This window comes from Pygocentrus nattereri, chromosome 13, assembly GCF_015220715.1.
Source record: "Pygocentrus nattereri isolate fPygNat1 chromosome 13, fPygNat1.pri, whole genome shotgun sequence".
NCBI classification, from domain to species: Eukaryota; Metazoa; Chordata; class Actinopteri; order Characiformes; family Serrasalmidae; genus Pygocentrus; species Pygocentrus nattereri.
In genome coordinates this window covers 9,678,303-9,822,481 of record NC_051223.1, presented here as the reverse complement: position 1 = coordinate 9,822,481, position 144,179 = coordinate 9,678,303, and the positions used below count along the sequence as shown (strand labels likewise).

Below are 144,179 nucleotides of genomic sequence, written 5' to 3'. Positions count from 1 at the left end.
TTTCATTAATCACTCCGAATTTGCCATTCTGAATAGTGAGCGACTTAATTTGGGGTAATGGTGTAGATACTGGTGCAGATTTACGTTTTTATCGGTTTAGGATTGTAAATGGTGGAGTGTTATAGATGAAAATGTTCTAGATTATTTGGTCTCATTGTATTTGGATAGTCCACTATAGTCCCCTAAATGTTATAGATTATTTGGTCTCACTGTGTTTGGATAGTCCACTATAGTCCCCTAAATGTTATAGATTATTTGGTCTCATTGTATTTGGATAGTCCACTATAGTCCCCTAAATGTTATAGATTATTTGGTCTCACTGTGTTTGGATAGTCCACTATAGTCCCCTAAATGTTATAGATTATTTGGTCTCACTGTATTTGGATAGTCCACTATAGTCCCCTAAATGTTATAGATTATTTGGTCTCACTGTGTTTGGATAGTCCACTATAGTCCCCTAAATGTTATAGATTATTTGGTCTCATTGTATTTGGATAGTCCACTATAGTCCCCTAAATGTTATAGATTATTTGGTCTCACTGTGTTTGGATAGTCCACTATAGTCCCCTAAATGTTATAGATTATTTGGTCTCACTGTATTTGGATAGTCCACTATAGCCCCCTAAATGTTATAGATTATTTGGTCTCACTGTGTTTGGATAGTCCACTATAGTCCCCTAAATGTTATAGATTATTTGGTCTCACTGTATTTGGATAGTCCACTATAGTCCCCTAAATGTTCTAGATTATTTGGTCTCACTGTGTTTGGATAGTCCACTATAGCCCCCTAAATGTTATAGATTGCTTGGTCTCACTGTGTTTGGATAGTCCACTATAGTCCCCTAAATGTTCTAGATTATTTGGTCTCACTGTGTTTGGATAGTCCACTATAGTCCCCTAAATGTTATAGATTATTTGGTCTCACTGTGTTTGGATAGTCCACTATAGTCCCCTAAATGTTCTAGATTATTTGGTCTCACTGTGTTTGGATAGTCCACCATAGTCCCCTAAATGTTCTAGATTATTTGGTCTCACTGTGTTTGGATAGTCCACTATAGTCCCCTAAATGTTCTAGATTATTTGGTCTCACTGTGTTTGGATAGTCCACTATAGTCCCCTAAATGTTATAGATTATTTGGTCTCACTGTGTTTGGATAGTCCACTATAGCCCCCTAAATGTTATAGATTATTTGGTCTCACTGTGTTTGGATAGTCCACTATAGTCCCCTATAGATTATCTACAGATGTTCAAATTGTTACCAAACAATCTGTTGGAACTCATTGGATTTTAAACAGTGGTGCGGTTAGGGTTAGGAATTGGACCAGGGTTAGGGATAGGAGCAGGGTGAAGGTTGGGTTTAGGTTTTGTGTTGAGGGTAAGGTCAGGTTCAGAGATGCTTTAAAGAAAATGATAGTGAAATTTGATGGATATGTATTTGAATGTAACCTGAAAGTAAATTAGGTATTTACAGAACATCTAAAGTGGACTGTCCAAATAAAGTGTTACCGGTTATTTTGCTAAGGTTGAGGCTTTAGACACTGATATTGCATTTAAACCCAAGCGTCTATATTGGGAAACAGTCAAATAGCTCCTTCACTTTGTCTTTATATACTACACCATCCTTTCTCTAGTATAGCTGATGTTCCCAGCGGCCGCCCTGTGAATGGATGTAGAACACAAGAGGAAGCACCGCGTTCATGTAACGAACTCCGTCTCTATCTGTCAGTGTGATGCTAATTCACTTTAATGCCAGACATGTGTGAATTCATGCTTACACTCCTTTCTCTCTGTCTCTCTCTCTCTCTCTCTCTCTCTCTCTCTCTCTCACTCTCTCTTTGTCCCCTTTTCTGGGTCAAGAAGAAGAAGGGAGGCTCAGAGATCAGGAGTCTGAGGTCAAGGGTCAGCTGTTATTCTTTCTTGGTCACAGAGTTGTTTCTCTTTCCGTAGGTTGAGCCGGCGATGTACGAGAAGTTAACCATGCTGAATCTGCAAAGCAGCTCAAACTGGAATGGGCCCAGTGACTGGTACCATCAGCAAAACCCTGTACCTGCCCAGCACAGCACAGGTGACCACAACTAGTGTTTTAAGGGATGTTAGGTAACATTTAGACAGTACTGTGCGAAAGTCTTAGGCACCCAAGACACGTTTTCAAAACCTATTTTGAAATCTATTAAAATTTATTTGTGTAGTTTGTGTTTATTTGCTGAGAAACGTGTTAATATTTGAATATACAAAATGTATAGAATATTAATTAATAATGATTTTATTTATATTTTATATATATATATATATATATATATATATATATATATATATATATATATATATATATATATATATGGTCAGTGTATTTGTGTATTTGTTTACCCATTTTCAAACCTCTCCTCGAGGAAGCCCAGTATTATATGTAGTTAAAAAGCAGCTCCTGGTTTGACCAGTCAGTGCTTCAGTAAATTGAGCTCATGATGTCATTGATGATATTAACAAGTCTCTGTGGCGGCTGTGAAGGTGTCAAGGAAAAATATGGACCCAAGAAATTCTTGTTACTTTTTATTGTTTTTATGTTTATTTGAATTCTGAATATGACTTTATTCTAATGTATATTGTGATAAACTCCCTGCTGAGGTACATTATTTTAAAAATTTGCTTAGATGCCTAAAACTTTCGCACAGTACTGTACATCTTCTAAAACCAAAAACTAAACAAGCAAGCATTCCTGTAATACGTTTATCACTTTGCATTATTATCTGTTTATAACTGCCTGGTAAAATAGCAAATACCCCCAATAAACACTGCAAAAGATGATCTTAGCAAGTGAAACACCTTAAATATTAGATAGATCAAGGGAATATATCTAATATGTCTCATTCTAAGAATCTTATGAGATTATTCAACCCGTTTCTGTGCATTTCTACTCGTTTTAAGGCATTTTATCGAGAGAAAGTGGGATCTTATTGACAGATCATTGCCCTTGTTTTGGGACACATGATCATTTTGCTCATTTCAAGAAAATGCTTAACACCCATGAAACCGCCAACGGAATCAGACAATCTCCTAAAATAAAATGACTGAAAAGAGATTTCCAGTGTTTATAAACACCTTAAATAATCTCATCACATTCTCGCAATATCATAATGGGAGCTATTAGACGTTTGTTTAGATTTAAGATGTTTTCACACCTGCTAACATCGTTTTTTGCAGCAAATATATTTAAAGATGTGAGTTGTGCTGCTTTCATTAAGATGTACAAGTATTTCTGTTTTATTTGTTCGTGAAAAGCCTTTAGTTTAGTCTCATAATTATCTTTAATATTAAGCCTTTAACTTATCAATAAATATAATGATAATAATTAAGTCTTTAACAAGCCTACCTGTGTCACTCTTTTGAGGTTTCAGTATTATGCTCTATTCAGTTCTGTGCTATAGTTATGCTGTTCATTTCCTCTGATGGATCTATAACAGGTCTCTTCATTAAAACAGCATGATTTCCCATCAAACTTTACATATAAATCTTTATGTTTTATTTAGAGTGAAATCCTGCAGGATAAGGCAGAACGTTGTTAATATGTATTCATTTTTTAAACATGACTGGATTAGAGTAGAATTGTTTTATCAGTTTATTATTTTAAAATAATACAAATATTGTATTGTCATTATTATTAATGATAATAACAGTAGTAGCATTATCTACACTTGAAAAAGAGGGTTCTTTAGGAAAGTCAGTGGTTGTATATAGAACCGTGAAAACTCAAAAAACATTTGCATGGTGAAATGGTTCTATTATGGTTCTATGCTGTTGTTATGATGTCAAGCTTGTAGCAATAGAAGAACCCTTTTTGGTACTTGTAGAACCATTTTTAAAAGGTAAATGATAGAACCATACACAATGCATTCTCCGCCAATCTGAAGAGCCATTTCACCATGCAAAGAACCCTTTGAACATGCAAAGGGGTTTTGATTGTTCATGGTTCTAGGTAGAACCATTGTCTTTACTAAAGAACCCTTTTTCAAGTGTGTGTGATTAAGTACTTTAATATTCTAACGGGGCAGTCGTGGGCTGGAGGTTAGGGAACCAGCCTTGTGACCAGAAGGTCCCTGGTTTGATCCCCAGAGCCGGCAGCATGTGACTGAAGTGTCCTTGAGCTGTGGATAGGGCTGCCCACCGCTCCGGGCAAGTGTGCTCACTGCCCCCTAGTGTGTGTGCTCACTAGTGTGTATGTGGTGTTTCACTGCATGGTTGGGTTCAATGCAGAGGTCAAATTTCCCCGCTGTGGGATTAATAATGGTCACTTAATGTCTATATATATTTACTGTAGATACTATATTATGAGGCTGATTATTATTTTTATTACTATAATACTTGTATAAATAAGCCAAGCATTCTTTGTTTGTCCAGCCTTGTATTATTAATGTGATGTCATATTTGAAGAGAAGCATCTCTGTGCTCTCTGAGTTCTAAGTCTATGCTGCCTTTTAAGGTGCCAGTAGGATTATTTTGCTTTATTGTGCTCTGATCTGAGTGTAAAAGCTAAAGTATAAAGCTTCTCTCACTTTGCCGGCAGTGTCGGAGGGCTGCCTGGTGGAGGCGGACGCGGGGATGGGGCTAACAGGAAGAGGAGGAGGAGGGCAGGTAGAGAGGGATGAAGGTGAAGAGTCGCAGCTGCGGCTGCAGCTGAAGAGGAAACTGCAGAGGAACCGAACCAGCTTTACTCAGGAGCAGTTAGAGGCGCTGGAGAAAGGTAGGAGCTGCTGCTCTTCGTTTACTGGGCTGGGCGATTCATCGAATTTTACATTTACGGCATTTGGCTGACGCTCTAATCCAGAGCGACTTACAATTTGATCATTTTACACAGGTAGGCCAAGGTGGTGTTAGGAGTCTTGCCAAAGGACTCTTATTGGTATAGTGTAGGGTGCTTGCCCTGATGGGGGACTGAACCCCAGTCTACAGCGTAGAAGGCAGAGGTGTTAACCACTACACTAACCAACCAACCGAATTTTCTTTTCAGTTGTGATATTGATGCCCAGTGATTATGAGAAGACCTGTTTATCTTGCTTTGTCTGGTTTTATAAACTCAGCGTCTGCCTTTCCTTTATTTGTGTCAGGTAATCGTGATCGTGGTACTGAACAAAATAATCGAGATGATTTTTGCCATAATCGAGTAGCTCTACTGTGTTGCCAACATGGACTTCATTGACTTCATGGATAATTATTGAACTGTACGTTTACCTGTTTGGGTGATTGAGCTTGGGGTGACCCCGTTCATCATCATGCCATCTTGGTTCTACTCTACACAAAAGATGGTTCTATAAGGGTTCCTTCGTATGGAAAATGGCTCTGTGTAGAACCAAGAACACTCAAAGAACCCTTTGCATGATTTAACGTTCCTCAGATTGATGGAAAATGTGCATGAGTGTGCTGTACATGGTTTTATATGGAACCTTTTTGAAAATGGTTCTATAAAGTACCCAAAAGGTTTCTTCTATTGTTATGATGTCAAGCTTGTATACATTAGAAGAACCTTTTTTGTTGCTGTACAGAACCCTTTTCAAAAAGGTTCTATGTAGAACCATCTATAGCACACTCATGCACATTTTCCATCAATCTAAAGAACGCTTTCATGTTGGGAAGGTTGTAAGTGTTCATGGATCTGTAAGGAACCCTTGAAGAACCATCATTTTCAAGAGTGTAGAGGTGGAACAATGCAGGAAAATTTCCTAACATGGTGTCAGAGTGATCACAGTTTCTGGTATTATTGTGGCATTGTTTAAAATCACGGGCGGCACGGTGGCGTGGTGGGTAGCGCGGTCGCCTCACAGCAAGGAGGGCCTGGGTTCGATTCCCCGGCCGGGTGACTGGGGTCCTCTCTGTGTGGAGTTTGCATGTTCTCCCCGTGTCTGCGTGGGTTTCCTCCGGGTTCTCCGGTTTCCTCCCACAGTCCAAAGACATGCAGTCAGGCCAATTGGACATGCTAAATTGCCCCTAGGTGTGAGTGTGTGAGTGACTGTCCGTGTCTGTGTGTCTGCCCTGTGATGGACTGGCGACCTGTCCAGGGTGTATCGTGCCTTTCGCCCGAAGACTGCTGGGATAGGCTCCAGCACCCCCCCGCGACCCTGACGGAGAAGCGGCTTGGAAAATGGATGGATGTTTAAAATCACTGTATTACATTTAAAACTTTTTATTATAACTACAGGTAAATCTCTCTGCCGGGGTTTTCACAAACTGCATGCTACTGAGCACGCTTTATGCTGTGTATCTAGGTTGCCCTGGTGCCTGGAAACCACGGCAGGAGAGCTGATTGCATTCTTAAAAGATCATATGCGGCAATCTGAACTATTGCAGTTTGAAAAGTATGATTATCATCGGGTTTATTCCATGATATAGCATTAAAACTGACAGCCGTCTCATCTCTATACAACATTTGCATATATAAATACAAAAAAATGATATCTTAGCGAGTGAAAACACCTTCAATCTAGATGACATCTAGTATTTCTCATCATGAGACTGTTGTAAAATTGTTTGAGTAATTTTATCTATGAAAGTCTGTGCAGATCATTTTACTTGTTTTACGTTTTGTGAAATACTGAAAATAATTTTTGGTTAATTCAAGAAATAATGCAAAAAACCAGTGAAACTGTCTGCCAGTGGAATAAGACACTTTCATAAGATAAAATGACTTAAAGGACATAAACATGTCTATAAAAAACTTAAATAATCCCATGATATTCTCACAACAACCCCATAATGAGAAATATGAGATATTTTGACCAGATTTAAGGTGTTTCCACATGAATTCAGATATCATTTTTTTTGCAGTGAACATGTTTAAAAATGTGAGTTGTGTGGCTTTAATTAAGATTCACAAGTTTTCCTGATTTATTTACAGTCATTTGCGAAACGCCATTAATCTCATACCTGTTTTTGATATTAAGCCTGTAAATAATTACGGTAAGCCTACTTGTGTTAATATTTTGAGGTTTCCAGATTTGTTGAGATTCCCAGTGGTGCATATTCTCAAACGGGGTCTTGGCATATCTTACTGGAGCTGCTCAGCGATATTGGATTATATTGACATCTGCAGACCATCGCCTTTTAATAACTGGTGTGGTACAGATGTTTAGGTCTAATTGCTATTTGAGGATGTGTTAATTGTACTCTGGAAGAGCAGAATGCTGGGCTGTCGTGTCTGCATTTTATTCATATGCACTTGTGACTTTGGACTAAATATTATTTCTCTGGAATGCTGTGAGACATGGATCTCATCCCCATTTCTGCATTTTATAAACATTAATGTATCAGTCATGTACCACGGCTTCAGGTCTGAACGATTTGGCGAAATCAACGTTCAGTTGATCAATATCGTGAATGTTTTTCATTTTGCAATTATCTTCCATAATTTAAGATCCAGGCTTGTTATTCTGGTCAAAAAGACCAGCATGTCTGCTTTTTCTCTCTTGAGGCTTGCATGCAGAATGTGGTTTGTCTGGCCTCCTGTTAATTGTGGTTGTGATGTCACAGCACAGGGGTGTTTGGCTGCTTCTGATTGGCCCAGCACATCTACAAGGACCTCACAAGTTCTGTGTGATTGGGTCACTTTTCCCACCTTAAAACTTGCCAAGACAATGTAATGTTGTTGATCATGCAAGCTATAATAACAATTGCAGCTCTTGCAATTTGAAAATTGCACTTTTACAAATTGTGATTTCTATACCAAAAAGATGATTATTTAAAAAAAAAACAATGCAGTTAATAACTGAGTAATAAAATAGATTCACCATGAATGCATAAGACAGAGGTGCTCAGTCTCTGTCCTGCGGTCAGTTGCCCCAGCTGTACGTAAGTTCAAACCTAGGCTAGTTTGCTAGTTTTAACATAGGTGGATGTGTGTGTCCATCCACATTCTGTGCAAAACTGACCAAAGGACACTAAGGACTGACCATCACGCCAGAAGCCTTTCATTCTTCATTCAGTCCACATTGGAGATGCCATGAAATGGCGTCAGATAGTTTACAGCTGCTGAAGCTGCTGCAGCGGGTTTGGAAAGTAGTGATGAAGAAAACAAAACATGAATGAATATGAAACATACGAGGATTATTTTGTATGATTTAAAAAAGAATTTAAGAAGGTCTGCACAACTTGAGACAATGCTCTCATCCAGAATATTATTTTAACAAACACTCTCATCTGGGAAATGGTAACTTCACAGAAGAGAAAAGTTCAATGCTGTAAGATTTCACTGGAAGTCATTCTTGATCATTTCTATTGATCTGTGTGGCATGAAATGGTTGCATAATGTTGGTGGAAAAGAATGAGCAGAATGAGAAACAAAAAATGTTACAGTGTAAATAAATGATGGCATAAAAAGTCACAATCCTTTCATACGACAGTGATGAAAAGCAGAAGCTAACTGAAGTGGTTTCAGAAATAAAGTGTTCATCTTGATTCCAAACAGCATAACAGAGACTGGAGGGACTGCTGTGTTGTTGTTGTGCGATTCAGAGTGATATTGCGTTAACAGATTTCAAATGGCGTTGTCGTCTGCACCACTCGCACACATCGCGCGTCTCCCTGGCTGACCTACTAAATCCTGCCATCACCTCACACACACACACACACATCACTGCACAGCACTGCCACAATCATCACACGCACCCCAAGTCACCCCCTCCCCACCCTTTCCCCCATCCCTCAATTTACGTCTGGGTTAAAGTCCTGTTAATTAGCGGCCTCGTGGAGGAAGACTGAAGGCCAAGGGGGAGAGGATAAATACATGAAGGAAATAATGACAGGACATCGATGAATAATGGAAGACAAAAGACAAGTGCATCTTGAAGGCCTTAACAAGGCCTTAAAAAGGCCTTTGAAATGGTGACTGTATTTACATGCACTTAATAATCCGATCATTATTCGATTTCTGCAGTTATCTTTTCGTATAAACAACATACTTCAATTTTTAGACCAGATTAAGGCCTAGAAAGAAAGAGCTGGGTTTGAGCTCAGTTATGGGATCTCTCAGTGCTTCAACACTCTTACTACTTCCGTTTGTTTCTCTCAGTCTGCGCATGTGTGGAAACAGCACACAGCCCCGGAAACAGCAAGCAGCATTTAATGCAGCACCCTGATCACATCCCTGACCAAATGAAGGATTTGAGTAAACCAGGAGGTGGAAGTAGATCACAATAGTGATCATAACCATAGCAGACAAAACAAAAGGGCTGGGCAGAAGACGTGGACAAAAGACAGGCAAAGGTTCCAAAACACAGGTCAAAAAGTCCAAGGTGACAGTACAAAAGAGGCAAGCAAAAACGAAGAGAGATAAACAGGCACAAGTCGGATAATCAGCAATAACAATCAGAATCAACGCTTAGCAAGTCTACAAAGAAACAATACCTCACACTGACTACTACTAAAGCCCGGGCTTATATACTATCTAGAACAAACATGTGACATATGAACACAAGTGATCCCTCTCAATAATCAGGGGATTGTGAACGCTGATAGGTTCGCAACCAAGTGTCAGAAGTCACATGATCTGCTGTAGTATTCTGGGTAGCGTAGTCAGTCTCAGAGTCCGAATCCGGAGGAAGCTGAGAGGTCACATGATCTCCCAAAGTATTCTGGGAAATGTAGTCCATCACCGTTCTGGAATCTGTCCGAGGTGTGACATCTGTCATTTCTGTTTCTGTGACTTTATCGGCCGGTTGCAGAGCAGAAATCCGAAAACTGTCGGATTCATATAGACCCGGAGTTTCCCCATCACATGATGATTGAATGAATTTCTGACAAAACTGAATTGTCATGATTGGCCCCTCCCAGTCCTGTCCATATGCTTGTGTTTAGCTTCCAGTCCTGTCCATGTGCTTGTGTTTACCTTCCAGTCCTGTCCATGTGTGTTTGTTTACCTCCCAGTCCTGTCCATGTGCTTTTGTTTTCATTGAGTTCTTCCCGGTCCTGCCCCCTTGTTTTCAAACCCTGCCCTTGATTGTTCTTGTTGTTCACCTGTGTCTTATTAACCCTCATTGTTTCCCTGCATTTAAGCCCTGTGTTTTCCCCTGTGATTTGGCTAGTCTTTGTATTGTATTCTTGTGCTTTTTGGTCTAAGTGTGATATTTGTTTCTTCCAGCATCCGTTGTTTGTTTATCCTGCATTTCTTTTGTCATGCCTGTTACCCATTCAATCCGTGTTGGCTCTGTGACCCTGGACTGTTTTGACGCTGAGTTTGGATTTGCCCTTAATAAAGTTCGCTTCTCTTTGCACATGCGTCCGCCTCATCATCGCTCCACCACGTTACACAAATTGTCTGTAGTGATCAGACTATCTTTCATAATGTAATTGTTTGTTACTTAAACATATGTATATTTGCTTTATCTTGCAGAGTTTGAAAGGACACACTACCCTGATGTCTTTGCCAGAGAGCGGCTAGCTAACAAAATTGACCTCCCAGAAGCGCGGATACAAGTAAGTACCTCATGCTTCTTTTAGGGTTCAATTCATCTTCAACTGTGCAGTAAAACCACCATTGCACCATTTACATTCACTGTCCACTTTCTGCTTCCACTCTCGATTCGCTGCATTAGCTCTATTATGCAGTTCAACTCTATAGGTGTACAGTTTCAGGCTGACGTCTATCTATTGCTGCGATATTTCAGCCCACCTCTACCACATTGATCAATGGTTACTTCACAATCACAGGACTGCTGTATCATTGCTGTTGCTGGGATGTTTATCTTGGCCTGAATACAATCGTACATAGAACTGTGCATCCCTAATGGTAATCCATAACCATATGCTGGCCTCAGTATAGATGGCATAGATAGCAATCAGACTGGGGCACCTTTATTGGACTACTCGTGATCGATGAGTAGCCACAATAACGTACTATACTGCAACCTTAAGTGTAATTTATCCCAGGTCCTACCTTTTAGAAATGTTTACGTTATCATTGGCAGATATGTGGTTCTTACAGGCATTTTAGTAAAGAAAATGGTTCTGTATAGAATCATGAACATTCAGGGAACCCTTTCTGTGATTAAAGGGTTCTTTGTATCATGAAAAGGTTCTCTGATGGAAAATGTTCTCTAGGTGGTTCTATATACAACGTTTTTAAAAATGATTCTATGTAGCGTTTTTTTTTTACTGTAACAAGCCTGACATTGTAACAAGAGAAGGACCCCTTTTTGGCACTAATGGGAATTGGCTTAATGGTTTCCAACAGATACAATTATAGAACCTATAGATTCCTATAGAACACCTTTAGATTGCTTTAGGAAACCATCAGATGCATTTGGAATCAGGCAGAGGTCACCTGTTAAAACATTAGGACCCTTTACACTGTGAGTTCCAAGCTAACGGGGCAGTCGTGGGTTGGAGGTTAGGGAACCGGCTCTGTGACAGGAAGGTCGCTGGTTTGAGCCCCAGAGCCAACAGTACATGATTGAGGTGCCCCTGAGCAACACACCTAACCCCCAACTGCTCCCTGGGTGCTGTGGATAGGGGTGCCCACTGCTCCGGGCAAGTGTGCTCACTGCCCCCTAGTGTGTGTGCTCACTAGTGTGTATGTGGTGTTTTAATGCAGATGCGTTAAAATACAGAGGTGAAATTTCCCAGTTGTGGGACTAATAAGGGTCACTCAATCTAATGACACAGTGCATTCATGCAAGACTGAAGGTTGTGGTAAAGAGCAGAATGGCTAAATTAAATATTTCAATTTAAGTTTAAATGTTTTATACTTGTTAACTTGGAGTTAAGACAGTGCTTACATCAAGTCGTCCCTTCGCTCTGTCATCTAAACTGAGATTTCTTATCCCATGCGGTCATAAACATCACAGGCGTCCTGTGTAACCTGGCATGCCCACCTCCCTATAGAGACGCTACAGGTACCATGTAACCTAAGGCTTCATGGCATAGACCAAAGCCAGACTGTGTGAGACTAGGGTTCGCCCAATTCCAGCTGAGTCAGTGTGTCACTGGGGGAAGCCCTTCTGTGCTCCCACACAGTGTTACTTCACAAACACAGTAAAGCAGACATGACAGCTCATCAGTCTCATCTGCCACATCCACGCGCCTCTGCGCGACCTGATTGATTGACAGGTGTGGTTCTCCAACCGAAGAGCCAAGTGGAGGCGAGAGGAGAAGCTGAGGAACCAGAGGAAGTCGGGGGGTGGGACTTCCTGTGGCCAAGCACACACTCCGCTCACCACCTCCTTTAACCCAACCATCTATCATCAGCAGCATGGCAACAGTCCAGGTGGGTCCAGCAGTGCAGGCATCTGGGTGTAAATATAATTGAGATTCTTTATCGCTTTAATATCTGTCTTCTGTGTGTGTCTGTAGGGTCCATGCTGGGTCACACCGAGACCACTCTTCCTAGCTACAGCTCCCTGTCTGTGTATTCTGGAGTCCAGGTATGGTGTTTGCAATACTCTCAGTATAAATATTGATGTAAGGCAAAAATGACTGAGAAGTATTGAATGGACTTTATAAACATTTTCTAATCAGTGTATTTAAGACTATACAGATTAAATTCTTAAATGTTTTTAAGAAGAATATTTCAGTGAAATAATCGAACACTCGTTAAAGAGGAATTGTTCTATCTATCTATATATATATATATATATATATATATATATATATATATGTGTGTGTGTGTGTGTGTGTGTGTGTGTGTGTGTGTATATATATATATATATATATATAAATTCTGCATAATTCAGTGTTTTAAAAGCATCCAGAGTGGTTTGGTTTCTTTACAGTGGTGGTGATAGGAACCAGGGGTCGCCATGACTACAACACAAATATATCGCTGTTGTCGGAACAAAACCTCGTATCTCCAAAGCGGTAACTTTACAGGAGAAGGAAAAAATCTACTTTACTTTAAATGTAAGTCAGTGGAACCAGACGTTTTTCCAAGCAATTTTGGACCGATCCTTTGGGCCCATTTATCATAAACTTTTCACACAATATAAAGGACAACATGTATTTTCAAATTATGTAAAAAACTGGAAAATGACACAATTTTATTTACTATCCAGAACTACCAGTAAACCTACACGAGTCTTCTGAATTTATATGTGGAATGCTGATGGTGATAAAATAGTGAGGAAAAAAAAAAAAGAAATAATACGTTTTCTTTGGGGACTATTTCGACTCACAGCGCCCTGCATGTATCCCTCCACCATGAATGCATTTTCAAAAACAACTTTTATAAAAAAAACTTTTTTTTAAAACAGCATCTCAGTCATCAGGCAGTGAATTCATAACCATGTCATGTAGGAACTTTCTGTGAGGGAGCTTTTGGAGGGGGACGTCTGGTTCCTATCACCACCACTGTGAACAGTTCTGACTTGTTTCTCTAGCATGGAGAATTTCACATCAAACCACTCTGAACAGCTGAATTATGAAAAAAAAAAACATTGACAGAATTCTCTGTTAATAAAAATGAGTGATTGTTTTTTAGAAATACTTCCTTTAATAGGGCCAGTGAGGATGTTTTACTTGCCCTGTCTGAAAGTTATCTGCACTCCCTCTGACTCAGTGAAATAAAAGACTTTTTCATAAAATGTATAACTATATCACTAAAATATATAACTATATATAACTTACTCAGTTCTCATTTCTATTTTAAAGTGGTATTTTTGGATTAGGACCACGTTGGTGACAAAGTGTTATTGTTAAAGGTTTAGAAACCTACCTACCTTCTTTAGTGGCCCTTTTGGCCCACTCCAAATTCCCCATGAGACAAAAGGTTTTGGCACCCGTGCCTTAGTGACCTTTTAGGACCATTTCAAGGGGCTTCATTTATTTGTTTGTGGATCTGAGCTAAATAAGTTACTAACTTTTACAGCTGGAAATGATAGCTTGAGGTTGAAAAATCATTCTCTCCACTTTTATTTTTTAACCATTAACAAAGCATAGGGCTGGGGGAGTGCCTAGGCACATGGGGGCCCCCCAAAATGCTAGAGCCAGCCCTGCTTGCGTTCTCTGTGGTTGAAATCAAGGCAATATGTACTCTCCTAATTGACACAAAACAATTTAGTATTGATGTTTCAAACTTATTTAAGCTCTATTATCACAGAGGAACAGAACATTTTAGCACATTTCTTAATCTGGATGATTATACAGTGAAGATTTGTTCAGCGTTGGGCATGAGGGTGATTGTTCTTGCATCTCAAAAAGGCATGTTGCTTTCTGCTGCCCTCTTGTGCGTCTGAGCAGAGTGGACAGATGAATTTAGTGCTTATTTAAATATCGAGACTAAACCATACTGTAAAGGCATACTGTATGCAGTTTACTCATTTATTTTTTTTCTCTACCCATCTCTTCTTTCCCTGATACCCACCTCCTCTATGTTTTATTGTGGGTTTATGTTCTGTTGTGTGAATTTGGCTTTTCAGTCAGCCCCTCCTCAGTCCGCCCCCTCTTACTCATGCATGCTCCCCCCGTCCCCCTCTGCACCTCGATCCTTTGAGGCTTCATCGTACCCCTCGCCCCACCTTCCTCCTCCCACAGCCAGCACCAGCACAGGTACGTTTCTGCCTTTTGCTTTTCTCTGTTCTGGGGTTAACAACATCAGACCTGAAGGGCCGTAGCACACAACCATCATTTGCTCTGCTCTCACTTATCCTAAATTACAACCATAATGCATATTAATCATTTTTTGCCTTAACTGTGGTGACCTTGGTTTATTTTTTTTTTATAACATGGCAACAAAGTACAGAATAAAATAAAATAAACCATGTTAAATAAAATACATGCTTGTTCAATAATTATTTAATTGAACATATTATTAATTTAATTTATAATTTATTGTTCACAAGAATGAGTTCTTCTAGCAAGCAGTGCAGTTTCTTAATAGTTTGTAGTGTATATTGCTGCTGTTGGTAGAAACCTTGTATCTCCATTTTTCAGTTTTTGACATAATTTCAAAATACCTGGTACCCTTTATATTGCACGTAAATTTCATGATGATTGGACCAAAAGAAACGTCCCAAAATGACTTGTAAAGACGTTGGGTTCCACTGACTTACATTAAAACTACAGTAGGTTATTTCCTTCTCCTGTAAAGTCACCACTTTGGAGATACGAGGTTTTGTTTCGACAACAGCGATATATATTTGTAGATAAAAGTAGATAAAATATAAATGTCATTATGTTATTTGCAGAATAATAGGGGAATATTATTTGATGAACCACAACAATGTTTAATCTCAGTGTTTAATAAGCAGGAGAAACTAAACACAGAAGGTCTGTGGCCCTCCAGTTCTGAAATTGCCCCTCCATCATGCTCTGTTTGTTAAAGGACCATATCATGTAAAATGTTTGTCCTTGCTAATTAAGTGAAAGAGCTTATTGTAGTATGTGAACATTGCTAAAGTTTCTCATCATTTACTCTCAAATACATAAAGTCAACAGGGTAGGAAAACACAAACGTAGCGTACAGCAGTTTTGTAATCATTGATTACATAAAGAGAGGTTGGACAATGAATTGTGAATGTTTTAATGATGCGTAAATGTTTGATTAAATAAAACTCCACAAACGTTATAAGTGAACCATAAAATACAGACAAACATGCAGAATATGGGCCATTTGAACGTGCAGTGCGTAAGATTTTTACAAATGAAAAATCTCCCTCACCCCTCACTTTCCAAGCATGTAGCAGACCCTATGGTGGCCATCAGGTTTGCGGCTGTCACCTGTTCCCATTACGTTTTGCTTCTTCATGTTTTCGCTTCTTCGATGAGGATTCACCCTCCCTGTCTTTTTCTGGAGCTAAATCTGATCCTTCATTTGACAAAATGTGGGTTGTAAAACCTCTGTTTTTTCAAGCTGCTGCTTCAGTCTAAAAACACAAAAGCTGCCCTCTAGAGCCAGCATTTGGTTTGTCCATTCTGGGCTACAGTAGAAACATGGTGGGGGAACATGGTGGCATCTGTTACAAGAGGAGCTGCTCCCTTTGTAGATATGAAGCATCAACACAACGATTTGTAGTTACACTAATAAAAAAAACACGGCTTTGTGTTTTATATTCCATTTCTGCCAATAGATCCGCTCAAATCTTACACACTGCACCTTTATGGGCGTTTAGTAAAAGTACAGTTTGCATCTTTTCATTGGATTAACACTGCGTTCCTTCATTCCTGCAGGTTTGATCTCTCCTGGTGTTTCAGTACCTGTCCAGGTCCCAGGAAATGAGCAGAACATGGGGCAGAACCTGGGGCAGTACTGGGCCCGTCTGCAGTGAGGACGAAGGGAACAAGCAGGATGAAGTGGGGGTGTTGAACGTAGGCATTAAAGGGGAGTGGAAGTGTAGAGAAAGTGAGAAGCCGTGGGTGAACGCTCGACTGTTTCAGTTTATGCAAGTATCAGCATTTCAGATTCTACCCTTCCAGATTTCTTCACAACTCAGTCTGAAATACGCGATGTCGTGGATGCAGTTGGATGCAGTTGGGGTGGGCAGTGTGACGATGTGCTACTATCTTGATAAGCTATGTCACAATGTGCTTTTCTTGGTAAACCGCTTTTCTGAGTACACTGGACACTGAACGACTGTGTGAGTCATAAAAAAACATTTCAACCAATTATAGATGAGCCTGTAAAACAAAATCTATTTTTTTCTTTGTATTCCTTCTTGAAATTGCTTGTATTTGCCATCACTGAAAAAATAACCGTGCTCATAGATTTTGTTGCATTTTCAATGGCAACCCTGTCATATTTGCTTCGACTTGTTTGTAAACCTCAGAATAACACAGGGCATCACAAGTCCTGTACTGCTGTATTTTTGCCATTTTGCCCACCCCTGGTTTGGAGTGCTCTGTGAGACACCCTACACGTCTAGATAATGTGCAGAATAATTTATTAGCCTATTCTTGTTTAAGAAGAATTTGCACTCTTTTTGATGTAGTGTAGCGGAGAGCGGGACACAGCCTAAAGGACATTACACACCAAATGCGATGCCAAAATCAATTGCTGATGAAGCATTAAAGAACCCTTTACATCAATACAGGGTTCTTTGTACTATGAAAAGATTCCTCACACTGCTGGAGAAGGTTCTGTAGATGGATCTATGTAGTATCTTTTTGAAAAGGGTCCTATATAGCACCGAAAAGGTTCTGCCATTAAAATGTCAAGCTGGTCATGATAGAAGAACCCTTTTTGGTGCTTTCTAGAATTCTTCTCATAATGGGGTATTATATAGAACCATTTACTGCTCATTCTGCTGAGCTCTGTCACGATGCAAAGATCCATTTAATCACGCAAATGGTCCTTTGAGTGCTCATGGTTCTATATAGAACCGTTCCTTTGCTAAAGAACCCTTGACGAACCATATTTAATGTGTACAGTCACAAGATTAAGCTTGTTACAATAGAAGAACCCTTTTTAGTGTTATGTAGGACCATTTTCAAAGTGGTGCTATAGAACCATATATAACACAATCTAGCAAGCAAGCAAAGTTTATTTATGTAGTGCTTTTTACAGCAGGTGTTGTCACAAAGCAGCTTTACAGAACAATCAGTATTACAGAAAGAAAGAAAAAAAATCTGGATCTGAGCCCCCATGAGCGTTGCCAGTGGTGACAGTAGCAAGGAAAAACTCCTCAAGGGCAAGAGGAAGAAACCTTGAGAGGAACCAAGGCTCGTCCTCCTCTGGTTGACACTGGATAGCAAACAGTGTTAGTATAATGAGACCCTAATTAGTCCCACAACAGGGAAATTTCACCTCCACATTTAACCCATCCGTGCAGTGAAACACCACATACACACTAGTGAGCACACGCACTAGGGGGCAGTGAGCACACTTGCCCAGAGCAGTGAGCAGCCCTATCCACGGCACCCGGGGAGCAGTTGGGGGTTAGGTGTCTTGCTCAAGGACACCTCAATCACATACTGTTGGCACTGGGGACTGAACCAGCAAACTTCCAGTCACAGGGCCAGTTCCCTAACCTCCAGCCCATGACTGCCCCCATAATATTATAGCATTATAGTGCAAAGCAAGAAGGTGGTCAAGCAGGTCCAGAAGGCTGGCGAGCAGTGGCACCCAATCAAGGCAGAAAAGGCAACAACATCAGACACACATAATGTTCAGCTGTTCAACTCGGCAAAGAAAAAAAAAACCTGAAGAACCATTTCATGTAAATGGTTCCTGGCTCTAAAAAGAACCACTGTCTTTACTAAAGAACGATCTTCTACGTAAGATACACAGAGTCTACATAAAAGATTTGGTACCCTGCATTAGGCGGCGTCCTTCTCTCCCCCACTCAGTATGTGTGCTGAGGTACGCTTGTCTGAGCTTTCACCCACGGCCAGAGAGAACGCAGCGTAGATTAAACGAGGATCTTAAAAATTTTATGAAATTGTTTACAAAAAATACCTGTGGAAACATCTGTAGAATGACGACTTCAGCTTTAAAACAGAAATGAAACCTCCTCAGACCATATTATTACAAATATACAGGATTACATGTAACATTATAAGATACTGTGACGACAATGGCATTGTGAAAAATTTCACGCCCTTCACTTTCCAACAGCTAAACTCTAACTCTGTTATTGTCATTGGGTACATTTCAGAGTCAAGTCCCATTTCACACAGATCAGCCCTACTGGCAAACGCAGGACGTATGTAATGCTTATGTCTGTCAGACAGCCTAAAATTCAGTGACCCCTACTTAGATATGACGCCAAAGGCTGACTGATCCAAATATTTGCACTGAAGCGAAAGACTATCACTGATTATCGAGGAGCCAGTGACAATCATCATTGTTAACTGGAGATAAAGGATGCTGTGCGCATATTTCTTAACCAATGAATTCCCAGCATGGTTTGTGAAGCGCCTGACAATCCAGAGTTGCTCACTTATTTTTCTTTCTGTGACTTTTTTTCAAATATGTTCTTTTTTCTGTGTAAACATCTTTCTGTATCAGGACTGAGATCTGTGTATCCTGCTAGTATGTGGTCTTTAGTGTGGGAGTGTGTGTTTGTGTGCAGGTGTGTTTCGAGGGTTTTGAAGGGCACGAATGTGAGTGTTTTGTTTGTGGAACAGAAATGTGTCTGAATTCCTGCAGTCAACCGATTTTGTGTATGCATTGAACCCTTTAATAAAAATCTACATGTGAACTCCACACTCTGGCTGCTCTTATTGAAGGCTCAATAGTTGCCTGGTATAAGCTTTTTACTTTCGCTTCATGTTCTTCCAGATTTTATACAGTCCGGCATTTGCCAGTAGTGAACTGCTACCCCAGCCCTTTTTAACACAACCTAATGAGGCTAATGGCAAAGCCAAACTCGTTAATGTGGGTTACAGAGGCTGTTATCAGCTCTTGCCTAGAATTAAATGGAAATTCCACTGATTTCTTTACATTTCTGCCTAATTGAAGGTTAAAAAGGCAGTGGTTTAGGTGTAAACAGATTTGTTCAGAGTGGTTTGGTTTAAAACGCTCTGTTGTAGAGAAAAGTCAGAATTGTTCACAGTGGTGGTGATAGGAACCAGACGTCCACCTCTAAAAGCTTCCTACATGAAATGGTTATGATAGTTTTGAGAAAATTCTGTCCTAATACTTATTTTAAAATTCAGAAGTTACTTGTAGTGTACTGGTGGTTCTGGATAGTAAATAAAATGTCTATATTTTGTGCTGTAGTCATGGCAACCCCTGGTTCCCATCACCACTACTGTACAGAAATCTGAAATGTTTTTTATGTTGTGTTTACATCCCAACCGCTGAATTATGCAGAATTGTTCCATTTAAAAAAGGAATTTTTCATAATTCACCGACTGATATTTCCCCTCTTTATCTGTTAAAGCATTTACTTTGACTGTTTATATACTTAAACATGAATTTCACTGTTGTCGGACAAAAACCTTGTATCGCCAAAATGGTAACTTTACATCCATTCTCTCTATCCATTCTCTAAGCCGCTTCTCCCTAACCGCTTCTGCCTAACCCAGCAGTCTTCGGGCGGAAGGCAGGATACACCCTGGACAGGTCGCCAGTCCATCGCAGGGCAGACAGACAGACACAGACAGTCACTCACACACTCACACCTAAGGGCAATTTAGCACGTCCAATTGGCCTGACTGTGGACTTTGGACTGTGGGAGGAAACCGGAGAACCCGGGGGAAACCCACACAGACACGGGGAGGACATGCAAACTCCACACAGAGAGGACCCTGGTTGCCTGGCCGGGGAATCGAACCCAGGCCCTCCTGGCTGTGAGGCGACATAACATACTCTACTTTCAATGTAAGTCAATGGAACCAGATGTCTTTCCAAGACCTTTTGGGCCGTTTCTTTAGGTCCATTCATCATGAAATTTACACATTACGTAAACAACTACAGGCCTTTTCAAATTAAATCAAAAACTGAAAAATGACAAAAATGGACATACAGTGTTTTGTCCCGACAGCAGCAATTCCAAAGTGTATTTCTGACCCCATTATTTGACTTTTAAGATTGACAGCCAGAATTTCATATATGTGAAATTTCTCAGTAGCTTTTTCCTCACCTGGTTATGCAAGATTAGTTTAATCATGAAAGAAAGAGTGTGGCTTGTTTCTGTAACACAGTTTCCTTGGCTCAAGCTCTATGACACTGCAGTATGTTACTCTGATGGCTTAGATTAGTTTTTCACACGCTCCACTGTTACATCATCTGTTGAAATTTTGTTGTGGAGCTGAGTGGCGTGTAGGCAGAACTGGGCAGGGCACAGGTCAAAAGTAGTGATGGGTCAACACAGAATATCTCCTGATAAGGCACATGGGAAAAACTGTTTCTCACTCTTAGTGGTTGGTAATTTTATTCAGGTAATACAGTTGGTTATATGTTTTTTAATGAAACATGATTTAGATTCATTTAAACTTATTTAAATAAAATGAAGTTCAAGCAGATATTTTTGCCATATCTCAATAATAATATCTGCCTCTCGCCTGTTCATTCGCGTATCTGTACACAAACATTATTTGCTCATCTGCTCCTTCTTTACACGTTGCTTCATTTGTCTGCCCATTTGTTTGTCCTAGAATTGTCACATAAAAGCTTAGTTCTGTATGAGGGGTGGAGCTAAAAGTGTTGGACAGAGAGCTGTCAATCAAGCAGCATTTTGGACCCGTCCACTCACTTCTCAGATAGGTCTGGTCAAAGGCTGTTTAATAAAACCCTGAAGTTTTCTATCATAAAAACATTTTTATATTTCACTCTGTGATCACTGGGACTTTAACAATATGCAGGCAACTTGCCACAAAATGCACACGAGTCCAGTACAGCAGCAGTGCTCAGCTTATCACTCGTGAACTTCTACTACTGAGGACACTGTTGAGTTTAATTGTCCCTCAAAAGAGTTAAGCACTGCTAAAATATTAACTGGCTCCTCATATTGGTTTATCAGTCCACTCAGGCTTTAGCAGCAATTTTGGAGTGTTTGTAAAGAAGCTGTTAATTGAGTCTTTCTTTAGAGAACATCTTTACCGAGTAACATAGTAAACAAGCATTAAGAGTGTCTCTTTAAAGATGATACATATTTTTAACATATTGGGTAAATATTCTAAAAGTATTCTTTAAATGTAAGAGTAAGTGCATTCGGTTGTACTGGCTTAAAGAAAAATGCCCAGTACTTGTATTCTGTGACATCCCAACCCTGGACGTCCACTGAATCTCCTTTTCGAGGCAGTTACACATTGAAGGGGGCCAGGTAGCAAGCATCGTGTTCCAGAGACATTAGTATAGTGAGGATGATCAACTCCAACTAGCTTACTTCACTGTTGGTAAATTGAAATTAACCAAATGATCAAAATCAAAGGAAAACATTTTTAATAATAAACACAACACACTCGAGAGAGTGTGGAAACATCTGTAGAATGACGGCTTCAGCTTTAAGAACAGAAATGAAACCTCCTCAGACCATATAATTACAAATATACAGGATTACATGTAACATTATAAGATACTGTGACGACAATGGCATTTTGAAAAATTTCACGCCCTTCACTTTCCAACAGCTAAACTCTAACACTGTTATTGTCTTTGGGTACATTTCAGAGTCAAGCCCCATTTCACACAGATCAGCTCTACTGGCAAACGCAGGACGTATGTAATGCTTATGTCTGTCAGACAGCCTAAAATTCAGTGACCCCTACTTAGATATGACGCCAAAGGCTGACCGATCCAAATATTTGCACTGAAGCGAAAGACTATCACTAACATCAATAACATTTTTTGTTACTGGTGATAACTCACTCCTCGAGTGTTCTACTGCTTTAATACAACAGTTAAATAAATACAGTAAGAAATGAATAAACTGGGCCATGAACACATGTTTAATATTTTTAAATGTTCAGTTCCTTCCTCCAAATTATAGTTCCTTAATGAGCAGCTTGTTGCTACGTCAGAGTAACAAGCTCTGCCCACTCGCTGCACAGTCGGCAGTTTGTTGTCCAGCTCCTTACACTAAATTCCCAAACTATCGTCACCACTGAGCAGCTTTTCAGTTGGCAGCTGTGACAGAAGAACAGCTAAACAACCTGGAATCAGCCAGAAATGAACCCAATACCATTCGCCAAACTAAATGGGCTGTAAGTAGCTTTACAGACTGGCTGGAACAAAACAATGTTAATACTGATCTGGAAAAAACTGACCAAACTGAGCTGAACTTGATATTGGATCAGTTTTATGGCTCAGTCCAATTTGGTCAGACAATGAAGATCAGATGACATTTTTGGCGAATGGTATTGGGTTCATTTCTGGCTGATTCCAGGTTGTTTAGCTGTTCTTCTGTCACAGCTGCCGACTGAAAAGCTGCTCAGGGGTGACGACAGTTTGGGAATTTAGTGTAAGGAGCTGGACAACATTTAGTGTCGTCTCATCTTCAGAGTCGGACCAAATCAGCTGTGGGTCAAATGTTATCTTAAAAGTGTCTGTTTTCTGTTTGTGGCAAAGTAAGAAGTAAAAAAGTTCAAATGGCTGAGCGTCTCCTACAGCTGTCAAAGTTGTTGCTTAGCAACGGCATCTCAGTGGAGTGATACAGTGCTTGTGAAAAACCAGTGATGTTATGGTGAAATAACAGCATGGCTAGAATGCCTCTCGACCAATCAGCGTCCACCGAAAAATGGACATATGGACAGTCTCTGGCATTTATATAACGTGATAAAAGGCCTCAGGCGGCAAGAACTCAGTGTCTTTCTGTGTGACGACTTTACGATTTTTAATGTTCAACACTGGAGTTTTTTATACTGGAAACTGGAGGGGTGGGTTGGTGGGAGGCATCTAGTGAGGCAGCCTAGGCTTCCACAGGCCCCTTCATAGTTACACCCCTGGTGCAGGCTAATTTGATTGAGCCCCATCACCACAAGGATGGAACTTGTCTGTTCATCATATTTTGAGCCCTAATCAGTATGAGTAGAAATGATTGTCAGGAAGAAAAAAGCTTCCATTAGAAATGGTCACTTTCCTTCTTGATGGCACTGAAGTAAATGATGTGAAGCAAGCTGCTGTTGGACCAGCATTAACACTCTCTCTCTGTCTCTCTGTCACTCTCTCTCTCTCTCTCTCTCTCTCTCTCTCTCTCTCTCTCACCACTAACAGCATTATTAGGCTGGCGGCACTTAAGTCTGAAGGGGGGAGGTTGGGGGTTGACTAGTGGATAGAGAATAGCCGACATACTGTCAGCACTGTATTACAGTGAGTAAAGTTTACAGTTTAAAAGCAGAGATTATTCATAGACTGTAGTCATGTTTTAAGCATTTACCACATCTATCACTGCAAACAATGGGTTAGTTTTTAAAATTCTAGAACCATAGAACCAATTAAGATGACGCCAGTTTCTTCACTTTCAGCGATGCATGCAAAAGCTGCTTGAATGCTCAAAGCTCCCACCTGTGGAGAATCTTTATGCTGCTAAACGTGGGATAGTGAATTACAAGCCAGATGTTCGCACACGAAAAGAAGGCAAAGTAGAGCTTGTAGAGTTGCATCACCACTGTCTGCGACTATAGATCTGACTACTGTTTTGAGTAAAATGACTAAGTCAGCACCGACATGAGGATCCTTACTGGTGTCCATATGAGTCAGCACCCACTTGTGCCCATTCGCCTGACAAACTGTTCAAGCACATGTGGTTTCTATGTCTATATTGCACAACTGTTTTCTTCCTCTTTAAACTTCACATATTATTCCCCAAGACTGAGTTTGGGAAGCCCCAGAGTTCACACATCTATCACTGCTCTAGCTCTCATTGAGTTTAACATATATTAGAATGAAAGATGGGGTAAATTTTTAAGTTAGAACACTTGCAAAACTTGGTGAGATTCTCCTCAAATTCTGGCCACAGTAAGTAAAGTTTGTGCTCCGGTCTTTCTGGCCGCCTCGGGCCCTGCGAATGAAGAAAAAACCCAAATGAAGTGGACCACCACCATCTAGCATCAGGACAAGAAGTCACATCTGCTGGCTTGCCAATCACACAGCAGGAAGCTGTGGCCTAGCTGTATTAGCTAGCCAGCTACAAGGCTGTTCTGATAATGTGGCACATTGAGAAAACAACAGAAAATGTCTAGGTAATGTGCTGTATCAACATGAGCCACCAGAAGAGCCTCAATGTGTCCCAGCATATATTCCACAGGTTTTTAGAACTGTACAGGAGGGAATGGAACACCGTTCTTCCTAAAGATATTCCCTCCGCTTGTGATTTGATGACGGTGGTGAAGAGCGCTGGTCTGAAATTTCCCATTGTTGGTCTGTTGGATTGGAGATCTGGTGACTTCAGAGTCCATATCATTTCATACTCATTAAACCATTAGGCCCTTCATGCTCTGTGGATGGGGGTGTTGTAATCCTGGTAGACAGCACTAACATCAGGATAGAACTTTTTCTTCATAGGATCAAGGTGTTGAGTCCAGGGCCCCTCCCTCTGAGGGGATACATGGACCCAAAATCATGCCAGCTGTATGCCCCCCTCCCCCCATCCCACAACCTCCCCCCTGACCTCCCCTAACGTTCATTTTCATATATAAGATGTGTTTTGTGTATTTTCAGCTGTTAACTATATAAGCATTCTTGAGATTATGCTGGTGAGCATTGACGCCAGTTTCTTCCCTGATGAGTGAGTGCTCAAAGCTTCCCTTTGTGGAGTATTACAAATAATACTCTTACAAATATGGTTCTTCAAGGGTTCTTAAGTAAAGGGAATAGATCTAATTTCTCCATCAATCTGAAGAACAGTTTCACTATGCAAAGAACCATTTTAGCCTGCAAATTATTCCTGTTTAATTGGATTTAGTTTAGCGCAGAGTGTGAAATGTTGAATAAAAATCATTGTACTTGGTGATGATGGCTGGTATTTTTTTAAATATGGTACCGAAGTGTGCATATCGTGACATGCTGTGCATCGTTAACATTTCTTGAAGTATTTTGATGATGTGTTCTGTCATATCGTCCACCTCTAATTACAAATTGTGGTGAAGACATCACAGCCACACTCATTAACCACATTATTTGTGTGCTTAAATTACTTGACAGGAAATTATATTTGATGCACGAGAGCTGCCTATATAAGGCTGCATAATGTCTATTTCCCATAGCCCTGTCGTGATTGTCGTCATCCCTCAGTTCTATTTCCTGTACTTGATTTATTTAAAGCTGTAAGCGTTCGTGTGAACCTGTGGGTTCTGTGAGTGTGAGAAATAATATCCTGTCTATGGTTTCTGGGTATAGATGTTATTTTTAATTCACTGAAGCAGTAGAAGTTTCTATAACTGATGAGGAATCTTTCATTTATTTGATTTAATATTAATATTAAAGTATGTCTGCTCTACTAGCATCTGGAGAGAAAGATATTCTTATTGAATTATCGTAGTTTGTTCTGCTACTTCTACTTTGGGATTTCAGTTTTCTTAAATTTTACTTCTCAGACTAATGTCCTTGTTGTCCCTATGATACTGAAATGATTTTATGCTTAAATTTTCCACTTCTCTGGTTGGAATCGCAACACTTGGGGTCAAATTACAGAAACTTCTTAAGTCTGAAATCTTATCTGCTTAGTCACTATGACAACTTTAGTTAAGACTGAATTTAGGACAGTATCTATTCCAGACAGCTCCCAACTTCATAATCTCATAATTAACCCCAGATGAGAAAACAGCATCACACAAACATCCTAACTAGACTAAACCTCCTAAATCCTGTCCTAACTTTAGGATGAACCCCAACAGGGTCCTGACTTCTGTTTAAGGCCCATTTCTATGGTTTTTAGGTGGCTGAGTCAGGCAGTGTACTTCACTACCAGCATAATGAGCTCCATTTAATTCTACTGTAAAACGTGGCTTTCACTGGGAGATGTTTTTCTCTTCTAAATCTGCGTTTTAAAAATCTCAGACGCTGCCGACTCGAACTGCATCCGCCCCTCTGATTACCTTCCTGTGTTATTGTTGATGATGAATTATTACAGTGATGGTGGTGAAGAATGAGGAAGACTGAGCTGAACGTGTGTCTGTTTATTAGGAGGAGGAACGTTAGCGCGCTCAGCTAAAGGGAAATGGAGACTGAAACTGGGGAGCGACAGATCTTAAGACCCAAAGATGGGTAGTTTCTGTAATGCGATTTCTGGTTTTATGCATTTTTACTCTTTGCTCATGGCGTGTCAATGGGTCTTTAAATGCATGCTCAAAATGAACCCAGTTCATTTCATTTCAATTCCATGGAGCTTGAGGAATTCACCCAAATCAAGCCGCAGAAATTTCTGTTCCCTGGACACCTCAGGGAAGACCACAGTCGAGAAGCTTGGGCCCATATCTCTGGCTTCCTGAAGGCTAGCAATGCGATCCAGGGCTCGTTGCTCGTAGGAATGGGGGCGTCATGCTCTACTAACCTGTTAGCTTCGTTCTATCATTTCTCTGTCGATCTGCAGTGCTTCAAAGATCAGATATTAAGCATCATTACCTGTAGTTTCCTGAAGACTATGATAAAAAGTCATGTATGTTTGGAGAGGGCGCCTAACGTCCTGTAATCCTGTAAAGTTCCAGCTCTCTTGATCAGATTGCTTAATCGGATTTCTAGACTTTACTCTGATCTAAGAGATCAAAGCTGTTTACATGATCATTTGAATAATCAGATAACTGCAGATCACTGAGTGCATGTAAACGCATTCACTGTTATTATATCAGGCGACCCATCCATAACCATTTCATGTAGCAACTTTCTGTGAGGGAGCTTTCAGAGAAGGACATCTGGTTCCTGTCACCACCTCTGCTACATCCACTAAATTAGTAGATAAGCTGACTGTGAGGAATATTACTTTATTGGTGTTGTATTTTAAAGGTTATCTTGTAACTATCATTTATATTTTATCTAATTTCTTTCTAATTTGTGATCACTGCTTTTGTCCTCCTGCTAAGGGTCTACACTTGAAAATTAGCCAAGTTTCATTTACAGAAATGTTAGTTATTATGCAAATTTCCTGCTAAACTAAAGCAAGTATCTGCACTTAGTGGCCTTGATCAGATATACCAAAATTAAAGGGCATCTTTGTACGTTTATGATTACTGGCCTTAGTCCATCTGCAACTGCAAAGTTGATCAAGATCAGGACCGCTGCCGACCAGATTTGGTTTGAGCAGTAGACTATTCTCACAGCATGGTCATAATAATATCATGGTAGCGTGGGTGTTGCTGATCAGACACAGCAGTGTTGCTGGGGTTTTCACACACATCAGTGCGACTGCTAGCATTACCCACAAACTTCCAGCCAAGAGCAGCTGTGTGGTCAGACAGTGACCATTGATGAAGAGGACGAAACACAAACTATGAATGGAAAAAGATGAGCTATAGTGTATTTACTCTCCCACTTCCTCATCTATCTTTCTAAGAGAAAACTCAGTGCTGGTATCTTGTGAAAGGCAGGTTGAAAAAGTCCTGATTACAGGGTTGCCAGTGATTGTGACACATTTCTTGTGTTTTTTTGCTTCTTTGAATAATTTAAGCTCACCGAAAGGTTTAGGCATTCACATTTTCAGTGTATAATCAAGCTGTGAAGCAACAACATTTAGCTCTGCTAAAGCCTGAGTAGACTGATAAATCAATGTGATCAGTCATTAATCTCAGCATTACTGAGCTCTGCTAAAGTCTGAGTAGACTGATAAATCAGTGTGATCAGTGATTAATCTCAGAGTTACTGAGCTCTGCTTAAGCCTGAGTAGACTGATAAGTCAATGTGATCAGTTATTAATCTCAGCATTACTGAGCTCTGCTAAAGTCTGAGTAGATTGATAAATCAGTGTGATCAGTGATTAATCTCAGCATTACTGAGCTCTGCTTAAGCCTGAGTAGACTGATAAATCAGTGTGATCAGTGATTAATCTCAGAGTTACTGAGCTCTGCTTAAGCCTGAGTAGACTGATAAATCAATGTGATCAGTTATTAATCTCAGCATTACTGAGCTCTGCTAAAGCCTGAGTAGACTGATAAATCAATGTGATCAGTTATTAATCTCAGTGTTACTGAGCTCTGCTTAAGCCTGAGTAGACTGATAAATCAATGTGATCAGTTATTAATCTCAGTGTGACTGAGATCTGCTAAAGCCTGAGTAGGCTGATAAATCAGTGTGATCAGTTATTAATCTCAGCATTACTGAGCTCTGCTAAAGCCTGAGTAGACTGATAAATCAATGTGATCAGTGATTAATCTCAGCGTTACTGAGCTCTGCTAAAGCCTGAGTAAACTGATAAATCAATGTGATCAGTTATTAATCTCAGCATTACTGAGCTCTGCTAAAGCCTGAGTAGACTGATAAATCAATGTGATCAGTGATTAATCTCAGCGTTACTGAGCTCTGCTAAAGCCTGAGTAGACTGATAAATCAATGTGATCAGTTATTAATCTCAGCGTTACTGAGCTCTGCTAAAGCCTGAGTTGACTGATAAATCAATGCAATCAGTTATTAATCTCAGCGTTACTGAGCTCTGCTAAAGCCTGAGTAGACTGATAAATCAATGTGATCAGTTATTAATCTCAGTGTTACTGAGCTCTGCTAAAGCCTGAGTAGACTGATAAATCAATGTGATCAGTTATTAATCTCAGCGTTACTGAGCTCTGCTAAAGTCTGAGTAGACTGATAAATCAATGTGATCAGTTATTAATCTCAGTGTTACTGAGCTCTGCTTAAGCCTGAGTAGACTGATAAATCAATGTGATCAGTTATTAATCTCAGCGTTACTGAGCTCTGCTAAAGCCTGAGTAGACTGATAAATCAATGTGATCAGTTATTAATCTCAGTGTTACTGAGCTCTGCTAAAGCCTGAGTAGACTGATAAATCAATGCAATCAGTTATTAATCTCAGCGTTACTGAGCTCTGCTAAAGTCTGAGTAGACTGATAAATCAATGCAATCAGTTATTAATCTCAGCGTTACTGAGCTCTGCTAAAGCCTGAGTAGACTGATAAATCAATGTGATCAGTTATTAATCTCAGTGTTACTGAGCTCTGCTAAAGCCTGAGTAGACTGATAAATCAATGCAATCAGTTATTAATCTCAGCGTTACTGAGCTCTGCTAAAGCCTGAGTAGACTGATAAATCAATGTGATCAGTTATTAATCTCAGTGTTACTGAGCTCTGCTAAAGCCTGAGTAGACTGATAAATCAATGCAATCAGTTATTAATCTCAGCGTTACTGAGCTCTGCTAAAGCCTGAGTAGACTGATAAATCAATGTGATCAGTTATTAATCTCAGTGTTACTGAGCTCTGCTAAAGCCTGAATAGACTGATAAATCAATGTGATGATCAGTTAATAATCTCAGTGTTGATGAGCTCTTTTGAGAGATGATCAAACTAATAATCTGCTCAATATGTTTGTGGGGTGATGCGTTCAGCATCAGTGGTGTACTGTACAGCTCGGGGATTGTAGGAGCAGCGGTGGAGTGGAGCAGGCGGTGAAAGAGGAAGAAAAGATGTAGAGAATTTTCAGATTTTTATTTAAAAGATGAACATTAAAAGAATAATTACATGAATAAAACTGCCCAACGGTAACAATGAGGTACAACGTACTTTTTACAAATTAAAAAAAAAAAAAAGAAAAGAAAAAAGATTTTCCATTGTTCTTCACCAAGATGTTCTGTAAACGAATACATTAACGAATACATTCAGGACAGCATATTCCGTATTCTGCCCAACCCTGTGCGTAGCGTAATAAAGTGTTGTTTTGTTTTCAGGTTATTGTGAAACTCAGGATATGTGTTGACACAGTTTGTTTTATCTGTTGGAATCCGTTAAGGGTGTATTGTGGTTCAGGTACAGGAAGGATACACCCTTTCTACACTTCACTTGCGAGAGTTAGCACATGCATTTTTGCCGATATTTGAACAACAGTGGTTTTGCTTTTGCCATCTTTCTCTCTTGCCTGTAACTGCCTAAGGTGTCTGAGGTCAAGGAGACAAAAATGAACAAACCTTGTGTTGGGGTTTTTGAAGAAATATGTCCTCAAATCACCTTTTAATAAAAGTTTTGTAATAATCATTAACTTAGAAATTATTAAAGACAGAGTTATGAGCATTAAACAGACCCAGAGAGAAACAGACCCATTTGCCGGAAAAGCAGGCCCAACACTTCCATATATGGGCTTTCCAGGAGCAGAGAGTGTAGGTTATGAAAGAGATCATTGACGGTGAGTGCACCTGGCCTAGGAGCCTGAGAAACGCTGCACAGCGAAAACAAGCCAGCCGCTAGTGAGCGAAAGCTAGTCCATAAATCAAAGTTAATGAGGAGAGCACTCAACACTTGGTCAAGATGACCTAGTGTGCCAGGATAAGGGAAGTATATAAAAGAATATATGTTGATATCCATAGGAACAACGGTTCCTAAGAAAGCTAGAAAAAACAGTTCTAGTGGTAACCAAGGTGATTTCAGGATGTATCAAAAAAGGTGGGGCGATGGTCTCACCCCCGGGAGGAGTGATGAGCTCGCCCAAGAGTGGTAGAAAATGTATGGTTTTTGAAGTGTCTGTACATTTTGGCTTTCGGATGCCATTTTGTCACATTGGAACTAATAAAGAGGGCCTTGTCTCACCTTCGAACCGAACCTGCGGCTGAAGTTTGGTTTTTCATCTGACTGACTTTTTTTTGCATGATTGACTCTTCACTTTCTTTCACTTTTGCAGGAACGCTTTTTCAATCTTTTTAATTCACTACCCATTTTTTAGATTAGAGAACAGATTAAAATAAAACTAAAACTTAGATTTAACTTTAATTAATTAGTAACGTTTTTCCACGTCATCAGGTACTTCAGAGCGGAGGACGGGGAGCTCTTTGGTCCCGACACTTGCAACAAGAGTATGTAGAGAAAATCTGATCACTGATGTGTCTGATTCGTATAAAAGCAGACTAAAATGGAAAAAACTATTTTTTAGTACAGTCTATGAAACACCCAGCCCAGTGAGTCTAGTTTAATAGATGTTGTATGTTTGGGTGGGCAGTGCGGAATTACTAGCCTTAGTATTGTTCATATTGCTTTTTTAAGATTTATTAAAGTTTAAGTTTACCATTGAAAGCTTAATGGTCATATTGTCCAATTCTAAGAGCTAAGAGTCAGCACATAAGACTGTGTGCTGACCAACAGTGGAATGCACAAGGACGTCAGATAACAGGTAATGTCTCGAAGCTAATAGTCGTAGACACTGGGATTAGCACACCACACATGTTTCATCTTGTCAGATAAGCAGAGCCATTGTCTGGAAAGGGGGGGAGTTGATAAACACAGGAAATACCTTAAGATGATGTTGCAGACACGCTCACGTCTCGAGCACATCCTTACACTTTTATGATGTAGATTGGTGAGATGGGCTAACGCACACTTTGGAGGCTGGGGTAAGGAAGGAGCTGTCATGTGACTATAAAAAACTGAGTCAGATGAGAAGGGGTCAGAGCTTACATGATGCATGTTCTCTGTTTGTAACCTCTCCAGAATTCTGTAATAAAACCATTTGTTTCACTTCAGTCTGATCTACTCGTCTCAATTTTTTTTGCATTAACGAACACGCAGGACTGGTTTCGTCCACAGCAGCATGGCAAAAATACACATTTTTAATGAAATTTTCATGCTACGTTATGTTATATAGTTTCTGTGGAATGATAAATTGGAAGAATAAGTGCACTGATTTTTATTTTTATTTTTTAAGTTTCACTCGCTGTGAAAAAGCCATTTAAAGCCAGTCACACTGACATTGGCATCAGTTTCGATGGAATTTCGATGAACTTCTGGGGCGATTTCATTTCTGAGCCAAACTGCACCTTAAGTTGAGTAGTGAATCCTTCACCAACAGTGCTAAGGCCCGGGCGGAAGCTGAATTAACCAGTGTGTAAACACATTTCCTTCCTGCTGACTATACGGTCTGAGCGCAGAGCTTTTCAGGTTGATGTCAACATTTTGAAATGCCTTCTCCAAAGAGCATTTGAAAAATGGGCCTGCGCAATGTACTCCAGCACTGTCTGGTGCATTTGTGTTCCCAGATGCAAGGTGGATGTCAGCATCATCATTAGGTGGCCTTTGTTCATTACATTTACATTTACAGCATTTAGCAGACGATCTTATCCAGAGCGACTTACAAGAAGTGCTTTGTCTGTCTAGAGAAAGTATCTTTGCTAGTTACCAGTAGGTTAGAGAGAAAGACAGTCCTGAGCTCAGATACTGCTAGAAACAAAAAGTGACTGTAGATACAGAGAGAAAAGGAAGAGTTGAGCACAAAACAGTGCAATACACTACACTATAATACAATACACTACACTACACTACACTTCGTTACAATACACAGTGCAATACACTACACTATAATACAATACACTACAATACACTACACTATACTATGTTACAATACACAGTGCAATACACTACACTATAATACAATACACTACAATACACTACAACACAATACACTACACTACACAGTGCAACACAATACCTATACAATACACTACAATACACTACACTATAATACAATACACTACAGTACAATACACTACACTACACAGTGCAATACAATACCTATAATACAATACGCTAAAATAAAATACAACACAATACACTACACTACACAGTGCAACAAAATACCTATACAATACACTACAATACACTACACTATAATACAATACACTACAATACAATACAACACAATGCACTACACAGTGCAACACAATACCTATACAATACACTACAATACACTACACTATAATACAATACAGTACAATACAATACACTACACAGTGCAATACAATACCTATAATACAATACACTAAAATAAAATACAACACAACACAATACACTACACTGTGCAACACAATACTTATACAATACACTACAATACACTACACTATAATACAATACACTACATTACAATACAGTACAATACACTACACAGTGCAATACAATACCAATAATACAATACACTACAATAAAATACAATACACTACAATACACTACAATACAATACACAGTGCAATACAATAAAATACAATATATAAGTGCAGCACGATATATTGCAATCAATACTTATTTCAATGCTAGTTTAAGTGCTGTATAAAGAGTCTTCAGTCTGCGTGAAGGACAGCGAGAGACTCTGCTGTACGGACAGCCAGTGGGAGTTCGTTCCACCACTCGGGTGCCAGTACGGAGAACAGTCTCGACGCTCGTCTTCTTCTGCTCGTTCTGCCCAGTGTCTGCAAATAATGCAAGAATGATGGCAAATGACTGTAAAGATAATTCTACTCATTTTACTTTGTGCTTGACTTGTGCTGCAAACTGCTTTTAACCACCTTTAGATGCGTTTAGATTTATTGAATACTTGCTGTATAATGAGGAAACTAAATGAATTAAAAGATCTTATGGACAGTGGTAACATTGCTGATGTGAACAAAGGTGTTAAAACTCTCATCGCTGCTCTGAATGACTTTGGTAAAGCACATGACTCTGTGCAACAATGATTCACTCCAATAGTGAATTCAAGCAAAGTGATTCCTCATAGCAAAATCCGTGTTAAATCCCGCCACCTTGCTCATTTCAATGCAGCCTCTAATTATTGGTTAGGACCTCAGGAGATGAAGAGAAGTCCTAACATGCTGGATTAACTGTCAACATAACTACTAAGTGACATTGGAATCAACCAATTACTTTTTCCAATAGGTGGGAATAATTTTGTGAGAAAAAGGTCCCTTTTGGCCTTCTGGAAGTCCTACATATGTCAATGACTGAATTCATGTTTTGCCTGATAGAACTTTATAATTCCAAACAGAAAATGAGGTTCTATCTGCATTTGACATGTTCCAAAAAACTCATCATTTTCCTGCATCCAAAATCTTTAAAGCCAATATCTTTCAAGCTCAGTATCCCAACACTGCTCAGAACACAGATAGGACCTTATAATTGCAAGGGGATGATATGTCATGTATTTATTAATTCATTTTTTGGAAAGTAATGGACACAAAAAATGCATGTAATATTAGTGACCCATGTATAAATGTTTGTATTATGTTAAGACTGCTCTTATTTACACAATAATTCAGCACGGGGTTATCCAACCCCACGGGCAGTCCGAAGACCAAGTCCGTGGGCGTGCGCAGCTCCTTTCCCAGCATTAGCTGCGGTCCCAGTCGCGCTCCACAAATAGCTCCACATCCGTCCGACAGCCCGGCCAGTAGAACCGCTGGCGGAGATGTCTCAGCGTCTTATTGACCCCAAAGTGCCCCACCCCAGCGGGTCCGTGCACCGCCTGGAGTACGCGCGGAACCAGTAACTGCCACATGATTTTATCGGGAACAGTGTCCTTCCAGCGCCGATACAGCAGTCCCTCACGCTCGCTTAGACTGTCCCAGGAGGACCGCTTTTAAGTCCGGCCCGTGCGGTGTAACGTCTTTCCACTCTGGCTGGCCCGCCGGGCAAGGTAGCACTGGCGTAACGCCCGGTACCGACCTCGCGTGGGCCGCCGCTCCCTTGCTGGGACTCTTCTCCACCCAGCTTCAGGATTCTCTGCTCCAGTCTGTCTATCTCAGCTGCCAGATCCTACTTCTGACACCATTGTGATGACAGGCTGGCAGACTCAGAGGCAGAAAACATGCTTATAGCCAAAAGTGCTCTTTATTTAGCTTACTACTCATTACTGCATTCAAACTGCATTCAAACCAGAATTTTTTAGTTGGGGAAAACCGCGCCCAGGCCATCAAACTAGCTACACTTCTGCAAGAGGGTGAAGACGGCAACAGCCACATTTGCATGGCCCCTCCTACTCAGACTGGGGGGCCGCCACGTGACCAATCACAAGAAACCCTGTGCTCGCCACAGTATATTTTATAGATTTTATATTATATTTATATTCAGATTTTATATTTCATATAAGCCATGATTGGCTGGGGATATTGTCCCACACAATGTCCCCTTGATGCCTGCATGCACAAAGATTGCTTACTTGATCAGCTATTTAAGGCCTGGATATAAGCAGCTATGCATGCTACTAATTGGAAAAAATGAATCACTGAACCTAAAAACAGCATACACCTGCTTACAATAACACACTTTAAATTACTTCATCGCTGTCAGAGTCACTTATTGTCAGTCTCAAAACCTAAATTTAGAATTAGAATTAGTGCACGCAACCTAAGTTTAGACAACCAATGACAACCTGTGAGAAATTAGGTGATTCAGATCAGCATTCAGAAGAACAGCGATTCTTCTTCTTCTTTTTTCGGCTGCTTCCTTTAGGGGTCACCACAGCAGATCATCTGCCTCCAGAAGAACAGCGATTAAAAAGAGTTTTAATTTTATTAGTTATATTAATGCAGTCCCATTCCTTTCATTTCCAACCCAATGCCTTTTATTTCCTTTGCCACCAAACTGCATGTTCTCACTCAGGGCAGGTCCCCAGGCTCTAATCTACAGCCGTACTGACCTGCACTCCCCTATGTGTCATTTTTTCATCCCTCATTCCTCCCATAGAGTCCCATTCATTTTTAACAACAACTGGCAATCACTTGGCAACTCCCTAACAACCAGTCAGTACACAACCCATAGCAACTGCTTAACAATACCTTTTTCTTTTTCCCAAAAAAATCTTGTTCACTCGTCCTTCAGTTTTCAAGACTGTTCAAACTTCGGAATGTTTGGTGTGAATGGATGGGATTGGGAATGGTGTGATGTACAGTTTTTGTCATTATTACATGATGATTTTTTTCCCAAAATGAATGAATGGGGTGAAAATTTTGTGCATATATTACAAATATAGAAAAAGCTTATTAACACCCTCTTACCATGGCAACCCCCAGCAATCACCTAGAAGTCCTGTAGCAGCTGTATAGCAACACCCTAGCAACCGTCTGCGATACTATTGCAACACCTGGGATTCCATAGCAACTGCATCGCAACACCCTAGCAACCAGCTGGAATACCATAACAGCTGCATAGCAACACCCATGCAACCAGCTGGGATACCATATCTGCTGCATAGCAACACCTCTACAACCATCTGGGATACCATTGCAACACCCTAGCAACCACCTGGGATACCAAAGCAATTGCATAGCAACACCCTAACAACAAGCTGGAATACCATAGCAGCTGCAGAGCAACACTGTAGCATCCACCTGAGATACCAAAGTAACTGCATAGCAACACCTAACAACCACCTGAGATACCAGAGCAACTGCAGAGTAACACCTAACAACCACCTGACATATCAGAGCCACTGCAGAGCAACACCAAAAAATCACCTGAGATACTGGAGCAACTGCAGATCAACGCCCTAGCAAGCTCTCTCTGTTCAATTACTCTGCATTTTCTTCAGGAAATGCACTTTTCCAGTTTGCATAGTGCTTTGTCAATGAGGGAAATATTGGCAGCAAAAAGTCCCTGAGAGCTTGAAGAAGGAACATCAAGAGGAACAGCAAGTCAAAAGCAGATACTGTCCTCCGGGTAACACTGGATGGTGTGGGTGTAAGCAGGAGTTTCAGGGTTTTTCAGAGAATATTACACACAAAGAAACAAGCTGAGATACCAGAGAAACTGCAGAGCAACATCGAACAACCACCTGAGATACCAGAGCAACACCTAACAACCACCTGAGATATCAGAGCAACTGCAGAGCAACACCGAACAACCACCTGAAATACCAGAGCAACAGCTAACAACCACCTGAGATACCAGAGCAACACCTAACCACCACCTGAGATATCAGAACAACTGCAGAGCAACACCTAACAACCACCTGAGATACCAGAGAAACTGCAGAGCAACACCGAACAACCACCTGAGATACCAGAGCAACACCTAACAACCACCTGAGATATCAGAGCAACTGCAGAGCAACACCTAACAACCACCTGAAATACCAGAGCAACTGCAGAGCTACATCGAACAACCATCTGAGATACCAGAGCAACACCTAACCACCACCTGAGATATCAGAACAACTGCAGAGCAACACCTAACAACCACCTGAGATACCAGAGCAACTGCAGAGCAACACCTAACAACCACCTGAGATACCAGAGCAACTGCAGAGCAACACCTAACAACCACCTGAGATACCAGAGCAACTGCAGAGCAACACCTAACAACCACCTGAAATACCAGAGCAACTGCTGAGCAACATCGAAGAACCACCTGAGATACCAGAGCAATTGCAGAACAACACCAATAACCACCTGAGCTAAAAGTCAGCTAAAAGTCCCTGAGAGCTTGAAGAAGGGACATCAAGAGGAACAGCAAGTCAAAAGCAGAACCTGTCCTCTAACACTGGATAGTGTGGTAATATGCAGGAGTTTCATGGTTTTTCAGGAAACATTACACACAAAGAAACTTGTGCCATTCTCAAATAAAATCTGCAGAATAAGAAGCTGGCCAATGGCGATAGTGAATTAATGAGCTGGACGGCTACTGATTCTGTCAGATATATTAAATAGAGTAAGAATGAGGGTGATAAAGTGGCCAGTAAGTGGTCACAGTAACACTGCAGTACCTGATACACCTGTTCCTATAGAGCCCATTCCCTCAAGGTAAAGGACAGAAAATCACCTGCTTCTTAACTCTTACTGCTTCTGGCAGTGACATATAAAAATATTGAGTTATATTTTAGGAATATAGGCCTAATATATTAAAATAATCCTGGATTATTTGAAATATTGATGTAGTATCTTAAATTATGGCTTTTATTAAAATATTAACTTAACATCCTCGAATTAGGATTTTTTTCCCCCACAAAATATTCACCTAACATCTTCAAGCATTGATTTAATATCTTAAAATATTGATTTATGTTTATTAAATATTGATGTAATATCTCGAAACACTGACTTAAAATTTTGAAATAATGACATATCTTTTTGAAATATTGACATAATATCTTGAAAAGACTTCAAATCTGGGTCATATAAAAAAAGGGTTCCTTAAGGGTTCTTTAGTAAAGGCAGTGGTTCTATTCAGAACCCTGGCATCTACAAAAACACCACTTCATGCTTAAATAGTTCTTTGCATTGTCAGAATGGTTCCTGATCCTCTATTGCACAATGTTGCCTCAGGGCAACAAACTCAATTTCCTCACTTTACAATAATGTACACATATTTTAAGACAATGACAGGGTTAACAATAAAGGGAAGAGTTTGAGTTAGTCCATAAAAAGCATGTACTTGGTCATACTGTTTCTAATTGGGCACATTTAAACCTCTATTTTAACATTCAGTATAAGTTGATGAGTAATGAGAATTTGCAGAAATAGGTTGCCTAAAAGCAACACTGTGACAATGGAATGGATTTGGCCAGTCACACGCCAGCTCTTACCGTTTCAGAGAACATGGCTCTGTCATTTCCTCCCATACTCTCACAGTGTTGCCTCCAAAAATACCCCTACAGACATTAGCATTTTTTAAAAATGTTTTTGAATATCATAATCAGGGCCGAATATTAATAATCATAATATATAGTAGTAGAATTATGTAATTTTATATTGAAGGACCATGTCAAGTGTCGTTTTTAAATTGCCCTCATGATGCGTGCAGTAGAGGGTTAAGACTGACGGAGAATGTGCTGTATGTGGTTCCATATAGAACCTTTTTTGAAAAAAGCTTTTTCTGTTGTAAGCTTGAAGATCCCTTTTAGTACTATATAGAACCATCTGCAACACATTCTCTATCAATCTGAAGAACCATTTCACAGTGCAGAGTGTGAATGCTTAAATGGCTCTTTGAATGTTCATGGTTCTATATAGAGCCATTGTGTTTGCTGAAGAACCCTTGTAGAGCCATCTTTGTAAAGAGTGGCATGGATCTTAAAAGCAAACAGAGAGAAATCCTGAAGCCTCATGTTTCTAATAAATGATGATTCACAGAGAGAGAGAGAGAGATTCAGACACACACACACACACACACACACACACACACACACACACACACACACACACACACACAGACATACACACAGAGGGAGAGAGAGAGAGAGAGATTGAGACACACACACCCAGACAGACAAAGACAGAGAAAGACAGAGAGAGATAGAGATTGAGACACACACACACAGAGAAAGAGAAAGAGAGATTGAGACACACAGAGAGAGAAAGAGACAGAGAGAGAGAGATTGAGACACACAGAGAGAGAGATTGAGACACAGAGAGAGAGAGAGATTGAGACACAGAGAGAGAGAGAGAGATTGAGACACACACACAGAGAGAGAGAGAGAGAGAGAGAGAGAGAGAGAGAAAGAGAGAGTAAGAGAGAGATTGAGACACAGAGAGAGAGAGAGAGAGAGAAAGAGAGAGAGAGAGAGAGAGAGAGAGATTGAGACACAGAGAGAGAGAGAAAGAGAGAGAGAGAGATTGAGACACACAGAGAGAGAGAAAGAGAGAGAGAGAGATTGAGACACAGAGAGAGAGAGAGAGAGAGAGAGAGAGAGAGAGAGAGAGAGCGAGAGAGGGGGGTTTTCTTTCTGATTGATCGCTTGTGCTCTGCATTGTCTCTGGAGAGAGTTGGAAGGAAGAAGAAGCGCACGGCGCGCTGAGGGTCCGCCGCTGAGGAGAGGCAGTGATTAACAACACAAACCGAGCAGAGGATTAAAAGTTGAAACGCTTGTTCTTTCTCTACCTTTTGAAAGGCAGTAAAGACTTTTGTGTGGGTGTTAAAACTTTGGGCATCGCGGTGCGCGCTGGTGTCCTCAGCAGAGGAACTGAGGGGGTGGTCAGCGTGAAGCTAAAAGGGCGGTCAGTGTGGAGCTGAGGGGGTGGTCAGTGGGGGATATTAGTGTGCGCGGCTGATTGTTTTCCTCATCTCAGTGGGCTCACACACACAAAGTGATGGACACCGGGTCTGGTTTGATTTATCTGACAGCTACAGTGGTCATGTTTGCTTCTCCGGTCACTCTTGCGCCGATGCCTGACCAGTACTATCGGGGTGTGGTGAGTACTCTTCTTTGAAGTCTTCCATACAATAATTATAGATGTTTTTCAGAGATGCTTCTGATTTAAATGCTTCCTGTATATATATATGGGTGTGTGTGTGTGTTTGTGTTTGTGTGTGTGTTTATGTATGTGTGTGCGTTTGTGTACGTGTCTATGTGTGTGTGTGTTTGTGTGTGTGTGTGTGTGTGTGTGTGTGTGTGTGAGAGAGAGAGATAAGGGAAATTTGCAAAAATTTTAATATTAGAATAAAAACAAACAGATCACTATGTTGTATGATCTTAAAGGAGCAGTGTGTAAGATTTACAGGGACCTTTTAGCAGAAATGACACACAGAATACAAAACCATGGCAGCTTGAATTTGGTGGCGCTGTAGCTCCTGCTGAAAGACATAGAAAGAAGAATCAGTGGTTCCTGCCGGTGCTGGCTACCCATTATTTTGTGTTGTGAGAAGCTTGAAAACCCTAATTTTAACAAATAGAGGATCAAATATAATATTTTAGATGAGTAAAAATCGAGGGAAGATGAATCCTCATGGTCAAAGAAGCGAAAACATGAAGAAGCAAAACAAAATTGAGGCAGGCGATGGCCAAAAACCCGATGGCTACCATAGGTTCTACTATGCACTTGGAAAGGGATGGGGTGAGGGAGGGATGCCACTAATCTTACACACGGCACCTTTAATCATTTACAAATCTTCAGTCCAGTATTTACAGTTACCATTCAATGCCTGCTTTATCTAAACAGTCCTTCATTAAACTAAATCAGGAGTTGCTGATCGAACTGAATAAATCCATGTGAAGTCTGAAGTGCCAAGGTTAAAAATGAAGAATCTAAAGGGTTTTTTTTGTCTTTCTGTCTTGCTCTGCAAGAAGCAGATACACTTAGGGTCCACTGAGGGTAGGATACTGTGTTTGTCCAGGGTTTAGGTTTGTGGGCCTGTTGGCCAAGTAGCCACAAGCCCCCTTATAATTCTCTTATTCATTATTAATCATCTGCAAGTATCTTCATTACAAGCTACAGTAGCGGCTTCCATAAGCTTTCACTGTGGCTTTGGAACAGCAGTTCATGTAGGAACCATATCACAGGACACCATCACACCAGGTTGCACCAAGTAGCTGCGGTCACAGTCGTTTGCCGTGACAGGAGAACATAGCATTTGTAGAGTAGCTCAAAAATCAAACAGAATTGTGCACTGCCCAGTTCACAGTCCATCAACTGTGCTTCTGACCTGGTGATGACAGTCACGACTAAAGACAGTCTGGATCTGAGTTAATGGTGTAATCAAGACCACTAGAGGTGAGCCCGAGTCAAGACAGTGACTTTGCAGTAGTTGAGTCTGAGTCATGACCGAGCCTCGCTCCCTGAGACCGAGACAAGGCTGAGTCCACCTTATCCAGAGACCGAGACAAGATCAAGCCCACCCTATCCCAAGACCGAGTCCAAATGATGTTGAGACCAAGACAAGGCCTTGATCGTTAATTTCCGCTATCAACACAGAGACAGGAATGAAGTAATACAACATGAGGTAGAAGTTCGCACAGGCAGGATACTATACGAGAAAAATCGGGGCTTGGGGTCGGAGAACAGACTTCTGAACCGACTACCACATTTGGCCTTCCAGCTGAGACCGGACGTCTTTACAGAGAAGAGCCCTGTGGAAAAGGCAGCAGCAGTGAGAGGACTGAATCCTCTGTACCTTTTTCTACTTGCGCTAGGGAGAGGTGGTGAACTGAGGGTCAGAGTTCAGCTCAGTTTGGTGGTTTCCTTGTTGAGCATGGTGTTGAATCAGGACTCTGACCCTCCAGGACTGGAACTTCCTACTCATTGGCTAAGGGCTTCCCATAAGACAGATGGTCAGGATGGTCTGAACGACATGAACCTCTGTCAGATGTTTAATGTGGCTGAGATGTGACCCTCCTAGGTTCCGGCAACTACATCTGGTTTCAGATCTCCAAATGGCGATTTTACAGGAGAAGGAAAAAACGTCGAATAATAATAATCTGAGTTCATGTAAAAGGATTTCTTTGTAAGTAATTTTGTTTCTGTTAGTCTGCTCATCACAAAAGTTTAACACAATGCCAAGAAAAAAAGAAAAGCGATAAAAATGGGGGTAAAATGTTTTTGCACGACAGTGATGATATATTTTAAATTGGTTAGTAAGAAAGTCCCTATTGCTCTTGTGTCAGGATTGGCTAAGCAGGTATGGCTACCTCTCTCCACCCGACCCACATGCGGGAAAACTGCAGACCAAAGAAGGAATTGAGAAAGCCATCAGACAGATGCAGAGATTCGCAGGACTGACGGAAACAGGGGAACTGGGTAAGTTAGTGCCTCTATACACTGCTTGTGTCATCCCTCCACTATGACGGGATTTTAAGGAAATTTTACAGCTATTATAACCACTGCATGTAGTAACTTCCTGTGAGGGAGATTTTAGACAGGGACGTCTGGTTCCTATCACCACCACTGTGAACAGTTCTGACTTGATAAGTTTCTCTAGAACAGAGCGTTTCACACCAAACCGCTCTGAACTGCTCTGTTTACATCTTAACCAGGTAATTATGTAGAACAATTGGTAGAAATTGTCTTTAAGTTGCATGACATTTTTAAAAACATGACCAGACAGGCGGTATGAAATGTTTGCTGAAAGGATGTGTCTTTAGAAGGATGAGAATTTCTCAGTTTCATGGTGTCACATTGTTTAGTAGCAGTCCAGGGCAGGATTTCTGGACACAGTCTGTGTAAAGCCTTAGACAAACTGCATTACTGGTAAAGATGCTTCATGGATGATCCTTTTTCATCTGGTGCCTCGTGTTTATCACGCCCTGGGTGCATTGCATTAGGAGTGTCCATTTCTGGAATCCATATATTGATCCACGCTCTTCCGTCTGTGCTTTCTCTCTCTAGACGCCGACACGCTGAACCTGATGTCAAAACCAAGATGCTCACTGCCGGATATCGTAGGCACGGAGGACATGCTGAGAAAGAGGAAGAAGCGATACGCTCTCTCTGGGCTCCGCTGGGGCAAAAAAGGCCTGACATGGAGGTCTGTTTATTCACATACAAACAGTCTGGTGAACAATTCTCACTTAAACACAGGGCTCTCTCTCTCTCTCTCTCTCTCTCTCTCGCTCTCTCTCTCTCTCTCTCTCTCTCGCTCTCTCTCTCTCTCTCTCTCTCTCTCTCTCTCTCTCTCTCTTCCACACACAATCACAATCAGCAAATCATCTTTAGAATGGAAGTGTTAACACATTACATTAAAAACTCTTTGCTTGGATGGTCCACTATAGATGCTTTGTAAATGCTCAGTATATCTTTAAGTAACATTCACCTAAATTTCTATTAAATGAAACTGAACTTTAAGTTCAGAATGAAAGTTTTTATTAAATCTATTCCTAACAGAATGAAAGTTTTTATTAAACCTATTCCTAACAGAATGAAAGTTTTTATTAAATCTATTCCTAACAGAATGAAAGTTTTTATTAAACCTATTCCTAACAGAATGAAAGTTTTTATTAAATCTATTCCTAACCCTAAACTTAACCCTAACCTTAACCTCAAGGCAAAACCTACACCTACCCCTAGCCCTAACTCTAACCATAATGCTGTTGAAAATCAACTGAATATCACCAGAAAGTTTGTTAGTGGTTTAAGTCTCTGTAGAGCGTCTATAGGGGACCGTCCAAATAAAGTGCGACCAAACCCTGCAGTGTATAACGCTTTTGTATTGTTATTTAACCTTTTAAATAGCCAGGCCAAAAGTGTTATTACACAATTCTGGGACTTAAGAATAGCTCAGCCAGTTTGCGCTGAAGTTCTGTTGTTACTGAATAATAAGTCTAAGGCCCCGTCCCATTTCACCCCTCGTCCCTACCACTTAGCCCTAACCCCTTTTCAGAAATAAAGAAAAACCGGCAACAAGGCTGAGAGACCAAAGAAGCCCATAAATGTGGGAATTGTCTCTGCTAGGAATTCTGATAATCACTGTATTATCATAGTTTAATGACGTTTCAGTGTATTATGATCCCTTTCTTTATAACAGCCATTAAAAATCACTAGTAGTATATTGATGTCTCGGTAGCTAGCTACATTTCCGGTTCCACCTTAAATGGTTACATTGTGGTGTCTCAGTTGTCATAACTGCTGCACAATTTAAGGTGGAACGGGAAAATTCAAACAAGAATCTGGTGAATATCTGACTTCAGCTTCATATCACTGAAGAATTAATGGTGGGTGATAATAAATAATTGCCTCCCTCTTTGAAGGCGTATGATTCCCTAAATGTAACTAAAGCCCAGCAATGAGGAGCTGAACTTTCCCCTCCTGCTCTTTTTATTTGAGGCTCCCATTTCAGAGGGAAGATCTCAACCCCTAACCCTTATAACTCGGTTTGAAGGGGTTTGGGTGACACTCGAAAACAAGGTGTCAGAGTGAAAATAAAAAATGGGATTGGGCCTAAATTTGTAATAAGCCTGGGATTTTAAGGGGGTAATAAACTGCCACTGTTTGTATCTTCACTTCAATTTACACACATATAGTTATTCAACTTACAAACATGAATAAAAAAGCATGAAGCAATGTTTGTAAGATGAAAAGAGACACTGAGACACTCTATGTAGTACAGGGTGGTCTTTGCTGCACAGGACCCCTATGAAAAGAAGCTATACTGACATGCTGATGTTAAATAACCTATTCTACAATATAGATGCATTTTTAAATAGCTTTTATTTGCGAGAGCAGTGATTATTTTCAGTGATTTCAGTGCAGCCCCAGTCCCAGCCAGGGTTATAATGAACTATTCCGTGTTGTGACATCATGGCACAACTGCGTAAAGTTGGACTAATATAAACAGGGTAAATAAGAGATCATCTCCATTATGGAAAAGATGTTCCGTAGTGCCGTTTTGTGGGTGTTGAGAGGGAAATTCAAACAAAGTGAGACAAGTGCAGCAGAAGAACGCAAAAAAGGAGGAAAGGCAGAAAGTTTGTCACTAAACTCCCAAAAGAAACTCAGTCAGAACAAAGCGCTGTACAGGCTCAGCAGACTGTACTTAACGCTAGAGGTGATGTTAGTAGAGAGAGCTCCAGCGTTTGGGTAGTTATTCAAAAAAAAGGAACCCATTACTCTCAAAATGTAATGATAACATTACTTATGACTTCCTGGGAAAGGTAATCTCATCACTCATTCTACCAAATTATGTCTTTATATTTGCAGATCATTTTGCTTATTTACAGCATTATTCCTTAAAGCATGCAATAATCTGCCAATACAGTAAAGAATGTCTAGATAAGTATAGATGAAGATAGGTCTTGTGATATTCTTACAACAATCTCAAAATGAGAAACTTTCGATTTCAGATTGGATACTTTTCGCAGTGTAGACGGCTGCCCACTCAGGAGTCCAGAGCCTCAACTAATTTAAGGGTGTGCTAACACTGCTTAAAACACCAGCAGTGTTGCGTCACCTGACCCGAATACTGTGTGCTGATTGGCTGAATGGATTTATTTTTTCTGCTGGAAAACGTCAACTTGTGACGCAGTGACAACAAACAATGTGCCTTTACTGGACTTAATCTCTCAACCCTGTTGAAAAAGGACCATTAGAAATGGTTAGGACTAAAACCTAATGGTTTCGCTTTCTAATGGGAATTGGCTTAATGGTTTCCAAAAGAGACCAGTAGTTTGGTCAGCACTGGTCACCTGTTAAACCATTAGGATCCTTTACACGGTGATATCAACCCATTAAAAAAGCCAAAACACATTACAAAAGCATCAGTTTCCCCTCACTGTATAATCAACATGTCTCTCTCTCCCTTCTTCTCTCCATCTCTCTGCAGTCTCCTGAATTACCCCAAGCTACAGTCCACCCTCGATCCCAGTCTGGTGAAATACTTAATGTACCAAGCCCTTAAAGTCTGGAGCGACAACACCAACCTCCAGTTCAGTGAAACTGGCCAGGCTAATCAGGCTGACATTAAAATCAGTTTTGCCCACTCCATCCATGACGACGGCTACCCGTTTGATGGTAAGGGCGGCACGCTCGCTCACGCCTTCTTCCCCGGGGATGTCGACATTGCTGGGGACACCCATTTCGACGATGAGGAGTCTTGGACCTACCGAGACGACAGAGGCACAGACCTGTTCACTGTGGCTGTCCACGAGTTTGGCCACGCTCTGGGCCTCTCTCACTCCTCCTCGCATCCCTCCATCATGCAGCCATACTACAGTGGCCCTGTAGGAGATGAGAACACCTATAAGCTGCCCATGGATGACCTTCAAGCCATCCAGACCTTATACGGTGAGAGACCTGACCAAGGATATAGAGCAACCCTGTTTGTATAGATCTGCCCTCCTCCAGCCCACATCTAACACACCTGAGCTAGCTGATTAAATGGGTTAATGACTTGGATCAGATCAGGGTTGGTAGTGAACTCAGGAAGGTAGATCAGGAGCAGGGTTGCTATAGAGATACTTCAGTCATGTTATAACACATGTGTCAGACTCCAGTCCTCTCAAGCCAAAACACTGCAGACTTCAGCTCACCACCTCATTAAACACACTCGATTCAGCTCATCAGCTCATCAGCAAGGCCGTCATGAACTGAATTCAGGGCAAACGCCTTTCCTCGTAGCACTTTGGCCACTTTCCCAGTGTTATAATGAGGCTCACAGTGCATACAGCTAAAGCATTCTGCATATAAGATCGTTCTGATTCATATTCATTTGTTTGCATTGATTGTATTCATTCATCTTAGCCCACAATGACATTCTCAGGGCTAATATTCCTTTAAAAGGCCCATATACTACTATACTGCACTTTTCTTATATTAGATTTGTTTTTCCCCATATTTCTCTTTAAGACTGATGTATGTAAATGAGCTCTGGTCTTATTGTTCGGATCATTGGGAGTGAATAATATGCTTTGAAACATCACATTCTTTCATTTAACCCCTTAAATGGCTGGGGGCCAATGGCAAGTCCAAAGTTTTATTACACACTCCTATAACCAATGAATAGCTCACGCAGTTTGCATTGAAGTTCATGTAGTTAGTGAGATTTTAAGAGGGTAAAAGAGTTTTAAACAATAGGCCCTTTAAACCTTTCACTGTCATTTAAGACCCATGTCAAAATGGCTTCTAGCTCAATGTCATTTTTTGTTGTTGTTTTTGTGACCATTGACTGCAGGGGTCAAAGTGAAGAGAGAAACAACGCCCCCTGTTGGTCGGCCCACGCCACGCCGGCCTGAGCGGCCCAAAACTCCTCCACCGAGAGTGACTGCACCGTGAGTGCTGTTTATAAGCCCTTACCATTTCCATACCACTGAAACTTATTCTGGGTTTTCCTTAATTGAACACACAAGACTCAGTTACTCATCAGAAAATATAAAAATGACCACAAACCCAGGACTGAGAGGACTGCACCATACATAAAGCACTGAGGCTGGACGATATGGCAAAAACATAACATCATGATACTCACTTCTCACAATACATGCTATGCAGTAAGAAAACTGACCCATGGACCCCCACAGAGCAGATACTATTTGAGTGGTGGATCATTCTCAACACTGCAGTAACACTGTGTGTGTTGTGCTGGTAGGAGTGGATCAGACACAGCAATGCTGCTGGAAGTTTTAAACACTGTGTCCACTCACTGTCCACTCTATTAGATGCACCTGCATTGTTGGTCCACCCTGTAGATGTAAAGCCAGAAACGATAGCTCATCTCTTGCTGTCCAGTATGATCTAATCATCCTCTAGTCCTTCATCAGTGGTCACAGGACGCTGCCCACAGGACAGTGTTGGCTGGATATTTTTGGTTGGTGGACTACTCAGTCCAGCAGAGACACTGAGGTGTTTAAAAACTCCAGCAGCACTGCTGTGTTTGATCCACTTACACCAGCACAACACACACTAACACACCACCACCACAACAGTGTCACTGCAGTGCTGAGAATCACCCACCACCCAAATAGTACCTGCTCTGTGAGTGTCCTGATGCACTGCATCTGTGGGACACTAGAAACACCACAGTTCCACCCCCAGTCATTTCACCAAACACTCTAGCTGCATTTCAGCTGCAGTTTAACCAATATAAACACTATAATGTAACTGTAGAACTACAAACTGCTCCTATGTGGTCAGTGGAGCTGATGGTTTTAATGAAGCGGCTGACCGATGCGTTGTGATATCATTTATCACCATCTGCTATTGTTTTAAGGTGACAAAGTGTCCTTTCACTGTTCTTTCTCAGGCCTGACCCAGACGCCCAGGCTCGCTGTGAGGGGGGATTTGATGCTGTGGCAAACATCAGAGGAGAAGTGTTCTTTTTTAAAGGTATCTAGTCCCAAAGTTCAGCACCATAAGCTCTTTTTTATACAAGCCACTGTTTCAAAGCACAAAAGCTTCCTCTGTTTCTGCTGTGTTATATCAGGGTCATATTTCTGGAGAATGCAGCGAACTGGGTCTCTAGTGTCCTTCTCTCCGGCTCGTATCACTAACTTCTGGATGGGGCTGCCGCATGACACCAACAAGATCGATGCTGTTTACGAGAGAAAGACTGATAACCACATCATCTTCTTCATCGGTTAGTAAGAGCAGTGCAGTGCTTGAAGTATATCAAGCCCAGCCTAAGAAAAAGTTGTTTGGTTTTGTTAAAGGGAAGGTCCACCAGTTTCCCAAAATGTTCACATTTTTTAGCCCTGAGAACAACAAATCAATAAGAGAGCATAAAATATTCCTATATTCATAAAGCATTTGAAATGAGATCCACGTATTGGATCTTTTGCATCATAAGTCATAAGACATTCAAGCATTCCATTTTCTGCAAGACGTTCCTGAAGACCACCAGTAGCAGTAAGAACATGCTGAAATAGGGAAATATTGAACGTTTACTAGTCAAGCACAGCTTCTGATACTTTTCTAAGTGCCTGTATAAGCGCACAGGTTAACAGTTTATTAGGTAATTAAAATAAATTAAAAGTATTTACTCTGATTGGCCACGTCATCAGATACACCTACCGTGTAAATGTCAAAAATTCAAACACCCCCAGTCAAACTGTTTTGTTGGTTTTCTAAGTGAAAGTAAGTTAATTCATCCTCTACAGCCCATACGTCAAACTCAAGGCCTGTGGACCAGATCAGGCCCGCAACAGATACCGGCTGATGAAATGATTGTAATTTTCTATTAATCTTAACTCATTTCTCAATGCACTGCATCTGTGGGACACTAGAAACACCACAGTTCCACCCCCAGTCATTTCACCAAACACACTAGCTGCGTTTCAGCTGCAGTTTAACCAATATAAACACTATAAACACTTCCTGGTGAGAGAATCGAACCCGGGCTCTTCTTCCTGTGATACTAGTATTTAGTATAGAATGTCTAGTATTTGTGGATCTAGTATTTCCAGATCTAATACAAGTACGTATATTTTGCTGTCAATGGTTTGGCATATTTTGAAATAAACAATGGCCATTTCAGTTTAAAGCAAAATGTTTAAAAAAATTAAATATGAAAATTATTCTTTATATTTTTTTTTATTATGGTGCTTTCAGCAGTTCGATTTGACACTCTTGCTCTACAGAGAACACACTTATGTGTGACATAAGAAAAAAAAATGAAGAAACAAAATATAACTTGCACAGGTCACATTTTCTGTTTAATTTCCCCCCCAATATATTAAATTCAGCAAATAAACAGTAAAATGTGAGCCAAATGTCACTGCAGTACAGACGGTCTGAAAAGATACGGTGGAGTGGTGTGCAAACTGTTTTTGTCAAAATAAAGCGAACACTTCTGCACATTTCAGTGCACAATGACTGTTTATCTGATGAATCTAACATATCGGGGAAAAATGGGACGTCAAATGTGGCCTGTGAAAAAGTTACGGCACATTATATATTGTACTTTTTTTTCCCCCAAATATCTTAAAGTCAGTAAATAAAGAAATTGTGGATTAAGATTTAAGTGTGTTCTCTGTAGAGAATGACAGCAGTAAATTCGTACCAGGATGTTCAACTTTTTGTGTACAGCTGTGTCTAGTAAGTAGAATTGACTTCTCCATGCAAAGTAGCTCCATTTGGGCAAAATCACCTGGTTTATCTTGCATAGTGTCTATGTCGGTGGTCCGTTTATATGTCTGTCCGCCCTCTTAGGTTCAAACTACTGGATATTCAAGGACACAAGCGTTCTGCCTGGTTACCCCCGGCCCTTGTCTGAGTGGCGCATGAGGACTCAGAGCGGGAAGCAGGTGGACCAAGTACAGTCGGCGTTTGTTTGGGCTCATAACGGGAAGACGTATCTATTCAGCAGAGGGGAATTCTGGAGGTTCACCGAAGGTCAGGGAGGCACAGTGCCACAGCCGGATGCAGAATACCCAAAAAGTGTCTCACTGTGGAAGGGTGTGCCCAGCGACCCTGATGATGTCATAAGCTGGGGACAAGGTAAGCTTTTATACTAAACTATACTGAACTCGAGCTGAAGGATATGAACACATTACCAGTATTGAGGCTGTGTTGCTATGAGTTGTATGCAAATGTCTGACGTATTTTGTTGATTTTCTAAGTGAAAATAACCTTAAATATGTACAATTTAACACACAATTTCTACGTATTTTCTGAGCTTAACATAATTTTAAAAATGGATGAAAATATAAGGTGTGTCATAACTTTTGCACAGTCTACATTTTAAGCTTTATATCTTCCTGAATGTGTTAAAATCAGCAAATAAAGAGTAATTGTGCATTAAAACGTGCAGAAGTCTTTTCTCTGTAGAGGATCAGTCTTAGAAATTCAACAATACATCACTGGACCGCCCAAACTTTTACATATGACTGTACATTTTAGCGATTGCCTTACAGTTTTATTACAAGCTTATTGGCAAATCAATAATGTGACATGATTACATTTCTGCATAATTAAGTAGTTCAGATGTAAACAGAGTTGTTCAGAGTGGTTTGGTGTGAAATGCTCCGTTCTAGAGAAACTTTCTGAGTCAGAACTGTTCACAGTGGTGGTGATAGGAACCAGACATCTACTTCTAAAAGCTCCCTCACAGAAAGATACTGCCTGATGTCTGAGACACTGTTTGACAAGAGTTTTCAGAAAAACATTTGGCCTAAAACTTATATATTTTATATATTACAACACATTCATGGTAGAGGGTTACATGCAGGGTGTTGTGAGACAAAGAAAATGTAATATTTTCAGATTTCACACTATTTCACCATCATCATTGTTCCATGTAAGACTCGTGTAGGTTCACTGGTGGTTCTGGATGGTAAATAAAATGTCCATATTTGTGTAGTCGTGGCGACCCCTGGTTTCCATCACCACCACTGTAAAGTTTCTCAATCACTGTATTGTGTAGACATTTTTAAGGCTGGCCTGCGTTATTCTGACCAAAATAATGTACTTTAGCTGGATTACATGAATACACAGATTCATCAGAACCCCCACAGAAGCTCATCTTGGGGAGGATGCTGTGATTGGTCAGCATGATTATCAGTATGAACTGCATTTCATAATAATATGTTCATTCGTGTGGTGTTTTTCCACAGAAGGATACACATATTTCTTCAAGGGCAACTCCTACTGGGCTCTAAAGAGTGGAGGTCTGGACGAGGGGGTCATCACTCCCAAATCAACTGCTGTCGATTGGATGCGTTGTCCTGCACCAGCACCTACCCCATCATACAAGCCGCGCTCTGGAGGAGGACAGTGCAACTGTGACGTCAACACAGCCCCAACATTCACTGCACCTTCACGGCTGATACTCGTCCCGCTTGTTATACTGTTGCAGTGCGTCGGTCAGCTGATTTAGTCCAGACTTGACCCTCAGCTGGCTGTTAACACATTCAGATTTACACATACTGTAATGCAAGACTGTGTTTACATCAATACAACATTTACAAATATGAAAACGGACAAAAGTGCAGACAGAATTAACGCAAGGCAGCTGCTGGTGTTTGTAGCTATGCAGTGTACATTAGTCCTTGTTTATAGATATAAGTACATCATGCAGTGTCAGAAACCATGCAAGCATATTTATTATTAGCTTTTGAGACCGTGATGATGTACAGTACTGTGTGAAAGTTTTAGGCATCTAAGCAAATTTTTTAACAATTGACCTCAGCAGTGAGTTTATCACAATATACGTTAGAATAAAGTCATATTCATAATTCAAATAAACATAAAAACAATAAATAGTAACAAGAATTTCTTGGGTCCATATTTTTCCATGACACCTTCACAGCCGCCACAGAGACTTGTTAATATCAATTAAATCATGAGCACAATTTACTGAAGCACTGATTGGTCAAACCAGGAGCTGCTTTTTAACTACATATAATACTGGGCTTCCTCGAGGAGAGGCTTGGAAATGGACTGTTATATATATATATATATATATATTTTTTTTTTTTTTTTTTTTTTTTTTTTAAATATTCAAATATTAACACTTTTCTCAGCAAATAAACACAAACTAGACAAATAAATAGATTTTGAAAATGTGCCTTGGGTGCCTAAGACTTTCGCACAGTACTGCAGTAACTCATTTGTTTCATTCTTGGAAGAAAAAGGGCCTAGTACTTGCTCCTTCTCCACATCAGCTGTTAGTTTAGCTTGAATGTTAGTTTAACAGCTGAATGCAATTTGAGGGAAGTACATGATGATGAAGATGCTTCCACAGCACTGACTGGTGAATGGGTGGCTATAAGCTTCCATCACTTGTGGCACTGTTTAGCCTGTGTAGCTCTTAAAAAGGAACCTTTATTTTTATATTTTTAAATCACTGAATTTAACAGCTGTTATCTTAAAGAGGAATTCTGTCAATCTTTCCAAATTTCTTTACAATTTAGTCTTTGAGCTTTAAATCACTCAGAGCAGTTTGTGTGTGAAATGGTTCAGATGTCTTCACAGTGGTGGTGATGGGAACCAGAATAATAAAAAAAAATCTGAAAAAAAACTTACCCTGCATGTAACTCTCCACCACGAACAGATTTTTTTAAAAATAAGTTTTTCTAAAACTATTATAACCATTTCATGTAGGAACTTTCTGTGGGGGAGCTTTTAGAGGTGGACGTCTGGTTCCTATCACCACCACTGTGAACAGTTCTGACCAAGTTTTCCAAACCACTCTGAACGACTCTGTTTACATGTTAACCCTTTATTTATGCATTTATTTCTTGCTAAATAAGATTTGTGAGATATTTAAATTATTCTAGTTGAAGCTAAACTGCTGATATAATTCATATTTTATGTTATGTAACATGCACATATGATGTTTATTGTGTTTAAAATGTTTTGTTTTTGCATACATGTCTGTAAAAGTGGGGCACAAATGGCAGCACCACCATGGAGTCAGCCAGCTACATGAACCTCACAGCTCTGAAGAGGCCAACTTCAGACACCAAGCATGTCTCGGCTGGTTGACTTCATGTGGGGTGAACAGAAGAAACGGGTGTAAATGAGATTTTTTTTGGTGAAACCATCTTTTTCATTCATGCAATCACCTTAAAATGCTCTATTCTGTGCTTCTCTTCAGGAAGAACAACCTGTTAATTATTCCTATGCAGAATTTGTTTTTATTAATAAATAACTATGCACTCCACTGAAGGTTTTATAATAAAAGTAACTTATTGCCAGCAGAAATTGGTCATTAAAGTCTTGCCATCTTCTCATATGGGCACTTCGCCCTAAAACCGTCTGTAGGTGAAAATTTGTCAGTGTCACGATTGGCCCCTCCCAGTCCTCCATGTGATTTTGTTTACCTCTGGTCTTATCCATGTTCTTGCTTGTTTTGATTCTTCCCTGTTCTGCCCCCTTGTTTCTAGACTCCACCAATGATTGTTTTCACTTGTGTCTTGTTAACCCTCGTTGTTCTTGTATATAAGCCCTGTGTTTTCCCTTGTTAGTGGCTGGTCTTTGTATGGTGTTGTTTCTTCTGGCCTCTGTTGTGTGTCTAGTCTGTGTTCCTTTCCGTTATGTCTGTCCCTCCATCTCTCCGTGTTGGCTCTTTGACCCTGGACTGTTTAGACCCTGATTATGGATTTGCCCCTAATAAATCTCGCTTCTCTCAGCATATTCGTCCGCCTCATCATCAATCCTCCACGTCACAAAATGTTTTGGTGTTGTGACATCGTAAAACACAGAAAAGACACAGATTAAGTTTTATAAATGGACTGTATACTCTGGGGAGTGGACAATATGATTTAAATGAACATTGTTTCTGTACGTCAGCCTCTTTAAAAGTATGCAAAGTATATTTTTCAATAATTGAGGCCTTTAAGCCTTTCAGTGGGTTGTGAGTTTCTGAATACATGCCGAGTATATTTTCCCATTTCCGCTGCTGCCCCATAATGCTGAAGCCATTTTTCCAGTCTTGATTTAAATTACAATTCTTTTGTTTCCCTTTTTACTTTTCACCCTTATGAAAAGCTGGTGGTAAACAGCTCTATACCCTTAGACTGAAGTGTTTTATATAGGACCAAAAAACGTTTTAGAACTTAATAGCAGAACCTGGTTTGATTCTACACAGAACTATTATAAAAAGGTTCTTTAAAGCAGTGTCTCTCCTACAGGGCACTGTAGAAAAAAAGGTGTAGCTCTGTTTAAACTGTTCATTAAATTAGCTTTGACCATAAAAACACAGTACTTGTTATAAGGTGGTAGATGTTATTAAACAATATTAAAATTGAATGTAGTGCCAGTCAATCGGCACAAACAGTGGCATGCCAGGTCAGCGACATCTGCAGAGAAAGCCAGCAAAATGGACAAGGTTCTGGTGAGACATGGTCCTCATTCAAGGGAAATGAGTGACCAGTGGGGCAAGGGCTGCTTTAAAGAACCACATACACAACAGGTCTTCCACTAAACCATGGAAAAAAACCCTTCAGTTAATTTACTGAGTATTCAGGTTGATATACAGGCACTACCGCTGCCTTTGCTAAAGAACCCTTGAAGAACCATTATAAGAGTGTACAGCTTTACCACCAGTCAGGTGGTCAGTGGTGATGTCAACAGAGCTCTTCTGGAAGGAACTCCTACATCTGGCTACACTAAATCCTGACACTGCTGGCTGACTGTCTGATCTGTGGGGTCTTGACACTGATCTGTGCAGGAAACCATGAAGTGTGACTAGATTTCATAACAGTCATGTGCAGCTGGGTGGCACTGACAGGTGACCGCAAAAAGGAACCCTGCCCATGTGAGACCGTTATGACCAGCCCAGGGAAATTACAGCAGAGGATTTATTACTTTTCAGAAAAACAGATTCTTCTCATGACTGATCACTAACTGGAGAGTAATGATGTGAATGGGCAGCTTTAAAAATAGCTTTGTGTACAGAGGAATTGCACCAATTCTTCTAAAACGTCTGCAGAATTCTGTGGTTTGGTGTTTATTTCTGTGCAGTGGTAACAATAGGAACCAAAAGATCTTCCTATTTATTTTCCTTTTCATAAACACTGTCCAAGTCCACCAGTGAACATATCTGACTTTTACATGTGATGGTGAAATCTGTTCTTTGGAGACTATTTTGCCTCAAAACTACCATAACAGGCAGCAAGAAAACTGTGAGGGAGCTTTTAGAGGCGGACGTCTGGTTCCCATCACCACCATTGTGAACAGGTCTGACTCAGTAAGTTTCTCTAGAACAGAGCTTTTCACACCAAACCACTCTGAACGACTCTATTTACATCTTAACCACTTAATTAGGCTGACAATTTTAAAAAGGCCTTAAAAACACTTTTTCTTACATCAACATCAAATCAACTTTATTGAGAAGTTTGGTTCATCCATTTTTGAGTCTGAACTGTATAATAAAGCTGTACATATCAACCGTTTATGCTTTGTTAAAACTGTGCGAAACTAATTTCTCTTCATAATTTGTCACCAGAATCTTGGGCACTGGATTCACAAGAGATTTGAGCCTTAAGTCTCACCATCTGTTATGAGCAGATCAATTCTAGGCTCCCATTTCACTTAGGCTAGAATATAACCATAACCTTGCATACGCTATGTGCTCGACCTGTTAACAATGGGTGTGGCTGAAACAGCTGAACTCAATAACTAGGAGGGGTGTCCACATACTTTTGGCCATATAGTCTAAGTACCCCTATAAAACATAGGGGAGTACAGCATACAGTTACGTATCATATTGGTTGTGTCAGAAATAGCCAGTGTAGATCAAGTTCCAGCAGATGCAAATGATAATAAAATAGCTTTATTCTTTATAACTTATAGCATACATGATAAACACGCCACCAAACGTCTTGTGTTTTGTCCACACACTGAGCAAAGGCAGAAAAATAATTTAAACTTGAAAAAATGAACTGTTCAAAAATGCAAAGATGTCCTGTCATCGCATATCAACTCTATCCAAGGCAGCACTGTAGCGTGTACCATTGTTAACACAAGTCATGGTTATTAAACAGCTGTTGGCGGCCACAGCCACGCCATACATAAGCTCAGCTTTTCTCTAACAGCCTCAGCTACACCTGATTCTCTCAGTCCTCAGCTCTCGACTGAACTAAGCCCTTCCTGCTCCACACATATCCCCTCGGGGAAAGCTATCCTGCCTTCACAATAAGAGTCCTTAGCAGAATAACCCCTTGAATACATACTGAGGAACTAATAAGGTGAGCTAACATTTCTTGAACTTGCTATAGTAAATAGTACAGCAGTGCAGCGGTCAGGGACAGGGCCTCGTAAGGTGTGGTTGCTGATGAAGGCTGAGACTTTATGACTCTGCCTTTCAGGGCCTGAACGCCTCTGAAGTTGTTAGTGATCAGAGGCTGAGCTGTTGTGTTGATGTACACGGACGTGCTGAAGAGGTTGATCTGGTCACAGGGAGAATAAATCAGTGCTTGTTCATCATAAAGGGAAAAATCATGTTTGCACTCTTTTTCCCACCTCAACACAAATCAGCCTAAACATGTTTGGTGTTTCTTTAGGTTTCTACGAGGCTAATATAACTAACATGAAAGGGGAGTTTACACCCCACCAATTAGCACTGGCCCCATTACTGTTTTTAGCCATGTGACATACTTTTGTCCACTTTTATAGATAACAGTATAGCATACAGTGTCAGAAACCACATAAGCAAGTCTATTAAAGATTATTTAAACAGGAGTTATACTGCTTTATGATCATTTCGGCATAATTAAATGGTTTAGATGTAAACAGAGTCATTCAGAGTGGTTTGGTGTGAAACGCTCTGCTCTAGAGAAACTTAGAGTCAGAACTGTTCACTGTGGTGGTGGAGGAGTACATGCAGGGTGTTGTGAGGGAAAATAGTCCCTACAGGAAAACATATTTTTTTCACATTTTTTCCACTATTTTACCATCATCATTACTCCATATGAACTCAAGAGACTCGTGTAGGTTCTCTGGTCGTTCTGGATGGTAAATAAAATGTCTATATCTGTGTTGTAGTCATGGCGACCCCTGGTTCCCATCACCACCACTGTAAAGGCATCGGAACCATTTCACACCAAACCGCTCTGAATCGCTCTGATTACTTTTCAATGATGCATAAATACAGAATAATCAGTAATATTCCACTTTAACAACTCAACACAGTTTTTACATTACTTGTAGCTACATTAGCCTCGTAGCTCCAGTGCAAAGCTAACTACACCAAACCTCTCTTGGCTGATGGACTAACAAACTATCGCTTTAAAGCTCTAATCTTTGATACTTTCTCGTTTGTAGGCGTCCACACAGACCTACCAGATCTTGGCTGACTTTGATGGGGTCTTTGAAGACAGTCCACACCACGGCTTCGTCGCAGGACGGTGTGGTCAGCGAGCCGAGGTAGCGATAGTATCTAGTCCTGTTTACTCCTTTGAGCAGACCGTCCATCGTGATCTGGTTCTTAATGTCCACCACGTCACCTGAGAAGAAAAGAAGAGATGCTGAGAAGGTCTCCTCATCTTGTTGTTACTGATGTGAAGTGGGGCGGCATGGTGACGTGGTGGGTAGTGCTGTCGCCTCACAGCAAGAAGGGCCTGGGTTCGAGTCCCCGACCGTGGAGTTTGAATGTTCTCCCCACATCTGTGTGGGGTTCCTCCTTCAGTCCAAAGACATGCAGTCAAGACAATTGGACATGCTAAATTGCCCCTAGGTGTGGATGTGTATGTCTGTCTGTTTGCCCTGCGATGGACTGGCAACCTGTCCAGGGTGTATCCTGCCTTTCGCCTTATCCAGAGCGACTTACAAATTTTTATTATTTTACACAGGTAGGCCAAGATGGTGTTAGGAGTCTTGCCCAAGGACTCTTATTGGTATAGTGTAGGGTGCTTGCCCTGGTGGGGGATTGAACCCCAGTTTACAGCGTAGAAGGCAGTGGCGTTATCCACTACACTATTCAAATCAGCTGTTTTAGCATTTCAAAGGAAAAAAAAAAAAGTTTGTGCTAATGGAACAGCAGATACAAACCTGAGCCTCCCTGTGGTCAAACGAGTGACCACAAAATGTTTCTGGAGAACTGCACAGTTAACTACCACCATCATGTTTTTTTTTCAACTGTATTTCTTTTGATGGAAATGAATAATGTGTGAATAATGTGTGTGGAGCTGTACCTTTTCTAGAAATCTTCAACAAAAATGAAGTCAGGTTCTTCCACATCTCCGGTGTGCTGCTGTCATTGGTTGCCTAAGGACAAACAACAAAATATAATAACTGGAAAAATGCAATTTTTGAAGAAAATACAGAGCGATTGTGCAGCTTAAGCTTGCTGAGCTGTTGCTAGGGGTTTGCTCTGTGGTTGCTATGGTGTCCTAGATCGTTGCTATGACATACTACATGGTTAATAGGGTGCTACTAATGGACTTCTATTGTCATACATTTACGGCATTTTGCTGACGCTCTTATCCAGAGTGACTTACAATTTGATCATTTTACACAGGTAGGCCAAGGTGGTGTTAGGAGTCTTGCCCAAGGACCGTTATTGGTATAGTGTAGGGTGCTTGCCCTGGTCAGGGATTGAACCCCAGTCTACAGCGTAGAAGGCAAAGGTGTTAACCACTACACTAACCAACTAATATAAGCTAGATCCATAAACGTCTGCACCTCATTCATCCCATCGGTATTTGGCATTCCATGTTGACAAAAATCCAGTTAAACAGGGTTAATTCTTTACAATAAAAGTAGCAGTTGGTCAGTGTCTACAAGTAGAGTAAAACATTTTTTACTCTTGAGTTGAGTAAAACATAAATAAAAACAGAATATGATGATTTGCAAATCCTTTTCAATCTATATTCAATTGAATACACTACAAAGACAAGATATTAAATGTTCAATCGGATAAACTTTATTGTTTTTTGCAAATATTCACTCATTTTGAATTTGATGCCTGCAACATGTTCCAAAGAAGTTGGGACAGGGACATGTTTACCACTGTGTTACATCACCTTTCCTTTTAACAACACTCAATAAGCGTTTGGGAACTGAGGACACTAATTGTTGAAGCTTTGTAGGTGGAATTCTTTCCAATTATTACTTGATGTACAACTTCAGTTGCTCAACAGTCCGGGGTCTCCGTTGTCGTATTTTGCACTTCATAATGCACCACACATTTTCAATGGGAAACAGGTCTGGACTGCAGGCAGTCTAGTACCCGCACTCTTACTGCAAAGCCACGCTGTTGTAACACGTGCAGAATGTGGCTTGTATTGTCTTGCTGAAATAAGCAGGACGTCCCTGAAAAAGACGTTGCTTGGATGGCAGCATATGTTGCTCCAAAACCTGTATGTACCTTTCAGCATTAATGGTGCCTTCGCAGATGTGCAAGTTACCCATGCCATGGGCACTAACACACCCCCATACCATCAGAGATGCTGGCTTTTGAACTCTGTGCTGATAACAATCCGGACAGTCCTTTTCCTCTTTGGCCCAGAGGACACGACGTCCATGATTTCCAAAAACAATTTGAAATGTGGACTCGTCAGACCACAGGACACTTTTCCGCTGTGTGTCAGTCCATCTCAGAGGAGCTCGGGCCCAGAGAAGCCGGCGGTGTTTCTAGGTGTTGTTGATATATGGCTTTCGCTTTGCATGGCAGAGTTTTAACTTGCACTTGTAGATGGAGCGATGAACTGTGTTCACTGACAGTGGTTTTCTGAAGTGTTCCTGAGCCCATGTGGTAATATCCATTACAGAATGATGTCAGTTTTTAATGCAGTGCTGCCTGAGGGTTCAAAGGTCTCAGGCATTCAGTGTTGGTTTTCTGCCTTGCTGCTTACTTGCAGAGATTTCTCCAGATTCTCTGAATCTTTTGATGATATTATGGACTGTAAATGATGAAATCCCTAAATTCCTTGCAATTGCACGTTGAGAAATGTTGTTCTTTAACTATTGGACTATTTGCTCATGCAGTTGTTCACAAAGTGGTGAACCTCGCCCCATCCTTGCTTGTGAATGACTGAGCCTTTCAGGGATGCTCCCTTTATACCCAATCATGACACTCACCTGTTTCCAATTAACCTGTTCACCTTTGGAATGTTCCAAACAGGTGTTTTTCAAGCATTCCTCAACTTTCCCAAATTAGTTCAAAATGAGTGAATATTTGTAAAAAACAATAAAGTTTATCCGTTTGAACATGAAATATCTTTGTACATGTAAATACACTTTGTAGTGTATTCAACTCAATATAGGTTGAAAAGGATTTGCAAATCATCATATTCTGTTTTTATTTATGTTTTACACAACGTCCAACCTCATTGAAATTGGGGATGTATTCAGAAAAGCACATTGTATTGATACAACCATGGTAATGATATATATATATTATCATATTGCCCAGCCCTACACTAAGCTGATGCTTTCTCAACACCAGAAAACCAACAAAGTCTTACTTCAATGAAGAAACCAAGAACAGCCAATCCTGTTGGGTCGTCAAGAGCGACAGTCATGCTGGGATGAGTGGACTTCATGTGTACTATGTGTAGCTGCGAAGGGGAGAAAGGGAAGGTTAATTTAAGAAATGATTTCTGGCTGTGTTCTGATCAGCATGTTTACAGCAGAGTTTCTTTCACCTCCATTGGATACCGTTTGCCGTTCACAGTATGCTCCGATCCAGCTGAAGAGCTGCCGTTGCCCCAGTGGAGGTGGAACTGTTTGCTCTTGTAGAGGCCTGAAAGACCCCCTCCCGACACACTCATCTTACTGTCATCCAGGGAAACCATCACTGCAGAGGCAAAGAAACGGGTAAAATTATTGTCTGATATTTGGAGGTCAAATCAGCGGTCTCAAACTCAGAGTACCTGGGGGGCATTAGCCACTAACTCAGCTACTGGTACTGAAGCAGAAGTTTGCAGAATTTATACATTTATGAGTGTTTTCAGATGAACATTTTACTTCACATTTCATGAGGAAAGTACTTTTACTCAGATATGTGCATATTGTAGTTCTACTACTACAGATTGTAGTCCATCTGTCTCTTTGCATTTGCAAGACCCCCTTTAACCTGATCATCAGTGATCAAAACACCCAGAGGACCAGGTATGATTGGGAGATGGATCATTCTCAGCACTGACACTGACATTGTAGTGTTGCTAGTAGCATCCACCAACCAAAATATTCATTCAACCGTGTCCTGTGGCCAAAAACTGACCACTGATGAAGGACCAGACAACGACTAACACTGTGTAGCTATGATCAACTGCAGAGACCCTTACCTGACTTTCCATCTGCATTTTTTATATTCAAGAGTGCAGAGCTGTCATTAAACCCAGTGAAACTGAAGGTGGTCAGGCTGGGATCTGCCTGGACATCAGCAGTCACAATATTGACGGGAGATTGACGGGCACCACTGCAGTGGTGGGGTATCTTAGTTGGCCATGTGGTGTAATCTATGAAAAGAGTAAAGTAGATCAGACAGGAGAAGTAACACCAGTAGGCTGTTTTTATTAAGACCACAAAGCTACTAACTTAGAACAGTTAGCACCGATTACACTACATACTGACCACTTTCACACGTGCAGTCAGTATAACTGAGGGAAAAAGCGTTTTGGTGTCGTTTGGAGAGAAAAAATAAATACTTACTGCAGGACGGCAGGTGATAACACCAAGCTGAAAAAGATCAGAACCATGCTCACATGAATGAAAGCTTCATTTCATCTTAATATTGAATAAATAACTGGAGGCAAACTATTATAAACAATACTGAGAACAGTAAATATTGCACATGGCTCACCTAAAGTGGAGCCGTCACTGAGAACAGTGCCAAACAGACAGGCAACAACAAGTGTGACTAGCTGGGCTTTCATCTGTAATAATAACACAAAACAATGTAAAATATGACCAGCTGGGCTTTCATCTGTAAAATTAATACACAAAAATAAAAACATGACTAGCTGGGCTTTCATCTGTAATAATAACACAAAACAATGTAAAATATGACTAGTTGGACTTTAATCTGTAAATTAATATACATAAATAAAAATATGACTAGCTGGGCTTTGATCTGTAAAATTAATACACAAAAATAAAAATATGACTAGCTGGGCTTTCATTTCAGTTTAGAAACCTGACTACTTCAACCTTCATTTGTAAAAATATTCCATCCATCTATCCATTATCTTCCGCTTTTCCGGGGTCCTCCCTTTCCCCAACCACTTCCACTAGCTCCCTGGGGGGGATTCCGAGGCGCTCCCAGGCCAGCTGGGCGATATAGTCACACCAGTGTGTCCTGGGTCTTCCCCGGGGTCTCCTCCCGGGTGGACTTGCCTGTGATAGCTGGCATTTCCGGCATTTATTTTTGGCTGACGCTCTTATCCAGACCGACTTACAATTTGATCATTTTACACAATAGGCCTAACTGCATGTCTTTTGGACTGTGGGAGGAAACCGGAGAACCCGGAGGAAACCCACGCAGACACGGGAAGAACATGCAAACTCCACACAGAAAGGACCCCGGTCACCCGGCTGGGGAATCGAACCCAGGCCCTCCTTGCTGTGAGGCGACAGCGCTACCCACCACGCCACCGTGCTCCCGAGGGAGGCGTCCAGGAGGCATCCTAAACAGATGCCCGAACCACCTCAGCTGACTCCTCTCTACGTGGAGAAGCAGCGGCTCTACTCCGAGTCCCTCTCGGATGACCGAACTTCTCACCCTATCTCTAAGGGAGAGTCCAGACACCCTGTGGAGGAAACTCATTTCGGCGCTTGTATTCACGATCTCGTTCTTTCGGTCATTACCCAAAGCTCATGACCATAGGTGAGGGTGGGAACGTAGATCGACCAGTAAATCGAGAGCCTTGCCTTATGGCTCAGCTCTTTCTTTACCACAACAGACCGGTAAAGAGCCCACATCACTGCTGACCCAGCACCAATCCGCCTGTCAATCTCCCGCTCCCTTGTACCATCACTCGTGAACAAGACCCCGAGATACTTGAACTCCTCCACTTGAGGCAAGAGCTCATCCCCGACCCAGAGAGGGCTCTCCACCCTTTTCCGCCTGAGAACCATGGCCTCAGATTTGGAGGTACTGATCCTCATCCCGGCCACTTCACACTCGGCTGCAAACCGATCCAGTGAAAGCTGAAGTTCATGGCCTGATGTCCCCAATAGGACCACATCATCCGCAAACAGCAGCGATGTGACCTTGAGGTCACCAAACTGGACACCCTCCATCCCCTGACTGCGCCTAGAAATTCTATCCATAAAAATTATGAATAGAATCGGTGACAAAGGGCAGCCCTGATGGAGTCTCACTGAGAACGAGTCTGACTTACTGCTGGCCATGCAAACCAAACTCCTGCTTTGTTTGTACAGGGCCTGAATGGCTCGTAGCAAAGAGCCATGTACCCTGTATTCCTGAAGCACCTCCCACAGAACTAAAATATAAAACTAAAATATAACTAGCCTGATTTTATGTAAACATAATCCAAATTTTAAAATATGATTAGCTTAACTTTCATTTGTAAAAATAAAACAAAAACTTATGACTACCTTGACTTTCATCTGTAAAAATAATGCATTTTTTAAAAAAAGGACTAGCTTAACTTTCATCAGTAAAAATAACACATTTAAAACTATGACTAGCTTAACTTTCATTTGTAAAAACTATGCAACATATTGATGTTTTCTTCTGTAAAAAAAATGCAAATTTTAAAATATGACTAGCTTGACATTTTCATCTGTAAAATTTGAACACAAATTGACAATGTTTCTAGCTGGGCTTTTCTCTGTAAAATATTACAAAATCAAAAATATAACTAGCCTGCCTTTCATCTGTAAAAATATTACACAATTACAAGCGTAACAAGCCTGGCTTTCATCTGTAAAAAATATGACTACGTTGACTTTCATCTGTAAAAGTATATTTATAAATTTATAAATATGTATACATTTATAAAGATTACTATTTGGCCTTTGAATTTTGTATGATTAAATTGAAGTTTGGAGCTCTGATCTCAGCTTAGAATTTCAGATAATAAAAGGAGTAGGTTCCAGAAAATAGACAGTGAACTTACCTTTGAGCAGAGATGTTGACCACTCTGTAGTCTAGCAGACACTGTTAATGACCCTCGTTCTATGCTTTAATATGGCTCAGAGGCTGGGGGCGTGTCACTGACCCTGCAGGTCTTTTGACTTTTCACACTCATTCCACATGAGGCTCTCTGCTTTATATTAAAATCCATTTAGGCTGATTTCAGGAATGCAGCTTCTTTAATGTCCATATTTAGCCAGACCTACTGTCTAAGACAGTTTAAGGTTGAGGCAGTCCACATTTTTTTCTGTTCCAGCACCAAATGCACCTCAGTGAGGTAATCAGTATTGCATTTAATTGTTTGTCATCTTGTAAAATCTGAAAATTGCCATGTCACTAAATGTAAGTAACGGTCATGTGTTTGAGGTAGGTTTCTACATTACTGTGTAAAACATCAGACACACCAACCCATTTATTTAATTTCCAAATAGTACAAATTTAAAAACATGACAAGCTTGACTTTCATCTGTAAAAATAATAAAAATTATCTTGATTATTAAATCTGTAAAAAATAATGTTAATTTAAAAATATAACAAGCTTAATGATTGTGCGTTTATATATATATATATATATATATATATATATATATATATATATATATATATATATATGTGTGTGTGTGTGTGTGTGTGTGTGTGTGTGTATGTGCATTTTTTTAACAAACTTCAGTTCCAAAGCAGTTGGGGAGGTATGTGAAATACAAATAAAAACAGAAAGCAGCGACTTGTAAATCCACTTTGACCTGCAGTTAGAGAAAAGCAGTACAATGAATAAATATTTAATGTTTCACTTTACCGATTTAACAGCTTTTTGTAAATATATGCTTATATTTTGAATTGATGCCAGCAACACATTCCAGAAAAGGTCCATGCAAGACTAGACACATTATGAAATGTTGAAAAGACATCTTGAACAGGCAACGCAATCATGATTACTTATTAAAAGAACATTAAGGCCGAGTCCTTTATGAGCAGGTCAAGGTTCACCACTTTACTCAATGAGCAACTGCAAGGATTTTAGGTATGCCACCCTATAATGTGGGTATTATGATCAAAAGATTCAGGGTATCCAGAGAAATCCCTCAGACGGCACTGCATTAAAAACCAGCACGCTTCAGTGATGGAGATAACTACATGGGCTTGAGAACCCTTTAACTATTGTTGCATCCACAAATTCAAATTAAGACTGTAGCGTGTACAGTGTTAGCCAGGGGTGGCCAATCCTGGTCCTGGACATCGACCACCCTGAATATGAGGGCCAGGTGTGTTGGATCAGAACTCTGCAGCGTGGTAGAGCTCCAGGCCCAGGACTGAGCACCCCTTGTGTGAGCCATTTGTCTACATTGTCCATGAGCTGGCCTCGAACTGATCTTACAAGGGCTGAGGCACAGTGAACGTGTGTACTGGGGTCTGATTAGTCACCCTTTTATAGAAATAATACACGTCATGTTCTCCAGGCCAAGAAGAACAGGATCATCCAGATCGTTACCAGTGTAAAGTTCAAAAGTCAACATCTGTCATTGTGTGAGATGTAGATAAGACACCTCCAATTTGTAGTAGAAGTGTCCAGCTATTAGCTGATATGTCCAGTTCATTTTCATTTTGACTTGACAAACAAGTTGGAACGTAATCTAATAGTACATGTGAATGTTCACATGTTAGGAAAAGGCGTTATGGCACAGCATGGCCTAGTTATTAGATCACGGCTCTGTTCTACAGGAGACCTGGGTTCTCAACGCAGTGGTTGATGTGCATTAGGTAAAAGCACAGATATCCGGTTTTTGCCCAAGTTTTAGTGGTTTATAGGATAATGGGCAAAATGGACCAAAAGACATGACAAAGTCTTTACATTCATTCAAAACTATGTATAGTATACAACAAAAGTGGCTACATCCCTGTTCAGTATCTATCAATCAACCTTTATTTAAACTCCGAGTAGTTCAAGGGTGACCCTCATTTGCAATGTAGCCGAGCACTGAAACAGAGAAGAAGGACTGAAAAAATAAAGACTGAAGTAAAAGCGTAAAACACAGGAACAGATCAGTTGACATATCAACATATCGGTTGCAGGCTGAGTGGAGGTGGTTAAAGATTAAAAGCTTAAAATGGTGGAGCGACACCAGCGAGCCAAGATTTAAAGTGTCCTGTATGTTTTCCAGCTGGGTGTAGCTAAAAGCAGATTTTATCTAAAGCACCTGAAGGGTGATCCAGTCACTGGAGCGAGTTTGATTATTTCTGTTATTTACTGTAAGCCTAGATGTGATACCATAGCACATGGCTCATAAACGCTTATAAATGCAAACCCCATTCCCCTGAAAAGTTGGGACGTTTTGTTTGTAATAAGAAATTAAAACAAGAATCTGTGATTTGTTCATTTTCTTGAACCTTTTTTTGAACGGACAACGTGCAAAGAAATGACTTTTGTCTGAACATTTTTTTGGCTGACCAACTTGTATTTTGTAAATATAAACAAATTTCGAATTTATTGCCGGTAACACACAAAAAAGTTGAGATGGGCAAAATAATGAAATGTTTATAGAACATTCACATTACTTGATTTTAAAACATTCCTCAATAAGCAATGAACTGAAAATAAGTTAGGGTATCATGATTGGGTATAAAAGAAGCACGAACCAAAGGCTCAGTCTTTGCAGGTAAAGATGTTCAGTTCTTGAAATTTCTTCTCTCCTAGATTTTCCAGAATCAACTGTGAGTGGTGTTATTGAAGAGTGGAAGCATTTTGGATCCACAGCAACTCAGCTATGAAGCATCAGACCACGCAAAGTTACAGAACGGGTTGGCGAGTGCTGAGGAACATAGGGCATAAAATTCGCCAACGCTCTGCTGATCAATAACTGCAGAGTTAAAACCTCCTCTGGCATCAACATCAGCACAAGAGCTTTGCGCTGGGAGCTTCATGGCAGGGTTTCCATGGCTGGGCAGCTGTATGCAAGCCTTACATCTCCAAGCACAATGCCAAGCATTAGTAATGCAACATACTTTGTCTTATAAAACTTGTGTGTGTTTTGCAGTGTGTTTAAGATCACTATCATATTGGAACATTCCTTACTTTGAGAGTTGAATCATCTTTCTTTCAGTATTTAAAAAAAAAAAAAAAAAAAAAAAAAAAAAAAAAAAAAAAGGTGTGTTGTTCAGACCTGGCTTGATCATTTTCGCCCAGGCTATCCTACCTGCTGGTTTTTGTCAGGAGCTACCCATCAATACATGCTACAAGTTTACAGGTACAGTTGCTGGCCAAATATGGGCAACTGTTGGTCAAAATTTCTGTTACTGTGCATAGCTACATGAGTAGAAGATGAACTGATCTCCAAAAAGCAAAAAGACGAAACATTCTTTTCAACATTTTCAGTGAGATTAGTGTATTATTTTTGTTTTGCACAATTTTAGAGTAAAAAAAGAAAGAAAAAAGGTAAGGAACACTATGCAAAAGTTTTGGCACCCTGCGAGGCTTTAGCTTTCAGATAACTTTTACCAAGGTCTCTGACCTTAATTAGCCTGTTAGGGCTACAGCATGTTTACAGTCATTGTTAGGAAAGGCCAAGTGGTGCAAATTTCAAAGCTCTGAACATTAAAATAACTGATGTTCACAAAGCAAGAAAAGGCCATAAGAAGCATTTTCACACAGTCGCTCCCTCAGTTTATAGTAAAATTTCATTTACAGCATTTGGCTGACACTCTTATCCAGAGGCACTTACAATTTCATCATTTTTACACAGGCAGGTGAAGGTAGTGTTAGGCGTCATGCCCAAGGACTCGTGTTGGTATAGTGTAGAGTGCTTGCACAAGCCAGGGATTGAACCCCAGACTACAGAGTTGAAGGCAAAGGTGTTACCCACTACACTATACCAAATGACTAAGAAATGGCAGTTAATCGAAACGCTGGAGGTCATGTTGAAGTCTGGACGACCAAGAAAACTTTCCAAGAGAACTGCTTGAAAGGCAAATCAAAACCCTCCGTTTAACTAGAAAAGACCTTCAGGATGATTAGCAACACCAGCAACCTTCCACTTACCTTTGTACGTAGTTCATTAAACACAGCAAAACACATACACAGTAGTAAAACACTCATCAGGGTGGCTCTCTCTACATTGGCACCTGTGTATACCTCTTTCAGGGTGACCTCAGAGAGCAGCTGATCCAGAGTCGTTATGAAGGCATGCTTTTTCATTATGATGGAATTCCTTAATGTCTCTCTCTCCTCAACACTTGCCACACAGATTGTGTGTTTAGTACTGGGCACAACAGTGGGGGGGAAAACACACCAACACATCTCGTCCTCCGACACGTTTTTAAGAGTTACAGTGCACTTACTAAGCATAGATCAGGTCTTATTCGCTTACCTAAAGCCACAACAGCTTCGCCTTTTAGATTTGCAATAATTTCTGCCCTCTTCGATGTCAAAGGAGTCAACAGTGTTTATGAGCTTGAACAGGACCTTGTAGTGGTTTATTGCCAGACATAAAAGCATTGACAACAACTTAACCACTGTATTTGTTATGCTTGCACTGAAAATATAAAATTAATATCATTAATTCATATTCTAAGCCACTTATCCTCCTGGGTCACAGAGTGTTGGGGTCTATCCCGGCACTTATTGGCTGGAAGGCAGGAAACACCCTGGACAGGTCATCACATCATCATATATTCACATTTAGGGGCAATTTAGTGTCTCCAACTGGCCTGACCACATGTCTTATTTACTGTCGAATTATGCTTTTGGAACTATTTGGCCTTAAAACATCCTGCATGCACCCTTGCACAAGGCTGGGGGGAAAAAGTGGAAGAAATAATTGCTAGAATTACAATGTCAGATATCAGGCAACATTCATAACTGTCTAATGTGAAACTATTCTGAATGACCGTTCTTATCTTGGACGTTTAATCTTGAAAGGCCTGTTTAAATATGCCCAAATAGCCTGAGCATTCCCTCGACAAGTGTAGCCTTAATTTCCACTGTCAAGCCTAATGGGTCTCAGGGTCGTGCCGGGTTGTTCCGTGTTGGTTTGGACTCATGAGACAGACACTTTTTGCTTATATTGTGCCACTAAATGAGAACCAGGAAATACTGAAGAAAACGACACAAACGAGTGGCTAACTGCTAACACACTCACATACCACCCATAGATATAAATACATACATTCCGTCTGTCTCTCCAACACCAGTCTCTCCGGGTGCTCTCATCTTATAAAGGGGTGTTATTTAATGATCTTTTACTGAAATCTCCTGTACTGTGGTGGGTTTCATCTGCAGCTGGACAGGTTGCCAGTCCATCGCTGGGCAGACAGACATTCACTCACACCTAGGGGCAATTTACCATGTCCAACTGGCCTGACTGCATGTCTTTGGACTGTGGGAGGAAACCTGAGAACCTGGAGGAAGCCCACGCAGACACGGGGAGAACATGCAAACCCCACACAGAGAGGACCATGATCGCCCAGCCGGGGAATCAAACCCAGGCCCTTCTTGCTGTGAGGCAACAGTGCTACCCACCATGCTCAGCAACAACATTTTCTATAAAATCATTTCATATTAGTTGTAATGGCTTGTAATATTTGTCTTAGTTTATTTACATAAAATGAAAAGCTCTGCATTTAAAATCTGTTTGGGGAGATTAAAAACTAGTTAGAGCTTGCATGCAGGACAATAATCTGGGTGGTCCGAGGGTGGACCAGCAGTGGCAAACAGCTGGCATGGTGCCGACCTTATCAAGCCAGTGGACCAATATATGCTTGCTATCTGGTTATTCGAAGTTGTGATCTCAGACATTAGCCTTTATCCTCAAAATGGGTGTTTTTAATCATCGGTTTGCTGGAACCGAGCCTGTACCTCAGTGGGAGGCAACATGTACTCGCTTAACCTTGCAGGCTGCAGCTCAAAGACAACCTTATATACATGTGCACACATATTCAGCAGTGGTACATGATTAAAATATTTACTATAATGTGGCTGAAAAATCATGATCTTCTATACATGAAGTACTACCAAAACAACTTACCAGGTCACGGCTCTGACCAGGTCCTTAAACAGTCCCCACCACAGCTTCACTGCATTCCAACCTGGAAAAAGACATGGTGAATACATGTGAACTCAATCATATTTAATGTCTTTGAATTTGAGACCAGTTTTAAAACAAAGTGGTATAGAGCAGCCATTTCCCAATAGAATAGTTCCAGTCATGGACAGCCAACTTCAGCACCTCTGAAAAATGGGCTCAGGAAGATACGAGTGGAATGCTGAATGAATGGTGTATTGGTACCATCTACAGGGCAGAATGGGTAGTGCGCTCTAGTTTCCTTATATCATTAAGCCACACTTTTTAATCCCACAAATGGGATAACTTAACCCCCACGTTTAACCCATCCGTGAAATGAAACACCACATACACACTAGGGGGCAGTGAGCACAACTGCCTGGAGCGGCGTGCAGCCCTATCCATAGCGCCTGGGGAGCAACTGGGGGTTAGGTGTCTTGCTCAAGGACACCTCAATCATGGACTGTCGACGCTGGGGATCAAACCCGCAACCTTCCAGTCACAGGGCTAGTTCCCCAAGCTCCAGCCCACAGCTGCCCCATATCTTGATGTAATTAAATTCAGTTAACTGCTAACTTGAATTTTCCACTCCACCTTAAATAGTTTGTTACATTATGGCGCCACAGGAACAGCAGGTCACCCTCTGAAGGTTCTTCCCCACCATCTGTGGCAGAAAACAGCCAAAGAGAAAGACAGCATGTTACCAGTTTACCCGAGCACCCTCTATCGCCTCCTAGCAGCAGTGCAATACCAGACATCAAACGTGCAGGGGGGCAGGGGGGATTGTATTAACCCTTAAAGAGGCACCATGTACCCCAGCAAAAGCTTATAACCCACTGTGATGCCAATTTTTTCATAATTGTTCTGTACAGATTGACAGAGAAACAGTAAATATTGTTCATAGTGTTACATATAATAGACTTGGAACTGAACTATTGAGTGTATTTTTTTTTTCATGTTTATTTGGTGAATTAAAAATTCTAGAATATAATATAAAATGTGGCCTGGGCAAAAGTTAAGAGTCTATATACATAAAAGTAGACTTGGGCAGATTGAAGACAAACCGTGCTGCTGCATTCTGGATGAGTTGCAGTGGCTTGATGGCCTGCATAGTAAGACCAGCCAAGAGAGAGTTGCAGTAGTCAAGCCTTGAGATGATACTGCACTAGCACCTGGGCGGCCTCCCGGATCCTACGGATGTTGTACAGGAGAAATCTGCATGACTGAGTCAGGTTCTCGATGTGAGTCAAGAACAATAACTGGCCACCCAGAGTCACACCAAGACTTCTTGCCTCTACAGACAGAACAATGAAAGAGTTCTCAAATGAGAGGGCAAGCTCATGAGGACCTGTAGTTGCAGGGATGAATATCAGCTCAGTCTTGCTAGGATTGAGCTTCAGGTGGTGAGCTGCCATCCACGAAGAGACGTCAGACAGACATGCCGAGCGTTCTATGTCCTGGGGACATTGTTTTTCACCATTTCAAGTATTGCTATACTTCGTGAAAGGTTTTGTACTATTACTTGATATTGCAAAGGAGGTGGGGGGTGGGAGGAAGAGATGGGGGATAAGGTCAATATCCAATTCAGGTTTAGAGCAAAATGTTACTTCAAAAATGAGAAGAAAAAAAAACCCAGGGTCTCAGATTGCTTGACATGTAAACACTGAAAAATTGGATAATTTGTGAATTTGATTCATCTAGCACCTGCAAAGTTTTGCAATTTTTTTGCTTCGAGATCTTGAAAACGAGTGGCACCATAGGTGGCCATGTTTTGAGTTTCCAAATACTGGCGTATACTAATGTACACCCCCCCTGAATATTCAAGTACTACAAAGGGGCTACACACCCAAGATTTCTCACCTCTGCACCCGTGCAAATGTGTAAATTTATTAAGAAGTGCAAAATCCAGTTTACAGCATAAACACTCCCACTCTACCCTTTACACTGCAGAGATCATGTGCACAAATCATGCACCACTACATTTATTAAATCAACACATTAAAACTGTACAAAACTCATTTTCTTCAGGCTCAGTCTTGATCAGTTGCTTCAAAACCTGCAATACATAAATGTAACAATGAGTGCATCAAGTCTAGCTGTGCATCTGGATTTTCCCCGTCTACCTTAAATGGAGGGGCACATGCAGTGACAAGTGGTGCAACATTTAAGGTGGACTGAGAAATTAAAGAGGCAATCATTTATTGTGCTTTGTTTCAATTGAAACAAACGGAAAGGATGAGACGCTCACTTGCATCCAAAATCTAGGCACAACAGAAGGTGACAAACAGGAGCGCCACGATGAAGGAGAACGTGAGGAAAGGCCGGGTAGCTCTCGAGGACGACGGGAAACTGGCTTTGCTGCTTCCCACCTGCGAGGTCACAACCCTGCCATTTATGGACTGAGTGCTCCTGAAGGTGTTTGTCATCAGGGGAGAGTTGGTGCTCTTGTTGACATACAGTATAGTGCTGAAGAGGTCAACCTGGTGAGAACAAAGGGTTTAAAAAGTAGACTTACTACATTTCCATCTCCATGTTCTTAACTATTGCTATATACATACATACACACACACACACACTTTTTTTAATTGATCCGGTGACCTTCTGGTCACAAGGCTTGTTAAAGATTGGCCTGCATTAATAAGGCATTTACAGGTTGGTTACCCCATCTCCTTAAATGTGAGCACATTTGGTGCACACAAACCTGCTTGCTTCTTAAAACCTAGAGCCTTGGCTTTCTAATCAATACTCCATTAAACCAAAAACAATATTGAAACAAGGCGTTCAGCATAATTATGCCTCAAACCTCATTATGCTGCATGAAAGTTTAAAGTATTGAACTCAAACCCAAAAAACTCCTCAAAAGGTGCATGAGGAGAAACAAAGGACTTATTCTGACATGCCATTATAAAGAACAGACAATGTACAGGACCTTCAAAAAAGGTCAACAACGCTTTCACAAACATTTTTTAAAAATGTAATTCTCACAAAACAGCCACAGGCTTTTGTTAATAACTTCAATAAAACTTGTTTAAATGTGCGACTGCACTGACTTTCTAGATGACAATTGACCAGATGGTTTAAAAATGAATTTAAACCAGTACAAACAAAACAACTACAAACAAATTTGAGCAAATTTAAAAAGGATCATTTAAATGGTTTTAAAAGCCTTATGAACCCATTTCAAAGGCAAACATTACAATAATCAAATTAGCTGAAGGCCCATTTCAAAAGGCAGCCATTGTGCATTCAGCCACAACTTCCTACCAGGTCACTGCTGACTTGAATAGGGTCTTTAAATACTGTCCACACCACAGCCTCGTTGCAGTTGGGGATGGTCAGGGAGCCAAGGTAGCGATAATATCGAGACCTGTTCACTCCTTTGAGTAGACTGTCCATGGAGATGGGCTGGGTGAGGGCTACTGCGTCCCCTGCAAAAGTGAAAGTGAAGACCATTTGGCAAGAAAATAAATCTGAATCTCCATTATCCAACTGTTCTATTAGAAATCTGAAGGTCAGTTCAAGGGTTCTTTAGTAGAGAAAATGGGTCTGCATAGAACGACGAGCACTCAAACCATTTCAGGACCAAACGGTTCTTTGCACTGAAAAGGTTCTTCAGATTGAGAATATGCTGTAGATGGTTCCATGTTGAAACTTCTTGAAAAGGGTTCCATATAGCACCAAAAGGGGTTCTTCTGCGTCAAGCTCGACATAATAGTACAACCTTTTTTGGTGTTATATGGAACCCTTTTGATAAAGGTTCTATACAGAACCATCTACAGCACATTTTGACTAAAGAACCATGTTTAAGTGTAATAGCACAGGTAAGAGACTTTGGCAAGTCAACAAGCCATTATGGGGGAAACATTATTCCAAAGTAAGTCTGTGGCAATGTGAACAGTCTTGGTGAAAAACCAAGCCTGCTGTGTTAAAGCCACGTTCCAGTGAGTGTTGACCACTACCTAATTTCCTAGGAGCAGTTTCGGCAAAGGTCACTTTAACACTTCACTCAGTTGCTATGCTGAGAGTGTGTTCTACAGCTTGGTAGCCAAGCTGTTGTTCCTAGATGTTTCCACTTCACAAAAGGCAGAGCAGACCAGAACAGGAGTCCATCTATGGAGACTTGACTATGCATGACTTCAATATTTGATGTTAGCAATGTATGACAAAACACCTGAACTGAATAAATCAGGAGGGGTGTCTACATACTTTTGACTATTGTGTGGGTTCAAGCTAGCCAAGTGTTGGGTAACTTTGCAAATACTGATAAAGATGGCAAGCTACATATTCAGGATAAGCAGATTTGTAGTGAGGCTAAAGACTGAGAACTTGTGCAAATGTATAAAATGTGAGGAATCACCAGTATTCTGTGGCTAACTGGTAATTAAGCAATTACAATTCTGTCCCCTTCACTTCTGATTTCTTGATGCCCAACTTGCATCATGCTGCCTTCTTTTTGAAGACAAGTCATGCCTACAAAACTTTGAAGGGCAATTCCTCTTCAGACATTAGGAATCCATTTCATTTGTGAGCATTTGCCAATAGACAACACCAAATCCCAGGTGGTTACCTGCATTTGAGATCTCTGCCAGGTAGGAGGTTAGGGTCTTCCAGCTTTCAGGTTTTCCAGTGTCGTTGGTTGCCTGCAGATGTAGAGCATAACACTAAACATCTATCTAGCACTCCAACGGAATTGCAGACACCACAAAGCAGACGGACAGCACCTCAATAAAGAACCCAAGAGCAGCCAGGCCCGTCGGATCTGCCAGTGCATCTGCAGTTGAATTGTACTCTGCTTTGACGTTCACAACGTGCAACTGGTAAAGCCACAGAAAGACAGGCTGATTGAAGAACACCTTAAAAGATCTTCAGTAAAGCTGTTCATGTATGCCTAACCTCCATTGCATATCGTTTGCCGTCTATGGTGTGTTCAGCTCCTGGCACAGAGCTGCCGCTGCCCCAGTGAAGGTGGAACTGGCTGCAGTTGTACATGCCTGGAAGAGCTCCTCCTTCAACTGCCATCTTCTCGTGATTCAGAATTACCTTAACTGAGGAAAGTCGGTTATAAACAGTTGTGGACAAAGTACACAAATAAAGTTTCTCCCCTTTAGACCCCCATTTGAGTAAAAGTACTGAAGTGTTCAAATGTACTTAAGTATCAAAAGTAAAAGCACTAAGATTAATTATGGCTCTAATGTCATGTTATCACTCAAGACTCACTTCATGAACTCATTTCAGGTGAAAATCCTCCAGTGTCTCTCTTGGTAAACCAGTCTTTTAATAGAACGTCATTAATTAGTGACGCTGTCGTCTATTAAAATGATCATAAGCGCAAAACACTGAAGGCAGACAGTTTCTATCAGGGAGAACCGAGTGGCTCTGAAATCACTTTTACAAACAAGCAAAGTTTCAGTTTAAGATTTATTTACAACTTAGTTCCAAGTTTAATAAAATCTGGCTTTAAACTCAGGATCACAAATGAGCTCCTTTACTATGTTGATCTGTAGGTCTCTGTTCTTAAACATAAACCAGCCCAAACTAATTTACTATAAAATGAAATTGTGTTTGTATAAATTCAGTAAAAAGCCGCGTCAGTCACGACTGCATATGTGGACATATTTCTATATTGTGCTCTATTTACACAAAGTTAGGTTAGTTCATTTATGTTGAACAGACTCCCAAAATTTTACACTGCTGTGCTGACATTGAATCGTGTGCTGCACTGGGTCGGTATGACCAACAGGTCAAAACAAGCTCTAAACAAAGTGACCGCTGTGCCCTGATTGGTGTTCTTGCTTTGGACTTTTGTTTATACACACACAACCAAATGGAACAGATTTCTCAAAACGTAGTGGAGAAAGGAAAAAAAGTAAGATTTGATTTTGAAAACAAGGGACTTTACTTTGTCACCCACTATGGAAAAACTTCAGTACAGATGTATGAAAAAACTACATTAACAAATTACATTTAGTAGCCAGTGGTGGACAGTAACCAAGTAAATCAACCCTGCCTTATTAGAACCTGGTGCAGAGAGAACACATTCTCGGTCAAAACAGAAGTCACACATTTATTGCCGCATGAACTGAAAGCACAGTAATTACGCACCATCCCGGCCACTGTTTTGAATCTCAGTCAAGGCTGTGCCGTCATTAAAACCCTTAAACGTTAATGCAGTCAAGTTCTCATTGGCTTTAACGCTGGCAGTCATGATGTTAATTGGAGACTGACGTGTTCCGTTGCAGTACGCACCGGCAATTGAGGGCCAGGTAGATTCATCTGAAACAGAAGGTGCTGGGTTAAATCACGGGTTGCTTTGAGCTCTGGAACACCGCCACCCTTCAGTGACCATCTAAAGGTCTTCAAAGGCAGACCAATAATTTCTGGTCCTGTATTTTGCATTCACTGGCAGTTAAGAACTGTTGATGTAACAGATTGGCCACCTACTGGTCACACCCCCACATGTGCACACCCATGTTCCTTCAGCTATTTAGGATACAAACCTTACTGGCTGTTTACATGCGATTCCTGCACAAATTACAAGCAAATAAAATGAAAGGTGAAAAAGCCACCAGGTGCTAAAAACACTGCATGTAACCGACATTCCTGCAAGAAACACAGAGTTGACCATGTTTCCTTGCTGTACACAGCTGCATGTTCTACTCTAAACAGCTGTGTTTTCTGGACAGGAAGAGCTGAGAGTTCCGACAGTTATGGCTAGGATTCTATGGTCTTAAAGCTCACAGGCTGGACTGAAGAGCACCCCCCACCAATGTGCCATGATTCCAGGTTGGTCAAATGCTAGAGGGCACTTTTGAGCAAGTCCAAAATGTGTTCCTATGAAGCTTCTGTAACAGTTTGTAAGCAAACTATTTGAAAAAAAAAAAAATGTACTAAACAGCATAAACACTAGTTAATTTAAAGCATTTTTGAGCTCCACTTCTAGGCCTTTGCTACAGTAACTGCCTCACGGTCATTCATGAGGTCCGTGAACATGAACCTTCATCCAGAAGCAGTAATGCTAGAGTCCCACTAAAGGAGAAAAACAGATGACCCTGGTAAGTTCATTCTTAACTTCGTGTCCTTATACTTTCCAAAAGGAAAAGGTCCTGCGCAACCGATTTAAAAAATAGGATCCTTTTTTGTTTATAGCCATTTACATTTCACTCATTGAGGACTTGCTCATAGGTGCCATCTGCTGTCCCGTTTTTAGTACAACAGGGAGAAACCTGAAGCAGCCAAACTAAACCAGCTCTGGTTTAGTCTCATTGAGTTCATTAGCCAGATAATAAAACATTGCAATGCAGTGCTACTTGTAACAGTGTCAGTACTGTAAAGATCCAATAAGTCATGAATTTTAAATTTAAACCCTGCCCATCCCTGGACATATTCTCAGAAATATTCAGCCAATTTATTTCAATAGAGGAATTAATTTGTCAGCAGAATGTGCATCAACTTTGGATACTGACGGATTACAAAAATACCCAGACAGCAAGCACATATCCAGTAGTATCCACTGGCTTGAGGTCAGCACCACTTCTGGTCCTCCCTCAGACCACCCAGTTCATTGTCCTGCGTACAACTACAGGGTTTTAATCTCACAGACTACTTGCACTTAGGCTTTTATTTTGGAAAAGTAGTTGCATATTGTCCTACACTCTGCCTAACCTACAGTGTGCCATCTGGAAGACACTGAGCAAAAAGCCAGTGGGCCAAGGGTCTCCCACGTCCCTCTCACTGACTAGGATACAGGCAAATTTGCAAGCACAGTTCAGCTGCATTATATGTTATGCGGACATCATGATTCCAGCAACTTCGTGCAGAAACACAGCCATAGAAAATTGCATTTTTCTATAAAAGTCAACAAAACATTATTTCCCCAGAAGCAGAGAGGGAACAGAAAAACTTGGAAACAGTTTCACAGATAAATACAGGACCCTGGGCACACAGGTTTGACCCCCTGCCTGGCAGCAACTGCAAAATTCAGGACTTCAAACTGGATTCAAAGTCTGAATCTTAAGATCACTGATCTAAAACAATGAGCCATCTTCAAACAAAGTGGCTGCTAGACATTGCTTCATGGATCTAAAGGCCTTCACAGTGGGAAGCACATGAACAGCTACTATTCACACGTTTTCTCATGTAGGTCAATAAAGAGTACTTACTACACGACGGCAAGTTATAGCACCAACCTGGAAAAAATAATTACATGTGAAAACGGTCATGCATAACATGGACGTTTCCACTTAAATAGTGGAAGTTGCATTATTATATGCTGGAAAGGAAACTCAAACAGGAACCCAATATCAGCTACACAGAAAATAAGCCTTAGGAGTCCAATGGCCAAAGGTCGTGTGTTTGGGCCTACAGGAACAGCCCCTCACCTACTGGAGGATCTGCACTACTAACCGCGGCAGAAGTCAGCCAAACAGCAAGACAGCTCAAAACCAGCGAGAGAACCTAGTAGAGAAAGAGCAAAGTCTTAAAACACTGTGCTACTGTCTTTACGGGCAAGCATGTGTTAAACACCAAGTTATCATGTCAGCAAAAGGGCTTAAAAACATCTGGAGATACATTTCTCCTCTCACCATTCTACTGATTGGGCTGCTATCGCAACACTCATTTAGCCTAAAGACCGTTTTGTTTTGTTGTTTTTTTTTTTTGGTCAGCGCCACTTATAAAACCCACAACGGCACCGCCCACTTTTAATTACCTTCAGCCGTTTCTTTTAGTGATGGGGAGTCGATTCCGAAAGAATCGATTCTTCGACTGCAGCGGCGGAGTCGAAGTCAGAGTCGACTCTTGGCTAGTGACTCTGAGAGTCGAAATGCTTAGAGTCGACTCCGTGTTTTTTTCACCGTAACTGGCTTGACGGTCATTTTTGCTACGTTTACATTACAACCCTCGTTGCTCAAATCTGTTTAGGTAAGTGACTCACATCTGTCATTAATGTAAACGGCGTTCCTGAACTGACCCGTGAATGAATCACGTGCGTCATGAGCAACCAACAAACTAGCGAGCAGAGCGAGATAATTCACTCTGATCAGCTCTCCGCTCACTCTTAGAGTGAGACGAAGGCGAAAAGGGTGAGATTTGCTGCTTTTCATCGGTTAACAGACTTTAACTTCTGTTCAGTGTTGCCAGAGAACCTGTAGAGAGGAGAATTCCCGCTCGGCAACGTCTTCTGGGTTTCTCGAACTCTAGAGGGCGCTCCCGAGCGAGTCCAAAACGAATGGGTTAAGGTGGAACATTTGAGCAAAATCATAGTTTAGACATGCTTAAACATTTTTAATGGAAAAGAATGCCTTAATTTCCCGAACAAAGAGCAGCATAAAACATTTTAACACCGCTTTAGGAGCTTTTAAACTCGAATTATAGGAGTAATAAACTGGTCCATGACGTCAGTGAGCGTGAACAGCCAATGAGCTGCTCTGCTGGCCAGATAATCAGCACTCAGTAGCAGCAAAACCTGAATCTTCATTAGTGTTGTAGTAACTGATGATGTGAAACAGGACTAGGGACAAAACCCAAAAACAAACATTGTTTTCTGGTGAACCTCTTGGAGTCGGATTCTTGTCTGAGACTTATTCAAAACTTCAGTTCCACTTTAAATGGTGCTGCAGTCATAGAACTTGTAGAGCTGAGCCCCTCTGTGTTGTCCTCAAACACTAGGGGGCACTCCTGAGTGAGTCTGTTTGAGCTACATCATAGTTTATAAACTCTGAAACATTTTGAATGTAAAATAACATTTCCTGAACAGCATAAAACAGTTTAATACAGCTGTTATATTATTAGGAGCTTTTGAACTCAAGTTATAGAAGTTCAAATGGTGCCTCATACAGTTTAGGATGTCAGTGAGTGCTAAGAGCCAAGTAGCTGTTCCACTGGCCAGCCAGTCTGGACTCAGTAGCTGTAATGCCAACCAATCAGCACTCAGTAGCAGTAATGCCAACCAATCAGCACTCAGTAGCAGTAATGCCAACCAATCAGCACTCAGTAGCAGTAATACCAACTAATCTGCACTCAGTAGCAGTAATTTTAGTGTCCTGCTGCCCAAAGCTCGTTTGCTGTAGAAAAAAAGGAAACTTGCCTGTAAGTTTTCTTTGCTTTTGTAATAAAATACAAACGTCTACTGTCTAAAATTAAAGCAAGGTTCTGTTTGGCGAGTTATTAGAAACTGTTTAACTTATAGCTTTCAGCCTTTTAGCTCCATTCATCAAGGACTTGCTCCCAGGCGCCCTCTCGTGTTTTGCACTCATGTTTTTGACATAATGGGGGAAACGGAAAGAGGCCAAACTCCCCTTAAATGATCTGATGGTAAGGTGTATTGAAACATTAGTCAGCCATAATCATTTGTCAAGATACCTGATGTTACTTGGTGTAATCTGCATATTTTCAGCATATCACTGTAATCTGTAGGTTTTCTGTAACTAAGTAAACTGCATTTAGTATGGTTTAACCTCTGCTGTATTCCTTTATCAGAGGCTCTGGAGCTGTTAGGTTAAGTGGAGTTGAAGAGGTGACTCCATCGGTTCCAGCGACAGGAGCTGACGGCAGAAAACCTGGAGCAAGGTTTGTATAACAATTATCTAATAAGAAAAAGATAATAATAACAATAATAATAGTAATAATAATAATAATAATAATAATAATAATGATTTATTATTATTATTATTATGTTATACTGCTACTACTAGTACTACTACTACTAGTAATTTTTATGACCCTAATTCCAATGAAGTTGGGACGTTGTGTAAAACATAAATAAAAACAGAATACGATGATTTGCAAATCCTTTTCAACCTATATTCAATTGAACACACTACAAAGACAAGATATTTAATGTTCAAATGGATAAACTTTATTGTTTTTTTGCAAATATTCACTCATTTTGAATTTGATGCCTGCAACACGTTCCAAAGAAGTTGGGACAGGGGCAACAAAAGACTGGGAAAGTTGAGGAATGCTCAAAAAACACCTGCTTGGAACATTCCACAGGTGAACAGGTTAATTGGGTATAAAGGGAGCATCCCTGAAAGGCTCAGTCGTTTACAAGCAAGGGTGGGGCGAGGTTCACCACTTTGTTAACAACTGCGTGAGCAAATAGTCCAACAGTTTAAGAGCAACATTTCTTAATATGCAATTGCAAGGAATTTAGGAATTTCATCATCTACAGTCCATAATATCATCAAAAGATTCAGAGAATCTGGAGAAATCTCTGCAAGTAAGCGGCAAGGCAGAAAACCAACATTGAATGCTCGTGACCTTTGATCCCTCAGGTGGCACTGCATTAAAAACCGACATCATTCTGTAACAGATATTACCACATGGGCTCAGGAACACTTCAGAGAACCACTGTCAGTGAACACAGTTCATCGCTCCATCTACAAGTGCAAGTTAAAACTCTGCCATGCAAAGTGAAAGCCATATATCAACAACACCCAGAAACGCCGCCGGCTTCTCTGGGCCCGAGCTCCTCTGAGATGGACTGATGCAAAGTGGAAAAGTGTCCTGTGGTCTGACGAGTCCACATTTCAAATTGGTTTTGGAAATCATGGACATCGTGTCCTCCGGGCCAAAGAGGAAAAGGACTGTCCGGATTGTTATCAGCTCAAAGTTCAAAAGCCAGCATCTCTGATGGTATGGGGGTGTGTTAGTGCCCATGGCATGGGTAACTTGCACATCTGTGAAGGCACCATTAATGCTGAAAGGTACATACAGGTTTTGGAGCAACATATGCTGCCATCCAAGCAACGTCTTTTTCAGGGACTTCCCTGCTTATTTCAGCAAGACAATGCCAAGCCACATTCTGCACGTGTTACAACAGCGTGGCTTCGTAGTAAAAGAGTGCGGGTACTAGACTGGCCTGCCTGCAGTCCAGACCTGTCTCCCATTGAAAATTTGTGGAGCATTATGAAGCGCAAAATATGACATCGGAGACCCCGGACTGTTGAGCAACTGAAGTTTTACATCAAGCAAGAATGGGAAAGAATTCCACCTACAAAGCTTCAGCAATTAGTGTCCTCAGTTCCCAAACGCTTATTGAGTGTTGTTAAAAGGAAAGGTGATGTAACACAGTGGTAAACATGCCCCTGTCCCAACTTCTTTGGAACGTGTTGCAGGCATCAAATTCAAAATTCAAGGAGATTTTATTGTCATTCGCATCACATGGTACATGAGGTGGAACGAAATTAAGATCTCATGGTCCAGTTTACACCCAAGAGCTGTTATTAAAATAGATAAATAAATAGAAAGTACACAAGAGAGGGAGAGTAGGAAGTTAGCAGCAATATGAAGTCCAGAGTGCAAGTTTGCTATAGCAGCATGATATTGACTTAGAGCAGTGGATAAAGTGTCTAGATAAAGTGTCTCAGTGCGGTTTAAAGTGACAGTGCCTGTAACAGTACTTGTTCTTGTAAGTGTCAGTTGGAATTTAGGAGCCTTACAGCTTCTGGTATGAAGCTGTTTCTGAGTCTGGTTGTTTTGCACTTGATGCTCCGCAGCCTCCTGCCTGAGGGGAGCGGGACAAAAAGTGCATGTGCTGGGTGGGTGGGATCCTTCCTGATGCAGGTAGCCCTTTTCCTGCATCTGGAGGTGTAAATGTCTGTGGTGCTGGGGAGGCTGAGTGAATATTTGAGTGAATAAATGAGTGAATATTTGCAAAAAACAATAAAGCTTATCCGTTTGAACATTAAATATCTTGTCTTTGTAGTGTATCCAGTTGAATATCGGTTGAAAAGAATTTGCAAATCATCGTATTCTGTTTTTATTTGTGTTTTACACAACGTCCCAACTTCATTGGAATTGGGGTTGTATTATGATTCTTCTTATTAATATTACTATTTTATACTGGCCTCCATAGCTGAGCTGTTGTGGTTGATGTGGTGACAGAGAGAATAAATCAGTGCATGTTCATCATATATAAAACTACCCCATGTATGTTTTGGGGATTTGGAGACCTCTCTGGCCAATTGTGTAACTGCATGCAAAAGTCTGCAGCGGAACATCTTGTAACATGGGCTGTGTTTCAGACCCTGTCCCCCCTTGAGGTTTGCTTCTTTGGTTTCAGCACTGAAGCTATAAGGCTAATATTGCTAAGTGATCACCGCTGTAAAGACATCTGAGTGTCTACAATCAACAATTTCACACCAAACCACTCTGTGTACATCACAAAGACGATCATGCAGAAATTGGAATTCCTGTTTTAAACAAACTCTTTATCTGTAAAGTTGCCTTTTCTCATGATGCATGCAGAGACCGATGGATCTGAATCTGTTTATGGTTTCATTTATTTGTTTTTTAATAATCCCTTTGCTATAATGGGCTGGTCATAACTGTCTCATATAGGCAGGGTTCCTTACACGGTCACCTGCCAGTGCCATCCAGCTGCTCATGAAATCCAGTCTCAGTTTCAGAATTTGTCAGTGCAGCTAGAAGCAGCAGTTAAAGTTGCTGTCTTGAGTCTCGCTGTCTTCCAGTAGAGTCTTCAGGAACCCCTGGCCACCTGGATGGTCTGTGCTGGTCTGACTGGAGGTATTTGAACCCTTTGGGGTCACTGAAAATAGATCACCCAACAAAAGTGTTTTTCCCTCCTGTTTGTCAGTGTTTATTCTCCCCCTACAACTCAGTATGCTGCAGCTGATGTCCTGGACTATCAACTGTTGTGCCCGTAAACCACATGTACACCACCATGGAAAACTGACCACATGGATGTTTCAATTTAATGTTGACAAGAGAGACATCAGGAGTTCCATCGTAATGAAAAAGCATGCCTTCATAACAACGCTGCTCTGAAGTCACCCTGAAAGAGATGGCCAGACCCAGCCACCCTGATGCAGCTTTACTACTGTGTGTTCTGGTGTGTGGAATGTAATTAAACACAAGGTAGGTTCAAGGATGCAGGTAATCCACATTCCCCTGTTATGTGGCAAGTTAGGAGAAATAATTCATGCAGTGACTGTTGAGAGCTTAGCATTTACACTGATCAGCCACTTCATTAACACCACCTCCTTGTTTCTACGCTCATTGTCCATTTTATCAGCTCCACTTACTGTATAGCTGCACTTTGTAGTTCTACAGTTACAGACTGTAGTCCATCTGTTTCTCTGATACTTTGTTACCCTGTTCTTCAGTGGTCAGGACCCCAATAGAGCAGGTACTATGTGGATGGTGGGTCATTCTCAGCACTGCAGTAACACTGACTCAGCAGCAAGGCATGAGCATGAACTGAATTCAGGGCAAACGCCTTTCCTCGTAGCACTTTGGCCACTTTCCCAGTGTTATAATGAGGCTCACAGTGCATACAGCTAAAGCATTCTGCATATAAGATCGTTCTGATTCATATTCATTTGTTTGCAGTGATTGTATTCATTCATCTTAGCCCACAATGACATTCTCAGGGCTAATATTCCTTTAAAAGGCCCATATACTACTATACTGCACTTTTCTTATATTAGATTTGTTTTTCCCCATATTTCTCTTTAAGACTGATGTATGTAAATGAGCTCTGGTCTTATTGTTCGGATCATTGGGAGTGAATAATATGCTTTGAAACATCACATTCTTTCATTTAACCCCTTAAATGGCTGGGGGCCAATGGCAAATCCAAAGTTTTATTACACACTCCTATAACCAATGAATAGCTCACGCAGTTTGCATTGAAGTCCATGAAATGAACAACACCCCCTGTTGGTTGGCCCATGCCACGCCAGCCTGAGCGGCCCAAAACTCCTCCACCAAGAGTGACTGCACCGTAAGTGCTGTTTATAAGCCCTTAGCATTTCCATACCGCTGAAACTTATTCTGGGTTTTCCTTAATTGAACACACAAGACTCAGTTACTCATCAGAAAATATAACCACAAACCCAGGACTGAGTGGACTGCACCATACATAAAGCACTGAGGCTGGACGATATGGCAAAAACATATGATACTCACTTCTCACAGTACATGCTGTGCAGTAAGAAAACTGACTTTTGGTGGTGGATCATTCTCAACACTGCAGTAACACTGTGTGTGTTGTGCTGGTAGGAGTGGATCAGACACAGCAGTGCTGCTGGATTTTTTAAACACCTCAGTGTCGCTGCTGGACTGAGAACCAAAACATCCAGCCAACAGTGTCCTGTGGGCAGCGTCCAGTGACCACTGATGAAGGTCTAGAGCAGGGGTGGGCAAACTTTTTGGCTCAGGGGCCACATTGACTTAAAATTTGACAGACGGACTTCCGGGTGATGGCGGTGCTAGAGTAGACGTGTGTAAACACTGCTCCCGCGGGTTGTGTTCAGTTTTACTAGAATTAAGCATCCTTTCTTTTTTTATTCGACACCGTACAGAAGTTTAGTTACGGCAGTGTATCAGACTACACAATGTCACGTAATCTCAGGGAGAAAACAACTTCGAAGACTACTTCGGCAACCCGACCCCCCGCCATTGAACGCATGTTCTCGGCTAAAGCTGCTACACCGGAGGAGGCTAACGCTAAGTTGGCTATGGAGAAACGTCTATCACCTGTGGAGAGTCCGGAGAGTTCCCGGTTGGCCACAGCTTCAGAGGTAGAACGATCTGTTGACACTGACACTTCGCCTCCAACGTGGTTTTTGCCAGCGTTAAAAAAGTTGGAACAATCGCTTATGTCTGACCACGCAAACACACTGAGCAAGGCCCTACAACCTATTCAGGAATCACTGGACTCCATTAAACAGACTCTGGTCTCGCACGCAGGTAGCATTAAAGCCTTAGAGGACGCCGAATCTGAACACAGTGATAGAATTGTCACACAGGAAAACAAATGCGAATCTCTTCGAGCCCTCAGTGCTGAACTCCTGGACAAGCTGGACGATCTGGAAAATCGCTCGAGGAGAGCTAATCTTCGCGTGATATGGATTCCTGAAAAACTAGAGGGGGACAATGCCGTGAATTTCATGACTGATCTCCTCTTTGAGGTGTTCGGAGCTGAGAAATTCCAGTATCGACCCGTTCTGGACAGAGCTCACAGGCTAGGTCGCCCAACAGCTAACGGAGATACGCATAACAAGCCCAGAGCGTTCATCGTTCTGTTTCACAACTTCCAAGATAAGGAATTCGTTCTCAGAAATGGTCGGGGTGAGCTGTCTTTTCGTGGTCACAAAATCAGGATCTTTCCAGACTATAGTGCTGATCTTTCCCGCAGACGCGCCGCATTTCGCGACATAAAAGCGGCGTTGTACAGCAAGGGAATCCGCTTCAGGCTGGTTTTCCCAGAACGTTTGCACGTTGACTTTGAAGGGCGGACAGTAACCTTTGATGCTCCAGAAGCGGTTCAGGCTTTCTTTAACAAACTTTGATGAGGACTACCTTTGGGTTTGCTGAGTGCTGAGGTATGGTAAGAATACCTGTTGATCTACCTGGTTCAAGGTCTTGTATATGATTACAATACAAATACTCATATGCAGCAATGTTTGTAATTTTATCTCCTTGTTGTGGAGAGCTTGTTGGATGTTAGTGTACACACTGTCGATGGCTCATTTTTGCTCATCCTGTGTAACAAAATTTGATTATAAATGTGTGCACTCTGCACTGTTTACAAATATAAGATCACCTTATTATGGAGGGCCAGCTAGGTGTAGAGTGGCAGTAAAGATACCAGGTGTCTGCAGTATTTGAATTGTTTAGGTGTATATAAACGTGACTTTCTGTTTATCATAAAGGTTTGCTTAAAGGTTTTGGAATGTTTACACAGGTTTGTGCACAGCGCTGTGGGGAGCAGTGCGTGCAAGTTAGGGGTATAGATAGAGGGATTTGGCCCGTACCGGAAATTCGTTCAGGATGGTTCTTTGGGAAGTGGGTGGTGCGTGGGTGTTTGGGATTTGGTTTCTTGTTGTGGGGTTTCTCATGTGTGGGATGTTTTTTTTTTTTTTTCTCTCTTTTTCTTTTTCTCTTTCTTTTCCCTCTCTTCCCTCTCTGCCGAAATAATACTATCTTCTGATGAACCAGAATCTAGGACAAGGGGTTAGGTTTCTTTCATGGAATGTAAAGGGACTGCAGTCCCCTCTTAAAAATGTAAAGGTTTTCTCTCACCTTAAGCAATTAAATGCGGACATCTAGATATCTATCTACAAGAAACTCATCTGTCCAAAGCAGAACACACCAAGTTACGTAAGGGGTGGATCAGCCATGTTTTTTATTCCAATTATAATTCTCGATCAAGGGGGGTTGCCATTTTATTTCATAAGAGGGTTCTGTTTAAGCCTTCAAAAATTATATCAGACCAAAACGGTAGATACGTTGTTATTTCGGGCCTCCTCTTTCAAACTCCTGTCTTATTGGTGAACGTTTACGCTCCGAACTGGGATGATGCTGAGTTTATGACTGGGCTTTTCTCTAATCTTCCTGACCTAAGTACACACAAACTGATCTTTGGCGGCGACCTCAACTGTATTATAGACCCAATGCTGGATCGATCTGGGGCCAAATGTACCCCCTGTTCTAAGATGGCCCATTCTTTATCTCAGTTTATGGAGGACAATGGTTGTATTGACCCCTGGAGAATTAGGAACCCTTCAGCCAAATCATTCTCTTTCTTTTCACACCCTCACCAATCTTTCTCTCGCATTGATTACTTTTTTACTGATCAGCAATTTCTAGACTCCATTGAAAATATTGAATATTTACCTATTGTAATCTCAGATCATGGGCCAGTACAAATGGTCATTAGGTTTTCTTTATATGAGAAAGGGAGGGCCCCATGGCGGTTTAGCGCTCTACTTTTGTCAACCGAAGAATTTTGCACTAAAATCTAACTCTATTGATTTTTTTCTTGGCTACCAACAAATCTGATTCAATATCTAATGCTATCTTGTGGGAATCACTCAAGGCGGTTTTAAGGGGGGAAATTATTTCATATTCGGCATTCGAGAGAAAGACCAGACAAACAGCTGGCGGACCTGTCTATATCCATAGCGGCTCTAGATAGGAAAATTGCTCTAAATCCCTCCACAGCTCTATACAAACAATGCCTCGATCTCCAGTCGGAGTATAATTTGCTTTCCACCAAAGAAGCAGAAGCTCTTATCCTGCGGTCTAAGGGACATCTTTATGAATATGGAGACAAAAACAGCCGCTTGTTAGCTCACCAACTTAGGAGACAGGCAGCATCCAGGTTGATCCCCCAGATATTAGATGATATGGACAATTTGGTCACTAATCCAAGGGACATTAATAAAGTCTTTGAGAAATTTTATTCTACACTATACGCATCGGAGGGCCCTGGCAATACAGACCGAATGCACTCGTTCATAAATAATCTTGAAATTCCTTCCCTAGATCCGGCAACAAGTATGGAACTCGACAACCCAATTTCTCTACAAGAAATAACAGATGCCATTAAATCTATGAAAAATGGTAAGTCGCCTGGTCCGGACGGGTTTACTATTGAATTTTATAAGAAGTTTTGTGATAAATTGGCCCCGCTTATATTAGATATGTACAATGAATCGCTCCAGAATGGTAAGCTGCCACCAACAATAACCCAAGCCACTATTTCACTTTTGTTAAAAAAGGATAAGGACCGTAGTCTTTGTAGCTCATATAGGCCAATAAGCCTTCTGTGTTGTGAGCATAAAATTTTAGCTAAAATCTTGGCCAAACGTATGGAAAACACCTTACCCTTGATTATTTCGGAGGAACAAACAGGTTTTATTAAGGGACGACACCTATTTAACATCCGAAAGTTATTAAATATAATTTTTACTCCAAGTACACCCCTCGTCTCGGAAGTTATCATTTCCTTAGATGCGGAAAAAGCCTTTGATCGCATTGAGTGGGATTACATGTTTTTTGTTCTAAGTAAATTTGGGTTTGGTGACAAACTGATCTCTTGGATCAAATTGCTTTATACCTCCCCTCAGGCAAGCGTGAGCACTAACTCTGTTAGCTCTCCGTATTTTCCTTTATTTCGTGGGACTCGTCAAGGTTGCCCCTTGTCCCCGTTGTTATTCTCCTTAGCTTTGGAGCCCTTGTCCATTACTCTTCGGTCATCTTTGCGTATCAAAGGTATTCTGCGACATGGTATAGAGAGCAAAGTTTCCCTATATGCAGATGACTTACTTTTATATCTTCGAGACCCTCTGGAAACGATCCCAGTAGCAGAATCGATATTAAAAGAATTTGGTTCTTTTTCAGGTTATAAATTAAATTTCCAGAAGAGCGAGTGCTTCCCTGTGAGTCGGGATGCTCATAATTTAACTCAGGCCGCTATCCCGTTCCGCCTTTCACCAGCGGGCTTTAGATACTTGGGTGTTAATATTACGCACAATATATCATCTATTGTACGTGCTAATTTTCCCCCTTTGATTGCAGAGATGAATGCTGATTTTCAGAGATGGAATAGTCTCCCTCTCTCCTTGGCCGGTAGAGTCCAATGTGTGAAGATGAGCATTTTACCTAAATTCTTATACTTATTCCAATGCCTCCCTGTATTCCTACCCAAATCCTTTTTCAAAGACATTGATAAGGCTGTTACTAATTTCATTTGGTCTGGGAAGGTCCCTCGGATTAGGAAACCTATTTTGCAGAAATCTACAATTGACGGTGGATTAGCACTCCCCAATTTCTTTTATTACTATTTGGCCGCCAATGTGCAAAAGATCTGCTTTTGGCTACATTCACCGGAGATAGACTGGTGTAGACTGGAATCCTTGTCATGTAGCTCTACCTCCCTGCTTGCTATGGTCTTTTCCACTCTTCCACTGTCCCAGGAACAATACTCAGTTAATCCTGTGGTTTTGTCGACTTTGAAAATTTGGTCACAGCTTAGAGGGTTGGCTAAATCTCAGAATGCATCGTCATTGATTCCTATTTGTTATAATCATTTGTTCCCCCCCTCCTTGACTGATTCCACCTTTTTACAATGGGCGAATTTAGGGATTAATAACTTCCGTGATTTATATGAGAATAAAATCTTTTCTAGTTTTGATAAACTGAGTGATAAATTTAAACTTCGCCCAACAAATTTCTTTCGCTACTTACAAGTCCGTCATTGTGCCCAAACACTTTTCACTTCTTTTCCTCATGAACCGATGAACGAACCCTGGGAGGAGATATGCAGTTTGAAACCTGACACAAAAGGTTTTATATCAAGTTTATAATTGCATTATATCTCTCCAACCGGAGGTGGGTCTTACATTCAGGGACAAGTGGGAGACAGAGTTTGGCAGGGAGTTGGGCGATGAATGGTGGGCAAAGGCCTTGTCCAAGATCAACTCCTCTTCGTCATGTGCCAGACTGGGCTTGATGCAGTTAAAGCTGGTTCACAGGGCTTACTATACTAAGGCCAGACTAGCTAAAATCTTCGCGAACACTGATGCTGCTTGCCCGAGGTGTGGTTCTGATCCGGCTGACCTATTGCACATGCTTTGGTCATGCATAAAACTTGATAAATTCTGGTCAAATATTTTTTGCACTCTTTCTAGAGTGTTTAAGTGCAAGTTGGATCCAGATCCCCTGTGGGCAATTTTCAGTGAGCCCGAGGTCATCCCTGTATATGCGGTTGAGGTTTGTAAGGCTATAGCCTTTGCATTATTATTAGCTAGACGTAGAATTCTTTTGAGCTGGAAGTCAGTTTCCCCGCCTTCATTCTCCTTGTGGTTAAAAGACGTTTCCTTTTTCCTCTGTATGGAAAAGATTAAGTTTAGCTTGAGGGGATCTACTAATAAATTTTTTGAGAGATGGCAACCTTTCATTACCTTTTTTTAATGCTCTTACTGAGTTAACAATTGAGGGGGTTGAAGGGGTTGAGAGTTAATATATATATATATATATATATATATATATATATATATATATATATATATATATATATATATATATATGCTCTTTGCTAATTTGAATGCCAGCAAATAACTCGCCTTAGTGGTTGTTTCTTGGGGTTTTGCTGAGCCTGCAAACTAGCTGCCAACCTCTGAGCAGTAGCTGTCCGTTCTTGCGTTGACAGGTCGTTAGCATAATTAACGTGCTTGGTGGAAAAGTGACGGCTAATGTTGTATTCCTTTAAAAACGCAAATCAGACATACAGCCTTTGATCGGACTTCAGTGAAAAAGTATTTTGTTGTCCATTCCTTATTAAACACTCGGCGCTCACTGTCGACTTTTCTTTTCTTTGGCCCACTCATGGTTACAGATGGGTTCAGAGCAGAACCAGAGTAATGAATCAAGTAAAATCAAGTCTTGCTGTGCCTAATGCGCCACCTGGTGGAACGCCAGGCATTACAGAACAAGATTAAATGAACGCAGTCAAAATTATGATATGATTGATTTGATCAATTCTGTACCAATCTTCCGCGGGCCGGATAAAAAGGGCCAAAGGGCCGGATGTGGCCCGCGGGCCGGAGTTTGCCCACCCCTGGTCTAGAGGATGACCAACACAAACTATCCAGCAGCACCACTATTTATAATAAATTGGCTTTATTCAAGTTATGACAAATATAATAAACACACATCCTTACATATAAATAAAACATGTATGGTTAATCATCATTATTTTATAAAAGTCTTCTAAATCTTTATCATCTCTCCAAAAAATAAAATAATATGAATTTGATTGAACTCTTTAGTTTGTATTTGAACTATAACCAACACAGTATGTAGTACAGCAGAGCAGCGGTCAAGGACAGGGCCTGGTAAGGTGTGGATGCTGAGGAAGGCTGGGACGTTACGACTCTGCCGTTCATTGACTGAATTCCTCTGAAGTTGTTGGTGATCAGAGGCTGAGCTTTTGTGTTGATGTGCATGGTGGTGCTGAAGAGGTTGATCTGGTCACAGAGAGAAGGGGTCAGTGCGTGTTCATCACACTTAAAGCTACAGTATTTAAGTTTTGGAGATTTGGAGACCTCTCTGGTGAAAATGTGTAATTGCATGCAATGTGAAGAGAGGAACATTTTGGACCCCTCTCCCCCTGAGGTTTTAGCACTGAAGCTATGAGGGCAACATAGCTAACAAGTAATAGGTACTTACACCCCACCAATTAGCATAAAATGCTAATGCTAAGTTTTTTCTTCAAGAGGGCTCTTACTGCTCTTTTTAGCTATATAACACTATATAACACATAGATAGATAGATAGATAGATAGATAGATAGATAGATAGATAGATAGATAGAATGTCTATCAGAGAATACTTAATGGAGATTCTGCTGATTTTTCTAAATTTGCATAATTAAATAATTACATTTGCATAATTAAATGGTTAAGATGTAAACAGTCGTTCAGAGTGGTTTGGTGTGAAACGCTCCGTTCTAGAGGAACTGACAGAGTCAGAACTGTGCACAGTGGTGGTGATAGGAACCAGACGTCCACCTCTAAAAGCTCCCTCACAGAAAGTTATTACAGGAAATAGTTATAAATTGTTTTATGACACATTTAAGAAGGTTTTGGTCTAAAAGGTCATTTGTCGCGGTGGAGGGATACAACCCCAATTCCACTGAAGTTGGGACATTGTGTAAAACATGTATAAAAACAGAATATGATGATTTGCAAATCCTTTTCAACCTATATTCAATTGACTACACTACAAAGAAAAGATATTTAATGTTCAAACGGATAAACTTTATTGTTTTTTGCAAATATTAACTCATTTTGAATTTGATGCCTGCAACACGTTCCAAAGAAGTTGGAACAGGAGTATGTTTACCACTGTATTACATCACCTTTCCTTTTAACACTCAGTAAGTCTTTGGGAACTGAGGACACTAATTGTTGAAGCTTTGTAGATGGAATTCTTTCCCATTGTTGCTTGATGTACAACTTCAGTTGCTCAACAGTCCGGGGTCTCTGATGTCGTATTTTGAGCTTCATAATGCGCCACACATTTTCAAAGAGAGACAGGTCTGCACTGCAGGCAGGCCAGTCTAGTACCTGCACTCTTTTGCTACGAAGCCACGCTGTTGTAACACGTGCAGAATGTGGCTTAGCATTGTCTTGCTGAAATAAGCAGGGACGTCCCTGAAAAAGACGTTGCTTGGATGACAGTATATGTGGCTCCAAAACCTGTATGTACCTTTCAGCATTAATGGTGTGTTCACAGATGTGTAAGTTACCCATGCCATGGGCACTAACATCCCCATACCATCAGAGGTGCTGGCTTTTGAACATTGTGCTGAGAACAATCCGGACAGTCCTTTTCCTCTTTGGCCTGGAGGACACGATGTCCATGATTTCCAAGACTCGTCAGACCACAGGACACTTTTCCACTTTGCATCAGTCCATCTCAGATGAGCTTGGGCCCAGAGAAGCCGGCGGCATTTCTGGGTGTTGTTGATATGTGGCTTTTGCTTTGCATGGCAGTTTGCCGCTTACTTGCAGAGATTTCTCCAGATTCTCTGAATCTTTTGATGATGATATGGACTGTAGATGATGAAATTCCTAAATTCCTTGCAATTGCACGTTGAGAAACGTTGTTCTTAAACTGTTGGACTACTTGTTCACGCAGTTGTTCACAAAGTGGTAAACCTCACCCCATCCTTGCTTGTGAACGACTGAGCCTTTCAGGGATGCTCCCTTTATACCCAATCATGACACTCACCTGTTTCCAATTAACCTGTTCACCTGTGGAATGTTCCAAACAGATGTTTTTTGAGCATTCCTCAACTTTCCCAGTCTTTTGTTGCCCCTGTCCCAACTTCTTTGGAACATGTTGCAGGCATCAAATTCAAAATAAGTGAATATTTGTAAAAACAATAAAGCTTATCCGTTGGAATATTAAATATCTTGTCTTTGTAGTGTATTCAATTGAAAAGGTTGAAAAGTATTTGCAAATCATCGTATTCAGTTTTTATTTGTTTTACACAACGTCTCAACTTCATTGGAATTGGGGTTGTACATGCAGTGTGTTCTGAGGCAAAATAAAGTTAACTGTGATTGGTCCTAATAATCACATCATTTGTTCTGAGAACACTGAATTATGCGGGTTTTTTTTAAAAGATCAATAAAACTTGACATTTTTGAGGCAAGCATGATCTTAGTGGTATATTTACTTCCATTACCTGTAGCCTCATAGCTCCAGTGTAAAACTAAAGACATCAAACAAAAATGTATTGCTGAACTGTTGCTTTAAAGCATTAATCTCTGATTCTTTCTCATCTGTAGGTGTCCAGACAGACCTACCAGATCTTGGCTGACTTTGATGGGGTCTTTGAAGACAGTCCACACCACGGCTTCGTCGCAGGATGGTGTGGTCAGCGAGCCATGGTAGCGATAGTATTTAGCCCTGTCCACTCCTTGAAGCAGACTGTCCATTGTTATCTGGTTCATAATGTCCACTACGTCACCTGGAAAGAAAACATGGGGTGTTGATGGGCAAATGTCTCCTTGTTTTGTTGTGACTAAAAGTGGTACACAAAGTGGTGCAAACAAGATGGTGCTTCAAGGGTTCTTTTGTAAAGAAAATGGTTATATTTAGAACCCTGAGCCAGTGCCAAGCTTGTAATGATAGAAGAACCCTTTTGGGTGCTATATAGAACCCTTTTTTCAAAAAGGTTCTATATAGGACTGTCTGTAGCGCATTCATTCATGTGTTTTCCCTCAATCCGAAGAGCCTATTCATGATGAACCCTTTTCACTGAAGATGATGAGAGTGAGTGTTTTTACAAAATTAGACTAATTAGATTCATTAATTAATTTGGAGTTGGTCCCCCTTTGCAGCTCTAACAGCTTCCACTCTTCTGGGAAGCTTCCTACAAGATTCCAGAGTGAGTCTGTGGGAATTTCTGCCTGTTCATCCAAAAGAGCATCTCTGAGGTCAGACACTGATGTTGGATGAGAGGGACTGGCTTTCAGTCCCTGTTCTAGTTCATCCCAAAGGTGTTGGATGGGGTTGTGGTCAGGACCCTGTGAGGGCCAGTCAAGCTCTTCCACACCAAACTCACCCAGTCAGGCCTTTATGGAGCTGCTTTGTGCACTCGGGCTCAGTCAGGCTGGAACAGGAAGAGGTACTTCTCCAAACTGTTCCCACAAAGTTGTAAGCATACAGTTGTCCAAAATGTGTTATTTACTTATGTAAACATCTACGCAAGCCAGGCTGTTTGAGGTAATTTGGGGAAATTACAGACAAAATTCATCCTGTTTGAATCAGTCAGTCAAATCACACTACCGGACCTCCTCTGGTAAAACTAATCCAGCTCCAATAGGGCTTTAGAAGTAGCGAGATTACTGTTTAATGCAGTTTATATGAACTGAAATGTACAGTACAGCCACTGTTATGCTGAACAGTCATTCAGAAAGTCATCTAAATTAGACAATGCACAAACTTTTTGGTAAGGTCCAAATCAAATCATCCTCCGAGGCCTGCAGATTTAATGCATCACTTTGGTTTTGGTCGCATTTTGGTTTTTATCTCAGCATGAACGTGAGCCTCTTAGGGGCCAGATTAGTGACCACAAAACAGGAATGCAACAAGATTTCTGGAACTTTACCTAGCTGTCAACTACCATTTTTATTATTTCATTTTATTTATTTTATTTATTTTCCTGTATTTTGCTGGGTACTGTGCTACACCTGCTTGACAAAGGCATCAGTGCATGTGCAATTTTACTTCACAAAAGACTGGAGCTGTACCTTGGTTAGGAACACTGGACAAGAATGAGGTGAGGCTCTTCCAGCTCTCCGGCTTGCCGCTGTCACTAGTTGCCTAAGAATAAACAATAAAATGTAATAAATTTATCCACAGATATTTTGCAGTTTTTATACTAATAATTCAAACAGTCTTTTCTTCATTAGAAGAGAAAGCTTTGAGGTTTAGAGGAAAACTATATTGCACCATACATAGGAGTGTGCAGCATCTTTCACTAGAATTTTTCATGCAGGCAGTTAATTGCAAACAGAAAAAAAGGTAGGTATCCATAACACGTGTCACGCCACATCATGGCATCTCCGTAATGCAAAACTAGCACTGTTGTTACATTGACTTTCATGTTTTTCTCTGTGGAGGCACATAAACAGGTCTTGGAGTAGCTGACCTACTTACAGTCGCACTCATTTTTATTATAATCGAGGTGAGAGAACACACAACACATTGATTAGAACCTATCACAGTCATGGGGAGGCTTTAGAACAAATTAGATGATTAGGACCAATCACAGTTGGGGAAGGTGTCAGAATGAATGACATGGTGATTAGGACCAGTCACAGTCAGGGGGAGGTTCAGATCAAATGACTTGGTGATGAAGACCAATCATTGTCATGAGGAGGTGTCAGAACAGACTCGATGATTATGACCAATCACAGGACTCCCTGTGTATATTAGTGCTAATGCTAAGCTAATGTTTTAATATGAGAAAACAAAGTCTTACTTCAATGAAGAAACCAAGAACAGCCAATCCTGTTGGGTCCTTGAGAGCGACAGTCATGTTGGGAAGAGTGGACTTCATGTTTACTATGTGCAGCTGAGAGAGAGAAAGAGAAACAGGCACATTAGTTTATGACGTTAGATGATTTTCTAAATCTTAGTAGCGTTTTAGTGATTCTTTCACCTCCATTGGATACTGTTTGCCGTTCACTGCATGCTCTGACCCGGCTGAAGTGCTGCCGTTGCCCCAGTGAAGATGGAACTGCGTGCTAATGTAGACTCCTGAAAGACCCCCTCCTGACACACTCATCTTACTGTCATCCAGAGACACCTTCACTGCAGAGGCAAAGAAACATCTGGAATAATTGTCTGACATTAAGAGGACACTTGGCTCTAACTCAGGGGCCTTAAATTAAAGTGACCTGGTCAGGGGGTCTTTTCCAAGTATGAATTTTAACTACATAACATTAACACTCATTTAAGTGCATCTTAGCAGAGAATGTGTATTGAGAATAAATGCCCCTGAATTAGATCTTCCAGGTTTTTCAGGCACTAGAAGGCGCTCCCGAGCAAGTCCAGAATGAACAGAGATTTGTAGCAATTTTATATTGACAAAAATCTATTAACTATCTGAACAATAAGAGTTGTATGAGTTGTTACTCAGTGACAAGATATCCAATCAGCAATGTTCTAACGCTTATCTGTTGTTTAGGCTCCATGTACCCAGATGTCATAAATGTCCTTGAGGCCCTTGCCTAACTATAACTCAAATTCATCCAATCCTCTTTCTCTATTGTCTTGTCATATGATCATGCTATTTATGTGTATATAAACTCTGCTATTCTGCTTAATAAACAGGAAAAGCCTTCCGAGTACAGACCTAGTCTCTGTGGTCATTTGAGTCTCCCCCAGCCGGCTGGACTCTCAGGAGCTCACAGCTTTGGTATTAAGGTTGAACCATAGAACCTAAAAACCTATCATCAAACTGTTCTAACAACCTGGTGTCAGAATTGGGATGCTACGACTGTTTTTTTTTTTTTCTTCTGTCTTATTACTCGCACAGCATCTCATGGTTAGTGTTTGAATGTATTACATAACCCCGTAAAGGCATAAGAGGCCTCCGCTGTAAGCGGAACAGTAGTTTCTCTTAGCACGGGCAGTATTTTTATATAAGTATTATTATAAATATTGTTATTAATAATAGTATAATGACGTTTAAAAAATGTGTTCAATTAAATCAAAGTTATAAACTTAGAAGTAGAATTTTATGGGACTCTTATTATGATAGTAGTTGCGTTCCTTCCAAACATGAGTGGTACTGTGAGTGAAATGTTGGCAAAGCTGTGAATTCTGCATTCTTGTTTAATCTGTTCATGTCTTAATTCTGACTGGGTGTGTCTCCCGCTGTGTCTTTAATGAATCCACAAAGGCAGGTTTAACTAACTATCGGCTTGAAATAGAATAATAACTGAGTTGTAGTCAGTGTGCTGCATTAATACTGCGTCAGGCTCTTTCACGCAGCGCCATTTCTGCTTTTAAAATCATAATTATTTATAATTATTTAATAATTAGTTCATTTTCTAGAGCTGATTTTAGGTAACCAGACACAGTGAAGCAAACCTACTGATCAGAAAATGAGAGAATTGATCTGTGGGCCGATTTGTGGGTGGATTACTTTGTGAGGGGCTGTTTGAAGCTGGCCATCTGTTTCTCTGCATACTTTGTAACCCCTCCCTTATCCCGTTATCAGGTATTATTTGGACGGTGGATCACTCTCAGCAGTGCACTGACATGCTAGTGATGCATGCACGACTGATGAAGGACTGGAGGATGACCGACACACATTATGCATTACAGATGAGCTATCATCACTATCATCAGAGACCCTCACCTGACTTTCCATCTGCATTTTGTATTTGCAAGAGTGCAGAGCTGTCATTAAACCCAGTGAAACTGAAGGTGGTCAGGCTGGGATCTGCCTGGACATCAGCAGTCACGATGTTGATGGGAGACTGATGGGTGCCGTTGCAGTGGTTGGTTACTGTATGTGGCCATGTGGTGTAATCTATGAAAAGAGTAAAGTAGATCAGACAGGAGAAGTAACTCCAGTAGGCTGTTTTTATTAAGACCACAAAGCTACTAACTTAGAACAGTTAGCACTGATTACACTTCTCACTGACCACTTTCACACGTGCAGTCAGTACAACTGAGGAAAAAAGCGTTTTGGTGTCGTTTAGGAGAGAAAAAATAAATACTTACCGCAGGACGGCAGGTGATAACACCAAGCTGAAAAAGATCAGAACCATGCTCACATGAATGAAAGCTTCATTTCATCTTAATATTGAATAAATAACTGGAGGCAAACTATTATAAACAATATTGAGAACAGTAAATATTGCACATGGCTCACCTACAGTGGAGCCGTCACTGAGAACAGTGCCAAGCAGACAGGCAGCAACAAGTGTGACTAGCTGGGCTTTCATCTGTAATAATAACACAAAACAATGTAAAATATGACCAGCTGGGCTTTCATCTGTAAAATTAATACACAAAAATAAAACTATGACTAGCTGGGCTTTCATCTGTAATAATAATAACACAAAACAATGTAAAATATGACTTGCTGGGCTTTCATCTGTAAAATTAACACAAACTTAAAATATGACCAGCTTGGTTTTAATCTGTAAAATTAATATAACAATTAAAAATATTACTAGCTAACTTTCATTTATTAAAATTTATTAAGATTTAAACGAACACAGAAGAATAAAAAAATCTGACTTGCTGGGCTTTCATCTGTAAAATTAATATAAAAATGTAAAATATAACTAGCTGGACTTTATAAAATTACTACAAATAAAAATTAAGAATATAGCTAGCTACACTTTCATCTGTAAAAAGTAAAAAATATGACTAGCTGGGCTTTTATCAGTAAAAAATAAGACTATTTTTAAAAATATAACCAGCTAGGCTTTTATGCATAAAAATGAGACAAAATGAAAAAGATGAGCTTTTATATATAAAGATAAGAAGAAAATCTTAAATTATAACTAGCAGTGCTTTATAAAAACAAAAACTCACAAAATTAAAAACATGACTAGCTGTGCTTTTATCTGTGAGAATAAGATCAAATGTTACACTATACCTAGCTGGTCTTTTATTTTTAAAAAAGTTTTAACTATGCATAAAATTTTTTTTTTAAATATAACTAGTTGGGCTTTTGTCTGAAAACAAATGAGACAATCAAAACATGGCTAGCTGGACTTTTATCTGAAGAAATAAATAAAAATTAAAAACATGATTAGCTGGAATTTTATTTGAAAAAAAGACAAAATTAAAAATATCACTAGCTGGACAGAAAATTCAGTTTGACATCTGTATGATTCAATTTCAGTTTGAAGTTTTTATTTAGGTTTTAAGTTGCTCATAATAACAGTGTAACTCTATGAAGTTGGTTCCAGATAGTGGGCTTACCTTTGTGTAGAGATGTTCTCCACTCTGTAGTCCAGCAGATCACTATTAGTCACACACATTCTCTGCTTTAATATACATTGGCTGGGGGTGTGTCACTGACATTGCGGGCCTGTGGAATTTTCTCTATCAGATCACAGTCACAAGCTGCATCCACCCACATCATTCCATGTGCACTCACTGTGAGGAAAAATCACAAAGAAAGAAATGTTCAAAAATGTCTTAGACAGTTTACACAATCATGCTTGAACATCCAGGAAAAAAAAAAAAGTTTTCTTAAAAGAATAGTTGGTGAAAGAGGAGTAATATTCCTTAACAACGTATTGCGAGGATTTCCAGTGTTTCACTCTTTGTGGTGCAGAATATTATCAAAAGATTCAGGTATTTAGAAAATATCTCTGCATGAATGGTGAAGAATGCAAACCTTAACTTAATCAGGGTACCAGCCGTATGTCTGGAGACCTGAAGTTTATTCATTTGCATGCAGGTACCAAACGCCCAGCCAGCTCATAAGACACTGGGCTGATGTCAAGATCAGGCTCAGCCTATGCATGTCCAGTGACAGGTGAGAAAGACATGACCGTGTAGGGATAAACAAGAATAGACAGAAGAATGTTCTAAATACAGTCAAAGTCCAGGCCCACAATACTAAATGTAATGACATAACACTAAACACATTACAGAGCAGGACATTTCTACAAGCTTGAAACCCACACCTGAATGCTTGTGACCTTTGATCCTCATATCGAAGATGTTTTCAAACACCGCTTGTCACCGCAATCAAAAATGTAAGACTGCATTAGGCATGGTAGAAGCCATATGTCACCACATACAGAAATGCTTCTGACTTCTCTGGGCTCGAGCTCGTCTGAAATGGACTGATGCACAGTGGAAACGTGTAACGTGGTCTGATCATTCAACCAGGTATGCAGGAAGTGGGGGTGCTGAGCACACACTGATTTCAGAATTGCAACTGTTAAAAATAATAACAAATAACACGTTCAGATCTTTAGAACATTTTGATCGTGGTAAAGACTTGTTTAGAATGGAGTGTGCATTTTTATATTTTCACAATCTGCAGTCTCACCATAATAAGTGCTGTGTTTTCGTTACAGTGAGCTGACAACTGGCCGCTTTGAGGGCTCAAACACGCTGGTGCAAAGAGAATCTTATCTAGTGGCCTAATGTTTTGAGAGCAGAGCAGTGGTGGACAAAGTACATAAATCAGACTCCCAAGGTAGAATATTGCTCCAGTAAAAGTAGAAGTTCCTCCTTTTAGACCTCCACTTTGGTAAAAGTACAAAAATATTTGCCTTCAAATGTACTTAAGCATCAAAAGTAAAAGTACTAAAAGATTAATTAACTTAATGGAATTTAGTTCCAATTCTAAGTTCAATAAAAACTGGCTTTAAACTCAGGATCACAGATGAGCTCCTTTACTATGTTGATCTGTAGGTCTCTGTTCATAAACATAAACCAGCCCAAACTAATTTATTATAAAATGAAATGGTGTTTGTATAAATTCAGTAAAAAGCCGTGTCCGTCACGACAGCATATGTGGACATATTTCTATATTGTGCTCTATTTACACAAAGTTAGGTTAGTTCATCATTTATGTTGAACAGACTCTCCCAAAGTTTTACGCTGCTGTGCTGACGTTGAACTGTGTGCTGCACTGGGTGGGTATGACCAACAGGTCAAAACAAGCTCTAAACAAAGTGACCGCTGTGCCCTGATTGGTGCTCTTGCTTTGCGCTTCTTTCATTTGACATGTTACATTTTTCTGCACACAGAAACCAAAAGGAACGACAGATTTCTCAAAATGTAGTGGAGGAAAAAGGAAGATATTAGACTTTGAGATGTAGTGGAGTGAAAGTAAAAAGTTGCACAGAATTTAAAACCTTCAGTACAGATACACCAAAAATCTACCTAAGCACAAAAACTAATTACATTATCTTGCATACTGCTTACCACTGGAGCAGAATGATGTGCATCAGTGGTTTAGTGCCAATTATATATGTATATATCGACATCTTCTGCCTCATTATCTGACATGTTCTGTTTGACATAAGTTAGCAAAAAAAAAGGCTAATCATTTTACACGATGTCATCAGACATTTATGCTGCTTAAAATTTCCGCACCCCCAACTTAAACACTGTCCTGCATACCTGGAGTCAGCCTTTCAGATTGTTTATGGAAATAATGCATGTTGGATGATGTAAAGCAGGTGTGTGAAACTTGGGACCTTCCAGGCCAAAGTGCTTCAGAGATTAATGTATACCATCATCTAACAGTCTGAATTCAAGTCCTTGATAATTAGCTGATGAGCTAAATTAGGTGTGTTTAATGATACTGAAGTCTGCAGTGTTTTGGCCCACAAGGACTGGAGCCTCACGCAAGTGAAATAAAAGACCATCCAGATTGTTACCAGTGTAAAGTTCAAAAGCCAGCATCTGTCATGGTGTGGAATGTGGATAAGATGCCCCCAGTTTGCAGTAAGAAGTCTCCAGCTATTAGCTGATAGACCTAGTTTGTTTACATTTTACCTTCATGTTCAGGCTTCACCTTTCCAGTGTAGAGATCCTGAAGGCTTTATGATGTGATGCGATAGTCAATTTAAAGTTTATTTATATAGCACTTTTTTCAATTGTCATTGTCACAATACAGCTTTACACAAAAATCCAGGTCCAGGCCCCCATGAGCATCACCAATGGTGACAGTGGCAAGGAAAGTCCCTCTAAGAGAAATGGTAAGAAACCTTAAGAGGAACCAAGACTCAAAATAAGAACCCGTCCTCCTCTGGTTGACACTGGAGGAGAACTGATACCTATGAATGTTCACCTGCTTACGTGTTATTTTGCAACATGATCTAGTTACTTGATCACAGCCATGTTCTACAGGATTCTTCATCAAGCATAGTTTCTTTGTGGTGGCTGATGCGTATGAAGTAAAGGCACAGATATCTGTTACTGCTCAAGTTTCAGTAATTATTAGGAAAAAAGAACTGCCAAGAATGCAAGTCCATACTACAGAACTATAAATATCTTTATCATTGCAACACTAGATGTGATATACACCTAACATGCAACCTAGAGAAACCATGTAGAGTATGCAACAAAACTAAGTCTACTCATTTTCAGTGTTAGTAAATGTTTGGTAAATTTTTGAGCCGTTTCTGTTCAAAACAATTTAATCTGTTTTTGTTTAAAGAAAATAAAGTATTAAAAAAAATTAATACAATAAAACAACTGTTTGTGAGGAAGGATTCATGAAAGGGAACTGTAACAATGTAACACTCAGACAGGGTTGTTAGATGCAAATGCAGAGAGTCTTTTAATAAACAAAGTCCCGAAGAGCCAAATCGTAGAACCAACAGGCAAAGACCAAAACACAGTGAAAACAGCTCGATAGTGACACAGAGTGGCAATACCTCGCAAAGAGGCAGAGTGAGAGTCCGGGTTGTAAAGGGTTTGGGTAGTGGGTAACTAATAGTTCTGTAGAATTCGGGTCAGGTGGCCAGGTGATGGTTTTCACTTTCTCTTGCGTGCTTTTCGCAATGTGTTTAGGATCATTGTCGTGTTTGAAAATTTCTTTCCTGCCAAGTGTCTCGAGAGCAATCTTAGAATAATCTTTTCATTCAGTATTTTGGTGAATCTGTATAGGTCACCCTCCTACTCCTGCTAAACATGTAGCACCCTGTCACCACACTACCTCCACCATGCTTCACAGTTAGCACTGTGCAGTCACTGTGATGGGCTTGGCCAGGTTTACAGCAAACATGCTGAACCTCATTTGATCCAAACAAGCTAAACTTAGTTTCATCTAACCAGAGAATATTAGGCTTCTTTTGCAAAGCTTGGCCTTGCGATTTTGTGTCAGTTAGTGAAGATTTTGTTCTTGGACGCCGTCCATAGAGGTTGGCTTTTTGCAATGTCCAGAGCACTAGGTGCTTACTAAGAGGTCAATTTCTGAAGATGAAACTTGTGCTAAGCTAAAAGCCACCTGCACCCTTTTCCATCCTTGTGAAGTTTTACTCTATGGTTTTCTGACAGTTATGATAGGGAATAAAAGACAAGAATAAATATTCTGTTCGAAGAGTCTAACAGGACTTAGATAATTAAATGGAAATTGCTTCACAGGTGTGCTCACTGTTGTGTGTGTAACCTGAAATGTCATTATTTTAATCAAACCTGTTGGTCATGTTCAACTAATTTAGATTAGATTTAGAACAGATGTGTCATTTTGGTCCACATAACACCACAACATAACACTTAGGCCCCTAAGGACGAAACGTTTGGCCTTTTCTGATCCAGTGTGACTGATACTGACACAGCAACTAATTTTCCCAGCAATTAACTGCAACTCTGATTCAGCCTGTGATTTGATGGAATGCCGCCAGTGCTGTTTGTCTGACTGATTTTTAAAAATGTTCTCAGCTTAAGACACCTTAATATAGTTTTTCTGTAATTTGATGCATCGTCTGTTTCTTGTGTAAGTGAAACCAAATATCTCAAATGTCTGTGCCTACCAGATACCTTTCCTAGGAGCTGTTACTGATCATGTTTGCTGGTATAATTTAGGCCCAATCCCATTTCACCCCTTTGCCCCTAACACTCAGCCCCCTACCCCTCCATTTTGCGCGTTCACGTCTAGGGGTAGGGAGGGGTGTCCCGATTGTTGTTGAGATGGAGGGGTAGGGTGAAGTGTTAGGGCTACATTACCCTACAAACGGAGATTTTTCAGAGGCTCACTATAAAGAGAGTGTTCTGAGAAAATTCCCAGAATGCTATGCGAATCATGGGCAAGACGGCTGCACAAGCAACCAAAGAGACCCATAAATGTAAGTATTTCTCTGTTAAAAAGCCGCTGTATTGTAAGATCCATCATAATAGCATTTTATGGCCATTTCCTTCATAACACAAAAATCTCCAGTAATACGCTGATGTCTCGGTTGCTACCTGGCAAAATTTCCCGTTCCACCTTAAATGGCACAGCAGTTACGTTCTGGTACCTGAGGTTGCCTCACCATTTAAGGTGGAATGGGAAACCGATCATGAAGCTGGCGATTAGTAAGCTAAGTTCAGCCTCATATCACCGAAGAATTCTTGGTGGGTGATAAATAATTGCCCCCCTCTTTGAAGGTATTGACTTCTACTGACGTGCATTTGTTTCTTGAAGAAACAAAAAAGTGTGGAGACTCGAGGAAAAAGCATTTTAATGAATGCGCATCTTCCTACCAAGCAAGTCTAACTTACACAACCATCAAACTTAGTCACTCCGGTAAAACACTTACATATTTGTAAATGACTGTCTAAACGACCCCAAAGCCCCCCTACTTAATGGCCGGCTGCCTCTACCTTTGTAATTGAATTAGAGGTGTTGAGGCCCACCTAGGAATTTAAAACCTCCTCCATCTAGAAGCCTTCAACAAATTGCTAGATTTGGAGCTATAGATAACCAGATGTGAAATAGGCAAACCATTGGGGGTCGTTACATGACAAAGGACCGGCTCTCCGCAGCCCCCTCACATCACCCAAGAAAGACATACAAAATGCAAATGAGATTCACCCAAAAGGCAAGGGAAACAGAAGTTACGAAGTTAATAAAAGCAAATAGTCAAATAATATTTAACAAAGGCACATGAAGCCCTAAATGTGTTTAAGCAGTGAGGAGCTGAACTTTCCCCTCCTCTGCTGTCACTGCAGTCTGGCAGGGTCGCCTACAGAGCGGCACCAGTAGCTGTTAATGAAGTAATGTAGTTTTATTTGTTTGTGCTCTTTTTTTATTCAGCGACTTGATTGATTGATGCGTAAAACTGAAGTTGTGAATGAATCGCAAGCGCCCATGCTTTTCAGTCTCTTTCAGATAAAAGGCAAATATCAGTGCGATATACCATTACTGCTGTAGTATGGAGACAAAGCAGGAAAACATGTCCTGATTATTTTTTTCATATCATATTTTTAATAGGATTCACCTGTACTGTCATGTGACAAGTGAGATCACCACAGCTGGAAGCGGCGTATTGGAAATGGCCAGAAAACCTCATCTCGTCTGTTTACGTAAAAATCGCTGACGACAACTGATGATGGTTCTTGAAGGGTCGTCCCATTTCATAGGGGGAAGATTTCAACCAGGAGGGTTACACTACAAAAACAAGGGGTAGGGGTAAAAATAAATAATGGGACTGGGCTTTACTGTTTAAGTTCCCTTTCACTTCTTGCTGTTTGTCTCACCTTCATTATTAATCTGTCATCACACTGTCATTCACTTTTATGACTCTCTGTTCTTCTCATAGTTCAGACCTCGTTATTCAGCTCTGCTCAGCTGAATTAAGGTCATGTCACTTAAAGAGTAACTACATACACCTTTAGACCTTTTTTTCATTAACAGCTGAAACGCAGTGCTCTGTACGAATGAAATATACCGGCCTTGCTTAAAATCTGACCACATCTTTCCAAACTGTAAAAATAGCATTTTTATCATGGTCAGTTCTGTCTCAATTTTAAAACTGAAAATTGAAAAAATGTCAAACCACGAAGTTTATATTTGTTCACAAAGTTCATTCAAATCCTAGTCCTGATCCCCAAATTGTTCACTGGCTTTTTCATGGAACTGGCAAGTCTTGTGGATCATAGTTGGAATGTTTTGGCGCTGCGTTTTACTGAAACCCAAACATTTATTGCTGCTGCGCTGACGTTGAACTGTGTGCTGCACTGGGTCGGTATGACCAACAGGTCAAAACAAGCTTAGAACAAAGTGACCGCTGTGCCCTGATTGGTGCTCTTGCTTTGCACTTCTTTCGTTTTGACCAAAAGGAATGACAGATTTTGAATAATGTAGTGTAGGAAAAAGTCAGATATTTGACCTTGAAATGTAGTGGAGTGAAAGTAAAAAGTCACCCAAAATGGAAAACCTTCAGTACAAATACACGAAAAAACTACTTAAGTACAGAAATCGATTACATTTACTTAGTTACTGCCCATAATACATCAAATAATAACCATCAAGTATTCAGCCGAGCCAGAATATAAAGTGTTTTATATGTTAATCTGTATCAAAGGAAATCTGGGGAAGCCAGTTTGAATGGGCCTGATGCAGCTGATAAAATGAATAATAGTATTATCTACACTTTTTCAGGTGCTGTGCTTAGTTTGTCAGCTTTTATGTTGATGTTAACATCTTCTCTTTTAGGTTCTATAGAAAATATTCTGTTCAGTTAATAATGTTTGTTTGTACCTCATTCTGTTCTGTATAGATCTACTTATACTTGGAGCAAGAGGTGGAGCAAACTGGTTTAAAGGTGGGAGGATTGTAGTGGGAGCCCTGGGGTGTCAGGTGGGACTTTTTGGCAGTGGCAAATGATTTACATGACTCACGGGTTGAATAGGAGGGGACCCTTTGCAGAATATTGCTTGGAGCTCCAGGGAAGTCAGGAGTAGTCACCCAGAAGAAATGGAAGCTGTAAGTTAAAGGCTAAAAGTGGATGTTATATTCAGTTCTCTGTATAATCTTCTCTTAAATATGTTTTCTGCTTTTTCCTGATGTTAGTTTGACTATAATTTAAATAAATGCTCTCTGGCTGTTGTACTATATGGACAAAAGTATTGGGACACCTACACATTACACCCACACCAGCTTTTCTGACTCCCATTTTAAATCCATAGGCATTAATATGGAGCTGGTTCCCCTTTGCCCTGCGATGGACTGGCGACCCATCCAGGGTGTATCCTGCCTTCCGCCCGAAGACTGCTGGGATAGGCTCCAGCACCCCCCCGCGACCCTGACGGAGAAGCAGCTTAGAAAATGGATGGATGGATGGTTCCCCCTTTGCAGCTCTAACAGCTTCCACTCTTCTGGGGAGCTTCCTACAAGATGTTGAAGAAAGTCAATGGGAATTTCTGCCAATTCATCCAAAAGAGCATTTGTGAGGTCAGACACTGATGTTGGACGAGAGGGCCTGGCTCACAATTTCCGTTCTAGTTTATCCCAAAGGTGTCTGATGGGGTTGAGGTCAGGGCTCTGTGAGGGTCAGTCAAGCTCCTCCACACCACACTCACCCAGCCAGGCCTTTATGGAGCTTCTTTGTGTACTGGGCCTCAGTCATGCTGGAACAGAAAAGGTTCTTCCCTAAACTGTTCCCACAAAGCTGGAAACTACAATTGTCCAAAATGTGCAGGTTTCCCTTCACTGGATCTAAGGGTTCTAGACCACCCCCTGAAAAACAGCCCCATATCATCATCCCTCCTCCACCAAACTTCAGTCAGGCAGGTAACGTTCTCTTGGCATTCGACAAACCCAGACCCGTTAACCTGCATCTCTACTGGCTGGTTGGTTCCTTGTTGTGCTTAAGTGTCAGCCGACAAACTGTTTATATGAGTGAATGTGCTCATGGCAGCTAATATTTTCCTAATTTGAATGATTGACTGAAGCATTTAAATTGCAGCAAGATTTACAAGTTTGAAATTTTATTTGAATGATTTGGGTATACTGTGTTATTGCAGAACATGGTCCATGGCGGAATACAAAATACAGAAAGATTAACACTTACTGTCGACTAGAGATGACAAAATACCACTTTCATTTCTGATACTAATATTGAAATCTTAAGCATTAATCAACACTGATCCAAATTCCTTCTTTAACAGCAAACCTTAAAATTAGCTCTTTTTAATTCAATAAGTTTGCTTAAACTGATTAACAACAAGACATCACACAGTGTGAGTGAGTGCTATTTCAGGACAGATTTGTGACAGGATTGAATCAGATATGTTGTTTTACTTCCTCTGATTTCCCCTCCAGCATTTTCTGCTGACACAGGCTGACTACTGATATGTTAATGCCAGGTTTCCAGTTCATTTGTGTTTCTCAGCTATTTTAATATCAGTAAATGTCTTAGTGGTTTTGTTTGTTTATTTTTTATTACAGAAATTGAGGAAAACACTAAATCTTAATAAATGTGCTGGTAATTCTTGTTTCTTGTTAGATTTTCCTCTGTATTCAAACATCATGCCAGAATAGCAAAGCATAATCCCACTTGCATTATCTGGCAGCTAATATAACTCAATTGCATTCATTTTAATGAGAGTAATGATTATGCCAATGTGATGCTAAGTTAAGTAAACTGAGGAAGATCTGTTTCATTTTAATATTTCCAGTAACTTTCACAATCAACAGCCAGATCAGGCGTGTCAAACTCAACCACTAAAAGGGTCATGTTTAAAAATCTCAACGAATCTGGGGCAGCTGTGTTTTCATTTTATTATATTTTTACTTAATATTTTGCCACAACCCCAGTCATTGTTTAGTAAAAATATGCCAAAACTACAATGGCAAAAAATAGGCACTCAGTAATTGAGCAATTCAAAAATACAGTGGTGTGAAAAAGTGTTTGCCAGATTTCTTATTCTTTTGCATGTTTGTCACCCTTAAATGTTTCAGATCACCAAACAAATATAAATATTAGACATAAATAACAAGTATACACAAAATACAGTTTATAAATGAAGGTCTTTATTATTAAGGGAAAAAAGAAATCCAAACCTACAGGGCCCTGTGTGAAAAAGTGATTGCCCCCTATACCTAATAACTGGTTGGGCCACCCTTAGCAGCAACAACTGCAATCAAGCATTGTATTTGTTGTAATTCAGCCACATTGGAGGGTTTCCAAGCATGAACCGCCTTTTTAAGGTCATACCACAGCATCTCCATCGGATTCAGGTCAGGACTTTGAGTAGGCCACTCCAAAGTCTTGATTTTGTTCGCCTTAAGCCATTCAGAGGTGGACTTGCTGGTGTGCTTTGGGTCATTGTCCTGCTGCAGAACCCATGAGCGTTTCAGCTTGAGGTCATGAACAGATGGCCAGAGATTCTCCTTCAGGATTTTTTGGTAGACAGCAGAATTCATGGTTCCATTTACCACAGCAAGTCTTCTAGGTCCTGAAGCAGCAAAACAGCCCCAGACCATCACACTACCACCACCATATTTTACTGCTGGTATATTTTCTGAAATCACTTTTTCACACATGCAAAAGAATAAGAAACCAGGAAGGGGCAAACACTTTTTCACACCACTGAAATTTTAAATAGTTTCATATAATACAATAGACTACATTATCTGCAGATACTGATAAACCTCTAAATTTCCCCAATGTACAGTAGGTTTTCAAAGCTGCCCATTCGCTTGAACTAGACACCTGGCATCTGGCAGCTGTCCCACAGAATGTTGTTGAGGAGGGCGTTACGTTGCAGTGCATACTGGGAACTGTAGTGCAGTTCATGGTGAAATGAGCTAATATTAATAGAAAATTAACAATTTTGAAGGCTGAATAGGATTGTGCCATGGGCCTGACTTGTGTTTTTCACATATGGGATCTAGATGAACAGGTTGAAAAGGATGTTGAACTTAGCAAACACTGTATGAGATTAGTTAACCTAACAAAGTATTGCTAAGTAAATTATTACTGATTAGTTTGGTCAATCAGGAGTTAATGAAATATAAAAAACGCAATGCAGCACAGTTATAAATATTTTTGAAAGTGAAGTGGCACAAATTGATGTTTCACCCTTCAGACAGACAGACAGACTGAAAAACTTAGCAACAGTGACTTGTAGCCACTGGTCACAGCTTTAAAAAAAGGCTTCTGATAAATTATAAGCTATTCTGATTTCACTTAATATTACGTCATAATGCAGGTGCATAATGGAGGTGGACCATCCATGGCTGGGCACAATGAAACTAAATTGCAGAAGCAACTTTTAATGCTTAATGTTTAATGTAATGTATTTTATTTTTAGCATGGTTTTAAAAATACTAACTTTCTGGGAACATTTAAAAAATCTTTTAAAATAAGATTAACGTTCTAAGAAAGTTATCACTAAACATTCATGAAATGTTTGTTTTTAGAAGACGCTCTCCCACCTTAAAGAAGAACATTCTGAAGAAGAAAAAAAGATGTTTTAATAATGTTAGGGCATAATGTTCTAAGAAAGTTACCACTCAACATTCTTACAATGTTTAGAAAATGTTATGCTACCTTTAAGTAGAACATTATTGGACCAAAAAAGGAAAAGGAACGTTTCTACTCCATCATGTTGAATGTTATAATCTTTCACTATGATGCGAACATGCAGAACATACGCAAACTTTCCGATAGGGAATGTAACCAGATACAGGTGTTTACACAGATGTTATTCTTCTATTTAACAGATTATTTACAGAATTACCCACCTTGTTCAATCAGATAGAAATTGTATTCCGAATGGCCTTAATAGGACTAGTCTATTCTAATGGAGCTATTAGTCAGATTATTATTGGAATATTAGGCTGTATGTATATGTGAATATTGTCGTAGGTGGTCTTCGTCCAAATCTGTCGTTGATTTGTATAGTAATTCATGCAAAAAGCTTCTGCACAAAATCTGAACCACAAAAGTACATCAGCACAACGAGGCAAGATTCTTTATTGATTTACATCTTTCAGTTCAGTTTTCATAACTACTTTGGCTTCTTCAGGTGTCCCAAAATGGACATGGGTATAGATACAAGGAGGTGAAGTGGCCACTTGGTGTGCTTTTTTGTTTATCTTTTGATCTTCCATGTGCTTTTTGTTTTGATCCCAGTCCGGCCCCTTGTTTGGTTACTCCGCCCCTGATTGTTCCCACCTGTGTTTCCACCTGTGTCTTCTGTTCCCTAGTTAGCCCTCATGTATTTAAGCCCTGTGTTTTCCCCTGTGTGGTTGCAGGTCTTTGTTTGTTGTTAGATGTCTGATGTTTGGCTGGTGTTTGTTGTGTATGTTTGTTTGGCTTGTTCTGTTCAATTTTGGATATTGGCGTTCTTAGTTATGTCTGTCCACCCTAAGCTCGGTATTGATTATTGGAACCTGGACTGGCTCGACCACGACCCTGGAGTTGCCCATAATAAAAGTTGCTTATCTCAGCACGTGTCCGCCTCTCTCGTTACAAGAGGGTGTTTGTGTAACTTTCTAGTGGGTCAAGTTGAACTTTGGGCAGCCCTGGCTTAAAGTCTATATGCAGTATGAACTGAAACACCTAATATGGGACAAATCCTCTATCCTCTAAAGTGTCAGTGGCCTTTATCGGGTGTATTGGTTAAGTGTCAGATGCAAACTCATACAGTGTGTTTGTCTCATACAGTACTGTGCAAACGTTTTAGGCATCTAAGCAAATTTTTTAACAATTGACCTCAGCAGTGAGTTTATCACAGTATACATTAGAATAAAGTCATATTCAGAATTCAAATAAACATAAAAACAATAAAAAGTAACAAGAATTTCTTGGGTCCATACTTTTCCCTGACACCTTCACAGCCGCCACAGAGACTTGTTAATATCATCACTATCATCAATTTACTGAAGCACTGATTGGTCAAACCAGGAGCTGCTTTTTAATTACATATAATACTGGGCTTCCTCGAGGAGAGGCTTGAAAATGGTTAAACAAACACACAAACACGCTAACATCCAGAAAATCACTATTTATTATTTACATATCTATCTATCTGTCTATCTATCTATTTATCTATAAATAAATTATTTTTTATTATTCCATAAATTTAGTTTATTCAAATATTAACACTTTTCTTAGCAAATAAACACAAACTACACAAATAAATAGATTTTGAAAATGTGGCTTGGATGCCTAAGACTTTCACACAGTACTGTACATAAACAAAGCACACTATATCGGAAGAATTGATGGAAAAAGTGGTGGGAAAAATGAAAGTAATAAGCCAAAGTCACATGGTTTCTTACACAATGAGAGTTACAACCACCCCTAAAGTGTCACAAGACGTTTGTCTCATCATAGCGGTGACATCTCCACTCGAGCCATGTTACAGAAGCATTTCTTTGTAGTATCTCTGTCACTCTGTCAACGACAGCTTTATCGCCTGATCAGGTGCGCATGCCATGCATGAGAGTTAGCCTCTCAATAGATCAGCTCATTGATAAGGTGCAGGTTTGCCCTGTTAACGCACTCTTTAAGTGGTAATGCAAACTCTCCCTGCACTTACACACCTGATTCAAAGGAAACTGCAGCGTGATCGCTCTGCATTCAAGGAAAAGCACATTCCAGTTAGAAAATGAACGTCACCTGCACATCATGTTGTCTAGCATGTCGCACATTTTTTTGGCTTCAAATAGGGGCCCCATCACTCATGACAGAATTATATCATAGGGTTACATAAAGGGTCAGTGATGTAATTTAATTATGTAATATGTTATTAATGTAATTTAAAGGGTTCATATCCTACATTTTTCTTGTATTTCATTACATTTTTTTTACCTATGAGAGCTTTTTTTAAACCTTAAATCACTGTGCCTTTAAGACTGATATATGCAAATGAGTTCTGACCTGATTGGCTGTACTGTAATGTACTTCTTTCAAAAAGCAGTCTGGTCTGAAACACGTAGCTTCAACATGAACAGGCTGTCGGCTGAACAGGTGGATACATGTGAATGTGTTGTTTTTCAGGCCTGCGTCCTGTGGCATTCACTGATGTGCTCGGCATCAGTGTCGTCACGTCTTCACATCAGCGACACCAATTTTACCGAATGTTGTGAAGTGTCCCAAGTTTGAAAGTTAACTACTAATAAAGTGCATGTGAACGCACTCAGTGTTTATTAGCAGTTCCTCTAGCAGTGGTAGTTGTAGTAATTGCATAAATCCGTAGTGTTCAGTAAATATTTTAACACTGAAGTGTTGACAAAACAAAACGTTAGTTCGGGGTTCTCAGTGGATTTGATCATTCCAATCATTTTTTAATTCTGTTGCTGCTGCGTTCTGAATGAATCCACAAAGGCAGGTTGAACTATATGAGTCTAAATTACAGTAATAGTTGTAGCTAAATTACATGCAGTGTGCAGCGTTCATGCAGCATCAGATGTTGAATGGTTCCCCTTGCATGCAGTGATCTACACAAGAACCTTTTCATGTAGCAAGGCGAATCACTGCTGAGGTCACTTTCACTGTGGAGGTCAAGAGGTCAGTTATATCTACACTCATCTTTAGCCAATATCAATAGTAGTGAGAATTAAGCAAGAAGCAACTATTGCTTGTGCACTGATCTCGTCAGCCCTTCTGACTCAAGTGGGTGGTCAACAGTTGAACTTCTGGTACAACTGCTACTGTTATATTACACTTACTATAAGGCCATCAAGAGGTGGAGCTCTCTTTATATTAGTCAGCTTGGAATATTTCCTTTCCCTGATGAAGTCAGGTGGTGACTCAGAGGCCTTGGCTGAAGGTGTGAATGAACTTTTCAGTTCTTTTATATCTGCTGTGTATTCGTACACATCCAGACATGCGGAACTGAAACTCTTAAAGATGCAGGGAACCAAATCTGTGTTTTCTTTCTAATTAGGTGAATCTAGTTCTTGCAGGCATACAGTAAATATGGACTAAGTCAACCCTTTGAATAACGTTCCAATGACCAATAAATGACTGATATATTTCACCATATTTCTTGCCTCTCGATGTAAACTAGGCAGCCCTAATCTTGGGTAACACTTCCAAAAGCATTCCCCTGACCAATCACAAGGCTGATCTATTTTGCTCTGCCCACACAAAGTTTCAGAGTCAGAGAAACTTTGGCCGTATTTCCATTGCATGGTACCAGCTCAGGGCGGCACGGTGGCGTGGTGGGTAGCGCTGTCGCCTCACAGCGATTCGGTTCGATTCCCCGGCCGGGCGGTCCTGTCTGTGTGGAGTTTGCATGTTCTCCCCGTGTCTGTGTGGGTTTCCTCTGGGTTCTCTGGTTTCATCCCACAGTCCAAAGACATGCAGTCAGCAGTCAGGCCAATTGGACGTGCTACATTGCCCCTAGGTGTGAGTGACTGTCTGTCTGCCCTGCGAAGGACTGGCGACCTGTCCAGGGTGTGTCCTGCCCGAAGACTGCTGGGACAGGCTCCAGCACCCCACCCTGACGGAGAAGCGGCTTAGATAATGGATGGATGGATGGTACCAGCTCAACTTGACTCTACTGTTCTTGCCGTTTTTGGTCTTGCACTAGGAAAATTGGGTACCTGGTACCAGGTACTGTTCTTGGTATCACTTCCGTCGAGGTCCCAGGTGATCTTAGCCAATATGAAAAGGTGACTGCAAAACTGCTACAGCCTACTGATTCGTCAGAGAGTCTTTATTCTTGAGCATGCTTCTGTTTTCCCTTGCCTTTTGTGTTTTTGTGTGGGGGCTGCGGAGAGCCGGTCCTTTGTCATGTAATGACCCCCAATGGTCAGCCTACTTCACATCTGGTTATCTATAGCTCCAAATCTAGCAATGCCATTTGTTGAAGGCTTCTAGATGGAGGAGACTGTAAATTCCTGGGTGGGCCTCAATACCTCTAATTTAATTACAAAGGTAGAGGCAGCTGCCCATCAAGTAGGGGGGCTTTGGGGTTGTTTAGGTAAAGGGACAACTAGAGGGTGTGGTTTACAGGAGTGACTAAGTTTGATGGTTCTTTTTGCTGGTCTCCTTCACGTCATGGCAGTTTCATTTGGCGTTGCTATGATGACCAGCTACATTGAGCGAGCGCTATATCTGCAGTGGAACATGAAGTAGCTGGGACCAAAAGTGAGTCTAGCTGGTACCATGCAGTGGGAAAGTAGCTTTAGTGAGCTAAAGCTAACCCAGCATAACCAAAAGCTGGCAAGCTAGGCCACCTGTCTGTAGCTGCCTGTCGCCCGTTCATTCATTTGTCCAACACCAACACTGTTCGTTCGTCTGTTCCCTCATTCACGTGTTGCTTCGTCCATCCGTTTGTCCGTCCAACTGTCCATCTCTTTCATCCAGTTCATCCAGTTTCATATTTTTCTTCCAGTTAGCATGATTTAAAAAGCTGGATAATGATTTTAGTTCTGTTTGAGGGGCAGAGCAGGCTATGAGTGTTGGACAGAGAGCTGTCAGTCAAGCTGCTCATTAGCCACGCCCACACAGCTCTCAGATCAGCACCTTTTAAGCTCTATTTTATTATAATTACAGTACTGTGTGAAAGTCTTAGGCACCCAAGACACATTTTCAAAATCTATTTATCTATTTATTTGTGCAGTTTGTGTTTATTTGCCGAGAAAAGTGTTAATATTTGAATAAACTAAATTTATAGAATAATAATTAATAATGATATATATATATATATATATATATATATATATATATATATATATATATATATATAATATATATATATATATAAAAAATAAACAGTGATTTTCTGGATGTTAGTGTGTTTGTTTACCCATTTCCAAGCCTCTCCTCGAGGAAGCCCAGTATTATATGTAGTTAAAAAGCAGCTCCTGGTTTGACCAATCAGTGCTTCAGTAAATTGTGCTCATGATGTAATTGATGATATTAGCAAGTCTCTGTGGCGGCTGTGAAGGTGTCAAGGAAAAATATGGACCCAAGAAATTCTTGGTACTTTTTATTGTTTTTATGTTTATTTGAATTATGAATATGACTTTATTCTAATGTATATTATGATAAACTCACTGCTGAGGTCAATTATTTAAAATCACTGGGACTTTATGCCTAAAGATATAGGTAGAGCCCCACATGAAAGTTCCCATATGTCGAGTTTTTTTTATTGAATTTGATTAGGAATAAAAAAAATTGAAAGTGCAGAAACTAAACCTGAACTAAAATAAGTTTTAAGTGTGTAGAAAACCCCTTTTGGGTACTATATAGAACCCTTTCCAGAAAATGTTCTATATACAACCTGTGACGGAGCTGCCCTCCGCCACAATGTACATATGTGTAAAAACTTTCTAGGTAATGGGGACATTTCTTACTCATTTTGATTGATTTAGCAATATAATTAAACATATTATAAACATGATTTTTGAATTTTTGAAACACTTGGGGAAGGCAACAAGTACTTACCTATGAATAGACTCCAGAGGAAGGTAGCCGTGTTTTCAGCCAGGGAGGAAAACAGGACCCTTTGTTTGCTGAGTTTTTATAGTGAACTAAAAAACCAGAAGTGACGTCACAGCACTTCCTGTTTAGCTCTATAAAAGCCCTAGAGGGAACAGAATGAGCTGGTCTTGTGGGAGAGGTAATGAAATGGGGTTGAAGCCTAAAAATATCTAAAGTTGTGATTGAATAACGGACTATTCATATTAAGCTGTATTTATTTGTAAATATTTTTCTTTTTGGCATTGGATACATTTTTTTTTGTTTTGTTTGGTTTCTTCACTGGGATTTAATAAACACCGATTTTTGCATCCCAACCTGGAACGTACCCACGTGTCTTTTCCGTCTGACCATCGCACAACCATCTACAACACTTTTTCCATCAAAATGAAGAACCGTTTTATTATGCAAAGAACCCTTTAGGCATGGGTTTAATCAAGGGTTCATGTGTTTGTTAATGGTTCTATATAGAACCAAATTCTACAAAGAACCTTTGTAGAGTCATCTTTTTTAAGAGTGTAGATAATCTATGTAGAAGGCCTGAACACTGATGTTTTTTCTAATATGTGTGCAAATAAATTGGAATTGTTTCCCTGCAGAATAACCAGTTTTCCCTTAGAAAGTCTGCACAATATGTTTGTCTGACCAGAGGTCATTAAATTTGACCTTAAAATGAATCAAAATGCCCATCGCTAGTTTGACCAGTGTTTTTGCTGTTGTGCTTTTGAGGCCTTCAGCCCTGAGGCTGCAGAACTTCTTCGCAGCCGGCTAGCATGCACTGCTTCAAGCAGCGAGTGACAGCTGTGCGCAAATCTGCATGGCATATTCCACGTGTTTTGTAAGATGTACAGTTAATTGGCTGCAGATTCAGCAGAGATACCAGTGACACCCACAGAGCACACGCTCTCTGAGAGGCAGCTGTTAAATGAGATGAACTGCAGAGATAGAGATCAGAGAGGGAGACTGCATCTCTGCGTCAGAGGAGAAATACCTGCTTATCACTTCCTTTAAGTATCACTTTCCAGGCCTCACCATGTGATCACATGTCCACTGCACCTGATTGAGTGATGACCTGATAGCGCGTGAGAGACGGCGGACGTGAGCAGCGCAGATAATGTAAACTAATTCCACTGAATGTAAAGTGAATTCCACGTATGCAAGTTGCTTGAACGCGCGTGTGTGTGTGTGTGTGTGTGTGCGCGTTTGTTCCGTTGTAAGTACGCTGGCCATATGGCAGCCAAAATTGCTGCGGCTTTACGTCAATATTTTGTTTGTTTTGTATTGTCTGTGTACATGTTTTGATGTCTCCCTTCTGGCTGAGGAGTTTGCCCTCGTTCCACTGAGAGGCTGAGAGTGATTATCCACTCTCGGGTGATGCTACACTCACAGCTATGATGAGGCCTGGACCGGCCACTTAAGCACCACTGTATTGCGGCTACAAGGCTTCCTGGACCAGGGACCTGATCAAACCTGATCAAACATCGCAGATACGCCACTGGACTGGGTGCTTGGACTCCCAGACCGGTAGTGTTCAGATGCACGAGCAGCACTACGCTGCAGATACAAGGCCTCTCAGGCCGACTGCCTAAGTGACATTACATCACAGCTATGGGGCGGCCTGGACCAGCCACTTGATTGATGCCGTACTATGGCTATAAGGCTCTCTGGATTGGGGACCTGATCGACGCTACATCACAGCTATGTGGCTGCTTGGGTCAACTGCTTGGTTGATGTTGGACTGCAGCTTGTGTGGGCTGCATGGACTGGTGGTGTTCGGCTGCGTGAGCAGCTCTACACCCCGGCTGGGAGGCCTCTCGGGCCAGCTGCCTAAGCGACACTACATCTCAGCTACATGGCTGCTTGAGCCGACTGCTTGAGTGACACTGCATTGCGGCTGTGGGGGTAGCGCTGTTGCCTCACAGCAAGGAGGACCTGGGTTTGATTCCCCAGCTGGGTGACCAGGGTCCTCTCTGTGTGGAGTTTGCATGTTCTCCCCGTGTCTGTGTGGGTTTCCTCCGGGTTCTCCGGTTTCCTGCCACAGTCCAAAGACATGCAGTCAGGCCAATTGGACATGTTAAATTTCCCCTAGGTGTGAGTGTGTGAGTGACTGTCTGTGTCTGTCTGTCTGCCCTGCGATGGACTGGCGACCTGTCCAGGGTGTATCCTGCCTTCCGCCCGAAGACTGCTGGGTTAGGCTCCAGCACCCCCCCACGACCCTGACGGAGAAGTGGCTTAGAAAATGGATGGATGGATGGATGGATGGTGTTGTAACTGCTGTTATTTCATCATAACTCACAGGTTTTTCACAAACACTGTATCACTTCACTCCGCTAAGAAAATGTTGCTAAGCAACGACTCTGACAGCTGTAGGAGACGATCAGGCTGTTCCAACGTTTTTACTTCTTACTTTGCCACAAACAGAAAACAGACACTGTTAAAGATCACGTTTGACTGGCATCCAATTTGGTCCGACTCTGAAGGTGAGACGACGCTAAATTCCCAAACTGTCAGTTGGTCTGTGTGGAGCTGGAGAACAAACTGCCGGCTGAGCAGCTAGAGGGCGGAGCTCGTTACTCTGACGTAGCAACAAGCTGCTTGTTAAGGAGCCATAATTTGGAGGAAGGAACTGAACATTAAAACACTTTAAACGCCGCCTTCACAGCCCAGTTTATTCATTTCTTACTGTATTTATTTAACTGTTGTATTAAAGCAGTAGAACACTCGAGGAGTGAGTTATCACCAATAACATCACGGCTGTGATGTTATTTCCTAACAGACTCCCTCTCATGTTCTATTGCTTAGGTATACTAGCAATGCAACTATTCTAGTTCCTTCATTGAGCTATGGGCTCTTATTGTAGAGGGCGGGGCTAGGAATTGAACCTGGGGATGGGGGTGTATATATGTATGCGAGCAGAGAGAGAGAGAGAGACACAGACAGGACAGACAGACAGACAGACAGACAGACAGAGATAGAGAGAAACATGTGCAAGATGTGTCTCTTTTAGAAGTGGTGGGTGCTACAATATATACAACCTAGAACCCTGAAGTTATAAGGAGTGTTTCAGCTCTGAGTGCACAGGCTGTTCAATTCTTAGGGAAAAAGAAATGTTGAAAATGATTATGTAAAAATGAATTATGCTGTTGTTTTTGTTTACATGAAAATTACGCAACGATATATTGGACCTCAGGAGGAAAAATAACATTTAGAATGCATGTCATTGTCTGAAGGGAGGCCAGTGAAAACCTCTGCTAAAGGTAATGACAAATAAATTTCATTTGAAGACAGAAATTAAAAGGATTACTGAGAAAAAGTGTCAGTCATATGAAGAAGAGTATAATTGCACCCGAGTATAATTCTGCCTTGTCTGTTGACATCAGACCTCCAGTCTTATCTACTGCGCTATAGCATGGAGCTAAGTTAAACTGAGTTACACTCTGTCAGAAAGGAAGCTGAAATGTGTGTTGTTTTGTGTTCCAGGTGTTTCTGCCACTCAGACGAAATGCTGGAAAATAAAGAAAAGGGTGAAATCCCGCATCAGCACTCTCCATGGAGAGATTTTCCAAGTGTAACCTCAGTTGAGGCTCAGGTGCCACACCAAAACAGAAACTCCTGAGAAGACGCCTTTCCCACGATGAGAAACGGAAAACTCAGTTTCACCAGCAGTTTCTCATTGGAGAACCAGTTGAGGTAGGTTGGGGAGGGAGGGGCCTTTAGACGTGATGTTGCCAGCTGTGAATTTATATTTTCTAAGATGTACTGACTCCACACACCCCGTCCCGTCTCGATTTTCATTTTACTGCTCTGTTTTAAAACATTCGGTTATGAAAAGGCACAAATACAAGTCTTTACCTGTAAAATCTTATTTAAGGTTCACAATCAGACCTTAAAACCACTGTTGACAGAACCTTTATTTCTAGCTGTAATTTCTAAGCCACATCCATTGTAACAGGTGTATAATATTCAAGCACTATAGCAATCAGACAAAAACTGACAGTAGAATGCATCATACTGAAGAACTTGGCACTGTCATAGGATGCCACAAGTCAGTTTGTGAAACCTCTGCCCTGCTAGATCTGCCCCAGGCAACTGTAAGTGCTATAATTGTGAAATAGAAGCAACCAGGAACAACAGCGTCCTTATATCAGGTTTCCGTATGGGTGAGCATGTGTAGCTGCCAGTGGAACTGGCTCAGATTCTACAAGCCTGGAACTGCACTCGGGGATGGAACTATCCCAAAGATGCTCCTTCAGTCTGTGTTTTGATTAAGAGACCCTTATTAGTCCCACAATAAAGAAATTTCACCTCCATCAGTGCTGTGAAACACCACATACAGACTAGTAAACACCCACGCTAGGGGGCAGTGAACACACTTACCTGGAGCACTGGGCAGCTCTATTCACAGCACTCGACCTGTTATGAGGCTGAGATGCTATGAGTGACTTACGGACGGAACTTCCAGCGGAGCCAGTGAACTGCGAATAGCTTATCATATCATGATAGAAAGGTATCGTATGTTCATCATAGTGTGTTAGCGTCAGGCTAGCAGTGCTATACTTGATTTTGATTAAATAGACATTTTAAGCTCATAACAAACATTCAAGTAACATTCTTTGCTTACTGTTTCTTGAGTTTTCGAGCAGCTAATTTTTTGAAGGCTTGAACCTGAAGTCTGTCACGCCTCAAGTGGACTCCCCCAGTGTTGCGAACTCCATCTCCCATGAATCCATGGGAGGACACGTGACTTCGGACTTCCCTGTCACATCGGAGCCCATAATGGACATCACCCAGGAGTCTACAGGGGATCACGTGACCGGTGACGATCGGTCCCAGGTTTCACCTGTGTTTGTATGTCTATGACTGATGTTGTAGTTTAGTATATAAGCCCAGGCTCTAGTTAGGTCAAGTTGCGAAGTAATGTTTCTCATGTAAACTTACTGAGCGTTCCTTCTGATTGCCTTTATCTGTTTTTGACTCTGACCTCTTCTTGTTTTTCTCAATGCTGATTTTTTTCCTTGCCCTTTTGGTTTTGTTTGCTGGTTTTGGATTTGTGCGTTTGACCTCTTTTTGCTTGTTATTTCGACCTTGATTTTTGGATTGCGCTTTTGTTTAGTCTGCCTTGTGAGATGATCACCTTTGTGATCATCTACATTCTTCTGGTTTTGACCCCTGTATGTACTTTGCCTAATATAATTAAACCCACTTTTTCACTTTAATCCATGCTCGTCTGGAACTTGCTGAATCCTCACGGTCTGTCTTGTATTATTGTAGTGTTAGCCTGTTAGCCAGTTAGCTCACATTGACGTGTCTGTTTCCTAACCAGATATTTTAGCCAAACATTGTGGTCATGTGAAAATGAGGTGGATATGAAAATTTATTTTTGTTCTTAACAACTACAACATTAGTTAAGCCATTGTTCATTTTTCAAGTGTGGGGCTGCTGCACAGCAAAAACCAAAAATGCTGCCTCATGCTGCTGCAGAACATTCAGAAGCCAGACAGCGTATAGGGGCTGATATTGGACACAGATTACACATGAAAAGAAAACAGATTATGAGAGACACATGTTTTCATTTTGTGCTTTTTAAAGCTGTGGACATTTAAAGTGATAGTAATTGCCATAGATGCAGTCATCAACTGCCTCCAGCCTAATGGAGGCACTGTCATCCTTGCAGATGCTGCTGTAACCACCGCAGTCGTTACAGCAAGATGAAATTTCATTGTACTTGAATGGCTGTTTTGACTTTGACTTTGACTTCAAAATTCTCTATGTTCACAGTTAAGCTGTTTTTTTTGTCCTAGGTCTGTCATTACATATTGGCAGATACAAGCTACACTCCCTCTGGGTTGTTTTTACAGCTAGTTTTGTGTTCATTGCTCTTGATATTCTGTCCTTGTTGTCAAGCACCGATACTGAAGTCTCTCACTGATGAAGAATTCAGACATGAACACATGAAGTTGAAAGAAAGCAAGTTGCCTTTTGCTTAAACCTCTCAGTCTTGTCTCTTTCTTTAAAGGGTATGCATTCGGTAGCACAACAGTGTACAGGCTTTGGCAGGAAGAGTTCATGGTGACTATTTTCCTGCAGCCAAACAAAATGTTAAATGGGCCTGAGATATGAGTCCAGGTCTAGAATGTTCTGCCAGAGTTCAACCCCACCCACAGCAGGTTAAAATATGAATTTGTCTAAGCTGAACAGAGCCCAACAAAATTGTCCCACCTCAACTGTAGCCCAACAAAATTGTCCCACCTCAACTGTAGTCCAACAAAATTGTCCCACCTCAACTGTAGTCCAACAAAATTGTCCCACCTCGACTGTAGCCCAACAAAATTCTGATCCACTTTGACTGTAGCCCAACAAAATTCTGTCCCACCTCGACTGTAGCCCAACAAAATTCTGATCCACTTTGACTGTAGCCCAACAAAATTCTGATCCACTTTGACTGTAGCACAACAAAATTCTGTCCTACCTCAACTGTAGCCCAGCAAAATTCTGATCCACTTTGACTGTAGCCCAGCAAAATTCTGATCCACTTTGACTGTAGCCCAACAAAATTCTGATCCACTTTGACTGTAGCCCAACAAAATTCTGTCCCACCTCAACTGTAGCCCAACAAAATTCTGACCTACCTCGACTGTAGCCCAACAAAATTCTGTCCCACCTTGACTGTAGCCCAACAAAATTACCCCACCTTGACTGTAGCCCAACAAAATTCTGTCCCACCTCGACTGTAAAACCAAACAAAATTCTGTCCAATATTTAGGGTGCATACTTTAAAATTATCAAATATCCCACCTCAACTGTAGCCCAGCAAAATTCTGATCCACTTTGACTGTAGCCCAACAAAATTCTGTCCCACCTCAACTGTAGCCAAGCAAAATTCTGATCCACTTTGACTGTAGCCCAACAAAATTCTGTCCCACCTCAACTGTAGCCCAACTAAATTCTGTCCCACCTTGACTGTAGCCCAACAAAATTACCCCACCTTGACTGTAGCCCAACAAAATTCTGACCAATATTTAGGGTGCATACTCTAAAATTATCAAGAGAAAATGAACAGTAATTCCATAATTAATATTCTGCTATATGTAGATGGATTTGGTTAATGAAACACTGAAACAAGCATTTATATGTGAAATCAGTTTATTTGGTTAGAAACTGGCATCCTGTGAAAATACACACATCACTGCTGCCGTCTCACACTGAACTGAAGCTGCCAGTGAAACACGAACCGTATCTGTTGTCAGAAACAGTTCAGTCTGTACTGAAACCAGATGAGGAGCTTTTAACTGTCATAGCAGAATCTACTGAAAATAACCCAAACTGATATATGAAATATTAACCTCTATCAATTCTATGTTTCTTCCTTTAAATGTGAAATCTTGAGTGACATTTAAATAATAATGCTATTAGCTTTTAATTTCTCCGTCCTGCTGTGATATAACTGTATGCGGCTTTGTGCCGTGGTAAACATTTGGCCCTGTGGTAGAATTTCCTCAGCTGTACAGATAAATGGTCATGCTTCTCCGACTCTGTAGCTGTTCTAAGCTGAGGAATGTGTTCAACATCTAACATACATCACAGATATGCGAGAACCCAACTGCTCTGCTGTCCACCACAGGATGGCGCAGGAGAGAATGTAAAAGTGCTCATAGATATGAGGCCACAGTCCTGCAAGGCAAAACCAGAGACAGAAAAGCTGCATCTATATTTATACAAACAATTTAAATATGGAAAAACGGGGAAAAAAATCAAATATCAGACATGATTAATAAACACTCACTGATAAAAGGTTCCAGACAGCACGTCCACAATGCCACCTGTGAGAAATATAAAGGCTCATTTAGAGTATCAGACGGGTTTGCCGTGGCTGCTCTGCACATGCCAAGTGAATCTTTCTTAACCCTTACAAAAAAAGTAAACTTCAGTAAAATTCAAATGTTCCAAAACAAAATTCCCAAAACCTCCATTAGTCAGTCTACTAATGTCAACATACTGGTATGTTTCAGTGCTTCTTGGGACTTTTTTAGCTTTTAGCATTTTAGCTTATAAAAATATAGCTTTAAAAGTCTCCTTTAGCTGTAAGAGTAGCAAACTTTCAGTACACAACTAGTTTACATACTGTTCATTTACTGGTTATATACTTCTATCCCACTTTTTAGTTTATGAAATGTAAGTATACCCTTCTCATTTAATGGTTAATACTGGAAGTACACCTGTACGTTAACTTTAAATGAACTTAATGTAATATTTATAGTTTACTAGTTATTTATTTATTTTGAATACTTGAAATTTACCTTTAACTGTACTTCAAGTAGACTTGAAGTTAGTTAACTAATTGCTGCTGTTGGAAGAAGACCTTGTATCTTCATTTTTCTCACTTTTCAGTTTTTGACATTGAAAGTGCCTGTTCCTCTTTACATTGTGTGTAAATTTCATGATGAAACAGCCCAAAATGACTTGGTAAAATGTCTGGTTCCATTGACTTCCATTAAAAGTAAAGTATGTTTTTTCCTTCTCCTGTAAAGTTACTATTTTGGAGATACAAGGTTTTATTTCAACAACAGTGCAACATGAACCCTACCAGTGGACTACTGGTAAAAATATCAGAACATACTCTGGATTAAGAACATATTTGTTTTCATTATGAATCAAAATGTTCAAATATTGTATTTGATGCCAAAATATAAGAGCATAGCAACTCAAATCGACATTAAAGATCAAAACAAAGCACAAGGAATGCACACAGTCTGTAGGGATGTTTGATATTAGGATTGTGTCATGTACCCTCTCCGAAATTAGTCCCACAAACAGATTGTACTTCTCTACAATTTACATGAAAGATCAGTTCCACAAATGTTCTGTTTACTCCAAGCTATTTCATCCCAAACTACAAGCCAAGTGTACTTAAAATGTATATGTAGGGCAAGTATACTTCAGATACTTCTGATCAGAAGCTTAAGAGACTTTTTTCTATCAGTAGTGAAGTATACTTAAGTATATTGTTGTTTAGTGTATCTCTGTTTAGTATAGCACACAAATAAACCTACTTTTTGTAAGGGAAACTCCTTTGTGAACAAAGGTAACTGAACTCTCTGTTAAAGCATTTGATTTTTATAACATAAAAGAGCACATGACCTCCACAGACACCCAGGACAGGACATTTCCTAGCATACAAACATAAGGCCAGTGTCTCAACCAGAGCTGTTTCTAGAAGTAAAAGCAGTTGCTGAGAGACCCTTAGCCACTAGGGGGCATTGAGTATATTCCTTAAAATGTGTTTATTTTTTATTGGTCAAAAACTGCATTGTTAAGAACTTTTTTAAAATAAAAATGAATAAAATATTAATTCTCATTCTGTTCCTGCATGCCAGACAGTTGAGTCCCACACTGCGTAGGTTGGCCAAGTGGTCTAAGGTGCCAGAGTCAAAGTTCAATCCCTTCCCAAGAAATAAGGGTTCTGGTCTCCAGATGGAGGTGTGGGTTCAAATCCCACTTCTGATAACTGTTTGGGGCAGTCATGGGCTGGAGGTTAAGGAACTGGCCCTGTGGTTCAGAAGGTTGCTGAGGGGGGATGTTGAGGAAGAGGTGAGCAAGGCACTTAACCCCGAATAGGGCTGCCCGCTGCTCTGGGCAAGTGTGCTCACTGCCAACTAGTGTGTGTGTGCTCACTAGTGTGTATGTGGTGTTTCACTTCACGGATGGGTTAAATGCCGAGATGAAATTTCCCCATTGTGGTACTAATAAGGGTCACTTAACTAGCTGCTAGCAAGTCTGCTGTGGATGTTACTATGTTTGTTGTGCATGTTTTGATGAAAATGACTCTAGTAGATCTAGTCTTAGTGTCTGGCCTTTCTTACCTGGTTCACAGACCGTCTCACAGACCATCGGACAGATGTAGCAGTAGGAGCATTGCTGTGGGAGGAGGTTAAAAAAGTAGAGTCATGAGTGGAACCTCTCCAAAACCACCAGTGAACCTACTTGCGTCTTTTTCAAGTTTATAGGGAATGTTGATGACGTTAAAGTAGTGGAAAATCTGAAAAATAAGTCTTCTTTGGGGACTATTTTGCCTCACAGTATCCTGCATGTATCCCTACACTATGAATGGATTTATAAAAATATGTTTACATTTTTAAAATCTTCCCAGTGCTGTAATAAAACAACGTCTCAGACGTCAGGCAGCAAGTCTGACTCTGTCAGTTTCTTTACAACAGAGCAAACCACTCTGTTTACATCAGAACCATTAAAGTATGCACAAATGTAAAAAAGACTCTCCTTTAATATGGATATTAATAAAGATATTAGCACTTACTTGACAGTGCTGGCAGTGTGCTGATGAGTCTCCCGCCTCGCACGGACATTTATCACAGCTGCTGCAGTGCTGATAGAGAGAAAAGTACAGCTGTAAACTCTGCTAAGTGGTCCTAAGTGTTCTAGGACAAAAGTAAAGGAAATCGGACATAAACATTTATGATTGGTGGTGATTGGTAGTGATTGGACCACTAACACTGAGCAGCTGCAGTATTTAACTACAGTGTAACAACACTAGTTCATCGCTGATTGGTTGGAACCAAGCAGATTGTGCAAATGAGTGAAAACTACAAGAACAGCTTCTGTACACGACTGTAAATGACCGCTGGGACAGTCAGCATACAGCTGTATGCAGAAGTTTGAACATCCTTGGTTAAATTGCGTTTTCTAAGCGAAAATAATTACACATTGTCTATGCACTGTAAAAACGGCTCGACAGACAACCTAAAAAAGTTACTTCATGTAGTAACAAGAAATTGAACCAGTTTTATTCAACTTTAAAAACGACATTGTTTGAAAGAATCATTCATTTAATGTATTTATTTAGGTTGAATAAAATTAATTTGATTAAATAAAGTTAATTTGTTACCACATGAAGTCATTTTTTTTAGGTTGATCTGTTGTCATAAGAAAACCTTCAAAATGGTTTTTACAGGACTTTACAGACTTTACAGGACAAGGAAAAAACTTACTTTACTTTTAATGTGAGTCAATGGAACCAGACATTTTTCCATGGCATTTTGGGTCGATTCTTTTCGTCCATTCATCATGAAATTTACATACAATGTAAAGCACCACAGGTATTTTCAAATTATGTCAGAAACTGAAGAACAACAAAAGTGGAGATACGCGGTTTTGTTCTGACAGCAGTGGTATATATATATATATATATATATATATATATATATATATATAGCGGTATATATATCTCAGAAGTGGACGAAGTACTTGAGTTAAAGTAGAGACACCCAAGGTAAAATATTACTCCAGTAAAAGTAGAAGTTCCTCCCTTTAAACCTCCACTTGAGTAAAAGTACTAAAGTATTTACCTTCAAATGTACTCAAGTATCTAAAGTAAAAGTACTAAAAGAGTAATTATGGCTCTGATGTCCTGTTATCATTTTTATAACAAGACTCGCTTCATGAACTCATTTCAGGTGAAAATCCTCCAGTGTCTCTCTTGGTAAACCAGTCTTTTAATAGAACGTCATTAATTAGTGATGCTAACGTCTATTAAAATGATCATAAGCACAAAACACTGAAGGTAAACAGTTTCCATCAGGGAGAACCGAGTGGCTCTGAAATCACTTTTTACACACAAAGTTTCAGTTTAAGATTACTTTGTAAATTAGTTACAAGTTGAATAAAAACTGGCTTTAAACTCAGGATCACAAATGAGCTCCTTTACTATATTGATCTGTAGGTCTCTGTTCATAAACATAAACTAACCAAAACTAATTTACTATAAAATGAAAGTGTTTGTAGAAATTCAGAAAAAAGAAACGCACCAGTCACGACTGCATATGTGGACATATTTCTGTATTTTAGTCCATTTACACAAAGTTAGGTTAGCTCATCATTTAGGTGACGCATGTGCTCCCAAATCTTTACACTGCTGCACTGATGTGTGCTTGCACTGGGTAGGTATGATCATGCCCGGATTGGTGCTCTTGCTTTGCACTTCTTTTGTTTTGACATGTTACGTTTTTATACATACAAAAACCAAAAGGAATGACAGATTTCTCAAAATGTAGTGGAGGAAAAAGTCAGATATTAGACTTTGAAATGTAGTGAGTGAAAGTAAAGTCGCTCAAAATGGAAAAACTTAAGTAAAGTACAGATACAAGAAAAAACTACTTAAGTACAGTAAATAATTATATTTACTTAGTTACTGTCCACCACTGATTTTATATATATATATATATATATATATATATATATATATATATTAGGGCTGTCCAAGTTAACGCGATAATAACGTATTAACGCGATCTCAATTTAACGCGATTTTAAAAATAGTGCCATTAACGCAAATTCTATTTGGCCCTGCGAGTCATCCGTAGTTCATGTTGAGACGTGACTGTGCGCGGCGTCTCTCATTAACAGTAGAGGAGTAAGTGTCTGTGTTTATATGCAAAGATTTTTTCCAATCCGACTGAAAACAATCAGACTCAGACTGAGGTGTTTATTCTCACTTAAAGAAGGCCGAGAGGAAGACGTCGTGTTCTGAGACACATAAGCTGGACGTCCGTCCTACCGCCGTCTTTTAAAGCTCAGAGCATAAACTTCGTCTCCTCTGCAGACCAGCTTCAGCTCCGCCATGTCGAACGGTATTAACCTTTCGCTATGATGTGCCGCGCATGCGCAGAACGTACTTACACGTTCCCATTGGAGCGTAATCAGATTCAGGTGTTTACACGGTTATTATTCTTCTATTTAACGGAATATTTAGATGTTTACCCGCCTCGTTCAATCCTATATCTAAATCATATTCCGAATGGCCTCAGTCGGACTAGACTATTCCGATTTAGGTGTTTACATGGACGTGTTCTATTCCGATTGAGCTATTATTAATGGATTATTAGGCTGCATGTAAATGTGGCTTAATGAACCACGTTTACATGCTGTTTACAATGCTGTAGCTCTGTGGTTTGACACTACATGTCTTTAATGAATGTAATTTATTTTTGTTTGAGCAGTACTGTGAAGTTTTTGTTCACGAGTGAAGGAAGGATGGAGCGAGAGGTTGACAGGCGGATTGGCGCGGCCAATGCGGACCCTATACCAGTCCGTCGTGGTGAAGAGAGAGCTGAGCCAGAAGGCGAAGCTGTCAATTTACCGGGCAATCTACGTTCTCGGCGATTCGAGAGAGGCTCGGACTAGAGCCGCTGCTCCTCCACGTTGAGAGAAGCCAGTTGAGGTGGTTCGGGCATCTGGTAAGGATGACCTCTGAACGCCTCCCCAGGGAGGTGTTCCAGACATGTCCGACAGGGAGGAGACCCCAGGGAAGACCCAGGACACGATGGAGGGATTATATCTCTCGACTGTCTTGGGAACGCCTCGGCATCCCTCCGGAAGGGGACTGCAGCTCCCTAATCTATTACAAATCCAATTCTGTGTTCTGTAGGTTCAGTATTACTGCCTAGTATGTGAGTGAATGAAACTCCCTTATAGTTTTCTCTTGTCACTTAAAAATCCTTTAAAGATTTTTAAAAATGTGATTAATCGCAATTATCTATATGAAATTCTGAGATTAATCGCAATTAATTTTTTTAATCATTTGCCCTAATGTACATATATATATATAAAATATGTGTGACACCAGGTTTTATTCGACAGCAGCAACATACATACACATACATAAAATATAAAGTGTGCCTTTTGCACAGGCTACATTTTATCCCCTCAATATGTTCATTTCAACAAATAAACAGTAATTGTGTGTTAAAGTAGAAGAAGTGTGTTCTCTGTACAACTTAGAAAATCAACAAAACATGCAATTTGACCAGGGCGCCCAAACTTTTGCATTCAGACTTTTTCATGTGCACGTCTCCAGAAGACCCTCGTTAACCAAACGTCGTTTTTGGGCATTTTGTGTATCTATAATAATACTATATCTGTAAGAAACTACAGGGCGATTCACTTGAAAGAGGCCCCAAATATTCTGCAGTAATTCTCTCTAGGACGAATCAATCTGAACCAAACATGTGCAATGAGCTTCTCAGTATGTGGAGCTTTGAATAAGCCATGATGCCCCTGAGTCGGAGCGATGAGGTAGGCGCTGTACAGCAAACACCCGTTTGCAGCTTCCAGGTGTAGTAACCCTTCATGTGTCCAGCAGAAAACAGAGATCACTTCCAGCATCGCATGTAATGCAGTTGATTACACACACATCAAAATATGTAGACTATTTGTTTGGTTCAGATGCTTCGACCTAACAGGAGTTACAGCAGCCTCTTTCGGGTGAATCTCCCTGTATAGGAGCTATTATTGAGAAACTATAGTTTTTGTCTGTATTTACTGCACAGTTCTTGTAGAAATCTTGCAGAAGTGTAGTATTACAGACCTTTATTATGTTCTAAGGGTTCACGTTTAAGTAATATGAACAGGATCCATATGTTTATGTGGTGTTTCTCTGAGTCAATACCTCACAGATGGAGCAGAGGCTGCACAGAGAGCCGCTGTGATACTCTGCTTCTCCAGCTGGGGCTTCAGTCTCCTCCTCTACTGTGGCTTCCTCATCAGCAGCCTCTCCTACAGAGCACAAGAGACTTGCTGGGTCACTTTAAATCAGCCAAAATGAAGTATGTCGTCTTAAAGTAGTGGATTTGGTGTTAAATCTCTTTTGATTGAACCATATTGCGTCGATCAGCCAAGACACTGTGGCTTTACTGGAGGTTAAACAAGCTACAAGGCTGACTCCAGGTAATAAGAGGACAGTGGGCCACTGTTGGGCCACTGATGGGAAAGCTGGCGGCCCACTGGCCTAATGGTGGTTAAACAGAATATTAGACAAATTTCCACTTTTCTACACCCATTTTCCACTCACGGATGAGTTTTCCTTCTTTTCTTTCTGTCATTATTCTTTGTAATTTAGTTTAATAAATAATTTATAAATAACAACAACATTATAAATAAAACTGCTTATGCTGCTGTAACCAGTCAAGGTCCAACAGAATGATTTTATATTAGGCTCGGTGTTTATTTCTATCAGTTTTTCTGTAATACTTGTCTTAGTTTATTTTTCAAAATAAAAGTGTGCATTTAAAATCTAATTGAGAAGATTACACTGCAAAAATGGAATCTTTTCAAGTAATGTGATCTTAAATATAGTCTATAAATCTAATGTTTCTCCTGTTCAGGTTCCTGTGATCTTAATTTGAGATTATTTACCTTAATTTCTAGACATTTTTACTTTTTAAAGTCATTTTTATTAAGTAAAATTATCTCCCTGTATAAATAAACTTATAATAAGTACACAACCATTTCAAAATGGGAAATATTAGCTACATTGATGAGATTTAATATAATTTCACTTGACAAGACCCCATTTTCTGCAGTGCAACATTCATTTTCCACTCACAGTTGAGTTTCCTTCCTTTTTTTCTTATCTTCTTTCTTCCTTTCTCCTTTGTGATTTAGTTTTGGTAAAAAATTTAACAGCAATATCATGAATAAAACTAGCTATGCAGCTGTAACCAGTCAAGGTCAGCAACGGCATTTTCAGGAAAATGATTTTGTATTAGGGTTAGTCTTTTTTATTTCCATTTTTTTGTAATATTAGTTTATTTTCCAAAATAAAAGTCTCTGTGCATTTAAAATCTGTTTGAGCAGATTAAAAGCTAGTTAGACCTTCACTGGACAATAATCTGGGTGGTCTGGAGCTGGACCAGTGGTCCATGCAGTAGTCCAGAGCATTGAGTCAGTGGGGTGCTGACCTTATTAAGCCAGCAGTTTGATGTATCTCTATTGTTGGACCTCATATCTCCAAACTTTACAGGAGAAGGAAAAAACCTACCTTACATTTAATTTTGTTTACCAAACACTATTCCAAGTCATTTTGGTCTCTTCTTCATGAAATTTCTACACAATGTAAAGGGAAACAGGTATTTTGAAATTTTGTCAAAAATGGAAAAACGGAGAACAACAAAAATGGAGATATGAGGTTTTCTTCCGACAACAACGATATTTTTGCTGTCTGGGGAAAATGATGGAAGTTTATGTCTCATAAATTTGTGCTAACTGCATAACTGCATACCTAAACCACCACATATTTACCTCAAAATGTGGGGCATTGATCAGTTATTCTCTAATAGACTCACACATGTGGATTCAGCTCTGTACAGCACACTGCTCTCTATAAAAATGGACAAAAACACTAGAAGCTGCCGTGTTGAAACCTCCATTTTGCCTGTACCCCCTAAACAAGTCTACTTATTAAACTCCATGGAACCACCGGTGGCTCCAAAACACACTTGATCATATTCTTCATAACTTTCATATTTCATAAGCTACATTCAGAATCTGGGCGTCCTATGAGGCTGTAACTCTTCTCTCCAGTCTATGGTGTCATTTTAAACCCTTATAATAAAAGAAGCTGAACTCAGTTTGTTTTTCTACTGAAAGTCGACCCATTTTTCCCCAAATCTGGGCTATAAACTATAAACAGACGGCGTCTCTTCAGTGATCTGCTCTGTAGACATTACTTTTATAAAAATATTACAAAGAGCGTTGAGATTTTTGGCTTTCAGCTGTAAATTGTAAGCATTTAGTAATATGTGTAGATCATAAAACACACGTTCTGTTCATTTAAGGGGAGCTTTTACAAAAACTAAATAAAATTTAAAAATGGCATTTATTTCTTGAATATTTTACTGAATAATTTGCCTTATGGTCATGAAAATTCAGATGGACAAACCAAAATATACCCTGGAGAATAAATTAAAAACCCTTAAAAACTCTCCTAAAAGCTTGTGTGAGGCCACTTATTCCCACCTGTGAGCCAACAAATGTGCTAGTTAGCTACATTAGCCATGCAGCTTCAGTGTATAACACTAGAAAAGGAAACTTCAGACACTGAGCGTGTCTCAGCTATTTGACTAAATTTGAGAGAAAAAATATGTTATAAATGTGTTTCTGGCCAAACTTGGGCTTTATAAGATGAATAAAATTGGCTGACCAGCTGTGCTGGCACCTTAAACATACCACTGACTGCTGCTAGCAGTGCTAGCAGATTTGAAGCGTTGCTAATAGAAGCACACATTTAGCTAAAACATGACAAGGAGGACACAATAATCATAAGGGGTCTACTTAAGGTCTTAATGGTCAATTAACAAGGTCTACACACTTCTTTATAGAACTTTTTTCAAAAATGGCTCTGTGTAGCACTATAAAGGTTCTTCTGTTGTAATAAGCTTGACATTGTAACAGTAGCAAAACTCTTTCTGGTGTTATATAGAGCCATATACACCAATCTGAAGATCCATTTCAACCATTTAAGTGCGAAATAGTTAAATAGAACTATTTCGTTTACAACCCCAATTCTAATGAAGTTGGGACATTGTGTAAAACATAAATAAAAACAGAATACGATGTTTTGCAAATCCTTTTCAGTCTCACCTGAAACTCACCTGTTACCAATTAACCTGTTCACCTGTGGAATGTTCCAAACAGGTGTTTTTTGAGCATTCCTCAACTTTCCCAGTCTTTTGTTGCCCCTGTCCCAGCTTCTTTGGAACGTGTTGCAGGCATCAAATTCAAAATGAGTGAATATTTGCAAAAAACAATAAAGTTTATCCATTTGAACATTAAATATCTTGTCTTTGTAGTGTGTTCAATTGAATATAGGTTGAAAAGGATTTGCAAATCATCGTTGTTTTAAGCAACGTCCCAACTTCATTGGAATTGGGGTTGTACTAATAAAATCCATCTTTATGAAGTATAGGAATTGTGACACATGGTACAGCAGTTTAACTTGTATTTCTGTTCATACCGAAGCTAAAGCACTGCTGAAAGAGTGCTCTATGACAAAGATGAGCCTCACCTTGCTGAGATACCTCACAGCAAGTAAGCGTCTTCGGTTTATGCCAACAGCGATCGACCGTATGAGGCTTAAAGAGTTTGGAATAGTTTGGATGCTTGTTACTGTTCAGATATAGCAGGCTATTTTAGATCTAAGAGTGTCTCTGCATGCCTGTAGTGGGACAGTATCAGCACACAGTGGCCTTAAAGGGTTAAAAATAAACCTTACAACTGTACATAATGGTCTGTTTTACCACCAGTTGTGCTCAATCTGTGCTTAAAGGCTGGATCCAGCATGGATGCATTAAATGGGAATTCCACCAATTTTACAAAATATGCTTAATGCAGTGTTTGAGATGTAAACAGAGTGATTCCAAGTGGTTTGGTGTGCAATGGTTCAGATTTCTTTACAGTGGTGGTGATAGGAACCAAGGGTCACCATAACTACAACACAGATATAGACATTTTATTTACCATCCAGAACCACCAGAGAACCTACACGAGTCTTCTGAGTTTATATGGAAAGTTGAAGATGGTAAAATAGTGGAAAATCTAAAATAATACGTTTTCTTTAGGGACTATTTTCCCTCACTGATCTACATGTATCCCTCCACCATGAATGGGTTTTAAACATATGCTATAGGACAAAGGTTCATCTCAAAACTAAGGTAAAACCATGTTTCAGAGATCAGGCCGCATATTAATGTCATACGTCTGGACATCTGGTTCCTATCACAACCACTGTGAACAGTTCTGAGCCTGTAAGTTTCTCTAGAACAGCATTTCACACCAACCTGCTCTGAAGGTCATAAATTTGATCACTATAAGCAACAGATACCTTCAGCTTCTTCTGCTGCTGCCTCTTGATCTTCACCATCATCTTCATCGACAGCTTCAGAAGCTCCATCCTCATCCTCCTCAGATTGGTTTCCAGTATCTCCTGCTTCAACCTCATCACCCTCTTCCTCCTCAAAATGTTCTTCAGGCTCATCCTCATTGCCTTCTTCCTCCTCAGAACCTTCTTCAGCGGCTTCAGCCTCGTCCTCTTCATCCTCTTCCTCCTCTTCCTCCTCAGAACCTTCTTCAGCAGCTTCACCATTATCCTCATCACCCTCTTCATCCTCTGAATGTTCTTCACCAGCTTCACCATCATCATCACCCTCTTCCTCCTTAGAACCTTCTTCAGCAGCTTCACCATCATCTTCATCACCCTCTTCCCCCTCAGAATCTTCCTCAGTAGCTCCAGCCTCATCTTCATCACCATCCTCAGAATCTTCTCCAGCATCTTCCCCCACTGCTTCATCTTCATCAGTTAGCTCCTCTTCCTGAGTTCCTTCCTCCTCAGCCTCCTCGTCATCCTCCACTTCTTCTTCCTCTCCTTCATCATCATCTTCAGCAGTCTCTTCCTCACCTTCTTCTTCCTCTTCAGCTAGGCCTTCTTCCCCTCCTTCATCAGCCACATCTCCACCTTCCCCTTCATGGTCCACATGTCCACTGTCCTCATCATCAGCCACATCTGCTTCTGCCCGGTCCACTTCCTCGGCTTTCGCTGTCCATGTTCCCACACTCAGCAGAGCTAGCAGCAGAGCCACCAGCCCAAAGCGCAGAGCTGCCATCTTCCACACCTTCCTGTTTCGTCACAGAGGAACAACCAGAACTTCCAGCAGCGCCACTTCACTTTAGACACGTAGGACGTCTCCACCCAACTACAGCCCTGGGCAAAGATTCCCACACAGGGCAGAAGAAGCTAAGAAACTTGTGCTAACAGTAGGTCTGTTGTTGGCTTGGCTCTGCTACAGTGAATGACAGAAAGGGGACTGACCGCTATAGTCCAGCCACATAGTCACATGCACTTAGAGGACATGGTGGAACAGGGGAGCACTGATGACTGACAGGACCACATGTGTCAGACTGCTCCTCATGTCCTTTGCTGTGTGTTTGTGTGATGAGTGGAGAGAGAATAGACGAGTGAAATATCCAACACCTACATCAAAATGCAGAAACAGATTTAAACAGAGAGTGTACCCTAAAGGCTAATGTGTCTCAGGCCAGGCCGGACAAGTGATTGACAACAGCGCTGCCCTCCTTAGTGTGACCTTCAATACATCTCTGTCACTGAAACTCCATCCCTCTCTCTCTCTTTCCTAAAGGTCATCTCTTCTAAACATCACCGTCTTGCTGACCAGTGCGGCCCTTTTCGTCTCCGGTTACCACTGCAACTACATCCCCGAGAGGTGAAAATTGCAAGGCCTTAACTGCCCTGATTGCCTTCGATTCCAAGCAGCATTTCATGGTTGTTGGTTGACATCCTCAATTTTATTGTTTTTTTTTTCCCAGATTTTGGGAATGCCAGCTGCCCTTTACATTGTGTTTAACTTTAATGTATGGACCAATGGAAATGCTCCAAAGTTAGTTGGGATAAAATGGTATTCCATTAACTTCCATTCAAAGTAAAACGTTTTTTCCTCCTTCTGAAAAGTCACCAGATTGGAGATACAAGGTTTTGCAGCAACAGCAACAATTTGAAGTTCCTCAGTGTCCATGTGAGTGTTTGTCAGGCCTGAATCTGGTCCAGGTCAGTCTGCAGTGCCCTCAGTTCTGCAGGGACGTGATGACACAGTGTCTGTGTTCACTAGAGTTATGACAGCTGCAGAATTTCTCTCCAACAGACATGGAATAACTGATATTTACAGCGATAATCTAAATAGAAATCACCTTTTTTTTTAAAGTTGTCAATCAGCCGAGATACATTTGCTTTCCAGTCGTGGACAAAGTACACAAATCATGTACTTGAGTTAAAGTAGAGACACCCAAGGTAAAATATTAGTCCAGTAAAAGTAGAAGTTCCTCCCTTTAGACCTCCACTTGAGTAAAAGTACTAAAGTATTTACCTTCAAATGTACTTAAGTATAAAGTAAAAGTACTAGAAGATTAATTATGGCTCTGATGTCCTGTTATCATTTTTATAACCAGACTGGCTTCATGAACTCATTTCAGCTGAAAAATCCTCCAGCGTCTCTCTTGGTAAACCAGTCTTTTAATAGAACGTCATTAATTAGTGACGCTGACGTCTATTAAAATGATCATAAGCACAAAACACTGAAGGTAAACAGTTTCCATCAGGGAGAACCGAGTGGCTCTGAAATCACTTTTTACACACAAGCAAAGTTTCAGTTTCAGATTTATTTACAACTTAGTTCCAAGTTTAAGTTTTATAAAAACTGGCTTTAAACTCAGGATCACAAATGAGCTTCCTTTACTATGTTGATCTGTAGGTCTCTGTTCATAAACATAAACCAGCCCAAACTAATTTACTATAAAATGAAATTGTGTTTGTATAAATTCAGTAAAAAGCCGCGTCAGTCTCGACTGCATATGTGGACATATTTCTATATTGTGCTCTATTTACACAGTTAGGTTAGTTCATCATTTATGTTGAACAGACTCTCCCAAAATTTTACGCTGCTGTGCTGATGTTGAACCGCGTGCTGCACTGGGTCGGTATGACCAACAGGTCAAAACAAGCTCTAAACAAAGTGACCGCTGTGCCCTGATTGGTGTTCTGGCTTTGCGCTTCTTTCATTTTGACATGTTCCGTTTTTATACACACAGAAACCAAAAGGAACGACAGATTTCTCAAAATGTAGAGGAGGAAAAAGGAAGATATTATACTTTGAAATGTAGTGGAGTGAAAGTAAAAAGTCGCCCAATAGTGGGAAATCACAGATACACAAAAAAATACTTAAGTACAGAAACTAATTACTGTCCACCAGTGCTGCTTTCTGAAGTCTGCTTTTATATTTAGTGCTGGAGGCTATGAGGCCAGTGAAGTTAAGTGATGAAAGCTCATCTACACCCGTTACCATAGTGCAAACTGCAGGGCTAAATAGTGAAAACAAGTGGAGTGAAGTGACCTGTAATAGACTTGATGATGTAGCCACTTTATCTATAAAATGACCCATTTATCTATAAAAATGAACCAAAGTACAATCCTATCCAATAAAAAAAAAAGACCAAGCCTGAATGCTAATGGTTGTTGCTTATGGTTCTGGCCTGGTCAGAGTCCAGCTTTAAACCCTAGACCCTTAAAAATAAAAGAAATGGTTTTATTTAGAACCATCAGTTCTATACAGAACCATTTCATGCTGAAAGGATTCTTTGCATGGTGAGATTGTGCTTCAGATTGATGGAGAATATGTTCTATATAGAAGCCTTTTAGAGAGGGTTCTGTATAGCACCAAAATGGGTTCTGCTATTGTTACAATGTGAAGCTTGTGTACAATAGAAGAACCCTTTTCGGAGCAATATAGAACCATTTTCTAACATTTCTGTTTTAGCAAACGCATCGGCGATGTTTTTCAGCTGTTTGAAGCTGTCAGTTCTGAGTGGATTGACACTGACTCTTCTTTCTGTAAAAGACTAAAAATTTAACCACAAAACTTAAGTATTTAAAGGACTCAGAGAGAAACACTGTGAACCTATTGGGGTGTGCAAAGGCTGAGGCCATATTTTGAGGTAAAAAACATTTTTCTGCTATTTTAACTGCAATAATCTTTACATGACTGTGGAATATCTGATTAAATGACAAAGAAAACAAACAGCAAATAAATATAAAATATATAATGAAAGTCCCCAGGAGTCGTGTCACTGGTGTTACTGCGTAACAAAAAACTCTTATTTTGAAAAATAAAAGTCACACTGATGACACTCGACTTTCTTTGACCTGTTTTCAGAGGATCTATGAAGAAAAGCTCATGGTGCGTCCACTGTGTCTTTCAGTTCTCAGAGATTTTCTCATTCAGCTCATGATCTCATAATGAAGCTTTTAGCTGACGTCACTGGTGTAACCGACTTTATTCTGAGGTAATTGTGTAAAAACAACACAAATGGATTAAATTCCATATTTAGTGGATATTCCATGACTGACAGCGTGTGGTTTGATGTTCTGTAGCAGCCGTTCTGTAAAATGCATTGTTCATTAAAAACGTCTCTGGTGTTCCCTTTATAATGTGTAACATCAATGACGACCAGTAACACCAGTGACTCCTATGGATGGATAGAAAAGTGGACGTTTCTGTAAAATGACCCACTGCATCTATTTGTTTAATGATCTGCTGTTAACCCCTTAAAATCCAGGCTTATTACATACTAAGGCTTATTATTCAGTAACTATAGGGACTTCAATACAAATGGGCGGAGCTATTCTCAGGTTAAACTCAGTGTGTAACAGCTTTGGGCCTCCTGATGGGCTCTAGCCATTTAAGGGGTTCATGTTTTGCCATTTGGGGCATTTTTTTGCACTGGAGTTTTCATGGACATGGCTAAAAACAGAAGGAGCATTTGTGTTTGATGTGAAAATGGCTCAATATGGACAAATTTACTCAGATATCTTTAGTTTGTCACTGCAAACTCCAAATTACAACTCAGTTGGCAGATTGTTTTCCTATAGAGCTACTAGACTCTAGAATTTTGGGAATACAAGCCTGATAGATGTTTTTGAATCCAGAACCAATTTTGTTTACATTCATGCACTACATGATTTATTATTATGACAGTGGTGGAGATGGGAACCACAGGTTGCCATGACTACAACACAAATGTAGACATTTCATTTACTGTCCAGAACCACCAGTGAACCTACACCAGTCTTCTGAGCTTATATGGAATGTTGATGATGGGTACACTTCATTGTAAAACTATTGTAAAACAGTGTCTCAGACATCAGGCAGCGTATTCTCACGCAACAACTTTCTGTGAGGGAGCTTTCAGAGATGGACGTCTGCTTCCTATCACCACCACTGTCAACAGTCCTGACTCTAGAACAGAGCGTTTCACCCCAGACCCCTCTGAATGAGTCTGTTTACATTTCGAACATTTATTTATGTAGGAATTTCAAAGTCAGTGGAGTTTGCCTTTAAAGCCTTTTTAAGCCTCTGCTTTTGTTAGCTTTTAAAGGTGAAATCACACCAGGTCTTTCCTGAATACATTTTATATGTCATGGAAATCTGATTTTTTGATGAACTGTCACTTACAGCCAGCTCACCTATAGCCATGTAGTGTTTATTTAGAGCCCTGTTCTTTGACCCGTCCTCAAAAATGTTGTGTGAGCACAAATGTGGATCAAGCAGATGCTAAACTTTAAATAGACACATCAGAATTAAACGCAATGATGACACAGAAAGACATTATCACTGTACAATTTAATCAGCTTCATAACAAGCCGTATCAGAAATGTTCTAACTTTCTGAGATTTGGCCTGATTCTCTTTATAAGGGAGATAAAGGAGTAGAGAAAGACAGACAGAGAGGGGGAGAGAGAGACACAGAGAGAGAGAGAGATAGAGAGAGAGAGAGAGAGAGAAATAAACAGAGAAAGAGAGACAGAGGGAGAGAAAGAGAATGTGAGACAGATAGAGAAATGAGATAGACAGAGAAAGAGAGAGACAGACAGAGAGAAAGAGAATGAGAGACAGAGACTGAGAGTGAGAAAGAGAGTGAATGAGAGACAGAGAGATACAGACAGACAGAGAGGGGGAGAGAGAGACACAGAGATAGAGAGAGAAAGAGAGAGAGAGAGAGAGAGAGAGAAAGAAACAGAAAGAGAGACAGAGGGAGAGAAAGAGAATGTGAGACAGATAGAGAAATGAGATAGACAGAGAAAGAGAGAGACAGACAGAGAGAAAGAGAATGAGAGACAGAGACTGAGAGTGAGAAAGAGAGTGAATGAGGGACAGAGAGATACACACAGACAGAGAGGGGGAGAGAGAGACACAGAGAGAGAGAGAGAGAGAGAGAAACAGAAAAAGAGAGACAGAGAGGGAGAGAACGAGAATGTGAGACAGAGATAGACAGAGAGAATGAGAGACAGATAGAGAAAGAGAATCAGAGACAGAGAATGAGTGAGAAAGAGAATGAGAGAGACAGATATAGACAGACAGAGAGAGAGAGAGAGAGAGAGAGAGAAAGAGATTCTGAATGCCTGTGAAATAAGAGACACAGCCGTGTGCATCCAAACTATTTCTGTCGCCCTGTGTGTCCGATCAGTTGTGCTGAGCTCACCAAAGTGTTCACCCTTTCAGCAAGAGGTCAGATGATCTCACAACAGTCAGAAGCATTGTATTAATTACAGAGTCATTTATTTTAGTCACAATTAATAAAGACCATAACCTTATCAAAAATAAAACACCTCAGCAAAGTCCAATGTAAACCAGAGATACAGCAGTGAAGGCAAAGGGCAATTCCACCAAATTTTAAAAACAGTTTTTAAGTGGTTAAGATGTAAACAGAGTCTTTCAGAGTGGTTTGGTGTAAAACACTCCATTCTAGAGAAGAACTGTTCACAGTGGTGGTGACAGGAACCAGACGTCCACCTCTAAAAGCTCCATCACAGAAAGTTATTACATTAAATAGTCATTACATAAAAAGCCAGATGACTGAGACACTGTTTTACAACAGATTTGTGGCGGAGGGACACTGTGAGGCAAAACAGTCCCCAAAGAAAACATATTTTTCCAGATTTATCATTATTTTACATCTTTATCAACATTCCATATAAACTCAGAAGACTCGTGTAGGTTCTCTGGTGGTTCTGAGTGGTAAATTAAATGTCAATATTTGTGTTGTAGTCATGGTGACCCCTGGTTCCCATCACCACCACTGTAAAGACATCGGAACCATTTCACACCAAACCGCTCAGAATGAGTTTGTGCATGAGCGACTGAATTATGCCAACATTTTGGAAAACTGGTGGAATTTCCCTTCAGATTGACAAACAGTATATCGCTGCAGTAAGAAGACAACCTCCATTTCTGTCATTTTTCAGTTTTTGACTTAATTTGAAAACACCTGTTATCCTTTATACTGTGTAAATTTCATGCCGAATGGACCAAAATAAACAAGCCAAAATGACTTGGAAAAAATTCTGGTTCCATTGACTTCCATTAAAAGTAGAGTAGGTTTTCCCCTTCTCCTGTAAAGTTACCATTCCGGAGATATGAGGTTTTTTTTTTCCCACAACAGCGATATGGTAAGAACATACATACACCTGTAACACTTTGCATTTTAAAAGTTGCACAGAGGTAAACGTTTGTGAAATAACAGTGGTGAGAGGTACAGCTAGTGAGGAGTGGTCAGCTGATGCTTCAGTGGACTCCAGTACAACACCAAAAAAAAAAGTTTCAGCTAATTTTAATGCTTTCAAAGCCCCCACCCTGACAAAATAAGAGTAAAAAAGGTCTGGCTGTGTTACAGAATGACAGCCAACACCATCTAAAAAGCTTTACAGGATCACATTGTGTTTGACCTGAGATGAACTGATGTGCTTTTAGTGCTTTCAGTACAAAGTGAATGTGTTTTGGAACAATCAGCTTGTTACAGGGATTACAGTGATTCCAGCTGCACTGAACTGCACAACAGCTGGATCTGCGATCATTCTGAGTTAACTAAATGCTCGCAAAGGAAAGAAGATTCAGATGTTAACACTGAGTGTTTTTACCAACTAATCCAATAACTGCAGATAATCAGATTTCGTCAGTAACAGTAATAACGCGTCACTTTACCCGAAACTACGAACATACACTCACTGGCCACTTTATTAGGGACACCTTGCTAGTAAAAGGTTGGACCCCCGTTTGCCTTCAGAACTGTCTTAATTCTTCATGGCATACTTTCAACAAGGTGTTGGAAACGTTACTCAGAGATTTTGCTTATTTG

The 144,179-nt window shown here is 40.5% G+C and overlaps 4 protein-coding genes and 1 long non-coding RNA gene across 6 annotated transcripts in view; 3 read left to right on the top strand and 2 right to left on the bottom strand.

The window, feature by feature from the left end:
- Window positions 1-17,481, top strand: part of LOC108441166 (paired box protein Pax-6-like) — an 18,169-nt gene extending 688 nt beyond the window's left edge. Inside the window, exons 2-8 of the mRNA XM_017720543.1 lie at window positions 1,949-2,066; window positions 4,563-4,739; window positions 10,377-10,459; window positions 12,092-12,248; window positions 12,335-12,405; window positions 14,395-14,524; window positions 16,145-17,481. Coding sequence (XP_017576032.1) covers window positions 1,961-2,066; window positions 4,563-4,739; window positions 10,377-10,459; window positions 12,092-12,248; window positions 12,335-12,405; window positions 14,395-14,524; window positions 16,145-16,242 — 822 coding nt within the window. The 5' untranslated portion in view covers window positions 1,949-1,960 and the 3' untranslated portion in view covers window positions 16,243-17,481. The remainder of the gene's footprint in view (window positions 1-1,948; window positions 2,067-4,562; window positions 4,740-10,376; window positions 10,460-12,091; window positions 12,249-12,334; window positions 12,406-14,394; window positions 14,525-16,144) is intronic.
- A 22,482-nt stretch (window positions 17,482-39,963) lies between these two features.
- mmp25b (matrix metallopeptidase 25b) lies at window positions 39,964-52,531 on the top strand. 2 transcript variants are annotated; one of them, XM_017720508.2, is made up of 9 exons: window positions 39,964-40,388; window positions 42,578-42,710; window positions 43,299-43,437; window positions 46,228-46,688; window positions 47,575-47,671; window positions 48,643-48,725; window positions 48,823-48,975; window positions 50,547-50,834; window positions 51,953-52,531. In XM_017720508.2, exons 1-9 carry the CDS (start codon window positions 40,287-40,289, stop codon window positions 52,210-52,212), a joined length of 1,716 nt encoding a protein of 571 aa, XP_017575997.1. In that variant the 5' UTR covers window positions 39,964-40,286; the 3' UTR covers window positions 52,213-52,531. The 2 variants fall into 2 exon arrangements, with proteins under 2 accessions (XP_017575997.1, XP_017575996.1); XM_017720507.2 differs by having other exon boundaries at window positions 51,950-52,531.
- A 4,131-nt stretch (window positions 52,532-56,662) lies between these two features.
- Window positions 56,663-117,690, bottom strand: LOC108441154. The gene is made up of 29 exons (XM_017720510.2): window positions 117,604-117,690; window positions 100,718-100,894; window positions 99,654-99,726; window positions 99,503-99,529; window positions 99,135-99,308; window positions 97,428-97,579; window positions 97,248-97,340; window positions 96,514-96,586; window positions 95,065-95,228; window positions 92,542-92,716; window positions 79,520-79,605; window positions 79,316-79,391; window positions 79,097-79,123; window positions 77,040-77,210; window positions 75,831-75,982; window positions 75,659-75,751; window positions 75,505-75,577; window positions 74,202-74,365; window positions 73,201-73,417; window positions 70,902-70,962; window positions 64,868-64,931; window positions 62,587-62,659; window positions 62,436-62,462; window positions 62,069-62,242; window positions 61,427-61,578; window positions 61,247-61,339; window positions 58,973-59,045; window positions 58,122-58,285; window positions 56,663-57,229 (listed from the first exon to the last, which is right to left on the bottom strand). Exons 3-29 carry the CDS (start codon window positions 99,724-99,726, stop codon window positions 57,053-57,055), a joined length of 3,048 nt encoding a protein of 1,015 aa, XP_017575999.2. The 5' UTR covers window positions 100,718-100,894; window positions 117,604-117,690; the 3' UTR covers window positions 56,663-57,052.
- Window positions 117,691-120,829: 3,139 nt separating this feature from the next.
- LOC108441174 lies at window positions 120,830-122,852 on the top strand. The gene is made up of 3 exons (XR_001858910.2): window positions 120,830-120,893; window positions 121,117-121,326; window positions 122,269-122,852. It is a non-coding gene; the product is annotated as an uncharacterized LOC108441174 (long non-coding RNA).
- A 1,909-nt stretch (window positions 122,853-124,761) lies between these two features.
- Window positions 124,762-137,296, bottom strand: LOC108441168 (spore wall protein 2). The gene is made up of 6 exons (XM_017720547.2): window positions 136,307-137,296; window positions 132,095-132,201; window positions 127,949-128,017; window positions 127,497-127,551; window positions 125,420-125,456; window positions 124,762-125,307 (listed from the first exon to the last, which is right to left on the bottom strand). The coding sequence occupies exons 1-6, from the start codon at window positions 137,082-137,084 to the stop codon at window positions 125,286-125,288; spliced, it is 1,068 nt and encodes a 355-aa protein (XP_017576036.1). The 5' UTR covers window positions 137,085-137,296; the 3' UTR covers window positions 124,762-125,285.
- Window positions 137,297-144,179: the final 6,883 nt, after the last annotated feature.

Excerpts from the sequence above, each read along its gene's own strand:
- mmp25b (XM_017720507.2), top strand. The coding sequence starts at position 40,287 with ATGGACACCGGGTCTGGTTTGATTTATCTGACAGCTACAGTGGTCATG. Across the intron at positions 40,389-42,577 it reads ACCAGTACTATCGGGGTGTG|GATTGGCTAAGCAGGTATGG; the intron begins GTGAGTACTCTT and ends CTCTTGTGTCAG. Across the intron at positions 47,672-48,642 it reads CCACCGAGAGTGACTGCACC|GCCTGACCCAGACGCCCAGG; the intron begins GTGAGTGCTGTT and ends GTTCTTTCTCAG.
- LOC108441154 (XM_017720510.2), bottom strand. The coding sequence starts at position 99,726 with ATGAAAGCCCAGCTAGTCACACTTGTTGCTGCCTGTCTGCTTGGCACT. Across the intron at positions 96,587-97,247 it reads TTCTTGGTTTCTTCATTGAA|GCAACTAGTGACAGCGGCAA; the intron begins GTAAGACTTTGT and ends GTTTATTCTTAG. Across the intron at positions 95,229-96,513 it reads GTCCAGTGTTCCTAACCAAG|GTGACGTAGTGGACATTATG; the intron begins GTACAGCTCCAG and ends TTTTCTTTCCAG.
- LOC108441168 (XM_017720547.2), bottom strand. The coding sequence starts at position 137,084 with ATGGCAGCTCTGCGCTTTGGGCTGGTGGCTCTGCTGCTAGCTCTGCTG. Across the intron at positions 128,018-132,094 it reads GCCTCTGCTCCATCTGTGAG|CACTGCAGCAGCTGTGATAA; the intron begins GTATTGACTCAG and ends TCTCTCTATCAG. Across the intron at positions 125,457-127,496 it reads TGAGACGGTCTGTGAACCAG|GTGGCATTGTGGACGTGCTG; the intron begins GTAAGAAAGGCC and ends TATTTCTCACAG.